Source organism: Ischnura elegans, chromosome 12, assembly GCF_921293095.1.
Source record: "Ischnura elegans chromosome 12, ioIscEleg1.1, whole genome shotgun sequence".
Classification (NCBI taxonomy): Eukaryota; Metazoa; Arthropoda; class Insecta; order Odonata; family Coenagrionidae; genus Ischnura; species Ischnura elegans.
Genome location: NC_060257.1, coordinates 32,219,651 through 32,355,765, shown reverse-complemented (window position 1 = coordinate 32,355,765; position 136,115 = coordinate 32,219,651). Strand labels below are relative to the sequence as shown.

The window sequence follows — 136,115 nt, the reverse complement described above, 5'->3', positions numbered from 1 at the left end:
AATAAAAAATAATCAAGTCACATGCAAAGTTTGATAAGGTTTAAATTAAAGTGATTACGTAAAAATACAAGACAATGCCATCTATTGATATATATAAGTTAAAATTGTGGTTCTGCAATGTTTGGCAATATGGGCAGTTCCACAAGGGGGGGGGGGGGGGTGTAACCCCCATCTGGTATCTGCCACTGTTACATCTACATACTACCCTGCAAGTCACCTCAATAGGCATGCAGTGGGGGGGTATTAGGAGACCAGCCGAAATAAAAAGAAAATGCTCTAATGCAACTACGACTAGACTTTATTGAAGTTCTTTTTCGTGCGGAGAGAAAACAAATTCTCAAGCCTATCAGTTCGGAAAAACATATTTCTCTCTTAAATAAGAGTTGTTGGACCTGAAAATGTAGTGGAGTTGTAATGTGATGTTCTCCGTGTCGCTCTTTAAGATATCTTTTCTCAATTGCTCAAGCACTCTAGACCCAGAGCACAGTCTCCAAGTCTCCAGCGGCTTCCAAACTAATTCGTTAAACATCTTCGTAACGCCTCAAGGGCGTACCCAGGATCCTAACTATGGCAAGGGTCTAGGGGGCAAGCCATGGTCTAGGAGGGGGGGAAGCCAAGTTGTGACATTTTAGCATGGAAAAGGTGAATGAAACCAACATTTTAAGAAAATCATAACAACGCTTTATTAGTTAATGAAAGTATTTTCTTGAAAAATAGTTTTATTTTAGTTACATATATTATATTAATACATATCATTTTTCGTGGCTTTAAAGAAAATTTGTAGAATACTTTCGTTTCAATCCAGTACTGATTTGGCTTAAAGAATTTTGCGATTTTTGCTTATTGAGGGGGCAGCTGCCTCCCCCCCTGCCCCTCGCCGGGTACACCCATGTAACGCCTTTTGTACGCCCGGAAAAATAGTGCAGTTAATGGGACTCGATCCAGGAACATAAGCATGGCAATCGAACATCATGACCACTACACCACAGCTGGCAGATTCGGGCTAACTACGTGCCGTATAGTGATGGAAAAATCGATTTCGATTAAAATCGAAAATTTAGTTTTACACGCCAAAGATCGAGGAAATTGAGACTTCTCTCTAATGCCGGTAATATTGGAAAGGCATCCTCTCGATTATCACAAGAAAGCAAATCAATCAGTTGATCTTTCTTAAAAATTTTAGGGAAGTCGAAGTTATCCCAAAACTTAAATGTTTGTTCATTTGTAAATTTTTCCTACTAATAATTCACGCATGTATTTTTCTACACTTTAAATGTGTATTTTGAGTGTTTTAGGAATGTATACTGTACATTTTTTAATAACAGTATTTTAAAGGACTGTCGATATTTTCGACTAATCGATCTTTCGGTTAAAATTTCGATTTTTGTTGAAAAGCCTAGGGTAGTGCTTTGTGTTAATGAGATGTGGGAAGCTGGTGCGTGCTCTCGTATGTAATTCCGCTGAGTTTTAGGGAAGCCGAATGGTTGCAAGCGGTCATCCCAAAACTAAAACTTGTAAATTTTTACTTCTAGTAATTCTATAGCATGTACCTAGCAGTTTCTACACCATAAATGCGTATTTTGAGTGTTTTTGGAATTTATAGTTAACTGTTTTTACTCACTGTTTTTTTAAAGGACCGTCGGCCTTTTCGTCTAATCGATATTTCGGTTAAATTTTATTTTTGTTGTATAGCTTTTCATTTCGATTAAAAATCGATTGCTCGAAAAAATCGATCTTTTGGTTCAAATTTTGTTTTTTCTTGATTCTAGACTAGTGCTTTGAGTTTGTTAGATGTTGATCTCATGCGCATAAGCTGATGCACGCTCTCGTACAGTGGCGCAGCGAGGGGGGGGGGTTTGGAGGATTAAACCCCCCCCCCCCCAGAGCTCAGAGAAATTTTAAGTTCAATCCATTTTACTTAATTGGATTAGTATCACTAATAGAATATTGTAAGGATTACTAAAATATCCCTCAGAAAGCCGTAAAACTAACCATTTTGAACCATTTATCTTAAAATTCCGCAATTTATTAATCTCGCACCTACCGCTTATCCTGGTGGGTATTCCATACCCCCACACACCGCGGTATTAGTCGCACCTAACCCCCCCCACCTTAATTCCTAGCTGCGCCCCTGCTCTTGAATATAATTCCTCTGAATGAGAGATTCAAGCAATATTTCCCGCCGGTGCCCGAGGATAATCTCTTTCTCGACTAGGCTACTCGGCGACTTGGGATTCGAGATGAAGGCGTGCCTCTTGTAACCAAGCGTCAACACGTCGCTCTCTCGAGGCAATATCTTTGTCGACGGACGCTCAATTGATGGCCTTGTTCTTGGGTGGGATCGAGGGGGAACGCCATTCGTTTGGAGATGAGAAATAACACTTATTCCCAGCAAAAGGTCCTGAAGATCCGCAAAAAATGTTTTCCATCTGCATAAACATTTTTTAGCCCTCAAATTCGTGGTGCCGGAGTTGTGTGCTGAGGATAATGTTTTTTCTCTCCTAATTTTGTACTTTTATGCTCATGATATATGAAAAATGATTTCCATATGATTGAACGTTTTTTTACGTTAGGAAAGTTGGATGTATGTGTTAGCGATGATGACGATTTTTCCTTTGCTAATTATCCTCTTCTATATTCATGTTCAGGAGGTCGTGGTTTAATGAATTTAGCTATTGTTTGTAGTCGAGAGAAGGTTTTTGGGTACATTCACCTTGGTAGCTCGTGTAGATGGCCACATCCGTATTCCGCACATTTTATGACCGTAAAAAAGGGCCGAAAAAGAACCACACCATTGCGTATGACTGTAGATATGTATTCCGCAAATGAGCAGTAGCAGATTGTTTCAAGCGGGTGCACATTGGTTCCAATTGCGAATCTAGCGGGACAAAATTATTCGCAATTCGCTATATTACCCGGGTGTGGGGGATTTACGTGGGATATTCCTGCTAGGTGCAGTGGATGCTAGGTATAGGACATTGTGCGAAGTTGTGATTTTATAGTATTGATGTTCTACTGATTAAAACTTCACTGAAAATTGAAAGTGAACTTTAATTTTGGTTTTATGTTTGGTCAGTTATGTCTGCCTCGTACAACTACAACTTTCTTCTCAACAAATCAGGGTGTTTTCTGCTTATATGTACCATAACCATTGGCATAGCCAGTTTTTTTGGGTTTTACAGGGTAATACGGGGCCCTTCCGGGATGCATGGATAACACCCCAAGGGCAAAGGGGGTCCGGGGATTTTTGAAGTCGCAAACGTGATTATTATGGGACTCAAAAACAGTAATTTTGTACGAGTATCCATTAAATTAAAGTATTTTTTTATTCGTTGAGGCCATCTTACTCGTTTTAGGTGGCTCTAATAAAGGCTTAAGGGGGGTTGTAAACCGGAACCTCCCTCCACCTCCTTTTTGAGATACGTGTTGTTAGAACAATGCCATCGATATGGAATTTCCATTTCGCACCCATTTCTTTCCACCAATGGGCTTATTTCAACCTGCATGAAAAATAAACTGATATATGGATCGAGTTATTGTAAGCTTCAAAAACATATTTGTGACAAATTGACTGCAATAAGCAACGTTGATTGTCTTCAAGAGTCTCATGAACTCAGAATGGTGAGATGTAGCTGTGTGGCTGCGATTGGCGTTAAAACAGAGCTGATGGGTGTGTGGCTCTTAAAAATTAATTCAATAAGTTCACTATTAATTTAAAAGTTTACGTGCGCGAGTTTATATTATAGTCTTTGAAAATAAAATCACTGTTTAAAGTGCAAAAATAAATGGAAACGAAATTTGATTAACTATATCGATACTTCAGTTCTTAATAACCTCTTTAAGGAACGGAGAAGTGTACCTTTGAGTTTTTGCGTGAAAATTCCAAACAGTCTCTAAATAAATAAGATAGTTTAGTGTACTTTGTCACGAGTGTATATGTGCAATTACGACAAAATATTAGTGTATTGGAATTTTGTAATTGATTAGGAACCTTCCACGTGACTGGCAGTTGAATTCACTACGAATTCAATGGAAAATATTAGCCTTATCCGGGATTTGAACCACGGACTGTTGGTCTCCTAAGTTTCGTTTCAAATACACACTCCCGATGTTGATGACCGCAAAAATTCATTTTCATAAATGAATAAAATGCTTGAAAACCTTTCAGTATTGTTCCATCATGACTTTTGGTTGATAGCTTTTTTGCCTATCAATTTTTTTGAAAAATGTGATGAAATATTACATAATAGTCACAATAAATAGATGAAAATTAAAAACATGCATGAATCAGGCCCGATTTGAAATCTCTTTTTATAACTGTGTCCGATATGAGCTTTGGAATTAACGATATATTGATCCACGTATAAACGTGAGAAATGAATGTGGAATACTTAAACAACGATCATTTGATACAGGGTAAATAATCATGTGAGTTCCTGTCATCGCAAGTTTAGTTACATATGAAATCCATCTCCTTCGCCCCATCTACTCTTGCTACACCCTATAACCCTGACATCATTCCCTGATCTTGATAATGTCTATTTTACTAAGCTCCATTCCACACCAAAGTCAAACACCGATACCTTATTTTAGATTTTGCTAAATATTTGGAATCTATTCGTCCTCGTTATTTTTGGTTCCTAGGAGAAGAGATTTAGAAAAACTGAAGTGGACTGAAGGAGCAGAACGTCAAAGCGAATACTAGTGGAGCGCATGGAAAACAGAGAAAAATAGGCTATGATATCCATTAATTTTTGATACTGGTGTCTGTTAATTGTACTATAATTAAGAGCGAAGCAGTAAATTTAATATCCGAGTGCCCCGAATGAGTTGCATAGGACAGGTTATTAAGGACGTGAAAGAGAAGAAATACGTCGATATGAAAAGGCTATCGGATAGGAGCATTGGCGCCGACTCCATGGGGCCTGAGGGGGCCCGAGCCCCCCCAAAAATTCGTTACAGGTGTGAGGAAAAAATGTGTCCGGCTTGTCTATTTTCCCCTGAGTGTCCAGATATTGAGATTCGGGTGATCAGGGTTCTAATGTTGATCATATGACTCTTCTAAAATGCTTAAAAAAACTTAAAGTTCACTGCTTATAAAATTTACCGGGGAAAGGTGCCCGGTTTGGGCCCCCCAATATTTTTTGTAAGTCGGCGCCCCTGGATAGGAGAGAGGAATGGAGAGCTGCGTCAAACCAATCTTAGGATTGTTGACTAACAATGATGACACCAAGGCCGTTGTGAGCGGGAATTCGAGGGGTTCAAATTCCCCCCAAAATTTTTGGCGGATAGTCAAAGGTGTCCCCCCAGAACCCACCCAAAATGCATTCTATCTTCGAGTAAACACCCCCCCCCAAATTTTTTCCTGGTTACGGCCTTGAAATATAATGATTTAAAAAATGAAAATTCCCAGAGAGATCAGTGTCGAATTACTGTTTAATTTATATAAATATGTTGTTGTTGGAAGACAATTGCGATTAGTTAGAATGCCTCAATGACACCATTGAGATAAGGCTGTGAAATAAGTCATTGCGATGCATATCAGTTTAGGGCGGAGAATATTGGGCCACTATCCAGTTGGAACACTTAACACCCTCCCCCCAATTTTTTTTTCTGGTTACGGCCTTGAAATATAATGATTTTTAATTTGAAAATTCCCAAAAAGATCAATGTCAAATTTCTATTTAATTTATATAAATATCCTATTGTTTGAAGACAGTTCATTGTTTGAGGACAGTTGCGATCAATTAGAATGCCACAATGGCACCATTGAGATAAGGCTGTAAAATAAGTCATTGCGATGTTTATCAGTTTAGGGCGAAGCAGGGGCGCAGCTAAGAATTAAGGCTAGGGGGGGTTTTAGGCGCAACTAATACTCACGGGTGTGGGGGTATTGCATACCCACCAGGGTAAGCAGGAGTTGCGGGGGCCCGCCCAGAAAAATGTTATGAATAATGGTTCAAAATGGCGAAATTTACGGCTTTCTGAGGGATATTTGATCAATCCTAACACTAATCTATAAGTAATACTGATCCAAATAAGTAAAATGGATTAAATTTTTAAAAATTCTGAGCTCTGGGGGGGTTTACCCCCCAAAACCCCCTCTCGCTGCGCCACTGGGGCGAAGAACATTGAGCTACTAACCGGTTGGATCAGGACTTGGATCTGAGCAAAATTACATTGTTTAAATAATTTTTTACATTATAAGTTTTTAAATATTTATTAATTAAACTTATTTTAACCCTTTATTACTTCCGCGATTTCATAATTTGTTGGGATTTCGGTAGGCAAAGGTGGTGCCTGGAAGGAAAGTAACCCTCCGAACTATAATTTAAGTCTTGAACATTTAAAGTTGAAAATTTGACGTAAATGACTCTTATTTCAACTTTTGGTGTGATAGCCCCTCATGCAAAACTTATTTGTCAATTTTATGCTCATTTTTCTGGAGCATATGCTAAATAATATAACAGAAAAATATTTTTGTTGCCCGCTCGATGTAAAATTTCATCCCAAATGTGACTAACATGAAGGATATTTTTTTAACTGGAGTGTTTCATGACTGCCATAATGTGAAAGTCTTTTGTGACACCGGATTTTATGGAAGAGTAAAGACTGCCGTATGCTTCCTCAAGCTGGTTTTACCATATGCGACCTCATCCTTCCTCTTGGTTGAGTTACGAATTCCCAAGATGTTTGGCGGCTGTGGTCGTGAGGGACGAAAATAACTCCTCCGGAAAGTTATGTAAACTGTAGCTCACAATGGGATCCCCCCTGTTGTGCGTCCACAGTAAAATAAGGTTCCCATCGCCACGGCTTGTGACAAGTTCCATCAGGTCACTATTTCACGCGGACATTTTGCGACGAAGTTAACCATATCTTACGAACACTAAAATACTACGGTAGATCAGATCATAAAAGTAAAATAAGGGGGATAGACTGTATAACAGATTCAGAATTTCGCTGTCTCCGGGATCGATAAGAGAGTACAACGGCAGCGTTATTACTTATAAGTAGAAGATGCGTGAAAATCGCAAATGCGATATAGATGCGATGTGCGCAAATAAATGCGGAATAGATGCGTTGACAGGGCTTTTATGATATTTTTACGCAAATTTGCCTTTTCGACGGCAAAATTCGTACATTTTGCGCCGAGCGCAGTTTAAATGCTCCGCCGACACTCAACGTTTGAAGCATGTGAGCGACTGGCCGGCTGCTAGTTGGCTGGGACTCAACGTGGCCGCGAACTACAAGTGGGCGCGGGCAAGCTACACCTCCGCCACTATATGTCTTATTCCTTATATTGTTATAGCTCTACAACATAATTATTTAAAATATTCTGCAATTTGCCGTATAACTGTGTATCACTACATTTTATCGTCATCTACCTCATTATGAAAATGAAAAATAGTCACTGCAAAATGCGATACAATAAAAATGAAAGTGCGATTTTCGGATCACTTCGTTACCTGTGACTGCTACTCATCAGTAACGGTGATTCTTAACTGTGATTGCGATCACCGAGGTGAATCGCTCTTTAAAGTCATCGGTGATTTGTGGCGCTGCTATTACTGCTACTTTGTCCAATTCCAAGGAATGAGCTCTCCTCAATAGGAACAAATAAACTTATAGAAAATTGTAAAATTAGGCAAAATATTTTTTTTGAGGGAATAGTTCTGATTCCGAGTTTATATTACAATAATTAAGTAAATTTGATGTGGTAAAAGAATTGATAAGGGAAAATCATTTTTTATACATATTTATAATCAAACCATCATAATTCAAAGCTTTAGCTGTATATTTCGCACAGAATGTCTTATTTATCATAAAAGATGACTAAGACATCCTTATTTTCCTGTTGGTAGCATCATGGTAGCTGCCGAAGCTAACTTCACCGTATTCACAGTCGCAGTGATTTCGAGCATTTGGTGATTTAGTCACCGGCAGTGATCGGCTACTTCTCTTCAATCACATGTGGCGATATATCGCATATCACTTGGTAGCAGCCAGAGCTAACTTCACCGAATCCAGTGATTGAATCACCGATCACAGTGATTTCGAATATTGAATCACCGACAGTGACTGCTACTTTTCAGTAACGGTGATTCAATCACAGTTAGCGATATATCGCTCATCACTAGCACACTGTGCGTTTGAGTCGTGAGCGGTGGAAGTCGGACTCCATGCGCACACGACTCTTTCCACGTACATTTTCACTCTGAGGCTCATCGCACATTAGGCGGGTCAAAGGGTACACACGGCACTTTTCGCGGGTAGCCCACTGCTCACCTTTTCACGTCGCTTGAAAGATTCTCCTGATTCATTTTCTAGGTATTACTCTAAGAAATTCACGTGACCCTTATCGTAATTATCTCTCCTGCATTTTCCATGTATCGTGAAAGAAAAAGGATTGAAGATGCTCGTGTGAAAGTTTTCGTCAACGGCAAATTTATGAGAATAATACGAGACAGAAATGAAAATTTGTTCTAACACAAACAACTGAGATTAATCGAGGAAATTAATAATGAATTGTTAACATGATCATGTTGTTTCGGAGAGAATATTTTTTCACAGCAGGTTTTTAAAAATCATCGTCATATCTAAGCATAGGAGACAGATTACATTTTTCGTCTTTCATGAAAGATAAAACGTATCGGCAGAAATGATTCCCAAGTCATATCACCTGATAAGCATTTTGACTATTCAATACGTGATTGATTTGAAATCAATTTTACAAATTATGATCTAGGAAATGTTGCATTTTAAAATTTCGTTCATAAATCCCCCCTCATCACCTTCCCCCCTTCCCCTTGCTTCCACTTCCCTCTTCCCCCCAACCCCTCAACCCAGAAACGCTTCGCTGAGTCGCACTGTGCGAGCGGCTCTAGAGTGTGCTGTGAGCGGTGAGGCAGCTCCACAGAAAGAGTCGTTTATGCCATCACTACAGCCTACAAGCTTATGTATTCCTTAATGCTTGCATTTCGGACAAAATGTTTTAGTTTCATAGGCAGATAACCTATGACTGAAAAAATGTATAAATTGAATGAGAAACACACAATTTTGATATATTTTGTACCTTAAAAGATGATGCAGTAACATCGAAACCTTGGTCGGTGGTAGTAGTTTATTCATCATTTTCATCTTGTGGGGTTCTGCCCGTCGGCAGGTCCCTTGCGCCAACGCAGTATCCATTCTTTCCTGTCTCCGGCCATTTCTTTGAAGTCTCTATATTTTCCTATTTTTACGTTGTCAATGAACTTCAGCCTTCTCCTTCCCCTTCTTCTGATCCCTTTCACCGTTCCACGTTCCATAGTTTACTATCGTGGAAAGTTGCAAGTGTTTTTTTCAATAAAGCCGGGTCAATACGTCAAAACAAGTTTGAAATACTCTCGGATTATTCGTCGATACAGTACAGCATCCCAACACAGGGGCGTAGCTAGGAATTAAGGCTGGGAGGGATATAAGCGCAACTAATAATGGGGTGTCTGGCGATATGGCACACCCGCCAGGGTAAGCAGGAGGTGCGGGGGCCCTCCCCACAAAAATTTTAGGATAAATAGTGAGTTTTACGGCTTTCTGAGGGATATTTATAAATCCTTACATTATTCTATAAGTAATATTTATGCAATTAAGTAAAATTTATGTATTTAACTTAAAAATTTCTCTGAGCTCTGGGGGGGGGGAGGGGGGTTTGACCCCCAAACCTCCCCCCTCGCTGCGCCACTGTCCCAACCAAGACTCCTCGTCTCCGCTCCCGGCCGCGCTTCCGTCCGTGGGCGCCCTGACGATCGCACCCAGGCACGTTCCTCCCCAACCCCTTACCTGATAAGCGGCCGAGAAACGTGAGAATCTGCATCAGCAGCACTCCGCGGGTGGTCAACCGAAATCGGTGAAAGGGTAGAGCGATGGAGGTGGGCTTTACCAGGGACGCAGCCAGGAATTAAGGCTGGGAGGGGGGAGTTTAGGTGCAACTAATACCGGTGTGTGTGGTGGTATGGAATACCCACCAGGATAAGCGGTAGGTGCGAGATTAATAAATTGCGGAATTTTAAAATAAACGGTTCAAAATTGTGAGTTTTACGGCTTTCCGAGGGATATTTTATCAATATTAATATTTACACTATTATATTAGTAATATCAATCCTATTAAGTAAAATGGATTAAATTTAAATATTTCTCTGAGCTCTGGGGGGGGGGGGGTTTAAACCCCCAAACACCCCCCCCCCTCGCTGCGCCACTAGGCCTTACTATATAAAGAATCCACCAATGAAACAGGATGATTAAATAAAGTAATTGGTTGTCGTAAAAAATTTTTCCTGGATTTCACACAATTACTTATACCCCTTCTTTTTTACAGAGCGCAACTTCCAGTATAACTTTACTTGAGTAGCCGTACTTGCTTCACGAACAAAATTCACTAACTCTGTAAAAAAGAAGTGGTATAAGTAATTGTGTGAAATCCAGGAAAACTTATTATGGAATGCCACAAAGTTGATCAAGAGTTAGCGAATTTTGTTGAAAAAATCTTTTTAAATATTTTATTACTAATGAAATGAATGTATAAATACAGCCATTTTGAATAAAACACGAGAAAATATATTCTCTGAACACAGTGTCCACTGAATATCCATCATCGCAGTTGAGGCATTTTTGCAGCCTGCCATTTGCATAAACTCTCGTAACACGTTGACAGGTTTTGCCACTATATCGTCTGCAAGGCTTTGTTTGAGGGCTTGGATGGTTATGGGTGGATCGGTTTGAAAAATCTTCAGAACAGTCCAATTGCGCAGAATGACGAAAAGCTCGTCGCGTTTGCGCTAAGCTATCTCCATTTTGATACAACAATTTGCTTGCGAAGCTAGGACGCTCTCCAGTCCAGCGATGCATGGCAACTGAAATGGCAGACTGTGCAATAGGGTGGTTTCCTATTTTTTTATTGCCTAAATCGAAAGATTATCACTCCTAGAGTACGCATTTCACGCATTTAGTTATTTTAATGACGATATCAATTATTCGCGATTAAATAAAAAGTGAAAATTTCTAATCGCGCGAAAACGAAACGGTTAAATATGAATGCTGGCTTTTTTTCTGCCGATAACATTCTAGGTAATGGGATTGATTTTTTTTTAACCCGATAGCAATGAAACCACTTGGACCTTGATTAAAATGATGGCCGAGGTGGGCAATATTAGGGCCTATTTTCGTTTATAACACTTTCCTTCAATTAATTTTTTCCGATGACATTCTAGGTATTAGGCTTGATTTTCTGTAGCCCAATATCAATTGAATCACTTGGTCTTCGATTGAAGTAATAGCTGCGTGGGCAATATTAGGACCTCTTTTCATCAATAACACTTCCCTAATCCATTCCTTTGATTTTCTCTCCTCGGAACCAACCGAAGCTTAAGAGTGGCTGCCCTGGTCGGAGGGAAGGACGCTTGCGAACGTTATCCAGACCCCAAAAAGGTATAAATCTCTGGCCGCGGTGGTTTATTTTTTTTGGCAAGGCATGATAGCCATTCTGCCACTCACTGAGCGTCTTAAGGCCATGTGGGATATGCCTCAGCGGAAGCGCTTTTTTTTAAAAATGCGATTCGCTTTCTCTTTTTTTACCGGAGCAGCCATGGTCGTGTTTACATACCAGTGTGGAAAAACAAAACATGAAGAAAAAAGAAACAAGATGAATCGAAATCCGTGGTGGTGTAGCTATGGGCAAGGCTGGGTAGTATTTTAAATGCAAGTATTTAAAAATACGTATTTGAAACATGGGCGTACCCAGCGAGGGGCAGGGGGGGCAGCTGCTCCCCCCTAGAAGTAAAAATCGCAAAAGTCTTTCAGCAAATCAGTACTGAATTGAAACGAAAGTATTCAACAAATATTCTTTAAACCCACGAAAAATTATATTTATTAGTATAAGATATGTAACTAAAATAAAACTATTTTTTCAAGGAAATAATCCTATAAATCCCATGGCTTGCCCCCCCCCCCCTAGCTATGATCCTGGGTACGCCCTTGATTTGAAATACATTTGTAATTTGTATTTGGCATTTCAAATACACGACCTGAATGTATCCTGCATTTTGTATTTCAAATAAAGATTTTTGGTATGCTTTCATTCTAAAATAAAATATACATTTGTAAAATACTTTTGAAGTAACCTTGATAGCACTTCTGTGACATTATGCTTCTGGCATTACTTCGTTTTCGTTAGAATCGTTTTCTCCATGTTTGCAACTATCCATAACGTGCCAAGGTAGATTAAATATTATTTAACACCTCTTAGTTTCCATAAAAATGTATTTTGTATTTTAAAAGATTTTTGAAATACTATTTGTTAGTTTGTTTTTTGAATACCCAGATCAAAGGTATTTTGAATTTTGCATTTCAAATATACTTGAAGCGGTATTTTGTATTTCAAATACTACTCAGCCTTTATTTTGCCCGGCCCTGCTTACCGGGGGGTTTGGTATGGAATAACCACCAATTAAACGCTATTTGGGCGCAGGGTCCCCCCTATAGCAACGTCGCCCCGGGCAGTAGCCCGGGCTGCCCAGCCCTTAAGCTGGCCCCCAATAATACCACAGCAACTCCGTTAATATTATGCTGAAATTCATAATCATAATTAGTTTTTTTTCCGAAACGGGCTGTGTTGCAGTGGTTTATTCTCCATGGTGCATAGTCAATATATTTCATCGATTGAAAATTAATTATATTTAAAAACTTTTGGGCTATGTCGCCGCGTCAATTCTTAGGGTGGCCCTAACGTTTCCCGACCGATGCTGGTCTCTTTTTCAAGGGATTATGAACAGATTAGAATTTAAAATATTTTATATAGGTATCTTGTCAGTTGGTGGGGGGAGGGGAGCGGGAGGTTGGACGAGTGGGTTGCTGCTTGTTTTTTCTCACTACGGGTTGCCAAGTACGGCTAATTTTAATGCCGGTATCCCTGTTAAAATTGTTATTTTCTTCTTTGGATATTTCAATAGCTTCTCGGACGAGTCTCTGTTTAAAACCTTTAACTTTTGCAAGGATTTTGGCTTCCTTGAGGTCTATTGTGTGGCCAAGCGCTGCGTGTTCGGCTACCGCGGACTTGGTTGATTGTCCCAGTCGAATCGCTCTTGCGTGCTCTTCAAGGCGTGTTTTGACTGACCTGCCTGTTTCGCCGATATGGTTCTTCCCGCAGGTCTGGCAAGGAATTTGGTAGACCCCTTCCACTATTAGTGGAGTTCTATCCTTGACGGTGTTTAGGAGATGTTTTATCTGTATGTGAGGCGAGAAGATTTTCCTTATCTGGAATTTTCGTAGGATATTTCCTATTACGTCAGTCGTTCCCTTAATGTATGACCGTAAGGCTTTCTTCTGGTCGCTGAGGTCATTTGTGGATGAATTCGCGGCTTCTGCGGTGTTGTTTTTGATTTCGTTCTTTTTGATGAATTTATTAAATGTGCGAGAAAAGTATGAACATTGGGGCATACAATGTATCGGAAACCAACAGCAACAAATCGGTACCTGCACGCTTTATCTCACCATCACCCAGCCCAAATAAATGGAGTGGTCAACACCTTGATTCACCGATCCTACACGATAAGTGACCAGAACAACTTTGCCGAAGAGAGACGGAAGCTAGAGGCCATTCTACGGGGAAATGGATTCGACGACAGAGTTATCTCTCGCACATTTAATAAATTCATCAAAAAGAACGAAATCAAAAACAGCACCGCAGAAGCCGCGAATTCATCCACAAATGACCTCAGCGACCAGAAGAAAGCCTTCCGGTCATACATTAAGGGAACGACTGACGTAATAGGAAATATTCTACGAAAATTCCAGATAAGGACAATCTTCTCGCCTCACATTCAGATAAAACATCTCCTAAACACCGTCAAGGATAGAACTCCACTACAAGTGGAAGGGGTCTACCAAATTCCTGGCCAGACCTGCGGGAAGAACTATATCGGCGAAACTGGCAGGTCAATCAAAACACGCCTTGAAGATCACGCAAGAGCGATTCGACTGGGACAATCAACCAAGTCCGCGGTAGCCGAACACGCAGCGCTTGGCCGCACAATAGACCTCAAGGAAGCCAAAATCCTTGCAAAAGTTAAAGGTTTTAAACAAAGACTCGTCCGAGAAGCTATTGAAATATCCGAAGAAGAAAAGAACAATTTTAACAGGGATACCGGCATTAAAATTAGCCGTACTTGGCAACCCGTAGTGAGAAAAAACAAGCAGCAACCCATTCCTCCAACCTCCCGCTCCCCTCCCCCCACCAACTGACAAGATACCTATATAAAAGATTTTAAATTCTCATCTCTTCATAATCCCTTGAAAAAGCGACCAGCATCGGTCGGGAAACGTTGGGGCCACCCAAAGAATTGACGCGGCGACATAGCCCAAAAGTTTTTAATCATAATGACGAGCACCCGCGAAAGTTTTAACGATGAAAATTAATTGTTAACTCCAATAGAAAACAGATATAACGGTTATATTTTTTTAAACCTCCTTTCTTCCATACAAATGTATTTTTATTTGAAATTGTGTTTGAAATACTATTTTTTAGCTTGTTTTTCGAATATCCAAGTCGAAGGTATTTTTTATTTTGCATTTCAATTACATTTGAAGCTGAATTTTGTATTTAAAATGCATTAGGAGCGGTATTTTGTATTTCAAGTACTCCTCAGCCTAAATTTTGCCCAGCCCTGGCCATTGGCAACCGTTAAACACATGCTGCAGCATCGCGTCTGTCATCCGAATTTCGTCGGTTTATCTTTCGCACCCCGCTTCGTAAACGACTCGAGGAGATTCTTGGAAGGGGCCGCTTTGGAAGCTTAGGGGCTCTTATCGTTCCGCTTGGGTCTTCCAACGCTAGTTGATGTGAAGAAGTGGTAGGGTGTGCGTCGATCTCAAGAAGATGGACTCCGCCTCGTCACTTCTTGGAAGAGTGGTCGAAAGGATTGACCCACTCAAGTAAGGAAAATTTTTCGCATTCTGCTTCTCTCGGTGAATTTTTCTCTTAGTTTTTTGTTCTTTTCCTGGAATTTCGTTATTATTGGAAACTAATGGGCCACCCGGTGTTTTTTTTGGGAAGGATAGTAGTAAGGGGAGTGGGAAACTTGGAATTCATGGTTGCATGGCAAAATTTTTAAGTAACGGAACAAAGCATGTATAATAATGGTATTCATATGTAACAGCAAAAAATCGAAAAAACGATTTCCGTATAGCGCGAACGGGATCAGCTTATACCCCACTCCATAGATACTGAGTGAGTACTCACTAAGTGAGAATTTTATCAATGTAGTCCCTAAAATTAATGCACGTATTTTTCATAGTTTTAATTAGAAATAAAAACTTATTTCTGTATCTGAAATGAATGAATAATTACATGGAAGTAATACTTGCACGAATAAATAAAGATGAAGGTCATCGTCATCTGAACCAAACGCATAGCTGTTTCCATCCGACCCAGTGTTCTCATCATTCAGAAGGAAATCCTAGCTTCTTTGGGTACTTTTAGATTTCTCTGTTTTGAATCGGTTGCAATGATATTATCCGAAAGATGAAAAATATCCTCGAACGACACCATTCTTGAAGATTTTCTGGATTGCTGCTCCCGGAACCTCTGAATATCCTTATGTCTCGATTCAAGGGTCTCCTACAATTTTCCAACAGGTAGAACTGCTCCTTTTTCAATAGACACATCATATATAAGAATCTTATCTGCATTTGGGGGCATAAAATACCATGAATAGTACTCCACTTAAAGGGCCGCAGCGGAAGAGCAATAATCGCGGAAACGCCTTACATCTATCAGAAGTCCACTAGATAAGGCTTTCAGAATGGTCGAAAACCTCTGAGACTGTAGCGATTCTCTCTTCCCCATTTCAACTTCATCTTTACTGCCATTACCTTTCTTAGCATAAGCATGAAAAACGATATTGTCGCATGATAAAGGTTTATGTTTTTTGCCACATAAATTTTTCGACCGAGATTCGTCGCCTTCATGAAGATTTTTTACCACTCCATGAAAAAACAGTCCAAAAGTGGTAAATTTTGAAATTTTAATTATCAAATGAAAAATGCATCATAAAAACCAATAAAATTTTCCGTATAATTCTTAGGTTATGATTTTTCTTTCAGAAAATATGCTTTGACATTTATGAAAAACCAGCTTAACGACAAACGAGCGGGAGTAAAAACATGATTTTTGCGAAAATTCCAATATGAAATTTTTAAATTATTTTTTCTCATTTTTAATGGCTTATGATGATTTAATGAACAAGCCAAATAAAAATTTAATATGTAGAGTTCCTAAAGCCAAAGACATTATATTATCAGATTGAATCATTTTTTCTTCCCAAAAAAATGGTGAAAATTTAGGGTCTTGCCAAGTTATTTTTTATTTCCGCCCACTGTGCTATGCTTTAAATAATAGGGGAAACGTGTTACTACTTTTCATCTCTACACGTTGTACATCCTCTACGTCACACCTGAATCATTTGAACTAGGGATGAGTCGATTCCACTTTTTTTCGATTCCGATTCCAATTTCGATTCCTTCAAATCGATTCCCGATTCTCGATTCTGATTCCATCGATTCTTACTCCTTATGGCAGGTGGGATTTTGATTTATCTGTAGCATCGCTGTCATTAAAATTTAAGAATTGAATGGAATAAAATAACTAGGGATGGACAGATCCAGGGTTTTTGGAGCCAGATCTTTCGAATCGGATATTTTCGATTCCAAATGCATTTTCGAATTCCTGCCATTAAACAAAGTCATTATTCAAGTTTATTGCGGGTACATACAATCAATGGAATGCTTTTTAGATTTTCATACACATTTTTATATTTTTATAAATTAAAAATTATTTTATGGGCTTTCAAGTTGATTTTTAAAAACATCTTTACATACTCAGGGTCTAAACTGTTACGCTTGGGTTTGGAAATGAAAATAGGAAAAATCTTAGGATGAACCACTGACCAGTAGCGTAGCGAGAGGACCCCCCAAAATATAAAAACACAATTACTTTCCTTCATAAAAGGAAACAAAATATTAAAAATCATGAATTTACAAAAATGAAAAAAAAAGAATCTCTGAAAAATGAACTTTTTTCTATTATGAAGGGCGTTAAAATTAGTTTGAAAACCTCTCCTTTGTACCCTGTTGTTTAAAAATTTTCCCCCCTGGTTTTGGACCCCCCCTTAACAAAATTCCTGGCTACCCCCCTGCTATCGACTGAATTCAAAGATACCAAAAAAGAATCATATTTATTGATAATAATATTTTTCTCCCTTGTCGAGAACAGTTTGATTCAACATGTGGAAGAGGGTGTGACAGAAGCGGACGACAACAAGCCAAAGCAAATCCAGCGATGCGACTTTGTGCTCACCTTCCCTCGGGATAATGAGGACCTGAAGAGGATAAAATTTGAGAGAGAACTTGAGAAGGAAGGTCTGGTGTTGCATCGACCAGAGTCTTCCAAGGAAGAGGGCTATCCCCGTTTTCTCCTCATACATATCCCGTTCGAAAAGATGGAAGAATATGCAGAGAAATTAGAGATATCTAAGCCCCTCAAAGGGAGTGCACTGGAAAATTGCACTGACCCGAAGAAACGCCAGGCCGCCAACCTCTCGCTGTCTCCGTACCATCGCCAGAGGTCGATGTTCTTCGACATCCTCCCCGCACCAAATAATGAAGATTTCTTCTCTTCATCGGAGCGGGCGCAAGCTATTTGGCACATCATGAGGAGGGCTTCATATGGTAGCAAGGAAGAAGAGGTAAGATCATAATAATGGTAATCCAGTGATATCTGTGTTAAGTGGTACCAAACTCCTGAAGGTGACCGCTAACTAGAGATAGATGTAAGGTTTTAAGGCATGTGGGATGATGAAATGAGCCATCAAGTAATTTACTGCCTAAAAATTTCATGTTTAACTGGTTAGGGATTTAAAATTATAATTTCAGGCAAAAATACCATTTATAGGGGTACAGTTGAAGCATTAACTCTTGTAATGCTCTTTAGTGATTGGACGTGTTCTACTTCCACACCTTTTTGCATTAACTCTTACCGAATACTGTGGTAGGTTTCCCAAAACCATGACACTGAGATAAATGATGATGCACACCGATTCTTGAACACTTCACTTCAATGAGTTATCCATTATTTCCATGATACATCCATTTCCTTGTTGGGGGTGCATTGGGATACATCCCCCTGGCTGGTGGACAATGCTGGGCATCAATTTATGCTCATCTTGTAGCCTCTCTGCCTCGGTCATGTACAAGTAGTGGTACCGACTTCATGGGGCCTGAGGGGCCCGAGCCCCCTCAAAAATTCGATATTCGATACGGGAATTCGCCCCGGCAGATATATATATGTAGTGTCTTACAATCGATGGTTTAACACTAAGTTTGATTATGATGACTTTTAAAGGATTTCCTCTACCCCTTGAATCAAGTAATTTGCATAAGGTAAATTGCATAGCAGAAAAAGAACTATGGCTGTGATGAGGTCAAGCCTTGGTGAGATGTCATTGGTGGATGAGGTGTAATAATTTTGTGCAAGTACATGCTATAAATTTACTGATGTTTTTTGGACAATATGTCATTTGGTATTATGTAACTATGGCCATTTTCTAGGACCGTAGCTGAACAACGACCTGTGTTTTAAAAACATGTTTGCCTTCAATTATCTACACAGGGGCGGATCCAGGATTTTTTTCTGGGAGGGGCACAAGCAAGGCCGTATCCAGGATTTTGTTCTGGGTGGGGCACAAGGATACCTCGTAATACAAAACGAACGCAATGATAATGGGACCGTATTAAAAATCATGCATATTTTTTAGGGTCTGGGGGGGGCACGTGCCCCCGTGCCCCCCCCCTGGATCCGCCTATGTATCTACATACGTACTTGCATCTTCCCAGATAATTAGTTAGATGCTGTGGATTATGTTGATGTATGCCTAGAGAGTTTCATCAAATGAATTATAATATTTTTGACCTGTGATGATAATGGCCAGGTCTAACGATCCTTTCAATTAATTTCAAGCTTTGCTCCGTAGATGCATATATGTAGTTCTTATTTAGATCTTAGCTTCCTTTATTTATTGACTTAATTTTCTTTTATATTCTCAGATAGGCATCAACAAACTTCTAGCTGAGGGAGCATACTCGGATGCATACCATCTTCATGACAATTTTTGCAAAAATGAAGGCGGTATTGAAGAAAAGTTTTCTAAAAATGAAGGCAAGGATGTAAGTATTCATGGCACAAATTTTCATGGACAAATTCCTCATATTCCTGAGTGTAAATTGTTGCACTGGGTACACTATTTAGTTGTACTTAGTGTACAACTTTTACACACTATGATAAGTCATGACTGTCTAGCAGTTTTCAAGAAGGTGGTACTTGGTTGCATACAAATGGACGCTTATCGAGATTTGACAATATTATAGTAAGGAAAAATCATGGCAACCATTATTCTGCAATTCTATTGTAGACATGAATGGTAATTTACTATCTGATGAATGACCATTGTAGCTTCTCACCATTACAATATTAATTTTATCGATCTACTTTGCAAGCATTATTTTAATGCAACCTGCAAATGTGAAAATTATTCTAATATGATGAAAGTTGATTTTTACAAAGTCAGATGATTTTGACTCGTTAATGATAATTTCCTACTGGTTCAGCATTGCACATTCCTGCATATGGCTGCTGTACTAGTTGTAGTATTTATGTGGGGGGAAGCAGATCTTGTTTCATTAGTGGTAACAGCTTTCGTACTCTTACAGAAAGAATCTGTATGGTTTTATCAGCTTTTAGTAAAGTACCTATTGCTCATGATGTTTTACAGAACTAGCAAATGTGTGCAATGACTTTTTTGTCTTTTAGTTGTTTGCAGTCCTGAGCTATGCCATTCATACTAACCTTTGTTTGAACTCATCAGGGGAAACCCAACTCATTGGGAGACTGGGCAAGGTTGAGAAATTTTCGTCATAATCAACCTCTTGATGAAATACGAGACTATTTTGGTGAGGAGGTTGCTCTTTACTTTGCCTGGCTGGGAACTTACACGGAATCACTTATGCTTCCGGCTTTGGTGGGGATATGCTGTTTTATTTATGGGCTTCTGCGAATGAATTCACCTGACAAAGTACCAATGTAAGTAAAAGCATAATTAATTTTTTGAACAAATTAGGGGTCACTTAGTCCAGGCACATAGCCAGATACATATGTATTTGTTGTGGAGGGTTTTTGGGTGATTTTTTGAAGTTTTGTATATTTTTTATGGAAATAATGGACTAAGTTATTATGGTGTGGCAAAGAGGTGTTTTTGTGCAGAAATCCACTTGATTTTATTATATAATATTCAACTTTAGGGCAGCAATTATCAATATATTTCTTCAAAGTGATTTAGCCCTATTGAAAATTTTCAATTGAAAATACAAATTTGTTCAATATGGTAAATTTATAAGGTAGGATATACATACATTCTAAATTTCTCGAATTCCGAATTTTAAATAAATAATTTATGTAAACAGAAAACTACACTAAAACACAGCAATCACATCAAGACTTTCACTGTATTCACTACAAATATCACTGAAGTCTGAGCACAAATGATGTAAATCAATGCTGCCTGGATTTAACACAGGTTAAATAATACTGATATTAATGAATATTTTCTCCACAAGCAAAAACTTTATCACAATTCAGTCAGCCACGTGCATGTAAACATGATTAACGAGATGACAGTACTGGCATTGTTGTCTTTAGCCATCTTCCCTAGCACAATTTGCCACAATTTTTTTAATAGGAGAAGTAAAAATTTAACGTACATTAAAGTTGTGATAGTAGTTTTATTTTGCGTGATCACTTCAGAAGCCATTCATCATTGGTGATTTTTGATAATCGTGATAGTGAATTCCAGCGGAGACCATGGGGGTGAATTCAATTGAATATTGAAAATTTCAACCGAATGTTTGGGAATTTAATTGAGTATTTAAAATTTAATTTAATATTTTCTTCAAATTCAATTGAATTTTTGGATATACAATTGGATATGAGGAAGTTCTATAGAATATTGAGAAATTTTATTGAATGCGATTGAATTGGATGAATTTTTTCAATACCCAGTGAGAAATGGGTGGTGGAATCCACGTGGAACCCACGTGGAGAATTAACGTGGATACCACGTGTTTTTGGTCGTGGAATCAACGTGGAACCCACGTGGAAATTTGGTGGAAAAATTAAAACAGCAGTTGGTGCTGTCCTAAAACCATTAAAACCTCAACCACTCTATATCTAAACCTATATATGTGTCTACGATTTTTCATGTGCTCTCATGGCTGCCTTTCCACGAATTATATAAAAATAGAATGTGCGATACATTTTCACATAACTAGCGTGGTTTCGGGATGATAAATGACGCAATGTCACACCAGAGAGTTAAGTTCCACAAATTAGAAATTCTGTTTACCGTTTTATGATAATCACCACAAATCCACTTGAAATCAACGTGGATTCCACGTGGGTCCAACCACTCAATATCCACCACCACCAAATATCCACCACTCAACGTGGATTCCACGTGGGTTCCACGTGGCTTCCACCACCCATTTCTCACTGGGTAGGGGGTGGCTGAGGTGATTCAAATTTACGGTATCAAAAGACTAAAAACTGTATCGAGTGTCAAAGTAGAGTTGCTCCGGGGCTAAGGGGCCTTCTTAGAAGATATAATGGAGGCAGCACTAAATTTTTTTTTGAGAGGTGGTGCAGGTAGGGATTGATGGTTGGAGCCCCTTAAGACTGGTCTACGTGCCTCACTTTGTAGACGTATCTGATACTCATAATGATAAGTAGAACTTTTCAACAAAATTTAAAGTGATCATAGCTTAGTTTTGCTGTATATCTGCATGCATAGGTAACTCTCCTGTCAATTTTAAGCAAGTCATTGTAGGTACATATTGAATTAAATGTTATACCTAAAGATGCCTGTGGTGGAGCTAGTTGCATGATCAATTTAAATTTTATGGAAAGTGACAATTTGCAATAATTTCATTCTTAGATGCATCTTTTTTCACTTTGAATTTGACTATGCAAAGTTAAAAACTTCAACTAGACAGAAAAACCCTTTTACTTAGAAGTCCTCATTTATAAGCTCTTTAAGCCAATTTACGTATTTATTTTGGAATTTTGATGAAAGTGTGATAGGTCTAAGCCAAAAACATCTCATCTTTAGGTTGACAAACAAAATTAAGGAAACAATGTTTGAATAAATCTATGCTCATATTTTTTGAATACATATGTATAGTTTTTTCAAGTTGTTAAATTGTATAGTTAATCTATATTTCTGTTGTTTTTCTGCTGGTTAATTTCATGTGTATTTTGTTTTGTTTTTTGTCTTATGCATGTGGCACACTCTGATATGTATTTGTGCGCACCAACTGTACTCTGTATGTCTTCCATGATGCGATGGTACAATTAAAGGCGAGTGTGCAAGTATCTGCAAATATCTCATTTCTACGATGATAACCTTGCCCGAAATATCCATATTCCAACACAAGTGCAATGAGTGGACTATGTCACCACTTTCAAGTACATAATTTAAGCGATTTGACTTAAATTTCTGCAGTCATTTACCAATTATTCAAAAACTATTGCCTTAATACACCTATGCTTTATGTACTATATCATGAGTACTATGGTTTGAGTCTAAAAGGGGTAAAGATGTAACATTACGTCCATACGTATTTTCACTAGGTACATACAATCGTAGGAGACGTAATATAACGTAGAATTGAAAATGCTACAAATACATATTTACCAATTGATCATGCTACTGTGTTGTGCAACTAGTTTGGAATAAATACCATATGATAATCAGAGTGGAATGCAAAGCTTTTACCCGTTTATAATTTCTTGAAAAAAAAACCTCATGTTTCTTTTTCAAATTTTTAAAGGGATGACGTATGCACTGGGGAAATTGGGAAGCAGATGATGTGTGCTCTTTGCCCTTCATGCTCTGAAGAGAAGCTCAATTCTTCATGTGGAGCGAGAATGCTACTCCTGCTATTTGACAACAATGCGACTGTGTTGATGGCCATTTTTACGTCTTTCTGGGGTGAGAAATATGTAATAGCAATTAAGTAAATAATTATTAACATAAACATTACATTATGGAAATACTTTCACTTGCAATTTCAAACCCATTGGAAGCAAGGAATCAAACTGGAACTGTGTCAGGAATAAAATAAAAGCCACAGCTGGGCTTTTTTGCCCCATCAGTACAACTTATGAACTGCCATGGTCATACTTTTGGGGAGGCCAGAGGGAGCCTGTTTGTTTTGATGCCTGCAGGCAGTTTGTTGCTTAATTAAATGCCCATTTTGACTACTTGCATGCCAATAAGTACACAAAATGGGCCACAAGAATATGCAATTTTTTGCAAATATGTCTGCAGGGATATCTGTTATCTTTATGAGCAATAATTCTCAGGACATATTTTTGTGTCTCGAATAATTCTGCAGAATGATGAGATGATCTAAAATTTATTATTAATGGGGACCTTGCTTGTATTTCAGCGGCTGGTTTTTTAATATATTGGCAACGAACCCAGACACGTCTCACTTTGAGGTGGGGAGGAGAGGCTATGCTGTCTGCTGGAGGAGGCGATCGGGACACATGGGAGAAGAGACCAGAGTACAAACCGCCAAAGAAAAAGAATTCAGACAATAAATCAGATGATTTTCCACTGTGGGAGAGGGTAATGAAGACGATGGCCTCATTGACAGTTGTGTTTTTTATGGTGAGACCATTCATATTTGGTTTCTTTTTAATGCAGTACATTGTTTAGGGATTTTTTTCTATATAATAATATAATAAAAATGTTTTAGTTATCCAGAGATCAAATCGTTACGTTGGTTATACTGATATAGGACACATCAGGTTAAAGAAACTGAAGGATCTCATTGGATACACGACACATGTCAAACATTGATAAAAAATTCATCAATGGAGTAAAACATAATACCTTAGTCCTAAATGCACAGCTACACTTTTTTGAGCCTTAGCTCAGCTGGCAGTTAATTGTAGAGTCGAAAGCCCATACAATTTGGACCAGTACTTGCATTTCGAGTGTGTACATATAAGATGTGTGGTTGATCAATCTGTCTAGTAGAGTAATGGTGAATATCACAGTTCTTAACATACTGAGAGAGATTTATTTTGTACTTACAAGTACATAAAAAATAGATGCACGCATGGCACGGGTAACATATCCATTGGGGATCGGGTTGGTGTGGTGGCTTCCCTCCGGGTGGGGTCGGGCTCAAATCCCAGTGGTGGCAGAGATTTTTCAGAGATTGCCCAATCCCTTCTTGTATGTTGTGTGGAGGACCTTTCAAGCTCAACACTTCGTCCATCGGATGGGACGTTAAGCCGTGGTCCCCTTGGCGCCTTTCGTTAAGAGCAGGCTAATGCCGACGCCGGGTTTCTTTCCACCCTTCCTTACCTACCCCTTCCCTCATGGCGTAAATGACCTCCGCTGACAGTCGCCTCCTCCAAATACCATACCATTATCATCATCATCATTAGTCAACAATCCTAAGATTGGTTTGACACTGGAGTAGCTGCGACTCCTCGGGATAATAATGTGGCGGTTTCCCCTTGCCTTCCACATCGCAGTACTACAGCCGTTAAAGTAAATGTTACCACGCCTGAAGTGTAATGAGTGTCGCTGTACTGACCATCGTGATCTCCACCTTCACTCATATGAAGAAGAGCTGCTGCCCTCTCCTCCGCGTGATGTGAGGCATAATTGTTGGCGGCCTCTCATAGCCAAGTCACGGTATCTTCACAGGTTTAGTGTATCATTTAGATGGCCTATCTGACCCAGGGATAGACCCATACCACCTCGGATTACCGCTGCTTTTTGTCCTCGACTGCTTATTCGACAAGTAAACTTGCTTATATCGCAGCTAACCTCTATATCTAGAGGTTGACCCACCATCCGCAACCCAGTGGACGCACTCGGTGGCTACCATACCAACATATCCATTTTTTTGAACAGGGCGTGGGGTGTCAAGGTTAGAAAAAGTTATGAGCCAATTGAAGGTAGTGTGCTAATAGGTACTTTCATTTGAAATTAAATTAACAAGGGCAACCACGGCCGCCCACAGACTTCTTGTGACCCCGAGTAGAGTTTGGGTGTGAGGACCCCCGAAGAGAAATAGCCACCTTAGCTTGTCGTTAGGTCAAGGGAAGTCGGCCCCTCCCCTCTGAGTAGCCCTGAGTACAACCAAGGTTTCCTCCCTTTTTTTTGGAAGTAAGGGCATTAGTAATGCAAAAGTATTACTTTAGTTTAGCAGTTATTTGGGGTTAAACTCATTTCAGACCTATTGTCCTTGAATTGAATTTGGATCAGTTCAAATAGGCAGAAAATAGGGTGAAACAGAGCATATATTCATACCTTGCATCTCTTTTAATATGCTGTTTAAATTACAAAAGTGTGGGAATTTAAAGAGAAACATTCACGTGATGTATTTACATAAAGAGTGTGGAGAAGGATGTTCATATTTTGAAACGAAGACAAGCATATCATGACATTTTCCCTCATATTCAAGGTCAATTGTAGAGGGATATGAATACTTTTAGTAAATGATTGGTACATCCCAATGAGTACAAATTATGTACCTAGAATGTGATGTGTATGCAAAAAAATTTTCCAAGAATTCCAAGAGGACTTATTTATTACACTTTATTTCTGAGCGTGTTGATTTTATTTTCAGGCAGCCGTGGTTGTATGTGCTCTTTTAGGAATCATAGTGTATTCAATATCACTGCGGTCATCTCTTTACTTTAGTGAAAATGAGTACATAAGAAATAATTCCAAAACTCTGACATCATTCATTACAGCTGTCATCAATTTGGTCATCATTATTGTTCTTGACTTGGTGAGTATATTCTGCATTACAAGCTGAATGAATTATTTCATGCCACAGTCTCATGTAGTTTATGCTCATGATATCGGCATGATGCATTATGAATATAATTGTGAAATGCATGTGAATTAATAAAATGTTTCTATATTTTATGTTTCAATGTGCTATTAACCTGAAACATATTCCAATATTTCATCCTTTATTTTCATGTAATGGAAATATTATCTTTTTTCGCACAGGTCTATTACCGTGTTGCTGATTGGCTGACTAACATGGAAAATCCCGTAACACAAGCTGATTATGACAGAAGCTATGTTTTGAAAGTATATGTATTTGAATTCTTCAATTGCTATTCATCACTGTTTTATATTGCATTTATGAAGGTAAGAGACAAATTAATTTAATTTGTGGAATTTTTTTTATAAATAATTTTTGGAACATATTTGAAAATTAATAAACTTCACCTAGTCTCACATTTTGATTAATATTAAAAATTTAAAGTTATTGGTGAACAAAAGAGGTAATTTTGTGTAACGTGAAAATATTTTTCCTCTTTAATTCAATAAATGAAATTTACCCTCCATCGTTGGTGTTAATGAACTCTACACACACATAACTAGTCATAATGGCATTGAGCAAGTTTTGTTTCAACAATAAATGATTGCCCTCGGAGCTAGCTTGGTGTCTTCTAATCCTTGCGCCATTTTCAAGTTGGCATACCTCATAAATTTGCATGGAAAGAAGACTCAAGGCTGCACGATTGGTTACCAGTCACCAACCAAAAAAATAAAACAACGATTTGGGATTTCATTATTTGAGATTTTGCATCAAAGGAATTGAAAGCAATGGAATGTATGTTGTATTGCATTTTATGTTGGGAGGGGGGGAGGCAGCAATCCTGCTGGAGTTTAGGGGCTATGGAATACCCCAAGTGAAACAGCCCTCCCCTGGAAAATTTGTTCAAATAAGCCACTGAAAACAGCATTTTAATTCTAAGACTAAAATTCATTTAACCCTTTTATGTTTTTGTTTTCATTGCACTTGAATCTGTTTTGCATTTGCATTTGAATTTCTTCATCTTGAATTTGTTTAGTAAAAATTATTATTTTAGTTGGGGGCCATACTCCCCCTAGATCCCGTGCCTGTGTTCTTACTCTGCCCATGTTTATATTGAGTACTAAAATTTGCTTCATCACGTGTTTGGGAAGGAGTTACACATAATTTTGATGGCAACAGTAAATTATGGTTGCGGTATGAATGTACAACATCATCATTCATGAGGTTGACCTCCTTTTCCTCCCACCCAGGCATATTGATATACATACATCTTTTATGTATCATTTATTTATAGGGTCACTTGTACACCTATCCAGGTGACTCAGCAATGCCACTTCTTGCTCAAGATACCTGTGATTCAGGTAGCTGTATGGCTGAACTCTTGATTCAACTGCTGGTTATTATGGGTGGTAAACAACTTTTGAACCTCTTTGAGGAAATCATTATCCCGTAAGTTTTAATTTGTCATAAGAAGATGCATTTAAAATTAAAGTTATTGTGTAGGCAACACACTTGTTATAACATATCATTAAGGTACAGAACAACCAAGGGATTGGGTTGGTATGATGGCTAGAGTGTTGGCTTCCCACCCCATGGGCTTGGGTTCAAATCCTGGTGGTGGCAGAGAATTTTCAGATATTGCTAGATCCCTGTTTGAATGTTGTTTGGCCTTTCTCTTACTGATTATATGACATGCACAACACTAAGTAGAAAATAGCATGAAAACAAGTTGTGGGTCAAATGACCCCCTGCAGTCTTTCTAGGTAAACCTGTCTTAAAAATTAAAAACAAAACATTTTAGTTAAATTAAGGTAATGCATCAATATTTTGACAAAAATGCAAAAAGTTTCAACATTTTAGAAAATATTTTAATGAGAGAAAAACTAATTTTAATTCTGAAAATGGGTCAAATGACCCCTGCCATCCGTCTACCCCTAAGTTCATATTTTCATCAGCATATTGCAAAATTGAACTTAATTAATGGAAAGAAGGGGCTAGAGATTAGAGAAGAGAAGACTTGGAATATTTGGGTTCTGATATTTCCATGAACTTGATGAAAGGATGGTCAAAAGAGCTATGGCTTGTATAGAGATATAGAGATGCAGTTGTGCTTTATAATGACGTAGAATAGGTACGTCAAACCAGCTGCCGAGCATTTAACCCTCGTGGAAAGAACAAAGTGCCTTTATTATTATATCTGTATCTTCCACATAGTGAATTCATATACTTTCAACTTCGTTGATGAAAAGATAACAGTAGTTTACTGTTTTTAAATGCTAAGTTCGGAGAAAATTCTTTATTGGCCAAGTCCAAGATAGAGCTTTCTATGAAAAAAATTCATCACAAATCAAGGGTAAATCTCAGGGATAACATTAATAATAACCTCACATGTACTTCTCGGTTAATTAATAGCCACGATAGTGACTACTTCCAGATGTAAAGTGAAACTTTTGAATATCTCGTTTCACACTGACTCTTATCTCTGTGAATTTCTCTACAGCCGTACGAAGAGATGGATCAAGAGCCATAAAATAGTTCTTGGTGGTGGTGGTGATACTACCCAAACAGTAAAAGTTAAGCAAAGATGGGAGAAGGATTTTCATCTATCACCAGAAAACCCTAAGATCTTCTGCAAAGAGATTCTGGAAATAGGTAACTATAAATTTGAGACGCATATTTGAAAGGTGCCATGTAAATGGTGATTAAATTCACATGAATTGCTGTACAAATTAAATTCCCTCAGATGGGGAAATGAAATGGCTTTCTGGGCCACTGAGCAGAGCTCTATGGCACCCAGGTTCCGTAATGCTTGGAGCGTGAATGCTTTCAAATGTTCACACATAATTTAATTACAACACACACTTGAAAATATAATCAAGGTACAATGAGAATATGTAGCATTTTATAAATTATATTATTTTAGGGTAAATAATATACTTTACATAGTTATTTCAGTGAATCCTTTATTCCGAATTATAGTGTGTTGTACTCTTGTTTCCCTTTGTTTTAAGAATAGAAAGAGCTGTCTACGATAAACATTATTATTAATCATATTTATGAATCATATTAATCATAGTTATTTGTTCAAACTATGATTCAGAAAAAGCATATTCAGCTAAATTACCTCTATGCCAGTGACGGATATATGGTGGGGACTTAGGGGGCTATAGCCTCCCTTTGGGTATCCAATTTACACTAGATAGAATGGTAATTTTTTTCCAACCTCCACTACTGCTGGAATTTTAAACCCCACTTAGCCCCCCCTAGTCCCTATCCTGAATCTGCCACTGCTCTATGCCAATATCTTTTATGAGTATTTTATAGCAAATTACAACATTTTGAGTGGGGTATATCAGACCTCATGTCATGGCATGAGTTAACTGCATTGCACGTCAAAAAAAAAAATTTGTCAGTAAGGTGTTCATTATGCTAAAGATTTCCAATGCAATATTATAATCTTGTAATTATTTGTTGCAGTTATCCAATATGGCTTTGTAACTATGTTTGTGGCTGCATTCCCATTGGCGCCTCTGTTTGCTGTCATTAATAACATTGCGGAAATTCGGGTGGATGCTGATAAATTACTAAGGCAATACAGACGGGCACTGCCTCGAAGAATAAAAAAATTAGCATCATGGGACAGTATTCAGCATGCAGTTACATACTTAGCTGTGGCTGTCAATGTAATTATATTCAAAATTTTTAATTTACTTGTCAATGGGTTCAGATCAGTGGCAAAACTAAGGGGGAGGATGAGGGGATAATTCCCCCCCCCCCCAAAGCCTCAGAGAAAAAAAAATTAAGACTATTGTCTAGTTTTGGCATATATTAACTGCATCTGCTTAAATTTTAAGAGCCAAAATGATGTAAAATGTACTTACTGGCATATCATTTTTCAAAAATTTTCCCAGACCCCCAGACATGGGGAGTGGGTCACCCTCCATCCCCCCAAAGCTTATTCCTAGTTACACCACTGGTTAAGATTGTTAATTATCGATCATGAAATAGATTAATGCTTTTCTGCCCAGTTCTAGAACGGGGATACAAGAAGTTCATGTTGCTCCATAAGGATCCCTTGAAGTATGAAACCAATAAGATCTTACATGAAAAATGCATTATTTCATGTAATTTTGATATTAATGAGATTTGCAGTAAATAATTTCTCATTTTGTTTTATAATTAACCATCTTAGTGCCACCCACTTAGAGTGTTACTGGCAAGAAATGCCAAAGATGGTTAAATAAAATTTGACAACTTCGAGAAAAAAAGTTATGCCATGTCATTTTTTTGGTTTATCAATCAACCTACTGCTTCTTAAAATTTTACTCCAATAATATTAATTTTTGACTGTACAACCAATGATGATTTTCTATTCAAGAATTTAGTGGCTGCGTTATTATTGATTTGAAAAATTAACTACCCCAAAGTCAAAATTTTGACTCGTGACACTTTTCACCTGAGAAACAAAGCCGCAGCACTAAGAGGGTTGAGGTAAAAAAAATCAGAAGATATAGGTAATTCATATCACTTTGATTTTGTTGAAGTTATAATATTAAAATCAAGTTGAATTCCCAAGTTTATAGTATGTTCCAGAGAAGGTGCTGCGACTCCACTTTTGTAGTTATGTATGAGTGACAACAAAAAAGAGAAAGCCTATAAAAAAGAAAAATACTAGCGTCTGCAGCTAAAAAGAGTTATCGTAATGTTTCTTAAATAAATTAATGTGTTCAAGAATATTAATTTCAAGAGATTTGAGAAGTGTGTGGAAAAGAGTTTAATTCATTTGAGAATTGTTTCCCTCCCTGTGGTTTGCACAGGTCTTCTAGAGTTACCAATCTGGATTTTTTCCTACAATACTTATGCTAACATCATATAAGTGAATCAAAACTACCTAAATAAATGGATTTAGGTACCCCCTTTTTGCATGTATATTTCGGGTAGCCTGCATACATTGGGTCTATGAATGAGTTTTTCCATTTGAACCCATCATTTACAATAAAATTTTTTTACTATGGTAGACCTACCCTAGACTTACTGCTTTAACTATTGACATTTGTCCATTTTTCAGGGATGCATTATTGCATTTACTTCAGAGTTCATTCCTCGCCTTATGTACATATCAACAATATCTGAAGACCATAGTCTAACTGGGTTTGTTAACTTCACACTTTCAGGTAGGTTTCCTATTATTATTTATTATACTTTACAACCATTTATTATAGAATATGTAATTTAGGCAAAGACTTTAGGCATCCATCCTAGGGTGGTCCTTATTTTTAATGTTTATGAATATATTTTGGTACGCCCCCACAGATTTATTCCATTTGGTTAGAAAATAAATAGCGAAAAATATTTTTGCAATCAGATACCAGGGAAACGTACCGCATTGCACTTAAATTTTTAAAATTTTGGTATTTTTTGGACATAACTGAAGATAAAATCACTCTCGGATTTTTCTCAATCACTTCCCCATTTTTTACCGCGACCTGTTCGACATTTTTCGTGCATCACTTTAAATAGTTTTCATTTCTGCCCTTTGGTTCCTGGGATATTGCACCAATTTAGCATGCGCCATCCCAGGTACGGCCTCTCACTCAAATTCTCGAGTGTATTAAGTTCATGCCGTGAGTCACGTTTTGTATAGCATTTCTTGAAAGGACAATGAAACCGATGTATTCTATTCTGCAAGTGAAAATCAATTGTTTTGCACAGTGGTCACTTAACTTCATTGTATAACTGATGAAGAAAAACTCTTCGGACGGACATTGGTTTATTTTTTTTGCCACAATTTTCATATTTGTAAAATTTCTGGGAGCGCGAGAGGCCGCACCTGGGATGGCACACGCTAAATTGGCGCGATATCCCAGGAACCAAAGAGCAGAAATGAAAAATATTTAAGGTGATGTAAATACAACAATGGACGTACAATATGTCAAACAAGAACCATGGGGTCTCATCTACCCACCGCATGCCCTTTCCCGGGTTAAGAGATTTTTTTAAATGTCATGACAGTTGATAATCAAATAAATTATGAATTATCCAATTGCCGTATTTCATTTACCTAATGATACTTAAAAGAGTGGTATTAAATTATATTGTGTTTCAAAAATTAAGATGGTATAATGCTGATTATTTTCACTATTCTTTTGACCATTATGGATTTTCTCTTTGGCAGGGCAGTAATTTTAATGTTGCGAGTCCACAAAATTCGTTAATGGGTAGGATGTGTTGGTGGAATTACTTATCTTTACTTTAGGACCAAGTACTACTTCTAATTTTTAGGGCTTTTCTTTTAATTTCAGAGTACCAAAAGCCTGGCATATCTGAATCAGAGGGAGATGGTTCTGGAATTTGCAGATACAGAGGATTTAGAGAGCCTCCCTGGAGTGAAAATCCATATTCATTTTCTCCTCATTACTGGCATATTCGAGCCATGCAGTTGCTATTTGTAATTGTCTTTGAGGTAAGTAAACTTTATTGTTCAGTTTATGAAAATCAGTGAAACGTAACTTTTTTCAGATTTGACCATTTAACCGCTATTAAATCTATTAGTTATTTGAAGGATGCCAATGGAAATTATGAATGCGAACTTAGGATTAATGTCATGTCTGATTTTATTTGGTATCACTGGAAGTACAGATATAATGAGATAACAGCACAAAATATGTTGGTGCCGCACACAAAAATATTGAACAACTGAATAACATCATGCGAGCATAATGTTACCAACATATGGATATAGGTAGGAGCCCAAGTATTACTAACAAACAAAATCAGGTCAACATCACCTAATGTGATCTCTGCATTTATCAATTTTGAATGTTACTGCTATTGTTAGAAATGCTGATTTACTCCTGTGATTATTACCATATTTCCTCTAATATATGCTGCAGCTTTTCTCCTCATTTTGGGGACTCAAAATCAAGGTTGGCTCATATTTGAGGTGCAGCTTAAATTCGAGAACATTCTACAAAATTCATGAAAATGATGATTTTGAATGGCCAGGCACCGTGGAAAAATATCTGATCAGTAGGCAAGGTGAATTCTGCATCAAATTTGGAGGGAGGGTCATGAACTGGGTTCGGGGAGTGTGGAATACCCCCCTGGGAGAGAGGGACGATCTCTCATGCATAATATTATGTAGGGAGAGCAATGCTTTATGATGAATGCATCTCAAACATTTTCTGAAACACATTTGGGACTTGAAGCCATGAATTTGCATATGCACTCCCTTTACCATACTTTCGTAAGGAATCAAAAACTATTTAACTAAAGACAATTAAAAATATTTATAAACGTATGTAGGAGGGGGGTCATGACACCTGTGACCAGCCCCCTGATACTATTAAATCCTCCCCTGATAATATTGTTAGTCATGTGAGTTAATCTGGAGATTATGGTTAATAGGCTTCATAAGGAGAGACTTCTCGCAAGACATTTATTCTTGGAATTTGGAGCATCATCGACCTGAGGTTTCACCGTACCATATTTTTGGTATGCAGAGGTTTTTTATTAGTGGCAATCAGAGGTTTTTTCTTTCCTTCTTTATTTCACATGATTCATGATATTTTTGATAGCAATAACATGGTTTTACTCGTATAATTAATGCTCCATGCAAGGCCTGGTTTCGAAAACCACACATCCGTGGCAGTGTGATCACGGATACAGAAAAGTGGTCTGCAGGAATGCTTCAAAACCACTGCTCAATGTTGGAAACTACACTGTCAGGCACCACGCCACTCAGTCATGTCTCGCACAAGTTCCCCGGGTTGCAACTGCTGTGGGACGTGTATCTGTGATCACGGAGCGAGGTCGCTCAGTGCGAAGCTTGGAAAACAGGAACACGGTGCTCCTTTCGATCGCTTCTGTTTTATGAAGGGGTAAGCCTAATGGAAATAATAAGCCTAGTGTATCCTAGCATTAAAATGCAGTAATTCTGGTGATTTTGCATCGGAGTTTATTTTTTAAAAATAAAGATAGCTGAAAAAATTGAGCGTGAGTGAAAATCATGCATGGATAATCCGAAACCTGGATAAACAGCAGCTGGATAATCAGGTGTCTGCTGTGAATAGTTTTGTACGAATTGGCAACCTTCAGAAATTTCAATTTTATCAAGTGTGTGGGGATGTGACCCGAAGACAGGGGAGAGGCTATAGCCCCCTTAACTACGGCAACAGATATCAGCCACTGCCCAAATAAGAAAACTACAGTGAAACCTCGATTTTACATTCCCCCATTTTACATTTTCCCTGATTTTGCACACTTTTTATTAGGTCCCAAACAATACCGTCTGTAAACAATGATACTCTATTTTACAATTTCCTCAATTTTGCACTTTTTGTAAGTGGTCCATTCAAAAGTGTAAAATAGAGGTTTCACTGTATACATTTTACTAATGCTGCTATGTATTTCATTAAAATTATATTATACTGAAAGTTAAATTCATTGTTGGTTATTGAGTATCTACCGATTCGATCGATGGATTTTTCTCATCTCATAGGAAAATCCACTAGGATTGGTAGCATATTAATTGCGTTTTGCTTGGTTTTGCTGTTAGTAGGGCCCGCCCGCCTTTGTGATGGTGCGGGATTCCTCGTCCCTTCCCTTCCTTCCCTATCCCCTCCCCGGAGGCGTCGTCGGGCTCTCATCGCGGCGGCGCCTCCTTCCTTGTTCCTTCCCCTTCTGGGTGCAGAGGAGAAAAGCTCGTGCTTACAGTCCCTGCCCCAGGAGTTTAACCTTGCGAACCCGCCCTAGGGTTTCGTTTCCATTGTTGGTTATTGAGTGGCCTTATGAAATCTATCTAAATTGAAAAACGGAGTGCTAGGGGATAGGTGCCCCTGGGCTAGTGGTCTCCTCAGTAAATGTTTTGCAAGTAGTCGCCACATAGGAAAAAGATTTTGGGCCTCCTCCTTGGCTATATGCCTGATAGGTAGGAAAGGGAGGGTTAGGAAATACATATATGAGGGGATAAGAAGTTAAACCCAATGAAAACCTAATCCACTGGTAGATATTGGAGGATTTATTTTATTGTAATATTGAAATAAACTATCTTTCTAATTTCAGCATGTGGTGCTGGGTTTGTCTAGCTTTATTGCGTACTTCATTCCGGAAGTGCCGAGGACTGTGCAAGAGAAGGCTCATGAGGAGCGTAAGATTGAAAAGGATCAATTGGCGGAAGTCATGAGTGAAGGAGTCACGTCTAAAGAAGTTGTGTGTGAAGAAGCACATGGAAGCCTTGAGACGGATAAAAAGGGAAATGGCCTAAAGATCAAAGGATTAGAAGTAAATTTAGGACCTGACGGTGTGACAGTAAGCTATAAAAAATCTAAATGAATTCCCTAGGAGTCTGCTAGTGGACTCACGACATCTCAAGTACACTAATACCTATTCTTGGGTTCTCACGCTGTTTGTGTGTCAATTTACTATCATGGACATGAGGTTTATTAACAGATATAGATGTTCATTAGTCTGACTCAAGGAGTTTTTTCATGTTTTTTCACCTTTTTTAAACCATAAATTTTCATTGTTTTGCTCCAAAAGTTACATTCTTCCTCTTAAGGTTTTACCTTATTGTCGATAAAGTTACTTTTACTGTTTATTTTTATTAAGAGAGCATTTCATTGATAAAGGAATCAATTTTTTGGTTTATGTCTCACAGAGTGTGAGCCATTTGTTTCACATAATAGATGTACGATTTTAGTGTTTAGGTCCAATGCGCCCCTGATTGGCCTCACATGGTATTTTTGGCATTTACTCACTTATGAGCTACTCTTTCCGTTAGTGAGTGGATCTCCTTGCAGTAGATATTTAATCAAAAAACTAATAATGTCAGTGGCGGTTTTAAGGGTGAAGTGGGAGGATCTAAATTTCTTTTTTATTACCATATTTCTCTGAATATAGTACCCCTCTACATATAGTCCCCTCTCATTTTGAGGCTTCAGTATCGGGAAAACATTAAAAAAATTCGTTTGAATATAGTCCCCCTTTTACTATTACGGTGGGAATTTTAGGAAAAAAGGGGGGAGTATATTCAGATAAATATAGTATACACTCATTGTTATTTTTTTTTTCTTTCTTTTATTATTTTTATAGTCCTTATAGTTATATGCTGATGTTCAATGCAATTGAGTGTATTTTCAATACTTTTTCAAAGTTGACAATTGGTCACATTCCCTAATCTGCTAAATATATAGTGAAAAATAAATGTATTATAAGGTGTTGAATTTGTTGTAAAATATATGGAGCACCAAAGTTATACACTTTTACGCAGAAATCATATTTTTATCATTTTATGAAAATTAACCCTACGTACAGAATGGTCAAGGAGTCTTCATTTCAGGTTAGAATACTGCTGCTTCATCAATTGGAGTTGGTTCCTGAAGAACAGGTTAATTTAATTGCAATGTTAGTAAATTGAATGGCTTCATTTACACTTCATTTTTCCGTGGCAATGTACAGTGGCGCCGACTCCATGGGGCCTGAGGGGGCCCGAGCCCCCTCAAAGATTCGTTTGGGGGGCGTAGCCCCCTCAATATTTCAAGAAAATAATTAAGTTACATTATGCTTTGTGAAATCACAAAAATATATTGGTAATTTTTATTTCCCATTTTTGACGATAGTTACCTTTTAAAATAAATTCAACAATGTGTTAAAACAAATTATTATAAGGTTAAGCAGGTTAACTAAATCAGGTGGTGTGAATCATGATAGTGTTTCGGCGCTGCAACACACTTTGAATTTAACCTCTTCCCGGGGCAAGACCTCGGATATGGGCCCCCTCAATATTTTTTATAAGTCGGCGCCCCTGGCAATGTACAAGTACTACAAGTCTGGTATGTGCGTTCTTAGAGAATTTTATTTTAGTACTTAAATCCAACAAAATTGTGCTTAAAAGGTTTGATTAACACAATTCACCCCATCAATAAAACCCATCATTTAAGTTTTTTGCAGTAACTGACTTAGCACGTTGCGTATGGATGGCGAGAATTTTCGTCATTTTCTCCCTGAACGTTCCGGACGGATGACGAAGATGCTCGTCATTTAGGCGCGTCAACCTAAACAATTTTAAAGCGTACAATACATATTTGTTAGTACGTTTTCAGTTGTTGTTCGTTACTCATAATGAATTGATGCGTCATAACGTTTGATTGGGTAAAGTTATATTCTAAACATTAGCTTTTTAACCATGTGCGTTAAGCCAAAGGCATTACGCCCTAATAGGCACATATTTCCAAATCGGCGTTCCTAGGAATTTAAATACCCTGGTGTGCAACGTGTTAAAATATTTTTATACAGTATGATAGTTAATTGAGACTTCTAAGTGTGAATCCACTTTCTCACTGAGGTCCAAACAGCTTGCTCATAAGAAGCAAATTTTGTAATTGCCTCCAAGATGTTTTGAATGTTACATTTTAAAACTATTGTTGCCACCAGCTCCACCAACAATGGAGGGGCTTGAGACGGACTCTACCAAATTGCTGATTGATTCAAATGAAGCTTTACTCTAACTGTGGAATTGGAAACTGAATTTCTGTAGTCAAGTTGACTTGTTCCCTCAGCTTAAATTCCTTTTGATTGAGTGTCAAGGTATGCATGCTTGAAGAAGCTTGGTACATATATATGTTGCTTCATAATTAGGGATATAACAGGGGATTTTGTACCCCCACATCTACCCTTTAGACATTTCTCGAAATATTTATGGAGGCATTGAATTTTTTCGTATGGTCTTTTACAGAATTGTGTCTGGCTTGTTGCCAGCATTTTTTCTGTGCTATAAGACAACACTTTTGTAAAAATAGCCAATTTAAGAAATTAAATTATTCATTCCAGGTTGATATAGTGGAAAAAAATGGAGAGCCATATTTTTTACCTATTTGTTGGTGATTGCTGTTTTTGATGGCAAATATGTTACTCAAGGTTGGAAAGTGCATTTCTATCAATATTTGTTTGAATTAGCTGTGAGGGACCCTTAGTTGAAGCATTAGTGATATTTTGGACCATCTCGTGGAATAATGGGACGCTGCATAATAATATCTGCAGTGAACCACGTTTGGTTCTTTCACCAACCCTGAAGCTTCATTGCCTTTGCCTTGAAGAGATAAAATGTGAGATTGGCTGCTTTTAAGAACCAGGAAATGAGTGTAGAAATGGAGATCCTTATTCTGTACGGATGCTTTCCTGTTATTCTCTTAAGGTAGGTGTAATTAATGAGATCCAAGTTTAATATGTTTTCATGTTACCAAATCTGCATATGTGATTTGCTTAGTGAGAAAATGATTATGAATGATACATATTTATGCTGAAATTATATGCCATTAACGTTGTGTCATAAGAAATGTCTTTACTTCTTTTTTCAAATTGTCAATTGAGATTGAATTTTAAACATGTTGGGACCAGTATTTTTCTGTTTTTAGATCTTTTACCTTCTTCTCAAGCTATTTGTCATGCAAAATCACTGACAGTAACACTTTACCGTATGAGTTGATGATATCACAAGCCAATTTTAAGCAGGTCACAGTTTATCAGATAGGTAGTCCTAGGCCTTGTCCTTTGCCCAGTAGTTAATTGTTGCTAGTACGTTTATGAGTGATTTGTTCCCTAAAATATAGGCAGCCAATTAATAAGTGAAACCAAGCATTAATGACATCACCGGCATGGGCGTACCCAGTGGGGGGCAGGGAGGGGGGCAGCTGCCCCCTCCTATAAGCAAAAATAAATTTAGTTCTAAACAAAAGTTTTGAACAAATTTTCTTTTGCAGAAGAATTATACTATTATCAGACATGGAATTAAAGTAAAAGTCATTATTTTTTCAAGCCAATAATTTTGTAAACTAATAAAGTGCTGTCAGAGTAATCTTAAAATTTAGGTTTCATTAGCCTTTTCCACGCTAAAATGTTACAACTTGAACGACGATGGCTTACCCACCCCTAGTTTTGATTCTAGGAATGCCTATAGTCACTGGCTCACAAAAAGTGGTCATTCCCTGAGGATGAAGAATAAGTCATTCATTGAGACATTGGTAGACATGCTGCTAATTACCTGCTGGAGAGCCTGAGAATCCTTTCTGCATCCGATACGCAGGGAAAATCTAATATCTTAAATCTTGTAATGAGTTCTGATTTGCAGGGGCGCTAGAAATTAAGGCTGGGGAGGGGTTAAAGTGCAACTAATACCGGGGTGTGTGGGGGTATGGAATACCCACCAGAATAAGCGGTATGTGCGAAATTAATAAATTGCGTAATTTTAAGATAAATGGTTCAAAATGATGAGTTTTACGGCTTTCTGTGGGATATTTTATTATTCCTCACTCTATTCTATTAGTAATATCAATCCAATTAAGTAAAATGGATTAAACTTAAAAATTCCTCTAGGCTCTAGGGGAGGGGGTTTATCCCCCAAAAAACCCCCCTCGCTGCGCCACTGGTGATTTGGATATGAGTCTACCACCCCATCATATTAAGTTATTATGCATCCTTTTCATCTCCATGGTCTTATAGGAGTGTAATCCAGAATCTGACTTAATTTAGTAAACCCAATGATAGTTTCTGTTTAAATACATACATACTTTACATACATAAAATCATTTTAGGCTATATTTGTTGGAAGTTCGATATATCCATGTTTGAAGAAGACAAATGGTGATTTCCACACTTTTTATTTCAAAAACTTAACAACCGACCCAGGTTTCAGCACATTGTGTCATTTCCAAGGTCCGAAAAGCTGTATCCTTTTAGAGCCTTGAACTGTTACAAAGGTGGTGTATTTTGTAAAGAGATACATACAACACTGACGAGCTCTCAAAGGAAGGAATGGTACTTTCTCGTATTTCATCTCAGTGGACTGATGATAGAAAAAGTTAAGCATTGCCTCAGTGAAGGGACTCGTAATGATTAATTACAATTTCAAACATATTCTTGTATGGAGTTTTATAGTTTTCAGTTAGAAATAACAATAAAAAATTAGAGCCACAGAAAAATATATAGTAAAGTATAGTGGTAATAAATTTTTATTACTGTTAATTATGAAATTTTCGTTATTTTTCAAGCATCCTTTTTCTCCCTTTACCCTCCTTTTTCACAGGGCGCTGTCCTCTGTTTCATCTCATAGCATCTGGTCACCCTACGTTTGTCTAATTTTATTAAGTGAACCTTACGAGGTAACTGTAATTGATCCCAGTTATTTTTTCTCAGTCCTTTTACCCAGGGGCGCAGTGAGGAATTAAGGCTAGCGGAGGGGGGGGGGGGGGACCGCACCGGTCTGCCCCCAGGCGCAACTAATACTGGAGATTGGGGGGGAGTGGTTTGGATTACCCACTTGGGAAAGCAGGAGGTGCGAGGGCCTTCTCCCAGAAAAATTTTAAGATGAATAGTTCGTAATGGTGAGTTGTACGGCTGCCTGAGGAATATTTTATTAATCCTTACACTCTTCTGTAAGCAATATTAATCCAATTACGTAAAATGGATTCAAGGTAAAAATTTCTCTGAGCTCTGGGGGAGGGGTTTAATCCTGCCGAAATTGAGCGAGAATGCCCCTATGCCTTTTGACAGTCGCGCCCACGGGAGCTAATCGCACCGGTCTGCCCCCAGGAGGTGGCTGCAGTGGCCTTCCGGAGGCCGGTCCTTCAACCCTGCCTTCCCCACCCCAGCCTCAACCGCATAGGCAGCCCCCACCTCCATCCCACCCCACCCCAACGCTCCTTTCTTTCCGCGAATATTACATTGGAGGATTCTCAAGTCCGCCGCTAGAATAGGGTAGTTCCCTTCATCAAAGAAAAGGAAAGGCATCGATTGCGATTCCTTACCCACCATTAGTGTATTCATAATACACAAATTATTTAGTTGTAGAAACCCCAATTTTGACGAATGTTAATGGTAAATTTTAACCTCATTTGAAAAAGACCACATTGGCGCCCATGCGATGCCACTCCACGTGACGTCACAGGGACCTAGTTTCTATACGAGTAGGTAGGAGTTTTACACCGTCTGAGATTACCAATGCATGCATGAGGCACAGAGCTCAGGGAAACATCTCTTAATAATCAGCTATTAAAACTGCCAATGGTCGGAAAGTTTCCTTCGTTTGATAAGTTATTAATAATCCTTATTTAAGCCAAGCGCTACCTGCTAGCAGGCTGCATCGTAGCGGCGCACATATCCTCGCCCCAAGGTCACCTCACACGGCGGCAGCGGGAACCAGAAAGACGTCACACGGACTTTTCCCAGCATTCATATTTAATGTTAGCCGTCGCGTTTTCGCGCGCTTGAAATTTTTCACTTTTCATTAAATCGCGAAAAATAGATATCGTCATTTAACAATCTAAAAGCGTGAAATGCGTACTTCAGGAGTAATAAAGTTTCGATTTAGTAAATAAAAAAGTAATAGGAAACCACACTATTGTGGTCGCTCCGCGCGCATTAAAATCAGCTTATTACAGACATCGATCAGATTTTCTACTTTAGAGCTGACATCATCATCATCATCACTGGTCAACAATCCTAGGATTGGTTTGACGCAGCTCTCCGGCTTGTGACAAGTTCCATCAGGTCACTATTTCACACGGACATTTTGCGACGAAGTTAACCATATCTTACGAACACTAAAATACTACGGTAGATCAGATCATAAAAGTAAAATAAGGGGGATAGACTGTATAACAGATTCAGAATTTCGCTGTCTCCGGGATCGATAAGAGAGTACAACGGCAGCGTTATTACTTATAAGTAGAAGATGCGTGAAAATCGCAAATGCGATATAGATGCGATGTGCGCAAACAAATGCGGCATAGATGCGATGACTTTACTTTTATGATATTTTTACGCAAATTTGCCTTTTCCACGGCAAAATTCGTACATTTTGTGCCGAGCGCAGTTTAAATGCTCCGCCGACACTCACCGCTTAAAGCATGTGAGCGACTGGCCAGCTGCTAGTTGGCTGGGACTCAACGTGGCCGCGAACTACGAGTGGGCGCGGGCAAGCTACACCTCCGCCACTATATGTCTTATTCCTTATATTATTATAGCTCTACAACATAATTATTTAAAATATTCTGTATTTTGCCATATAAACGTGTTTCACTACATTTTATCGTCATCTACCTCATTATGAAAATGAAAAATAGTCACTGCAAAATGCGATACAATAAAAATGAAAGTGCGATTTTCACGTATCTCTACTTATAAGTTTGTTGACTTGTAGTGCAGCCTAGTAGTGATGGGCACTGTGTGAGTGAGTCAGATCAAATGTGTGACTCAGCAGATTGAGCTGTGAGGCGAAAGAGTCTTATTTGGTGAGTCGCGACTCCCTCCGCACACGACTCGCTCCGCGCACACTTGTGCGCTGGAGTTGTGCGAGGCGAAGTCAGACTCCCGGCGCTCACGACTCCATCAGCGCACGCTAGAGGTGGGATTTTCGGTTCATTTCCGTGATTCGATTCATTCGGTTCTATTCATGTGAATGAACCGTTCTTTCATGTCGTTCATAAAGAATCACATGAACCAAATGAACACCGCGAATCAAATGAACGCTGAGAACCAAATGAACAACGTGAACTAAATGAAATCTGCGAACTAAATGAACAGTGTGAATCAAATGATTGCAATGAAGCGAAATAATCCAGAGTTCAGTGAAAACATTGAAAGCTGTACGCATGGACTTACATAATTATATATGTTATTATTAGAAAGCATATCTTCATATAATAAATTTAAGGTAATAATTAATAAATACGACTAAAATGTTTCCTTCCTTTTCGGTGATTCATTATTAAATTAGATTCTATAAATTAGCATTACACCCTAAAGGAACTTTCCCAAAAAACAGACAGATTTATCGGGAGCACAGTGGTCATGAAATTATTCCGGGTAACCTCTGACTCAGCGGTGTTAGCAATATAGGACCTTACATTAAATTTAATAGTACAGAATTCACTTACTGAGGTTAGGGACCTCCAAACAAGAGGGAAGAGTGTTGTTGAATATTTTAAAAGGAGCTCTTCAGCCAACATAAAATTTAAAAAAATACAGGGTCAAGGAAACTACCCAATACTGAAACAAGAAGTTCCTACGAGGTGGAATTCACCATTCCTCATGTTCCAGTCAGTAATAAAAAATAAAGAACCACTACTAGCAGCTCTTGCACTAACACACTGTAAAGTTACCCTTCACGCAATAGATTTTACAGTCATGGAGCAAATATGCAAATTACTTCTGCAATGCAATGCATTCTATGAGGTAACTAAGGAAATTAGCTCAGAGAAGCAAGTTGCGGCTTCAAAAATTAGACCTTTTAGTCTAGGTATCAGAAAATATTTTGAAGGTACGTTAACTGAGAAAGAGGGTCTCAATGATGAGGCTCAGCAGATATTAGGAAAAATTCAAAGCGAAATTGAAAAATGATTTTAAAAATTGAGGAAAATTCAATTATCGCAGAAGCAACTTTGCTGGACCCACGATTTAAGAAAGTCGGATTTGACGATGTTGTTGCTACAGAAAAAACGAAGAAAAATTTTATTGCAAAGGCAGCAGCTCACAACATGCAAGACCACAAAGACACTCAACATCAAGGGACACTATTCAGCGAGAGGAAGATTCCACTGAGTCACCTTCATCTGGCAGCGTTTGCATAGGCGGATCCAGGGGGGGGGGGCACGGGGGCACGTGCCCCCCCCCCAGACCCTTAAAAATATGCTAGATTTTTAATACGGTCCCATTATCTTTTCGTTCGGTTTGTATGACGAGGTATCCTTGTGCCCCCCCCTGACCAAAATCCTGGATACGGTCTTGCTTGTGCCCCTCCCAGAAAGAAATCCTGGATCCGCCCCTGAGCGTTTGGAAACATTTTGATTCAATGGTCAAAACCAGAATATGTGTCCCTTCTCCAACAGATGCAGCATTATTGAGATGGACAAGTTCTTAGCGGAACCATACCTGGAGAGGCATGGAGATCCTCTCAAGTGGTGGTGGAGGAATGGAGACATTTATCCTCGACTCTTTTCAGTGATGATGAAAAGATTGTGTCGTTGGCTCATTGGTGCCATGTGATAGGGTATTTTCTAAGGCAGGGGCAATTTTATCGGAGAGGAGACGGAGCCTTAAACCAAAGAGGTTGACAAAACTGGTTTTTTGAATTACAATCTTCACAGTTAATTTTTTATTTCTGCACTTCTTTGCATTAAAATTATTAATATTATCAGAACCCATGTACCCCTGTTCCCTAATATTTGCATTGTAGCTATTTTTGAATTATAAGAATGGTTGGTTAAACATTTACAAAAAGGTCATGCTGGTTTCTCGAAGGAGTATATCGGTACTCTGAATAGTATTAAACTTAAATGTTCTGGACAGGCAATTTTGCAATTACATTGTACAAGAAAATCAACTCATAAATGAGATTTGTAAATGTTATGTTTATCAAGTTCATCAGAAATTCTGTGTAATATTCAAGCTTAAACCTATATTAAAAATTTTTGTAAGACCATCTATATATATTTACATGTACCTAGATCATAATAAGGGTCCTATATACCCAGTGGATTCATTATCCAAATGGGGTCTCACTAATGAATAATACATAATGCCAAAATTTCAATTGACGTAGAATTTAATCAACTGATATACTGGATTGAACATACGGAACCTTAAGGTAATAATTATAAGTAAGATAAATGAAAATAACGAATTTGAAAAGTGTTTGGACAAATTATTAGCCATAGTTACACCATCTGTACTGAGGAAGGAAAACCACAAAACATTTAATAAGGAATATTAGAACTCTTTTCTCAAAGAATTTAAGTAATTCCTAAATGATTTCTTATTCATCAACTGTCGGAGGAAGAAGAACGCGAATATAATAAGCGAGAAATTCATGGAATATTCACTCTTAACCAGTGCAGGCGGATTCAAGATTGTGACAAGTAGTGGGCTATGTGGGGGGGATTGGGAGTAAACCTTCCCCGACAACTGAACAAAATTACCATTTTCTTTGATTCTAAATATAATGGTGTATTTAAAAAAAATCTAGATATAATGGTGATAAATGTAATAAGGTTATGAATAGAGGCTCTCTGGATCCGCCACTGTTCTTAATTGACTAGAAAACCTACTGTCATCCGCGGCCCGTGAAGTAATTCAAGACCTTACTTCTACTACTCCGACGATTGTTGAAATGATTCTTCGATTCTTACATGATTCTTCAATTCTTAAATGATTCTTCGGTTCTTAAATGATTCTTCGATTCTTAAACGAATCTGCGATTCTTAAATGATTCTTCGGTTCTAAATGATTCTTCGATTCTAAATGATTCCTCGATTCTAAATGATTATTCGATTCTAAATGATTCTTCGATTCTTCATGAACCACACGAACGGCATGAACCGCACGGATCGACTTGATTCTTAATGAACCGTTTGAACGAGGAGCGTATTTCGATTCATTCGGTTCATGCCAATGAACCGTTCAAAATGAACGATTCATTCATGAACGACACAGCTCTAGCGCACACTGTGCGTTTGAGTCGTGAGCGGTGGAAGTCGGACTCCATGCGCACACGACTCTTTCCACGTACATTTTCACTCTGAGGCTCATCGCACATTAGGCGGGTCAAAGGGTACACACGGCACTTTTCGCGGGTAGCCCACTGCCCACCTTTTCACGTCGCTTGAAAGATTCTCCTGATTCATTTTCTAGGTATTACTCTAAGAAATTCACGTGACCCTTATCGTAATTATCTCTCCTGCATTTTCCATGTATCGTGAAAGAAAAAGGATTGAAGATGCTCGTGTGAAAGTTTTCGTCAACGGCAAATTTATGAGAATAATACGAGACAGAAATGAAAATTTGTTCTAACACAAACAACTGAGATTAATCGAGGAAATTAATAATGAATTGTTAACATGATCATGTTGTTTCGGAGAGAATATTTTTTCACAGCAGGTTTTTAAAAATCATCGTCATATCTAAGCATAGGAGACAGATTACATTTTTCGTCTTTCATGAAAGATAAAACGTATCGGCAGAAATGATTCCCAAGTCATATCACCTGATAAGCATTTTGACTATTCAATACGTGATTGATTTGAAATCAATTTTACAAATTATGATCTAGGAAATGTTGCATTTTAAAATTTCGTTCATAAATCCCCCCTCATCACCTTCCCCCCTTCCCCTTGCTTCCACTTCCCTCTTCCCCCCAACCCCTCAACCCAGAAACGCTTCGCTGAGTCGCACTGTGCGAGCGGCTCTAGAGTGTGCTGTGAGCGGTGAGGCAGCTCCACAGAAAGAGTCGTTTATGCCATCACTACAGCCTACAAGCTTATGTATTCCTTAATGCTTGCATTTCGGACAAAATGTTTTAGTTTCATAGGCAGATAACCTATGACTGAAAAAATGTATAAATTGAATGAAAAACACACCATTTTGATATATTTTGTACCTTAAAAGATGATGCAGTAACATCGAAACCTTGGTCGGTGGTAGTAGTTTATTCATCATTTTCATCTTGTGGGGTTCTGCCCGTCGGCAGGTCCCTTGCGCCAACGCAGTATCCATTCTTTCCTGTCTCCGGCCATTTCTTTGAAGTCTCTATATTTTCCTATTTTTACGTTGTCAATAAACTTCAGCCTTCTCCTTCCCCTTCTTCTGATCCCTTTCACCGTTCCACGTTCCATAGTTTACTATCGTGGAAAATTGCATGTGTTTTTTCAATAAGGCCGGGTTAATACGCCAAAACAAGTTTGAAATACTCTCGGATTATTCGTCGATACAGTACAGCATCCCAACACAGGGGCGTAGCTAGGAATTAAGGCTGGGAGGGATATAAGCGCAACTAATAATGGGGTGTCTGGCGATATGGCACACCCGCCAGGGTAAGCAGGAGGTGCGGGGGCCCTCCCCACAAAAATTTTAGGATAAATAGTGAGTTTTACGGCTTTCTGAGGGATATTTATGAATCCTTACATTATTCTATAAGTAATATTTATGCAATTAAGTAAAATTTATGTATTTAACTTAAAAATTTCTCTGAGCTCTGGGGGGGGGGGAGGGGGGTTTGACCCCCAAACCTCCCCCCTCGCTGCGCCACTGTCCCAACCAGGACTCCTCGTCTCCGCTCCCGGCCGCGCTTCCGTCCGTGGGCGCCCTGATGATCGCACCCAGGCACGTTCCTCCCCAACCCCTTACCTGATAAGCGGCCGAGAAACGTGAGAATGTGCATCAGCAGCACTCCGCGGGTGGTCAACCGAAATTGGTGAAAGGGTAGAGCGATGGAGGTGGGCTTTACCAGGGACGCAGCCAGGAATTAAGGCTGGAAGGGGGGTTTAGCTGCAACTAATACCGGTGTGTGTGGTGGTATGGAATACCCACCAGGATAAGCGGTAGGTGCGAGATTAATAAATTGCGGAATTTTAAAATAAACGGTTCAAAATTGTGAGTTTTACGGCTTTCCGAGGGATATTTAATCAATATTAATATTTACACTATTATATTAGTAATATCAATCCTATTAAGTAAAATGGATTAAATTTAAATATTTCTCTGAGCTCTGGGAGGGGGGGTTGACCCCCAACCCCCCCCCTCGCTGCGCCACTGGGCCTTACTATATATAGGATCCACCAATGAAACAGGATGATTAAATAAAGTAATTGGTTGTGGTAAAAAAGTTATCCTGGTTTTCACACAATTACTTATACCCCTTCTTTTTTACAGAGAGCAGTTTCCAGTATAACTTTACTTGAGTAGCCGTACTTGCTTCACGAACAAAATTCACTAACTCTGTAAAAAAGAAGTGGTATAAGTAATTGTGTGAAATCCAGGAAAACTTATTATGGAATGCCACAAAGTTGATCAAGAGTTAGCGAATTTTGTTGAAAAAATCTTTTTAAATATTTTATTACTAATGAAATGAATGTATAAAGACAGCCATTTTGAATAAAACACGAGAAAATATATTCTCTGAACACAGTGTCCACTGAATATCCATCATCGCAGTTGAGGCATTTTTGCAGATGCCATTTGCATAACCTCTCGTAACACGTTGACAGGTTTTTGCCACTATATCGTCTGCAAGGCTTTGTTTGAGAGCTTCGATGGTTATGGGTGGATCGGTTTGAAATATCTTCAGAGCAGTCCAGTTGCGCAGAATGACGAAAAGCTCGTCGCGTTTGCACAAAGCTATCTCTATTTTGATACAACATTGCTTGCGAAGCTAGGACGCTCTCCAGTCCAGCGATGCATGGCAACTGAAATGGCAGACTGTGCAATAGGGTGGTTTCCTATTTTTTATTGCCTAAATCGAAAGATTATTACTCCTGGAGTACGTATTTCTCGCTTTGAGATATTTTACTGGCAATATCTATTATTCGCGATTAAATAAAAAGTGAAAATTTCCAAGCGCGCGAAAACGAAACGGTTAAATATGAATGCTGGCTTTTTTTCTGCCGATAACATTCTAGGTAATGGGTTTGATATTTTTTAACTCGATAGCAATGGAACCACTTGGACCTTGATTAAAATAATGGCCGAGGTGGGCAATATTAGGGCCTATTTTCGTTTATAACACTTTCCTTCAATTAATTTTTTCCGATGACATTCTAGGTGATAGGCTTGATTTTCTGTAGCCCAATATCAATTGAATCACTTGGTATTCGATTGAAGTAATAGCTGCGTGGGCAATATTAGGACCTCTTTTCATCAATAACACTTCCCTAATCCATTCCTTTGATTTTCTCTCCTCGAAACCAACCGAAGCTTAAGAGTGGCTGCCCTGGTCGGAGGGAAGGACGCTTGCGAACGTTATCCAGACCCCAAAAAGGTATAAATCTCCGGCCGCGGTGGTTTATTTTTTTTGGCAAGGCATGATAGCCATTCTGCCACTCACTGAGCGTCTTAAGGCCATGTGGGATATGCCTCAGCGGAAGCGCTTTTTTAAAATGCGATTCGCTTTCTCTTTTTTTACCGGAGCAGCCATGGTCGTGTTTACAAACCAGTGTGGAAAAACAAAACATGAAGAAAAAAGAAACAAGATGCATCGAAATCCGTGGTGGTATAGCTATGGGCAAGGCTGGGCAGTATTTCAAATGCACGTATTTTAAAATACCTATTTGAAACATGGGCGTACCCAGCGAGGGGCAGGGGGGCTGCTGGGGGGCAGAGGGGCTGCTCCCCCATAGAAGCAAAAATCGTAAAGTCTTTAAGCAAAATCAGCACTGAATTGAAACGAAAGTATTCAACAAATATTCTTTAAACCCACGAAAAATTATATTTATTAGTATAAGATATGTTACTAAAATAAAAATATTTTCCCAAGGAAATAAGCCTATAAATCCCTTGGCTTACCTCCCCCATGGACAATGGCTTGCCCCCCTCCTAGTTATGATCCTGGGTACGCCCTTGATTTGCAATTATTTTGTAATTTGTATTTGGCATTTCAAATACACGACCTGAATTTGTCTTGTATTTTGTATTTCAAATACAGATTTTTGGTATGTTCCATTCTAAAATAAAATATACATTTGTAAAATACTTTTGAAGTAACCTTGATAACACTTCTGTGACATTATGCTTCAGGCATTACTTCGTTTTCGTTAGAATCGTTTTCTCCATGCAAAGACAAATTTTCTTCGTTTTCGGCAAAGTTGTTCTGGTCACTTATCGTGTAGGAGCGGTGAATCAAGGTGTTGACCACTCCATTTATTTGGGCTGGGTGATGGTGAGATAAAGCGTGCAGGTACCGATTTGTTGCTGTTGGTTTTCGAAACACTGTATGCCCCAATGTTCATACTTGGCCGAAGAGAGACGGAAGCTAGAGGCCATTCTACGGGGTAATGGATTCGACGACAGAGTTATCTTTCGCACATTTAATAAATTCATCAAAAAGAACGAAATCAAAAACAACACCGCAGAAGCCGCGAATTCATCCACAAATGACCTCAGCGACCAGAAGAAAGCCTTCCTGTCATACATTAAGGGGACGACTGACGTAATAGGAAATATCCTACGAAAATACCAGATAAGGACAATCTTCTCGCCTCACATACAGATAAAACATCTCCTAAACACCATCAAGGATAGAACTCCACTAAAAAAGCGACCAGCATCGGTCGGGAAACGTTGGTGCCACCCAAAGAATTGACGCGGCGACATAGCCCAAAAGTTTTTAATCATAATGACGAGCACCCGCTAAAGTTTTAACGATGAATATTAATTGTTAACTCCAAAAGAAAACAGATATAACGGTTTTATTTTTTTTAAACCTCCTTGCTTCCATACAAATGTATTTTTATTTGAAATTGTGCTTGAAATACCTTTTTTTAGTTTGTTTTTCGAATATCCAAGTCAAAGGTATTTTTTTATTTTGCATTTCAAATACATTTGAAGCTGTATTTTGTATTTAAAATGCATTAGGAGCGGTATTTTGTATTTCAAATACTCCTCATCCTATATTTTTCCCAGCCCTGGCCATGGGCAACCGTTAAGCACATGCTGCAGCATCGCGTCTGTCATCCGAATTTCGTCGAATTATCTTTCGCACCCCGCTTCGTAAACGACTCGAGGAGATTCTTGGGAGGGGCCGCTTCGGAAGCTTAGGGGCTCTTATCGTTCCGCTTGGGTCTTCCAACGCTAGTTGATGTGAAGAAGTGGTAGGGTGTGCGTCGATCTTAAGAAGATGGACTCCTCCGCCTCGTCACTTCTTGGAAGAGTGGTCGAAAGGATTGACCCACTCAAGTAAGGAAAATTTTTCGCGTTCTGCTTCTCTCGGTGAATTTTTCTCTTAGTTTTTTTTCTTTTCCTGGAATTTCGTTATTATTGGAAACTTCTGGCCACCCGGCGTTTTTTTTTTGGGAAGTATACTAGTCAGGGAAGTGGGAATTTTGGAATTCATGGTTACATGGCAAAATCTTTAAGTAACGGAACAAAGCATGTATAATAATGGTATTCATATGTAACAGCAAAAAATCGAAAAAACGATTTCCTTATAGCGCGAATGGGATCAGCTTATACCCCGCTCCACAGATATCCCACTGAGTGAGAATTTTATCAATTTAGTCCCTAAAATTAATGCAAGTATTTTTCATAGTTTTCATTAGGAATAAAAACGTATTTCTGTATCTGAAATTAGTATTTCTGTATCTGAAATGAATGAATAATTACATGCAAAGCCGTAGCCAGAAAATATTTTCGGAGGAGTTCGGAGTTCATGGAATAGTAGACAAACATAAAATTATTTTATAAGATAAATAAAATTGCGTTTACGGTTAAACATACATATTTATTATAAAACCTTAAAGGAAAACATAAAAATATTGTTATAAAACTGAATTTAGCCTTCTAGCTTTCTTTGCAGCGAACAAATGAATTAACTCCTCGGTGTCGATGTCAATTCTGCGGTCCCTCAGGAGGCTCATAAGTCACTCACCTCTCTACTAATTCACAGCACTATTATTTCACACACTGCACTACAACTACACGCACTGCACCTACAAATTCGCTTAGATAATTATTGACTTAAGTCGCATTGGAATACTAGATGTCCCTGCGCCGCTATATAATATCGTCGTGTGAGCACCAAGCGAGCATTAAGTATCAATTTAATTTTTTTCATTTCGGGGGGGGATCAATCCCCCTTGAACCCCCCCTGGCTACGGCCTTGATTACATGGAAGTAATACATGCTTGAATAAATAAAGATGAAGGTCATCGTCATCTGAACCAAACGCATAGCTGTTTCCATTCGAGCCAGTGTTCTCATCATTCAGAAGGAAATCCTAGCTTCTTTGGGTACTTTTAGATTTCTCTGTTTTGAATCGGTGCGATGATATTATCCGAAATATCGAAAAATATCCTCGAACGACACCATTCTTGAAGATTTTCTGGATTGCTGCTCCCGGAACCTCTGAATATCCTTATGTCTCGATTCAAGGGTCTCCTACAATTTTCCAACAGGTAGAACTGCTCCTTTTCCAATAGACACATCATATATAAGACTCTTATCTGCATTTGGGGGCATAAAATACCATGAATCCACTTAAAGGGCCGCAGCGGAAGAGCAATAATCGCGGAAACGCCCTACATTAATCAGAAGTCCACTAGATAAGGCTTTCAGAATGGTCGAAAACCTCTGAGACTGTAGCGATTCTCTCTTCCCCATTTCAACTTCATCTTTACTGCCATAAACCTTTCTTAGCATAAGCATGAAAAACGATATTGTCGTATGATAAAGGTTTATGTTTTTTTGCCATATAAATTTTTCGATCGAGACACGTCGCCTTCATGAAGATTTTTTTTACCACTTCATGAAAAAACACTCCAAAAGTGGTAAAATTTTGAAATTTTAATTATCAAATGAAAAATGCATCATAAAAACCAATAAAATTTTCCGTATAATTCTTAGGTTATGATTTTTCTTTCAGAAAATATGCTTTGACATTTATGAAAAACCAGCTTAACGACAAACGAGCGAGAGTAAAAACATGATTTTTGCGAAAATTCCAATATGAAATTTTTAAATTATTTTTTCTCATTTTTAATGGCTTATGATGATTTAATGAACAAGCCAAATAAAAATTTAATATGTAGAGTTCCTAAATCCAAAGACATTATATTATCAGATTGAATCATTTTTTCTTCCCAAAAAAATGGTGAAAATTTAGGGTCTTGCCAAGTTATTTTTTATTTCCGCCCACTGTGCTATGCTTTAAATGATAGGGGAAACGTGTTACTACTTTTCATCTCTACACGTTGTACATCCTCTACGTCATACCTGAATCATTTGAACTTATATAAAATAGGATGTCTGTTTGTCTGTCCGCAATGCATTTTCATAAAGCATCACGGATTGCAACCAAAGGTAATACACAGGTGCATATCATGTTCCCGAACCCCGTAGTGCTACTTCCGGTTGCGTCCGACGCGTCCTTTGCGTCGTTTTCTCATCACCATTTGTTACGTCCCTACATACCATTACTGCGATTGGACATCCTGACGGATAAACACACCTCTTTAGCCGCTCAAAGGGGAAACATAACGTAAAAGGATACTGCACTCGACTATAGTCTTAATAATATAGGTAGCTATTTAATAGCTATTAATCTTTCTTGCGTAAACCTTTTCGCTGGGGTATGCGTTTACAAGACGTTGGCGGGATAGGCTATGGTTGCTATGCATTCGAGTTCTGACGAATACGTGCGAATGTGTCCGAACAAAAAAACGCCTGTTTTACAATGGGTGTTTACACTGGCAGCGGCTACCACGTCAGAACATGCGAGAGGTCGTCAGAACTAGTTGAGCGATCAAATAAATTTGATTTTTTTCGTGCGACTTTGAGTCTATTTTGGGCGTTTTCTTGGTGTTAATGTTTTATTGTTTTATTAGTGAGTTGATTTCGAGTGATCTGGTTAATTCACCATGGGTAAGGAAAAATTGATATAACATCTTGAAATAACATTCAGAACTCGCCTTTTTCATCTCTGCCATGAAATAACTGGTTGACATACTCTGTTTTACCGCCATTTAACAAGTATAATTTCATCAAAGGACTTTGAAGAAAATATAATTCATCAAATTCGTTCATCTTTGCAGTGCAACGGAAATGTTTTCTCTATCAGAATATCAGAAAACGCGCGCAGTGTAACCGCCTTGTTCTGACGAGAACTTTGGATCCACGAGCAGAATAGCGTACATTTTCGTCAGAACTCTCATGCATAGTAACCGTGGCCTAAGCTGATCCCTTGCGCGTTATAGGGAATTCGTTTTTTCGATTGTTTGCTGTTCTGCGAGCCTAAAAATCCTGCCATGTGACCATGAATTCCAAGTTCCAAGTTTACCACTTTTCTGGGTACTATCCTTCCCGAGCAACGCCGGGTAGACTGCTATATATAAAAAGAGGTGGTCTGCTTGTCTGTCCGCTATGCGTTCACAAAAAGCGGCACGGATTGCAACCAAAGGTAGCAACACTTTCATGTCAAAATAAAGAGAATATTTTCTAGTACAGTAATTGTTGTATTTTGCTTTTTAATCACAAATATGAGAAGACCTGTCAGACCCTTGTGCCCTCCAAGAAAAAAATCCTGGATCCACCCCTGTGTCTAGTCCCCACAAGGGTAAACATTTCATGCCTTTCAGTTTTAATCCTGCGTTTATTTTTTTAAGATGATAGAAACTTTTACAAGTGAGAGTGACCCCTATAACATGAAGGTCTCTAAATCGTGTATATATTCAATTTGCAGGCCACCCAGCGCATAGCATATATGCATCACATGCTTACAAACCTTTTAGTGCTACTTTCAGTTGCGTCCTCTTCGCCGTTTTTTCATTATTATTTTTTACCTCACGTCATACAACACCTGCGATTGGACATCCTGTTGGATAGGCACACCTCATCACATGCACAAAGGAGAAGCATAACTAAAAGGATACGACACACGCTAATTAATCGTTTTGTTCGAACCTTTTTGTTGGGGTACGCTTCCACAGGATATTTTTGGTCTACGCACACATAACAATCAATGTTGTGGGGCGGGTTATAAGCTGATCCTGTGCGTGGTATGTATATGGAAATCGTTTTACCATTGTTTATTGCTCAGCGTCTTCTGTTCACCATCTCACTTCCATTTTGAGTCAATCGTGATATGTTATAGTGGGGGGATTATCAATTTTTCTACTTCTCTGGGTTCTATCCTTCCCAAGCAGCGCCGGGTGGCCTGCAAGTTGAATATACACACGATTTAGTGACCTTCATTTTATAGGGGTCACTCTCACTTGTAGAAGTTTCTATCATCTTAAAAAGTTAAATGCAGTATTAAAACTGAAAGGCATGAAATGCTTACCCTTGTGGGGACTACCCAAAGGGTCGGATCCAGGATTTTTTTCTGGGAGGGCACAAGGGTCTGACAGGTCTTCTCATATTTGTGATTAAAAACAAAATACAACAATTACTGTTCTAGAAAATGTTCTATTTATTTTGATATGAAAGTTATTAATATTAATTTAATTGATTGAGGCTCCATAATGCACAAATAAAATGAACGTATTGATAACTGTATTTAAAATCTTGTCTATTTTTTAAGCACATGCCCCTGTGCCCGAAAATCCACCTGAGACAACCCACAATGTATTTGCAGAGGAGATCACAAGCCAAGGGGCCCTTTGACATTCATTTTTTTGATAAAGTCGTATATCCTAATTTCTTCCAACAAAAAACAATGAATTTGATTTTCAGCCAGCAGTCGCTCTAGTACGTGTAACATGGGTGGGACTGTGGTGGGTCAAATTATAAAATGGGTGGGCCTAACCTTGAGTTAACCTGGAAAAATACGTCATAAAAGTCACCTCAAGTGTATTTGTTTCATTTTACGGAGTTAATAAGGGACAAGACATAATTGTTCAGCAAATTAACTGAGAGGTTTTCCATATGCCTATAACTGTATACAATTAATTTTAACATTATAAAATAAAATTTAACTTTGGACTTCGATTCTAAAATTCCCTGGTTTTGTATGGGAGGTCCAGGGGTTGGGCCTGTGCCCATCCTGGCCCACCCCTGCTTTCAACATTAGTCAAAAGAAATACATATATGCCTCCGTTAATGAAATGTATGGTTTTCCAGTGCCTTTGAATTGACAACAACATGTCGGTAAAAGCAACCCACGCAGGCATTGGCAGATTTAGGGGGGGCACGTGCCCACCAATACACTTAAAAAATGGACAAGATTTATAATACAGGTATCATTTCGTCCATTTTATTTTGAGCATTACCGAGCCTCAATCATTTAATTTCATAGTAATAAATTTCATAATAAAATAAAGAGAATATTTTGTACAGTAATTGTTGCATGTTGTCTTTAATCTCAAATATTAGAAGACCTGTTGGACCCTCGTGCCCCCCCAGAAAAGAATCCAACCTTGCACACAGGATTTTAACTCCCACTAAAGTAAATTTTTAAGTATGTATCTGATTAGGGGTATGCTTCCTTTCTGTTTCATACATTCATGGTCGTGATCATATTTATTGATAATAATATTTTTCTCCCTTGTCGAGAACAGTTTGATTCAACATGTGGAAGAGGGTGTGACAGAAGCGGACGACAACAAGCCAAAGCAAATCCAGCGATGCGACTTTGTGCTCACCTTCCCTCGGGATAATGAAGACCTGAAGAGGATAAAATTTGAGAGAGAACTTGAGAAGGAAGGTCTGGTGTTGCATCGACCAGAGTCTTCCAACGAAGAGGGCTATCCCCGTTTTCTCCTCATACATATCCCGTTCGAAAAGATGGAAGAATATGCAGAGAAATTAGAGATATCTAAGCCCCTCAAAGGGAGTGCACCGGAAAATTGCACTGACCCGAAGAAACGCCAGGCCGCCAACCTCTCGCTGTCTCCGTACCATCGCCAGAGGTCGATGTTCTTCGACATCCTCCCTGCACCGAATAATGAAGATTTCTTCTCTTCATCGGAGCGGGCGCAAGCTATTTGGCACATCATGAGGAGGGCTTCATATGGTAGCAAGGAAGAAGAGGTAAGATCATAATAATGGTAATCCAGTGATATCTGTGTTAAGTGGTACCAAACTCCTGAAGGTGACCGCTAACTAGAGATAGATGTAAGGTTTTAAGGCATGTGGGATGATGAAATGAGCCATCAAGTAATTTACTGCCTAAAAATTTCATGTTTAACTGGTTAGGGATTTAAAATTATAATTTCAGGCAAAAATACCATTTATAGGGGTACAGTTGAAGCATTAACTCTTGTAATGCTCTTTAGTGATTGGACGTGTTCTACTTCCACACCTTTTTGCATTAACTCTTACCGAATACTGTGGTAGGTTTCCCAAAACCATGACACTGAGATAAATGATGATGTACACCGATTCTTGAACACTTCACTTCAATGAGTTATCCATTATTTCCATGATACATCCATTTCCTTGTTGGGGGTGCATTGGGATACATCCCCCTGGCTGGTGGACAATGCTGGGCATCAATTTATGCTCATCTTGTAGCCTCTCTGCCTCGGTCATGTACAAGTAGTGGTACCGACTTCATGGGGCCTGAGGGGCCCGAGCCCCCTCAAAAATTCGATATTCGATATGGGAATTCGCCCCAGCAGATATATATATGTAGTGTCTTACAATCGATGGTTTGACACTAAGTTTGATTATGATGACTTTTAAAGGATTTCCTCTACCCCTTGAATCAAGTAATTTGCATAAGGTAAATTGCATAGCAGAAAAAGAACTATGGCTGTGATGAGGTCAAGCCTTGGTGAGATGTCATTGGTGGATGAGGTGTAATAATTTTGTGCAAGTACATGCTATAAATTTACTGATGTTTTTTGGACAATATGTCATTTGGTATTATGTAACTATGGCCATTTTCTAGGACCGTAGCTGAAAAACGACCTGTGTTTTAAAAACATGTTTGCCTTTAATTATCTACATACGTACTTGCATCTTCCCAGATAATTAGTTAGATGCTGTGGATTATGTTGATTTATGCCTAGAGAGTTTCATCAAGTGAATTTTAATATTTTTGACCAGTGATGATAATGGCCAGGTCTAACGATCCTTTCAATTAATTTCAAGCTTTGCTCCGTAGATGCCTTATATAGTTCTTATTTAGATCTTAGCTTCCATTATTTATTGACTTCATTTTCTTTTATATTCTCAGATAGGCATCAACAAACTTCTGGCTGAGGGAGCATACTTGGACGCATACCATCTTCATGACAATTTTTGCAAAAATGAAGGCGGTATTGAAGAAAAGTTTTCTAAAAATGAAGGCAAGGATGTAAGTATTCATGACACAAATTTTCATGGACAAACTCCTCATATTCCTGAGTGTAAATTGTTGCACTGGGTACACTATTTAGTTGTACTTAGTGTACAACTTTTACACACTATGATAAGTCATGACTGTCTAGCAGTTTTCAAGAAGGTGGTACTTGGTTGCATACAAATGGACGCTTATCGAAATTTGACAATATTATAGTAAGGAAAAATCATGGCAACCATTATTCTGTAATTCTATTATAGAATTTAAGTATACCGGGACCAGCCACGGTGATAACTTTACGGGAGTCACCCGCAATGCACAAATTGTGCTAAAAATCCACAGAGAAAAAATCATTCGCCTTGACCGGGATTCGAACCCGGATCCCTCGATTTCCGGCCGAGTGCTTTAGCCAGTTAATTTCCACAGGGAAGAATGATGCCTCGGTAGCTTAACTGGCATTTCCCGGTAGCTTAATGAATCCCGGTCAAGGCGAATGATTTTTTTCTCTGTGGATTTTTTGCTCTATTATAGACATGAATAGTAATTTATTATCTGATGAATGACCATTGCTTGCAGAACAATTGTAGCTTCTCACCATCACAATATTACCTCATTCACTAATAATTTTATCAATCTACTTTGCAAGCATTAGTTTCCCAGATGGCACAGAATCCTCCGTATCTAATTCGTATGCAGATAGTATCCATTGACAAAAATAGACGGAGCGGTAGTCAATGGATACTATCTGCATACGAATTAGATACGGAGGATTCTGTGCCGTCTGGGTTAATGCAACCTGCAAAGGTGAAAATTATTCTAATATGATGAAAGTTGATTTTTACAAAGTCAGATGATTTTGACTCGTTAATGATAATTTCCTACTGGTTCAGCGTTACAAATTCGTGCATATGGCTGCTGTACTAGTTGTAGTATTTATGTGGGGGGAAGCAGCTCTTCTTTCATTAGTGGTAACAGCTTTCGTACTCTTACAGAAAGAATCTGTATGGTTTGATCAGCTTTTAGTAAAGTATTGCTCATGATGTTTTAAAAACTAGCAAATGTGTACAATGACTTTTAGTCTTTTAGTTGTTTACAGTCCAGAGCCATACCATTCATACTAACCTTTGTTTGAACTCATCAGGGAAAACCCAACTCATTGGGAGACTGGGCAAGGCTGAGAAATTTTCGTCATAATCAACCCCTTGATGAAATACGAGACTATTTTGGTGAGGAAGTTGCTCTTTACTTTGCCTGGCTGGGAACTTACACAGAATCACTTATGCTTCCGGCTTTGGTGGGGATATGCTGTTTTATTTATGGACTTCTGCGAATGAATTCACCTGACAAAGTGCCAATGTAAGTAAAAGTATAATTGATTTTTTGAACAAATTAGGGGTCACTTAATCCAGGCACATAGCCAGAAATTTTCTTTGGATGGTGTTTGGGTGATTCTTTAAAGTTTTTTATATAATTTTATGAAAATAATGGACTAAGTTATTATGGTGTAGCAAAGAGATGTTTTTGTGAAGAAATCCACTTGATTTTTATTAGGTGTATAATATTTAGCTTTAGAGCAGCAATTATCAATATATTTCTTAAAAGTGATTTAGCCCTATTGAAAATACAAATTTGTTCAATATGGTAAATTTATAAGGTAGGATATACTTAAAATCTAAATTTCTCAAATTCCGAATTCTAAATAAATAATTTATGTAAACAGAAACTACAGTTGAAATCTCTTTTTAAGCAGTGTCATAAAAACTTTAATTGTGCTTTTCCACATCTTCCATCAGTTCAAACAATCTTGAATAGTTATCGAAAAGCTATAATACAGATTTTCCATGATTATCAGAACAACAGCTATACCAGAGCCACATCTTTTATCAGTTCTAACAATCTTGAATAGTCATCTTAAAGCAAAATCTTTGCCATGATTATCAGAACCACAAGTTTCACCAGTTATAACAATGTTGAATAGTTATCAAAAAGCAAAAGTTCTGGCATGATTAAGGATAACTACTACCTACTCCAACAAATATTTCACATGTTTTTATCTGAGGAAGACTTCTTTAAATTACTAATGAATATAATCCTGGTTGTGCATTATGCCAACGTAATACGTGTGTTTCACGACAGTAATATGCCAATCATGTTTATACGAGAACACAGGGATTTCACTTCACACAAACACACCTGCAAGATACACATTACTCTGACAATACTTGTAGTTTCTTGTCACTGACGTTATGCATGTAGGTACGCGTAATTATGTTGAGTACAAATATTAGTAATCACTCAAAAACTGAAGACAAATGATAAATTATTAAATGAACACACTAAAACACAGCAATCACATCAAGGCTTTCACTGTATTCACTACATATATCACTGAAGTGTGAGCACGAATGATGTAACTCAACGCTGCCTGGATTTAACAAAGGTTAAATAATACTGATATAGGAGATAGAATAGTTAGAAATATAGGAGAAGTAAAGATTTAACGTACATTAAAGTCGTGATAGTGGTTTTATTTTGCGTGATCACTTCAGAAGCCATTCATCATTGGTGATTTGTGATAATCGTGATAATGAATTCCAGTGGAGACCATGGGGGTGAATTCAATTGAATATTGGAAATTTCAACCGAATATTTGGGAATTCAATTGAGTATTTGAAAATTTAATTTAATATTTTCTTCAAATTCAATTGAATTTTTGGATATTCAATTGGATATGAGGAAGTTCTATTGAATATTGAAAAATTTTATTGAATTCAATTGAATTGGATGAATTTTTTCAATAGGGGGTGGCTGAGGTGATTCAAATTTACGGTATCAAAATATGTACTAAAAACTGTATCGAGTGTCAAAGTAGAGTTGCTCTGGGGCTAAGGGGCCTTCTTAGAAGATGTAATGGAGGCAGTCGTCACAAGGCTACTAAATTTTTTTTTGAGAGGTGGTGCAGGTAGGGTTGAGGGTTGGAGCCCCTTAAGACTGGTCTTCGTGTCTCACTTTGTAGACGTATCTGATACTCATAATGATAAGTAGAACTTTTCAACAAAATTTAAAGTGATCATAGCTTAGTTTTGCTGTATATCTGCATGCATAGGTAACTCTCCTGTCAATTTTAAGCAAGTCATTGTAGGTACATATTGAATTAAATGTTATACCTAAAGATGCCTGTGGTGGAGCTAGTTGCATGATCAATTTAAATTTTATGGAAAGTGACAATTTGCAATAATTTCATTCTTAGATGTATCTTTTTTCACTTTGAATTTGACTATGCAAAGTTAAAAACTTCAACTAGACAGAAAAACCCTTTTACTTAGAAGTCCTCATTTACAAGGTCTTTAAGCCAATTTACGTATTTATTTTGGAATTTTGATGAAAGTGTGATAGGTCTAAGCCAAAAACATCTCATCTTAACTGTAAGGATCAACTCTTATCTATTTACATATCTTCGCAAACTGATTTTCCCTCCGCTCCTTATTCTTGCTGTTTCAGCCACATATTCTTATTATTCATGTCAGTAAAAAATATTATACCATCATAAACAACATCTATCTAGGTTGACAAACAAAATTAAGGAAACAATGTTTGAAAAAATCTATGCTCATATTTTTTTAATACATATGTATAGTTTTTTCAAGTTGTTAAATTGTATAGTTAATCTATATTTCCGTTGTTTTTCTGCTGGTTAATTTCATGTGTATTTTGTTTTGTTTTTTGTCTTATGCATGTGGCACACTCTGATATGTATTTGTGCGCACTAACTGTACTCTGTATATCTTCCATGATGTGATGGTACAATTAAAGGCGAGTGTGCAAGTATCTGCAAACATCTCATTTCTACGATGATAACCTTGCCCGAATTATCCATATTCCAACACAAGTGCAATGAGTGGACTATGTCACCACTTTCAAGTACATAATTTAAGCGATTTGACTTAAATTTCTGCAGTCATTTACCAATTATTCAAAAACTATTGCCTTAATACACCTATGCTTTATGTACTATATCATGAGTACTATGGTTTGAGTCTAAAAGGGGTAAAGATGTAACATTACGTCCATACGTATTTTCACTAGGTACATACAATCGTAGGAGACGTAATATTACGTAGAATTGAAAATGCTACAAATACATATTTACCAATTGATCATGCTACTGTGTTGTGCAACTAGTTTGGAATAAATACCATATGATAATCAGAGTGGAATGCAAAGCTTTTACCCATTTATAATTTCTTGAAAAAAAAAACCTCATGTTTCTTTTTCAAATTTTTAAAGGGATGACGTATGCACTGGGGAAATTGGGAAGCAGATGATGTGTGCTCTTTGCCCTTCATGCTCTGAAGAGAAGCTCAATTCTTCATGTGGAGCGAGAATGCTACTCCTGCTATTTGACAACAATGCAACTGTGTTGATGGCCATTTTTACGTCTTTCTGGGGTGAGAAATATGTAATAGCAATTAAGTAAATAATTATTAACATAAACATTACGTTATGGAAATACTTTCACTTGCAATTTCAAACCCATTGGAAGCAAGGAATCAAACTGGAACTGTGCCAGGAATAAAAAAAGCCATAGCTGGGCTTTTTTGCCCCATCAGTACAACTTGTGAACTGCCATGGTTATAGTTTTGGGGGGGCCAGAGGGAGCCTACATATTTGTTTTGATGCCTGCAGGCAGTTTATTGCTTAATTAAATGCCCATTTTGTCTACTTGCATGCCCATAAGTACACAAGATGGACCAGAAGAATATGCAATTTTTTGTAAATATGTCTGCAGGGATATCTGTTATCTTTATGAGCAATAATTCTCAGGACACATTTTTGTGTCTGGAATAATGCTTCTGCAGCATGATGAGATGATCTAAAATTTATTATTAATGAGGACCTTGTTTGTATTTCAGCGGCTGGTTTTTTAATATATTGGCAACGAACCCAGACACGTCTCACTTTGAGGTGGGGAGGAGAGGCTATGCTGTCTGCTGGAGGAGGCGATCGGGACACATGGGAGAAGAGACCAGAGTATAAACCTCCTAAGAAAAAGAATTCAGACAATAAATCAGATGATTTTCCACTGTGGGAGAGGGTAATGAAGACCATGGCCTCATTGACAGTTGTGTTTTTTATGGTGAGACCATTCATATTTGGTTTCTTTTTAATGCAGTACAATGTTTAGGGATTTTTTTCTATATAATAATATAATAAAAATGTTTTAGTTATCCAGAGATCAAATCGTTACGTTGGTTATACTGATATAGGACACATCAGGTTAAAGAAACTGAAGGATCTCATTGGATACACGACACATGTCAAACATTGATAAAAAATTCATCAATGGAGTAAAACATAATACCTTAGTCCTAAATGCACAGCTACACTTTTTTGAGCCTTAGCTCAGCTGGCAGTTAATTGTAGAGTTGAAAGCCCATACAATTTGGACCAGTACTTGCATTTCGAGTGTGTACATATAAGATGTGTGGTTGATCAATCTGTCTAGTAGAGTAATGGTGAATATCACAGTTCTTAACATACTGAGAGAGATTTATTTTGTACTTACAAGTACATAATAAATAGATGCACGCATGGCACCAGTAACATATCCATTGGGGATCGGGTTGGTGTGGTGGCTTCCCTCCGGGTGGGGTCGGGCTCAAATCCCAGTGGTGGCAGAGATTTTTCAGAGATTGCCCAATCCCTTCTTGTATGTTGTGTGGAGGACCTTTCAAGCTCAACACTTCGTCCATCGGATGGGACGTTAAGCCGTGGTCCCCTTGGTGCCTTTCGTTAAGAGCAGGCTAATGCTGACGCCGGGTTTCTCTCCACCCTTCCTCACCTTCCCCTTCCCTCATGGCGTAAATGACCTCAGCTGTCGGTCGCCTCCTCCAAATACCATACCATCATCATCATCATCATTAGTCAACAATCCTAAGATTGGTTTGACGCTGGAGTAGCTGCGACTCCGCGGGATAATAATGTGGTGGTTTCCCCTTGCCTTCCACATCGCAGTACTACAGCCGTTAAAGTAAATGTTACCACACCTGAAGTGTAATGAGTGTCGCTGTACTGACCATCGTAATCTCCACCTTCACTCATATGAAGGAGAGCTGCTGCCCTCGCCTCCGGGTGATGTGAGGCATAATTGTTGGCAGCCTCTTATCGCCAAGTCACGGTATCTTCACAGGTTTAGTGTATCATTTAGATGGCCTAACTGACCCAGGGATAGACCCAGAACACCTTGGATTACCGCCACTTTTTGTCCACGACTGCTTATTCGACAAGTAAACTTGCTTATATTGCAGCTAACCTCTATATCTAGAGGTTGACCCACCATCCTCAACCCGGTGGACGGACTCGGTGGCTACCATACCAACATATCCATTTTTTTGAACAGGGCGTGGGGTGTCAAGGTTAGAAAAAGTTATGAGCCGATTGGAGGTAGTGTGCTAACACTTTCATTTGAAATTAAATTAACAAGGGCAACCACGGCCGCCCACAGACTTCTTGTGACCCCAGGTAGAGTTTGGGTGTGAGGACCCCCAAAGAGAAATAGCCACCTTAGCTTGTGGTCAAGGGTAGTCGGCCCCTCCCCTCTGAGCAGCCCTGAGTACAACCAAGGTTTCCTCCCTTTTTTTTTGGAAGTAAGGGCATTAGTAATGCAAAAGTATTACTTTAGTTAGCAGCTATTTGAGGTTAAACTCATTTCAGGCCTATTATCCTTGAATTGAATTTGGATCAGTTCAAATAGGCAGAAAATGGGGTGAAACAGAAACAGAGCATATATTCATACCTTGCATCTCTTTTAATATGCTGTTTAAGTTACAAAAGTGTGGGAATTTAAAGAGAAACATTCATGTGATGTATTTATATTGTGACGGAGCATGAAACGCCACATATTTTATTGGGTGGGGAGGGCATCAATAATCCCGAGTACGGAATGATCGAACCGTTGTTGATTACTTTGAGACACGAAAAAAATATATTTTCCACTTGCATAACATACACACACATTTATCGAAATTAAATACCCTGATGAAGATGAGGTGAACGAAAAAAATGCACAATATGATATGATTCAATTGCCCCCCCTCCAAAAAACAAAAAGAACAATTCGTGATTTATAGAATATGTGGGCTGAGTTTACAATATGCCCAAATCAAGTCTTTAGGCTGCTTTCGTGATCACACTGAATCAGATTTCTGACAATGAGTCAACAGTTTGTTGATTAGATACGGCGCACCAGGATAGAGAGAGAGAACCAAATATTCTGGCTTCACAATTTGGGGAGTAATTCGGGTCTGGGCAAACAAGCACGAGGACGGGTCGCTAACTGCGACGTTCTTACGGTTTCGTCGGAGCCTGAGCAGTAGGAGTCGTCAATGATGCGACGCAATGTTGGACCCAAGTGTCCGCGGGATCGAGGGCTGTATTCCTCCCGACCTCTGGGCGTTGGTCCTGTCTGTTGCTCGTCTGCAATCTTGCTCCGCTTCTGGCTACCTCCGTAGAACAATCTCGTCCTGCAACAGCACTCTTTGGTCACCCCCAGAAATGACGACCATCAGGCACTTCACCACTCCCGTTCTCTCCCCGTCGACCAGGCTAGCATTTCTCACCCTTAGGCTCTCTCTCTCCGTGGATTTATACTCATGTGGAGGGGAATGATGCACAAGGGATGGGGTTTTTTGAGGCAAGAGGGGTTTCACTTGTGCCTCTCTGTCGAGTGGGGCAACCATCGATCCGTGCTGACCAACACAAAACACTCGTGAATCACATATACCTCATGCCCGGGGCATGATAATCTATCCACACACACACAGTCATAAGCACGCTCATCCACACATATGCGATCATCCCCTGCTCGGGTTATTACTCAGCGAAAGAAATACCGGACATATGGTCGGTATATCACAATATAAAGAGTGTGGAGAAGGATGTTCATATTTTGAAATGAAGACAAGCATATCGTGACATTTTCCCTCATATTCAAGGTCAATTTTAGAGGGATACGAATGCTTTTAGTAAATGATTGGTACATCCCAATGAGTACAAATTATGTGCCTAGAATGTGATGTGTATGCAAAAAAATTTTCCAAGAATTCCAAGGAGATTTATTTATTGCACCTTATTTCTGAGCGTGTTGATTTTATTTTCAGGCAGCCGTGGTTGTATGTGCTCTTTTAGGAATCATAGTGTACTCAATATCACTGCGGTCATCTCTTTACTTCAGTGAAAATGAGTACATAAGAAATAATTCCAAAACTCTGACATCATTCATTACAGCTGTCATCAATTTGGTCATCATTATTGTTCTTGACTTGGTGAGTATATTCTGCATTACAAGCTGAATAGATTATTTCATGCCACAGTCTCATGCAGTTTATGCTCATGATATCGGCATGATGCATTATGAATATAATTGAGAAATGCGTGTGAATTAATAAAATATTTCTATGTTTTATGTTTTAATGTGCTATTAACCTGAAACATGTTCCAATATTTCATCCTTTATTTTCATATAATGGAAATATTATCTTTTTTCGTACAGGTCTATTACCGTGTTGCTGATTGGCTGACTAATATGGAAAATCCCGTAACACAAGCTGATTATGACAGAAGCTATGTTTTGAAAGTATATGTATTTGAATTCTTCAATTGCTATTCATCACTGTTTTATATTGCATTTATGAAGGTAAGAGACAAAATAATTTAATTTGTGGAATTTTCATTATAAATAATTTTTGGAACATATTTGAAAATCAATAAACTTCACCTAGTCTCACATTTTGATTAATATTAAAAATTTAAACTTATTTGTGAACAAAAGAGTTAATTTTGTGTAACGTGAAAATATTTTTCCTCTTTAATTTAATAAATGAAATTTACCCTCCATCGTCGCTGTTATTAAACTCTACATACACATAACTATAAGTCTTAATGGCATTGAGCGAGTTTTGTTTCAACAATAAATGATTGCCCTCTGAGCAAGCTTGGTGTCTTCTATTGCTTGGGCCATTTTCAAGTTGGCATACCTCATAAATTTACATGGAAAGAAGATTCAAGGCTGCATGATTGGTTACCAGTCACCAACCAAAAAAAATTAAACAATGATTTGAGATTTCATTATTTAAGTTCTTGCATCAAAGGAATTGAAACCAATGGAATGTATGTTGTATTGCATTTTATGTCGGGAGGGGGGGAGGCATCAATCCTGCTGGAGTTTAGGGGCTATGGAATACCCCAAGGGAAACAGCCCTCCCCTGGAAAATTTGTTCAAATAAGCCACTGAAAACAGCATTTTAATTCTAAGACTAAAATTCATTTAACCCTTTTATGTTTTTGTTTTCATTGCACTTGAATCTGTTTTGCATTTGCATTTGAATTTCTTCATCTTGAATTTGTTTAGTAAAAATTATTATTTTAGTTGGGGGGCCACACTCCCCCTAGATCCCCTGCCTGTGTTTTTACTCTGCCCATGTTTATATTGAGTACATACTAAAATTTGCTTCATCACGTGTTTAGGAAGTAGATACACATAATTTTGATGGCAAGAGTAAATTATGGTAGCGGTATGAATGTTCAACATAATCTTTCATGAGGTTGACCCCCTTTTCCTCCCACCTGGGCGTATTGACATACATCTTTTTTGTATCACTTATTTATAGGGTCACTTGTACACCTATCCTGGTGACTCAGCAATGCCACTTCTTGCTCAAGATACCTGTGATTCAGGCAGCTGTATGGCTGAACTCTTGATTCAACTGCTGGTTATTATGGGTGGTAAACAACTTTTGAACCTCTTTGAGGAAATCATTATCCCGTAAGTTTTAATTTGTCATAAGAAGATGCATTTAAAATTCAAGTTATTGTGTAGGCAACACACTTGTTATAACATATCATTAAGGTACAGAACAACCAAGGGATTGGGTTGGTATGATGGCTAGAGTGTTGGCTTCCCACCCCATGGGCTTGGGTTCAAATCCTGGTGGTGGTAGAGAATTTTCAGATATTGCTAGATCCCTGTTTGAATGTTGTTTGGCCTTTCTCTTACTGATTATATGACATGCACAACACTAAGTAGAAAATAGCATGAAAACAAGTTGTGGGTCAAATGACCCCCTGCAGTCTTTCTAGGTAAACCTGTCTTAAAAATTAAAAACAAAACATTTTAGTTAAATTAAGGTAATGCATCAACATTTTGACAAAAATGCAAAAAGTTTCAACATTTTAGAAAATATTTTAATGAGAGAAAAACTAATTTTAATTCTGAAAATGGGTCAAATGACCCCTGCCATCCGTCTACCCCTAAGTTCATATTTTCATCAGCATATTGTAAAATTGAACTTAATTAATCGAAAGAAGGGGCTAGAGACTAGAGAAGAGAAGAATTGTAATATTTGGGTTCTGATATTTCCATGAACTTGATGAAAGGATGGTCAAAAGAGCTATGGCTTGTATAGAGATATAGAGATGCAGTTGTGCTTTATAATGACGTAGAATACGTCAAACCAGCTGCCGAGCATTTAACCCTCGTGGAAAGAACAAAGTGCCTTTATTATTATATCTGTATCTTCCACAAAGTGAATTCATATACTTTCAACTTCGTTGATGAAAAGATAACAGTAGTTTACTGTTTTTAAATGCTAAGTTCGGAGAAAATTCTTTATTGGCCAAGTCCAAGATAGAGCTTTCTATGAAAAAAATTCATCACAAATCAAGGGTAAATCTCAGGGATAACATTAATAATAACCTCACATGTACTTCTCGGTTAATTAATAGCCACGATAGTGACTACTTCCAGATGTAAAGTGAAACTTTTGAATATCTCGTTTCACACTGACTCTTATCTCTGTGAATTTCTCTACAGCCGTACGAAGAGATGGATCAAGAGCCATAAAATAGTTCTTGGTGGTGGTGGTGATACGACCCAAACAGTAAAAGTTAAGCAAAGATGGGAGAAGGATTTTCATCTATCACCAGAAAACCCTAAGATCTTCTGCAAAGAGATTCTGGAAATAGGTAACTATAAATTTGAGACGCATATTTGAAAGGTGCCATGTAAATGGTGATTAAATTCACATGAATTGCTGTACAAATTAAATTCCCTCAGATGGGGAAATGAAATGGCTTTCTGGGCCACTGAGCAGAGCTCTATGGCACCCAGGTTCCGTAATGCTTGGAGCGTGAATGCTTTCAAATGTTCATGCATAATTTAATTACAACACACACTTAAAAAAATAATCAGGGTACAATGAGAATATGTAGCATTTTATAAATTATATTATTTTAGGGTAAATAATATACTTTACATAGTTATTTCAGTGAATCCTTTATTCCGAATTATAGTGTGTTGTACTCTTGTTTCCCTTTGTTTTAAGAATAGAAAGAGCTGTCTACGATAAACATTATTATTAATCATATTTATGAATCATATTAATCATAGTTATTTGTTCAAACTATGATTCAGAAAAAGCATATTCAGCTAAATTACCTCTATGCCAGTGACGGATATATGGTGGGGACTTAGGGGGCTATAGCCTCCCTTTGGGTATCCAATTTACACTAGATAGAATGGTAATTTTTTTCCAACCTCCACTACTGCTGGAATTTTAAACCCCACTTAGCCCCCCCTAGTCCCTATCCTGAATCTGCCACTGCTCTATGCCAATATCTTTTATGAGTATTTTATAGCAAATTACAACATTTTGAGTGGGGTATATCAGACCTCATGTCATGGCATGAGTTAACTGCATTGCACGTCAAAAAAAAAAATTTGTCAGTAAGGTGTTCATTATGCTAAAGATTTCCAATGCAATATTATAATCTTGTAATTATTTGTTGCAGTTATCCAATATGGCTTTGTAACTATGTTTGTGGCTGCATTCCCATTGGCGCCTCTGTTTGCTGTCATTAATAACATTGCGGAAATTCGGGTGGATGCTGATAAATTACTAAGGCAATACAGACGGGCACTGCCTCGAAGAATAAAAAAATTAGCATCATGGGACAGTATTCAGCATGCAGTTACATACTTAGCTGTGGCTGTCAATGTAATTATATTAAACATTTTAATTTACTCGTCAATGGTTTCAGATCAGTGGCAAAACTATGGGGGAGGATGAGGGGATAAATCCCCCCCCCCCCCAAAGCCTCAGAGAAAAAAAATTAAGACTATTGTCTAGTTTTGGCATATATTAACCGCATCTGCTTAAATTTTAAGAGCCAAAATGATGTAAAATGTACTTACAGGCATATCATTTTTCAAAAATTTTCCCAGACCCCCAGACATGGGGAGTGGGTCACCCTCCATCCCCCCCAAAGCTTATTCCTAGTTACACCACTGGTTAAGATTGTTAATTATCGATCATGAAATAGATTAATGCTTTTCTGCCCAGTTCTAGAACGGGGATACAAGAAGTTCATGTCGCTTCATAAGGATCCCTTAAAGTATGAAACCAATAAGATCTTACATGAAAAATGCATTATTTCGTGTAATTTTGATATAAATGAGGTTTGCAGTAAAGAATTTCTCATTTTGTTTTATAATTAACCATCTTAGTGCCACCCACTTAGAGTGTTACTGGCAAGAAATGCCAAAGATGGTTAAATAAAATTTGACAACTTCGAGAAAAAAATTATGCCATGTCATTTTTTTGGTATATCAATCAACCTACTGCTTCTTAAAATTTTACTCTAATAATATTAATTTTTAACACTACAACCAATGATGATTTTCATTCAAGAGTTTAGTGGCTGCATTATTATTGATTTGAAAAATTAACTACCCCATGGTCAAAATTTTGACTTGTGACACTATTCACCTGAGAAACAAAGCCACAGCACTAAGAGGGTAGAGGTAAAAAAAATCAGTAGATATAGGTAATTCATATCACTTTGATTTTGTTGACGTTGTTGATGTTATAATGTTGAAATCAAGTTGAATTCCCCAGTTTATAGTATGTTCCAGGGAAGGCGCTGCGACTCCACTTTTGTAGTTATGTATGAGTGTCAACAAAAAGGAGAAAGCCTATATAAAAGAAAAATACTAGCATCTGCAGCTAAAAAGAGTTATCATAATGTTTCTTAAATAAAGTAATGTGTTCAAATATTAATTTTGATAGAATTACGAAGTGTGTGGAAAAGAGTTTAACTCATTCGAGAATTGTTTCCCCCCTGTGGTTTGCACAGGTCTTCTAGAGTTACCACTGGATTTTTTCCAACATCATATGCTAACATCGTATAAGTGAATCAAAACAACCTAAATGAATGGATTTAGGTACCCCCTTTTTGTATGCATATTTCGGCTAGCCTGTATGCATTGGGCCTATGAATGAGTTTCTCCATTTGAACCCATCATTTACAATAAAAATTTTTAACTTTGGTGGACCTACCCTAGACTTACTGCTTTAACTATTGACATTTGTCCATTTTTTCAGGGATGCATTATTGCGTTTACTTCAGAGTTCATTCCTCGCCTTATGTACACATCAACAATATCTGAAGACCATAGTCTAAGTGGGTTTGTTAACTTCACACTTTCAGGTAAGTTTCCTTTTATTATTTATTATACTTTATAACTATTTATTATATAATATGTAATTTAGCCCAAAGACTTTAGGCATCCATCCTAGGGTTGTCCTTATTTTTAATGTTTGTGAATCTATTTTGGTACGCTCCCACAGATTTATTCCATTTGGTTAGAAAATAAATAGCAAAAAATATTTTTGCAATCAGATACCGGGGAAACGTACTGCATCGCACTTAAATTTTTGAAATTTTGGCATTTTTTAGACAAAACTGAAGATAAAATCACTCTCGGATTTTTCTTTATCACTTCCCTATTTTTTACTGCGACCTGTTCCATATTTTTAATGCATCACCTTAAATATTTTTCATTTCTGTCCTTTGGTTCCTGGGATATCGCACCAATTTAGCGTGCACCATCCCAGGTATGGCCTCTTGCGCCAATTCTCGAATGTATGTATAACATTTCTTGAAAGGGCAATGAAACTGATGTATTCTATTCTGCAAGTGAAAATCAATTGTTTTGCACAGTGGTCACTTATCTTCATTGTATAACTGGTGAAGAAAAACTCTTCGGACGGACATTGGTTTATTTTTTTCCACAATTTTCATGTGTTGTAAAATTTCTGAGAGCGTGAGAGGCCGCACCTGGGATGGCACGCACTAACTTGGTGTGATATCCCAGGAACCAAAGGGCAGAAATGAAAAATATTTAAGGTGATGTAAATACAACAATGGACGTACAATATGTCAAACAAGAACCATGGGGTGTCATCTACACACTGCACGCCCTTTCCCGAGCTAAGAGATTATTTTAATCTCATGACAGCTGATAATCAAATAAATTATGAGTTATTTAATTGCCATATTTCATTCACCTGATAATGCTTAAAAGAGTGTTATTAAATTATATTGTGTTTCAAAAATTAAGATGGGTATGATGCTGATTATCTTCACTATTCTTTGGACCATTATGGATTTTCTCTTAGGCAGTGCAGTAATTTTAATGTTGCGAGTCCACAAAATTCATTAATGGGTAGGATATGTTGGTGGAATTACTTATCTTTAATTTAGGACCAAGTACTACTTCTAATCTTTAGGGCTTTTCTTTTAATTTCAGAGTACCAAAAGCCTGACATATCTGAATCAGAGGGAGATGGTTCTGGAATTTGCAGATACAGAGGATTTAGAGAGCCTCCCTGGAGTGAAAATCCGTATTCATTTTCTCCTCATTACTGGCATATTCGAGCCATGCAGTTGCTATTTGTAATTGTCTTTGAGGTAAGTGCACTTTATTGTTCAGTTTATGAAAATCAGTGAAACGTAACTTTTTTCAGATTTGACCGCTATACCATCTATTAGTTATTTGAAGGATGCCAATGGAAATTATGAATGCAAACTTAGGATTAATGTCATGTCTGATTTTATTTGGTATCACTGGAAGTACAGATATAATGAGATAATAGCACAAAATATATTGGTGCCGCACACAAAAATATTGAACAACTGAATAACATCTTGCAAACATAATGTTACCAACATATGGATATAGGTAGGAGTCCAAGTATTACTAACCAACAAAATCAGGTCAACATCACCTAATGTGATCTCTGCATTTATCAATTTTGAATATTATTGCTATTGTTTGAAATGCTGATTTACTCCTGTAGTTATTACCATATTTCTCCTAATATATGCTGCAGCTTTTCTCCTCATTTTGGGGACTCAAAATCAAGGTTTGCTCATATTTGAGGTGCAGCCTAAATTCAAGAACTTTCTACAAAAATCATGAAAATGATGGTTTTTAATGGCCAGCCACCGTGGAAAAATATCTGATCAGTAGGCAGGGTGAATTCTGCATCAAATTTGGGGGGGGGGGTCATGAACTGGGTTCGGGGAGTATCGAATACCACCCCGGCAGAGAGGAACGTTCTCTTATGTATAATATTTTTTAGGGAGAGCAATGCTTTATGATGAATACATTTCAAACATTTTCTGAAACAGGTTTGGGACTTGAAGCCATGAATTTGCATATGCACTCCCTTTACCCCCTCATAAGGAATCAAAAACTATTGAACTAATGAAAATTAAAAATATTTATAAACGTATGTAGGAGTCATGACACCTGTGACTAACCCCCTGATACTATTAGATGAATTAAATCCTCTCCTGATAACATTGTTAGTCATGTGAGTTAATCTGGAGATTATGGTTAATAGGCTTCATAAGGAGAGACTTCTTGCAAGACATTTTTTCTTGGAATTTGGAGCATCATCGACCTGAGGTTTCACCGTACCAAATTTTGGTGTGCAGTTATAGTGCCAATCAGAGGTTTTTTCTTTCCTTCTTTATTTCACATGATCCATGATATTTTTGATAGCGATAACATGGTTTTACTCGTATAATTAATGCTCCATGCAAGGCCTGGTTTCGAAAACCACGTATCCGTGGCAGTGTGATCACAGGTACAGAAAAGTGGTTTGCACGAATGCTTCAAAACCACTGCTCAATGTTGGAAACTACACTGTCAGGCACCACGCCACTCAGTCATGTCTTGCACAAGTTGCCCGGGTTGCAACTGCTGCGGGACGTGTATCTGTGATCACAGAGCGAGGTCGCTCAGTGCGAAGCTTGGAAAACAGGAACACGGTGCTCCTTTCAATCGCTTCTGTTTTATGAAGGGGTAAGCCTAATGGAAATAATAAGCCTAGTGTATCCTAGCATTAAAATGCAGTAATTCCGGTGATTTTGCATCCGAGTTTATTTTTTTTAAATAAAGATAGCGAAAAAAATTGAGCGTGAGTGAAAATCATCCACAGATAATCCACAACCTGGATAAACAGCGGCCGGATAATCAGGTGTCTGCTGTGAATAGTTTTGTACGAATTGGCAACCTTCAGAAATTTCAATTTTATCAAGTGTGTGGGGATGTGACCCGAAGACAGGGGAGAGGCTATAGCCCCCTTAACTACACCAACAGATATCAGCCACTGCCCAAATAAGAAAACTACAGTGAAACCTCGATTTTACATCCCCCCATTTTACATTTTCCCTGATTTTGCACATTTTTTATCAGGTCCCAAACAATACCGTCTGTAAACAATGATACTCTACTAATGCTGCTTTGTATTTCATTAAAATTATATTTTACTGAAAGTTAAATTCATTGTTGGTTATTGAGTATCTACCAATTCGATCGATGGATTTTTCTCATCTCATAGGAAAATCCACTAGGATTCGTAGCATATTAATTGCGTTTCGCTTGGTTTCGCTGTTAGTAGGGCCCGCCCGCCTTTGTGATGGTGCGGGATTCCTCGTCCCTTCCCTTCCTTCCCTATCCCCTCCCCGGAGGCGTCGTCGGGCTTCTATCGCGGCGGCGCCTCCTTCCTTTCTCCTTCGTGTCCTCCCCCCTTCTGGGTGCAGAGGAGAAAAGCTCGCGCTTACAGTCCCTGCCCCAGGAGTGTATCCCTGCAAACCTGCCCTAGGGTTTCGTTTCCATTGTTGGTTATTGAGTGGCCTTATGAAATCTATCTAAATTGAAAAACGGAGTGCTAGGGGATAGGTGCCCCTGGGCTAGTGGTCTCCTCAGTAAATGTTTTGCAAGTAGTCGCCACATAGGAAAAAGATTTTGGGCCTCCTCCTTGGCTATATGCCTGATAGGTAGGAAAGGGAGGGTTAGGAAATACATATATGAGGGGATAAGAAGTTAAACCCAATGAAAACCTAATCCACTGGTAGATATTGGAGGATTTATTTTATTGTAATATTGAAATAAACTATCTTTCTAATTTCAGCATGTGGTGCTGGGTTTGTCTAGCTTTATTGCGTACTTCATTCCGGAAGTGCCGAGGACTGTGCAAGAGAAAGCTCATGAGGAGCGTAAGATTGAAAAGGATCAATTGGCGGAAGTCATGAGTGAAGGAGTCACGTCTAAAGAAGTTGTGTGTGAAGAAGCACATGGAAGCCTTGAGACGGATAAAAAGGGAAATGGCCTAAAGATCAAAGGATTAGAAGTAAATTTAGGACCTGACGGTGTGACAGTGAGCTATAAAAAATCTAAATGAATTCCCTAGGAGTCTGCTAGTGGAGTCGCGACATCTCAAGTACACTAATATTCCTGTGTTCTCACGCTGTTTGTGTGTCAATTTACTATCATGGAAATGAGGATTATTTACAGATGGTCTTTCATTAGCCTGATTCAAGGAGTTTTTTCATGTTTTTTCACCTTTTTTAAACCATAAATTTTCATTATTATGCTCCAAAAGTTACATTCTTCCTCTTAAGGTTTTACCTTATTGTCGATAAAGTTACTTTTACTGTTTATTTTTATTAAGAGAGCATTTCATTGATAAAGGAATCAATTTTTTGGTTTATGTCTCACAGAGTGTGAGCCATTTGTTTCACATAGTAGATGTACGATTTTAGTGTTTAGGTCCAACCCCCATGGAGGCGCCCCTGATTGGCCTCACATGGTATTTTTGGCATTTACTCTCTTATGAGCTACTCTTTCCGTCAGTGAGTGGATCTCCTTGAAGGAGATATTTAATCAAAAAACTAATGATGTCAGTGGCGGTTTAAGGGTGAAGTGGGAGGATCTAAATTTCTTTTTTATTACCATATTTCTCTGAATATAGTACCCCTCTGGATATAGTCCCCTCTCATTTTGAGGCTTCAGTATCGGGAAAACATTTAAAAAATGCGTTTGAATATAGTCCCCCCTTTACTATTACCGTGGTAATTTGAGGAAAAAAGAGGGGAGTATATTCAGATAAATATAGTATATAGTCATTGTTATTTTTTTTCTTTCTTTTATTATTTTTATTGCCCTTATAGTTATATGCTGATGTTCAATGCAATTGAGTGTATTTTCAATACTTTTTCAAAGTTGACAATTGGTCACATTCCCTAATCTGCTAAATATATAGTGAAAAATAAATGTATTATAAGGTGTTGAATTTGTTGTAAAATATATGGAGCACCAAAGTTATACACTTTTACGCAGAAATCATATTTTTATCATTTTATGAAAATTAACCCTACGTACAGAGTGGTCAAGGATTCTTCATTTCAGGTTAGAATACTGCTGCTTCATCCATTGGAGTTGGTTCCTGAAGAACAGGTTAATTTAATTGCAATGTTAGTAAATTGAATGGCTTCATTTACTCTTCATTTCTCCATGGCAATGTACAAGTACTACAAGTCTGGTATGTGCGTTCTTAGAGAATTTTATTTTAGTACTTAAATCCAACAAAATTGTGCTTAAAAGGTTTGGTTAACACAATTCACCCCATCAATGAAACCCATCATTTAAGTTTTTTGCAGTAACCGACTTAACACGTTGCGTATGGATGGCGAGAATTTTTGTCATTTTTTCCCCGAACGTTCCTGACGGATGACGAAGATTCTCGTCATTTAGGCGCGTCAACCTAAACAATTTTAAAGCGTACAATGCGTATTCGTGAGTATGTTTTCCGTTGTTTTCTTTATTCATAATGAATTGATGCATCATAACGTTTAATTGGGTAAAGTAATATTCTAAACGTTAGCTTTTTAACCATGTTTAAACCAAAGGCATTACGCCCTAATAGGCACATATTTCCAAATCGGCGTTCCTAGGAATTTAAATACCCTGCTAAGCAGCGTGTTCAAATATCTTTATACAGTATGATAGTTAATTGAGACTTCAAATTGCGAATCCACTTCCTCACTGAGGTCCAAACGGCTTGCACATAAGAAGCAAATTTTGTAATTGCCTCCAAGATGTTTTTAATATTATATTTTAAAACTATTGTTGCCACCAGCTCCACCAACTATGGAGGGGCTTGAGACGGACTCTACCAAATTGCTGATTGATTCAAATGAAGCTTTACTCTAACTGTGGAATTGGAAACTGAATTTCTGTAGTCAACTTGACTTGTTCCCTCAGCTTAAATTCCTTTTGATTGAGTGTCAAGGTATGTATGCTTGAAGAAGCTTGGTACATATATATATTACTTCATAGTTAGGGATATAACAGGGAATTTTGTACCTCCACATCTACCCTTTAGACATTTCTCGAAATATTTATGGAGGCATTCAATTTTTATGTATGGTCTTTTACAGAATTGTGTCTGGCTTGTTGCCAGCATTTTTTCTGTACTATAAGACAACACTTTTGTAAAAATAGCCAGTTTAAGAAATTAAATTATTCATTCCAGGTCGATATAGTGGAAAAAAATGATGAGCCATATTTTTTACCTATTTGTTGGTGATTGCTGTCATTGATGGCAAATATGTTACTCAAGGTTGGAAAGTGTATTTCTATCAATATTTGTTTGAATTAGCTGTGAGGGACCCTTAGTTGAAGCATTGGTAATATTTTGGTCCATCTCGTGGAATTATGGGATGCTGCATAACAATATCTGCAGTGAAACACGTATTGGATTGGTTCTTTCGCCAACCCTGAAGCTTCATTGCCTTTGCCTTGAAGAGATAAAATGTGAGATTGGCTGCTTTTAAGAACCAGGAAATGAGTGTAGAAATGGAGATCCTTATTCTGTACGGATGCTTTCCTGTTATGCTCTTAAGGTAGGTGTAATTAATAAGATATAAGTTTAATATGTTTTCATGTCACCAAATCCGCATATGTGATTTGTTTTGTGAGAAAATGATTATGAATGATATATATTTATGCTGAAATTATATGCCATTAACGTTCTGTCTTCAGAAATGTCTTTACTTCTTTTTTCAAATTGTCAATTGAGATTGAATTTTAAACATATTGGGACCAGTACTTTTCTTTTTTTTTTGATCTTTTACCTTCCTCTCAAGCTATTTTTGATGCAAAATCACTGACAGTAACACTTTACCATATGTGTTGATAAACTTGATTGTTTCTGGCTTTACTTTGTGAAAATCCATACAAAATAACTGTTATTATAACGGATTCTGTAACTGATGATGTCGCCTCTGCGACGAAACCGGTCGTATTAATTAAATCGTGTGGAAAAGTACAATAACGTTTTATTATTAATATGTGTTGATGATGCCACAAGCCAATGTTAGGGAGGTCACCGTTTATCAGGTACTCCTAGGCCTTGTCCTTTGGCCAGTAGTTAATTTTTGCTTATAGGTTTATGAGTGATTTATTCCCTAAAATATAGGCAGCCAATTAATAAGTGAATAACTGAAACCAAGCATTCATGACATCACCGGCATGGGCGTGCCCAGTGGGGGCAGGGGAGGGGGGCAGCTGCCCCCTCCTATAAGTAAAAATAAATTTAGTTCTAAACAAAAGTTTTGAACAAATTTTCTTTTGCAGAAAAATTATATTATTATCAGACATGGAATTAAAGTAAAAGTCATTATTTTTTCAAGCCAATAATTTTGCAAACCAATAAAGTGCTGTCATAGTAATCTTAAAATTTAGGTTTCATTAGCCTTTTCCACGCTAAAATGTTACAACTTGAACAACCATGGCTTACCCACCCCTAGTTTTGATTCTAGGAACGCCTATAGTCACTGGCTCACAAAAAGTGGGCATTCTCTGAGGATGAAGAATAAGTCATTCATCGAAAGATTGGTAGATATGCTGCCAATTACCTGCTGGAGAGCCTGAGAATCCTTTCTGCATCCGATACGCAGGGAAAATCTAAGATCTTAAATCTTGTAATGAGTTCTGATTTGAAGGGGCGCTAGAAATTAAGGCTGGGGAGGGGTTAAGGTGCAACTAATACCGGGGTGTGGGGGTATGGAATACGCACCAGGATAAGCGGCAGGTACGAGATTAATAAATTGTGGAATTTTAAAGATAAATGGTTCAAAATGGTGAGTTTTACGGCTTTCTGAAGTATATTTCATTAATCCTTACACTATTCTATTAGTAATATCAATCCAATTAAGTAAAATGGATTAAACTTAAAAATTTCTCTAAGCTCTAGGGGAGGGGGTTTATCCCCCCAAAAAACCCCCCTTGCTGCGCCACTGGTGATTTGGACATGAGTCTACCACCCGTCCCATCATATTAAGTTATTATGCATCCTTTTCATCTCCATGGTCTCTTAGGACTGTAATCCAGAATCTGACTTAATTTAGTACACCCAATGATAGTTTCTGTTTAACTTTAAATGCATACATACTTTACATATAAAATCATTTTAGACTATATTTGGTGGAAGTTCGATATATCCATGTTTAAAGAAGACAAATGGTGATTTCCACACTTTTTATTTCAAAGACTTAACAACCGACCCAGGTTTCAATACATAGTGTCAATTTCAAAGTCCGAAAAACTTTATACTTTTAGAGCCTTGAGCTGTTACAAAGGTGTTGTATTTTGTAAAGAGATACATACAACACTGACGAGCTCTCAAAGGAAGAAATGGTACTTTCTCATATTTCATCTCTGTGGACTGATGAGAGAAAAAGTTAAACATTACGTCAGTGGAGGGACTCGTAATGATTAATTACAATTTCTTGTATGGAGTTTTATAGTTTTCAGTTAGAAATACGAATAAAAAATTAGAGCCACAGAAAAATATACATACATCAAAGCATAGTGTTAATGAATTTTTATTACATATTCTTAATTATGAAATTGTCATTATTTTTCAAGTGTCCTTTTTCTCCCTTCGCCCTCCTTTTTCACAGAGCACTATCCTCTTTTTCATCTTTTATCATCAGGTCACCCAGCAGGGGTTTTAGGCGCAATGAATATTGGGGATCTTGGGGGGGAAGGGTAATGGATTACCCACTAGGGAAAGCAGAAGATACGAGGGTCCTCCACCAGAAAAATTTTCAGATAAATGGTGAAAAATTGCGAGTTTAACGGCTGCCTGAGGAATATTTTATTAATCCTTACACTATTCTGTAAGTAATATTAATCCAATTACGTAAAATGGATTCGTGGTAAAAATTTCTCTGAGCTCTGGAGGGGGGTTTATCCCCCCAAACCCCCCCTCCCCTCATCTCTGAGCCACTGCTTTTACCAACACTGCCGAAATTGAGCGAGAATGCCCCTATGCCTTTTGACAGTCGCGCCCGCGGGAGCTAAACGCACCGGTCTGCCCCCAGGAGGTGGCTGCAGTGGCCTTCCGGAGGCCGGTCCTTCAACCCTGCCTCCCCCACCCCCAGCCTCAACCGCATAGGCAGCCCCCACCTCCATCCCACCCCACCCCAACGTTCCTCTCACTTTCAAGGAGTCGGCCTCGGTGGCGCCGGGGTAAAGTCCCCGAATGCTAAGCTAGAGGTCGCGGGTTCGAATCCCGCCTGGGTGGATTTACCACCATCCAGGGCATGGATGTTTGTGATTGTTAATCAAGTTTATTGTAACGGAGGACAATTCTGCCCTAAATTCGCTTGAAAAATAAAGACGAAATTATAAATTATAAAGGAGTCTCAAGTCCGCCGCTATAATTTTGGTCGCTCCGCGCACATTATAAATCAGCTTTTTACAGACATCGATCATATTTTCAACTTCAGAGCTAACGTTATCGAGTTATTGAGTTTTTTTCCGGTGTTGCACAAATAGTTTTCGGGTTTCCCACCGGTCATTGTTTTGGGTACGTAGTCCTAATATTTCAGCGGCTATGCCTGAAGACGATGGCACCCTTAACCGTTGAAACCTTGGGACCATCTATCCGAAACAAAACCCGCTGGGGAACCCGAGAACTACTCCTGGTATGGTTATGCTTCTTCAAAGTGTTATCAAGTCAGTCATTGATATCAACCATGTTCCGTAAAGGAGGGACCTTGGGGAGCCTTGATGTCAACTTTACACGAGGAAATACACGGTAATGATTCGTAAATGAGCTAATAAATCATATAAACCACACATGTAACGCATGCGAGACGAATTTCAGCTAAAAAAAGGATCACTTCCTCTACGGTTAATGGCGAAGTCACACTATAGTAGATACCGCTGCTAAGTGGCGCCGTCGAATAAAATACACGCGATAATATCCGTGGTTCCGAATAAAGTAATAACATCCGTTTAAATAACGCTTAACCGCCATGTTCTCAGGTCTCATTTAATGGAGTCCCCTCATCCTCATGTCTTTGCTTCACTTTGTCAGCACGCTCTAACTTGGGGATTTCAGTCCTCTAATCCCCGATATTTTTTTGTGGCCACTTGTGGCACCCGAGCCCTAAATTTTGAAAATTTTGTGATAATTCAGGCTGATTTTCGGTGACAAACGCCTTTGGAGAAATAATTACTGCTACTAAGCCCGTTGTGGAAGTAACTAATGATGATTATAATCAGTGCTGGTGAGTAATCGGATTACTTTTAACGATTAGTTTGGCCGAAATTTGAACTTGTAACGAGAACTTTTTGCGAGATGTAATTTTAAATTGTAATTTACTCCTTACGGAGAAAGAAGAATAGTTACTTTCGTTGTTAATCGTAACTTGCTCGTAATCGACGATTAATTTACTGATTTCACAGATTTACCTAGGCCCAGGGGCGCAGCTAGGAATTAAGGCTGGGGGGGTTTAGGTGCAACTAATACCTGGGTGTGTGGGGGTATGGAATACCCACCAGGATAAGTGGTAGGTGCGAGATTAATAAATTGCGGAATTTTAAGTGAGTTCTACGGCTTTCTGAGGGATATTTTATTAATCCTTACACTATTCTATTAGTAATATCAATCCAATTAAGTAAAATGGATTAAACTTAAAAATTTCTCTGAGCTCTGGGGGGGTTTATCCCCCAAACCCCCCCTCGCTGCGCCACTGCCTAGGCCTGCAGATGATTTGAGTCCCTGAGCTTGTTTTGGTTCAGCCACCCTTATGTGGTAGCCCTCTAATGATGGTACAAAATATGACACCACTTGTGTTGATACAGTTATTAATTGTATGTATCGCAAGTGAAAGTGCAACCTTTGCAATCTCTATGACTCCAATCATTCTACATTTTTCGGCAATATTCGACAGTTCGACAGGTGGTATCTGGAGTGAACAAACTTTAAACTTTCTAGAACTAATTGTAACTGTAATTTTAATGCTTTATGGCAATCAGTAATTTGTATTCGTAATTGATAAATTCTTTTACGAAGTAAAAATAATTTGCCCCAGTTACTTTCGCCAACCCTTATTATAACTCTAAGCATTATATTTACGGAGTTAAAAGTTTGTCAAAGGAATTCCATGGCTTTGCGGTGGTTTTGTGCATTGCACGCTACCTTCTTGCAGCCTCCAGTAGATATATTTCAAGCCTATTTAAATCGAAACTTGTAGCTTGTACGTGGTGGAAGGGCTCCATGTTATTAATAAAAGACAATATTACTTCCACCAGTGGCGCAGCGAGGGGGGGGGGGGTTTGGGGGATAAACTCCCCCTCCCCCAGAGCTCTGAGAAATTTTTAAGTTAAATCTATTTTACTTAATTGGATTAATATTGCTTATAGAATAGTATGAAGATTAACAAAATATCCCTCAGAAGGCCGTAAAACTCAACATTTTGAACCATTTATCTTAATTTTTTCTGGCGGAGGGCCTTCGCACCTACCGCTTACCCTGGAGGGTATGCCATACCTCCAGACCCCCCAGTATTAGTTGCGCCTGAAACCCCCCTAGCCTTAATTCCTAGCTACGCCCATGAATAACACAATACATTTTTTTTTAAACCGACCGGTTTCGACCGAAAATTTATATCTGTACTTGATAATGGTGAAACAGCCAAAACCAATCGGAATTTAAATAATATATATAGAACAGCAGTTCACCTTCGGAACCGAAGATAGCGGGTCAACCCGCTGAAACGTCTGCTAGTTTTTGTGAGTGTCCCTTTTTTATGTGTTTCTGTGTTTTTAAACTATCAATTTTTGTCCGTTCTCTTCGATCGGCCATATACATACATTATCGCTTACTGCGCTTTCGTCATGATTATATATATAATGGAAGTAACGAAGTGTCTTTTATTGATAATATTTCAAGCCTATTTGAGCTATCCCTTGTTCGCCTTTTGGTCTCACTTGAATTAGATCGCTGTGTGCATATCTATCATGCCTGGCCGGATGTGAGGCTCCATTAAAATTCCGCATCTCACCAGAGAGACCTTACACATACACCCCGCATAAGCACTCACTTGTCGGTTAAAATGCACAACTTCCTCATGGGTAAAAGCATTCCTTGTTGTAAAAGAACGATCGGACAAGCGCGAATGCTTTTATGAGTAACTACCCTTTTCCCCATGGCAACTGACAAAAGAGCGCTGCACTTGCAATAAATCAGCTTCCATTTTGCACGAAAGAGCGATCGCATTAGTTTGTGGCGCGTTTTGGAGTTAGTAAATCACTAAAAATATGGGAGCTATTGTAGCTCAATAAACTGCGGACCCCCCTAGGCAGGACAAACAGGTTATAAAGGATGAAAAAGAAAAGAAATCCGTCGCTTTGAAAATACTGGCAGATAGGAGATATGAATGGAGAGCTGCATCAAACCAATCGTGGCATTGTTGACTAATGATGACGATGATCTTAGAATAGAGAGCGTGGTGGACCAAGATTTTGACCAGGTTTTTGTCAGCTGATTGAAGGTGCAGGGTTCTCTACCCTGTCTAACATGGAAACCGTGCGCATGACTGCGTACAAAGTTACAAAGCACATTTTATGCAGTGATTTGATTCTCCTACGGTTTGAAGTCTATTCAGAATATGAATAGACTTCAAACTAGACCGAATTTCAGATTCGATTCTACTGATTTGTCCGGGGGTACGTTGCAGCCTAATTTCTGTAAAATAATTTTCAATTGCCGTTCTCATCGAACATCGGGAAAGAATAAAACTTTGCTCATTCCACAATTTTATTCACTTGCGACCAGCGCTTTGCTCAAAGTTTCTGTAGATGGTGCGTTTTTGACCTAAACATCATTAGTAATTTTGAAATTTTCCAACTGGCATCAGCTACCCGGGATTAAAATTTCGTGACACAATTTTTTTCCACCCTGTAGTTTGATCCCCTGTAGTTTCGATATAGTGTATGATTTCCTAAGACTAGCACTGTATACCGATACAGAGATATATATGCACTGATGTGGAGTATCATCTTATAACCAGGGATGGCACGTGAAACGAAACGAAAGTCGAAACCAGTAAAATTTCAATACTTACGTTCCACGGAGTGGAATGCAGAAACGAATCGGAATGGTTTTAAACCCGGGAAGCTAAACGTAGAGTCGATACGAAATCTGAGTCAAAACTACTTTGGGTTGAAACTAAACCAAAATTCTGGGACGAAACGAAACGAAGATAATGTTTCGCACCTGATTCACCTTCGAACAGTTTAGTTTCGACCCACTCACCAAGTATGAAGTATGGTTGAATGAAGTAGAGGTTCGGCCTATGGTCATGAGATGCATGGGGCATTCATATTTTTACTTATAACAGGAGAATGGTGTACGCAAATTGGCCATTCGATTTTTAAGCTCAATGTTTCAATTTCCTTACACGCATGTCAAACGTAATTTGTCGAAACTATTCCGCCTTATCCCCCTCCACTCAACTTCTGGGGTCGAAACTTTACTATGAGCTGCGGAGTTTCGATTAATTTAGTTTCGTTCCCGGGAGTAAAGATTCGTCCGGATCGAAACTAAACTCCTTGGCGATTTTAATTTCATCTGAGAACGAAACTAAACCCCAGCCTCGTATTTCCGTTTCCCACCGGCTCGAAACGAAACATTTTCGTTTCGTTTCATTTGCCATCACTGCATCGAAATCGGTTACGAGTGAATAAATAATCGAGGAAACAGCAAAGTTTTATTCTTTTCTGATAGTCATGAAGGAGTTCCATCAAGTAAGGCCTCAAACCATTGCATTTATTCTTTATATTTTACACAGCGTTCTTAAGAAGAGGAAAGGGGTAAGAACGAGGAAGCGATAGCTTAAATGGTATAAAGTGTCTCTAGACTTGAACTGGGGCCGGAAGGAGAGATTCTATCTATTGACCACCAGCTATGGGAGAGTTCAACAAGTTTACATTACGAGGTAGCATTCCTTCGCTCATCCACTATCTTCTCTCTCCAGCTCTGTACTTCCTGCTGCTCGTATGGATCTGTACAGAGGGTATTTCCTTTCACCATTATACGGAGAGATTTTCCTAAAAGATTATTCGGTCCGTACTCTATTACCTCCGTGTTTAGGTCGATAAGCGCATGACCTGGAAGGTTAAGAGAGGAGGGTGGTATTAACCGTTAAAGGACCAAGGGAGGACTAAAAATGTCCACCGCTTCTTTTCTCCATATTTTGAATGAAATCAATTGATTTTGGCGTGACTTAGTGGAACGATGAGATATTCATGGTGAAGCAAAAACCGCAGTACTGTTGCACAAACTTTTATTTGCTGCCGACTAGTTTCGAAGGCAAATAAAAGTTCGTGGAGCAATACTGTGTTTTTTGCTTTGCCATGAATATCCATATTTTGAGTACTTATTTAACTAAAACAGATTTTTCACTTTTTTTCTATTTTCAAATAAAGATTTTTATAGATAAATACATGTTGATACTTATTTTACGTATTTTACACATAGTTATGAGGACGTAAATATTTTGTATGATGTTAGGCACGATGTGGTGGAAGTTCGTAATATTGTTGAAATGACACATTGCAATATTTCCACTTTATAGATTTATTTTACACTACGCGTTTCGTTGAAAATTGAAAATGAAAATGTCGCTGTAACGACGAAACGCGTAGTGTAAAATAAATCTATGAAGTGGAAATATTGCAATGTGTCATTTCAACAACAGGACGTAAATAGGCGGTGGGCATAAAATAACCCTCTCTAGACCCAGCCTGTGACACATTTTTGGACCAAGTTGAATTATATGATTGGAAAAATAGCTTTGATACGCATTATAGTCTATAACTCATTCAATTTAAATTTTTATTAACTTTTATTTTCATTCAACAACAAATTCTTCGTTTCATTTCGGTATTGTTAATATGCAATGTAATTTCTTAGTTTGATTTTGGACACATTATTACGCTGCACATTTTAAATTATTATTGAATTTCTAGAGGCTACCTTGGTGCGAGCCTATGAGCGCTGCTGCGATGCGAGCTGCTAGCCGGTAGCAGAGTACCCTGCTAGCAGGTAGAGCTTGACTTAAATAAGGATTATTAATACCCTATCATACGAAGGAAACTTTCCGACCATAGGCAATTTTGGTAGGTGATTATTAAGATATGTTTCCCTGAGCTCTGTGCCGCATGCATGCATTGGTAATCAGACGATGTAAAACTCCTGACTGCTCGTATAGCATCTGGGTCCCTGTGACGTAAATTGAGTGGCATTGAATGGCCGCCAATATGGCCTTTTTCAAATGAGGTTAAAATTGACCATTAACATTAGTCTGAACTGGGATTTCTTAAACCAAATAATTTGTATATTATGAATACACTAATGGTGGGTAACGAATCGCAATCAATACATTTTGTTTTCTTTATTGAAGGTAATTACCCTATTATAATCGCATATTTTCGTCCAGCCTTAATTACTTAGTGTGCTTAAAAACCCATATTTTTTCCGTTGAGGATATTAATTAGGTTTATAGAGAGAAGTGACCAGCAACGGTCACGGAACGTCGGGCAACAAATCGAATAAGTACACCTGAAAAAAACATAACATCAAAAAATCAAACAGCGAACTCTTCTACGAATAAACAAGACATTTTACTATTTCACTCGTCATCAGTGATTTAGCTCCAAAGGTGCATTTACACTCTGTAACATGTTATATAAACATGTTATTTGTAGCAAGTTACTTGTTACATTTGTTTTATAACAAGAGTCCAGCCGAGCCAAAAATGCTCAAGTAACATGTTACAGATTCAGTCCTAGCCCACCCATCAACTGGCTATCCCCACCATACGACTCATCTCTTTTCTGTAACATGTTACACATTTTCCCTCTTCGTGCGGGAAACCAAAAACTTGTTATCTGACACGAATTTTTGTTTTGTAACAAAATATTACGTATAACTTGTTACACGGATTTGTAACTTTTTCGTAAAACATGTTATATGTAACTTGTTTATATAACATGTTACGCTGTGTAAACGCACCTGAAGGATGCTTTATAAATGAGAGTATAGAGCTCACCCTAAACTAAGCTTTGGGTGAGCAATTTTACTCCTTCAGGGTAATGGGACCAATTCTTATCCCTGCCCCTCCTCGCACTAAGAAAATGTTTGTTAAGAGGGTGTCTGAAGGCTCTAGTCCGTAATTTGAACTCTTCGATCCCGGGACCCTTGGATAAGCCGCCAAACGCTCTTCCCACAAGTCTGCCCCGCTCTCAAGAAGAGATATGGAGAATGCAAAAAAAACTCCATTTTTATGACGGTTCGCACTAAGGATTATTTCACTCTGGAAGATAGAAGCTCTTTCCCGATCCCTACTATGCAAAACACGCACGTAGTCTGGCTGACTCAAAGTCGTAAAAAAAGCAAGGTGCCTCACGTGCCAATTAGCGATTATCCTCAATCACTTCTCCCTCGGGCGCAAGAATCCCTCAATTCTACTCAGGAACCCCTTTAAGCCGCGGATAAAAGCGCCGCTTGTCGGCACGCACCTGCATGGTAAAAGAAAAATAAAAGAGCAACGAAAGCAATATTGCGCATCGGGAGTATAAAACGGCCAAGAGGATGAAGCATTTACAGCGGTCAGAGAAAGAGAGAGACGGCAAAGTAAGCGACCGTGAGTTGGAAATACTACCTTAAGAGGGTGTATGCCTTCTTTTTCAAGCATAACACGGCGTGCATAGATTTCACATGCGCTAGCCTTTCAATTACTTATTTTGTAAACCATGGTCCTTTTGTCTACATAAGTACCATGTGTACTACTTCATTCATTCACACGACGCCTTAAGCGCAAAAATACAAATAAACTTAGAGGTAAGGAAAGAAAGGGACAGGAACATATAATAGAAAAAGTTAGAGGACAACGGTGCTGTGGTAGATGGAAAAAGCCAGAAATCAGAGGGTAAAAATGCGGCCTTACTGGGACTGGCATTTTTCTCTGTAACCACGTACATACCAGTGTGACCAGTGGTTATACCCTGTCCTACTCATGTCCCCATAATTTGGACTGAAATACTACCATGTACACAAACAGTCCTGTATGGGAAAATAAAAAAAACTGTAGTGTCCGATAGAGACCTATATAACCGTTAACACTACAAAACCCACTTCCGACCACTGAAAGTCAGACTCACTCACTCATACAAATGTTTGAGGTGAACGAGACGAAATACGAGGAAAACTCGGAAATGGCCCCCGCTGAAATCGTCGACAGGAAAAAAATCAGAACACTTAATTTTATATGTTCTATCTAAGACAGTATTACCAACGACAACAACAATCTCAAGTACGACAATGTCTTTTAAAATTTGTATCAGATAAATCCATTGCTATTTCTTAATATTTATGGTCAAAATATGATATGGGGCCAATAAATAGTGATAATAATAGTGGCGCAACAACTTAATTAGATAGGTATATTCATAGAGAGAAAGTAATTATTTTCACGTAGTTTCTAGGGGATATATTGAATATATATGTTTCCAAGGATTTAATAGCGGAAAATCATGCCCCACCACAATGTTTGATCCCTTACACTCGGCCGGATGGACCGAAAACTAATCTGGCCATTAGTAACACCACCCCGACGTGGGCCAATGAAAATTCCTCGCCGGCGAATTCTCACGACAAGGAGAGCCGCCGGCCATCCCATTAATCACCAACAGCACAATCCCGAGCGGTGCGCGATCGAAGACGCGGGAAGAAACAAAGAGAGAGTTTAAAAGCGACTCACATGATCGATAACTTCCCGCTGAGGACGCGTTCGCGGATCCGAAAAATTCATCTCTCTTTGCCCAGCGCCGAGATCAACGGCCCTACGGTCTGCGGTGGAATAGGGCGGTCAAATGCACCGCTACCCTCTTGAGGGGCGTCCGCGATAGTCCGCTGTTTTAACGCCCTAATCGATGTTCCTGCATGCCTATAAATACTGCCAATTGGGCCATTAATCCAGTACCAATTCACAAGTGCTATACTATTATACATATGTTTGTATGTTTTTTCGTGAAATAAAGTAATGCGAGGCGCGTTTTTTTTTTTTAGGAAATACGGTTTTGAAATATAAAGAAAAACTAAAATTTTTGTAACAATTTTATTTTTATTAAATCCCACACTTTAAGCTACATCCTCACATAATTTTCGTGAATATTAGACAATTATCGCGTCGAAAAACAAGCTTTTGTGTACCCTCGTCATAGAAAATTGCCGCCTGAAAATTCCATGGTGGTTGAATTGCTCTACCAGCTCAAGTTTTTCCTCACCTACCAACCTTCAGTCACAAATTCCTAGAATGATTTTTCAAAGCCCTAAAACCTTGGTCTTCTTGTTATCACTCCTCATATCTTACTCCTCGCTTCGCTTGTCTAACGCATCCTCTAGAGCCTGCAGCCCCCTCGCTGACTGGCTAATCAACGCCTGATCACCCGCGAACCTCATTGAAATAGCTTAAATACTTTTATTTGTTGTATTTCAGAAGTTGTAGTTCCTGAAACAATATCAATAAACTTGCCATAAAATAACCAATAGCAGGAGAGAACTTGGACTGCCTAGAAACATCGAGTACCTAATTGAAAATGTTCCTTCCTATTTCCGAACGCGAAAACCAATCTGCTATGTAAGCGAGGTAATGAAACGAACTGAAATCATGGTCTTGAACCTAAGATGTTATACCAATTCTAATTAGTTCCAGCGCTTTTCATTGGCCTTTTGTCGATATCTATTTCTAAAAAAAAACTCCCGCGAAATTAGTTGTCCGCGGAGAACGCCAAAGCAAACAATTTTCGCCATCCATCTTTGATGCTTTCAGCGGTTGTGAATTCCTGGATACCTCAATCTTACATTTCTAAAACAATTTTTTTACCCAGCTGTATTACTAGAGACGTAAAAGAATGGGTCGAAAATTCCGCGGTGAGAGAAGCGAAATGTCTGTTTGGCGCGAGGCACTTCCTGATCCCATAACCCGCGTCGTCTCCCGAGTGCAGCGCCCGCTAGGCCATTCCGGCATGGGCGTCTGGGAAATATTTAGCTCCAGCGCGAACATCGACAGCGCAAGAGAGGGGGAGAACTTAGGAGCCAGCCAGGCAGCCTCCTGCAAAGTCGTTTCGCCGAGAGAGAGAGCAGAGAGAAAAGACCGTAAAAACACTTTTTTCCGTCCCTTAAGGCGAAAGTGGTAAAGTGAAGCAGAGAGGAGAAACAGAATGTTCGCGCTAATAAAGAGCTCTCCGGAGCTGACCTCTTTTTATTACCCTCAGGTCTTCTTGCATCGCTTCCTCTTCTCCTGTCCTTCACCTTGAAGATGATCCACTGAGAATGGAAATAATATCGTTCTTCCAAAATATATTGTTCTCATAGGGACGTACATAAGGAGGAACCTACTTCTGTACTAAGTTTTGGGCAGTGTTTTAAGACGTGGGACAACATCAAAAGGGCCTACATGATTACAGTCAATCTGATCTTATGCATCTTATCCATTCATCAAATACCGAATGCTTCCATCAATAGAAAATAATATAAAATTAAATTTATTATTCCGGAACAAGTGTGCCCCTTAGGAACAGTTTTATTATTATTAAAGTAGTCTACCGATTAAGCATTCTGGGAGTCTCCCCTTACTTCAAGCACTTCCCTCTTCAATTCACAGTAAGGTCTATTCCCTTTCATTCTGTCTAAAACTCCTTTTCCTTTCCTTCGTCTTCCTCGTTTACCTATAACATTCTATCCTCTAACACCGTTTTCAGAGTATCTTCCCCGCTAAGTACTCGCTCCATCCATACCTTCTTAAGACATGAACTTACTTATGGGATAGCCTTCACCAGTCTCACAGATTTAGATTAAACCGACAGTAAATTTTGTATAATTTTTAGGCAGGGATAAAATATTTGTTGACATATCTCTAAGGAAAGGTAACATGGAAATAAAGAAGCATTTCACTCGTGGACTGATTCAAGATTTAATTGAGCTTCAGAAATAGACAGTTGTGTTGGCATTTTTCTGCGTGACTAATATTTAAAACTGAAAAATAATGTTACAGACCTCACATCTTTTTATTGCAGTGAATGCTTTGACAAAACTCTGATTATTCATTGCAATAACAATTTTTTAGTAGGTAGTCGCAGGATGAAAATTTATCAAAGAAAGTAAACTTTCAAATTTTCGTTTGAAATCAGAACTAGCTTTGCTCATCAGATAATAATATCTTCATCGAGCGAAGACATTTCTGGACAGTTAAATATGAACTATTTGAAGGGCTGATTCCTGCTCTACCAGTAAGCTATACTCAAATGGACTTGGAAGATATGGCCTGATCTTAAAAAGTGGGTCTATGCAAAGAAAAATTCTGCCTCACTTATGGAGGTCATGTTAACCATTGGAATCGTTTATATTTTAGGCGACATAAAACGATATGTCCGTCATATCCACCGAAATAGGCGATGAAAATATTTGAAACGAAGGCCAGGCGTATAATTCACTCTGCTATCTATTCCCACCATGATTCGATCAGAGTTTTTTATAAGGACAAGTAATGGAAAATATATTTTTTCCTCTGCTGTGTTTTCAATAATATATTGTTTTGATTTGATGGCTAATTTGATTTTATTCCCAGATAAAACCGTCGCTATTTGTTAAAGAGGCAGTCGTAGCGAAGCGGTGATTCGTTGGGCCTTTGATCAGATGTTCCTTGTCGATACACCGCTTAAATTATGCAAATTGTTTCGAATTCGCATACGTGAGTTAATTTGCTCTCAAATTAAACAGTAAATTTATTGCAGAGATTGGAATCTATCCCGCATTTAGCCCGCAAGGCTACTGAGACGGACGGTCACATTACACTATGACGTTCATTTGGCGCCATCAATGAATCCCGGCTGTATATCGAAAATGATCGCGACTCGGTGAGCGGAAGTGAAACTGGTTTCCTCCTGGAGGTGGACGAGCTTAGGTTGGCCAAAAAGTCAGGTTTGCTTGCAATGGGAATAATGGTCTGCATAATGAGGCATAATACCCGGGTAGTGGGGAATCCCCAGGTATCTCAAATCAATTCATTGTAAATATTACTATGTCTTGTTTAACTAATAATTTTACCTTCGCCTGTTCCAAAACCATCCTTTGGGTCGAATAACCGGATTAGTGAATAACATATAGATCATCATTCTCATTACTTTAGAGTTAACTGAGAGTAATTTTTGAATCCTTTTTAGACAGGGAATAGACTGATTTTTTTAATGTCTCCCTAAGGGAAGAGAACATAGTAACAAAGTAGCATTTCACTCCCGGTCATATTCAAGATTGAATTGAAAGAATAATGGTCTGCATGATGATGCATAATACCAGGGTATTGGGGAATAACCAGGTATCAATCGCTTAAACGAAACTACAGCGCGTAAGGGATTGAACCCTAAGTGCGGTGTTAGCATCCGACGAACTGAGTGCTGTACTTGAAGTGCTCATCACAAGGCACTCAAGCAGAGATCGGGCACTCTGTGAAAAATCTCTGCTACCGCCGGTATTTGAACTCGGATCAACTGCTTGGGAAGCCAACACTGTAGCCACATTACCAACCTGATCCCCTTTAGCATTGAGAATGGTCCAAGTGACACTTAAAAGGGTTCGACATAAAATGTTATAAACTTATCGTTAAAAAGTATTGTTGATGTGGAGCATTTTCCATCATATGGGAAAGAATATTTAGGCATTAGGTTGTCACACTGAGGTCATACCAAAAAGTTAGTGTTCATTAAATGCAGTGAGTCATATTCCCATATATTGGAAAGAAAATTACATACTTATAGTTGAAAAACAGGTTTATTCTTGCGAATTTTTTGTTAAAAGTTTTGCGATTGATGTTCGCGTTCAGATTAAAGTTACTAATGAAATGGATGTGGATGTTTACACGATTTATATCAACTCCGAGCCAGCAATTCTATCTCGGAGAATCTGACTGTGTCCCACTCTTCTAGGACATTATTTATTTCAATACTCTATATAGGCCTCCGTCTCTACATGATTAATGCCAGAGATTCTCCTTATGATCTTCCTATCATATTTATTAAGAGTTGATTCGTCATGTTTTGAACTTCCGGATTTCGAGGGTAAGGCTTAAGCACATGGTATGTAGGAAACTTAAACATTGTTTCCTCAAAGGTCTACAAACAAGAAGGGACAAAGAGAAGAGGGAATAATGGCGGTGTTTATGAGTCAAAATATAAATTTTTATTGACATTTCAAGTACTTATATAACAAACAACATGGTAAAATTAGCCACCACTAACAAGAGACCGAGATAATTAAATTTAATTTCAAGTAAAATTGATGCAAATTGGGAAAATCATTAATAGGGTGGTTTCCTATTATTTTTTAATTGCCTAAATCGAAAGATTATTACTCCTGGAGCTCGTATTTCACGCTTTTAGATTTTTAAATGACGATATCTATTTTTCGCGATTAAATGAAAAGTGAAAAATTTCCAGCGCGCGAAAACGCGACGCGTAAGTATGAATGCCGGGAAATCTCTCCGTGTGACGTATTTCTGGTTCCCGCTGTCGCCTTGTGAGGTGACCTTGAGGCGAGTTGAGCGCTGATACGACGCAGGCTGCTAGCGGGTAGCTGAGTACCCTGCTGGCTGGTAGCGCTTGGCTTAAATAAGGATTATTAATACCTTATCAAATGAAGAAAACTTTCCGACCTTAGCCAGTTTTAATAAGTGATTATTAAGACATGTTTCCCTGAGCTCTGCGCCTCATGCATGCATTGGTAACCTCAGACGACGTATAACTCCTATCTTCTCGTATAGAAACTAGGTCCCTGTGACGTCACGTGGAGTGGCATCGCATGGGCGCCAATCTGGCCTTTTTCAAATGAGGATAAAAATGGACCATTGCCATTCTCTAAACCGGTATTTCTAAAACGAAATAATTTGTATATTATGAATACAGTAATGGTGGGTAACGAATCGCAATCAATGACTTTCGTTTTCTTTGATGAAGGAAACTACCCTATTTACAGAGCAAATAATAAAGTGCTTGAATGCAAAAGACAAATTCGTGCATAAACCAATTGAAGATCACCGTGTAAAATAGTTACTTGATCATGAACTATGCTTGGAAACAAATACCTTCAGTGATACAATAATTCAAGATACATATTATGACCACTTAATTAGAGAGAGACTGAAAAAATTTAATATTAGCTAACTATAAATATGCAAGGGCTTCTTCACTGAAGGAACAACATAGCAATGGCTAACTTGAAGAGGAAACACTGATTTCAAGATTGAACTGACGAAAAACATATTCATCTAGTTAAATTGAAGCGAAAGCTTCTCGATATGCTCACAATAAGGCGCAAGTAAGTTGGCTTCAACCTCAACCTAACTAGCTAGCCGTATCACTGAATCCGCTGCGTTAACGAGTTAACTTACTGAGAACATGGCTAAAATGCGCACCAGTGATTACACCTTAAAGCGCCCTCTGTCCTCTCTGTATATACTCTGTGGCTTAAGCTCCGCTACGTTGGGTCCCGAAACTAAAACTTCGCGTACCCGCGGCCGTCATAAAAGGAGGATAGCCGCGAAACGTATATTTTCGGCATTTCTTCGCCGGCGTAGGAAAATCTCCGAAGAAAATTTTCCCCTTTCGTCTCCTGGGTCAAGAAACGTCATGCCGAATACTTCCGTCGTTAGTAGGGAATGGGTAAATGTTAACATATCGTACCCAGAGGTATAACGAGGGAGGGGACCTGGGGGTTGGGATCTCCCCCTCCGAAATATAAAAACGCAAATACATTGCTTCATAAAAGAAAATAAAATATTGAAAAATCATGAATTTACAAAAGATTTATTTGAAAAATGTAGTTTTTTTCGATTACGAAAAGTGTTAAAATTAGTTTAAAACCATTCCCATAGAACCCTGTTTACCAAAATTTTTCCCTCCTGGTTTTGGACGCCCCCCCGAACCAAATTCCTGACTATCTCACTGCCTACATAAGTAGGTTACAACATAAAGAGTGGCTGAACCGAAACAAGCAAATTATAGTACTCAGGGACTCGAAGTTACCTGTGGGCCTAGTTAAATCAGTAAAATCAGTGAAATAGTCATTGATTACGAGCAAGTAATGATTAAAACGAAAGTAATGATTCCTATTTCACCGTAAGGTGTAAATTACGAGTAAAAATTTCGTTTTATCGATCGTATCCCGTGAAAATAATTGGCATGCGTGCAATAGACTCGTCTCCGTCCTCCTATAATGATTATGTTCTCGTGAAATTGGGCATCCGCTGTTGATTTCTATCACGTCGACCTAGGTGACGCCCAACGGTATGTGCCGACGACGGCAAGGAGTGCAGCTCTCGACCCCGTGACACAACTTCCGCTTCCGGTGCGGCGCGCGACTGCGATAGTCTTCCGAGGTCGACTCATGCCGGCATTTTTATGCTCGGTCGGCACACATAAACGCCTGTCGCCTCCCATTATTACATCAAAACGGGTATGCCCCACCGTGGCCCTTAGCAGTGAAAGGAACGGTCACGAGTGTGTGTCTCCACGGTGAAGCGATTGAGGAAGCGCATGGTCTCGTGGCAACACCCGTTACAGGAGCTACCATCGTGAGTGAAAAAAAGTAATAAATAATTGCCGGAATAGAAGGATGAAAAACTTTGCTATTTCCACGTAGTAATTTATTGACACCGATCATTGTTTCATTACAGAGTAACATTATGAAGGTGAAAAATGCAGGTAAATTGACAGTACATATAGAAAAAGTTTGGGTAGGGAAATGGTCTGCTATATATATTGTCAATTTACCTGCATTTTTCACCTTGGTAATGTAACTCTGTAACAAAACCATGGTCGGGGTCAATAAATTACAATGTGGAAATAGCAAAGTTGGATCCGTGAAATATCTAGGAGTTAGAATTAATAATGATCTATCGAGGAATAAACGTATTCGGGAAATAATAGGTCAAGCTAATCGTAAAATGGGTTTTGGTGAAAGAATATTAGGAGAGTGCGGCGACAAAGTGAGAGAAATTAGAATTTGAAAAAGCTACTTCTCCCTCGTTACATCCCATTTAGAATACGCTGCCAGTGTTTGGGACCCACATGGAAAAGGCTTACTAACAGTGTTGGAACGCGTGCAAAGAAGAGCTGCCAGGTACGTGAAAACTCGTTAAGATAGTCTTGTTAGTATAATTGACCTCTTACATAAACTCGGATGGGAATCTCTGTCAGACCGTAGATTGAAAAATAGACTAAACCTTTTAGATAAATTCAAGAGCAGTGTCTTTTCAAACGAAGTTAGCCATGTCTTATGACCGCCAACACACTATGGAAGATCAGATCATATAAATAAAATGAGATAGAAAGACTGTAGAACAGACAGATTCAGAATATCTTTTTTCCATGATCAATAAGAGATTATAACGGCAGCGTTAGAATTCACAAATAGATTAGATGACTTGTATAGTGTATCCTACTAACTTATGTATACTTAATGCATGTTTCTGAATTTTATTATTATTTTTAACAGCAGGTGGTAGTATATTTTGTTAGAATATGTGACGTTATTTGGGCCGTGTGGTGTGAATGTGAGAGTTTGCTGCGTGCTGGTGATTGATCACCCCCTGCCAAACACCCTAGAGGTGGCTAGGGTATTATGTAGATGTAGATGAACTGCAGACCCGAACCAAGGTTGGATGGGTAACCGTTGATATTTTAATCTCTTTTTTTAGAGTATCATTAAATCCGAACCCTACCATAAAAAAGACGTAAAAGCCAACAGCAATATGAACCAATCAGGGACCACTGAGGTGAATGAGGAGGTGTGTATTTATCCGATCACTACTGACATGAGCCTTATCAGCCCTGGAGATATTTGGCAAGTCTCCGATGGAGGAACGGATTTAAAAAAACTCTAAATCCTTGGTTGGTTGTATGTTGGTGATGGTTCATGCCCTGACAAGCACCTCTGAAGGTGGCTTGCGGGCAGTTGTGTCCATAGGCGCCGACTCCATGGGGCCTGAGGGGGCTCGAGCCCCCTAAAAAATTCGTTATGGGTGTGAGGAAAAAATGTGTCAAGCTTGTCGACTTTTCCCGGAGTGTTCAGATATCGAGATTCGACTTATCAGGGTTCTAATGTTGATCATATGACTCTTTTAAAATGCTTAAAAAACTTAAAACTCACTACTTATAAAATTTCCCAGGGTAAGATACCCGGTTAGGGCCCCCCCAATATTTTTTGTAAGTCGGCGCGCCTGGTTGTGTCATAGTGCCAGAACGCGCCGGAAGGCCGTTCCAGCACTGGTTAGCAAAAGACATAATAATCAAATAACAAGGTCATGGCCGGATTTACCATAAGGCAAAATAGGCACGTGCCTAGGGGCGTCGCAGTCCATTCAGGGCCTTCTAGGGCGGCAGTTCATTCAATGACAACAGTACGTAATGTTTTTATTTTTAACGTTACTCTTATTTTTTGTTGTATGAATTAAGGCTAGACATTATTTTTGGAAAGGGCATTCATAAAGTGTTTTAGTTGCATAAAAGTTAAACTGTTTCATGTCGTTTTACTCCAAGCTGTTTTTTATAATTGAATTGTATGTTTTCCCTGCGTAAAAATTCAAGCATAATCTTATGCTGTCAGCCATATATCTGTTAATTCCTTTTTTCCGAACCTTAGGTACCTCATGCGAGTGGCTATGCCTTATCATAAAAATTGGGGGGGGGGGCTCAAGTGAGGAGGAGCGCTCAATGTAGGGGTGCCTATAGCGTAACTTTAGGTAAATCCGGCCCTGGGTATGGTGTGGTATTTGGAGGAGGCGAGAGACAGCTGAGGTAATTTTCTCCATGATGTAATGGTAGATAAGGCTGGGTGGAGAGAAACCCGGCGTCGGCATTAACCTGCTCTTAATGAAAGGCGCCAAGGGGACCACGGCTTAACGTCCCATCCGACGGACGGAGTGTTGCGCTTGAAATGTCCTCCACACATCGTTCAAGCAGGGATCGGGCAATCTTCGAAAATTCTCTGCCACTGCCGGGATTTGAACCCGAGCCCAAGAGATGGGTAGCCAACACTATAGCCACCACACCAACCTGATCCCCGTCAAATAACATTTCTATCAATTTTGTTGCTTCAAAATTTCTCATGCATACATTCGAAACCAAAACAAAAAATGAAATAAAATGTAAATAATAACTTGTAATAAAAAAACACAGAGTAATATTTTACTTTCAAAAAAGTTATGGAAAGTGCGTTCCGACACTGTTAATTTTGCCATGACGTCACTGCTTGCGGGGTAATATGTTGATGTATTTTCCTTTTTTTCTGGTAAGTTATCGTATTACTTGTTTTACACTTACGAAATCATCTTGAGGTTTTTATCATGCATACACATCCTGCTTCGCAGTCAGGTCTAGCTCATTGGGCATAGCCAGTGTTGCAGGGCTACCACCAAACGGAATTGAAAACAGGTCTATACAGCAGAGCAGTGCCACCCATGTATTTGGAGTAGATATTTACAAAATGTTTCTGCAGCTAAATTGTGGCAATTTTACGTGTTAGAAAAAATGAGGTGAAATTATTTATTTCAAGATAGAGCCAAACGTTAAAAAGGGTCTACTCCATACGCCCAGAAAATTTTCATGTGGTAGAGAGGATATTAAAAAACGAGTGTTACGTCATGGAAAAATTCTCTGGAGCGGGAGAGCTCTAAGGAGACCATATCGACCGCTCCTAGCCGCAGCGTAGTATCCTAAAATATCATCCCATAGAGGCGTATCTTGAATTCTTAGTTCAAAAAATCGTACGTGCAAAATGTGTTGTGAGCCATATAATCATAATTTATGTCATATATCCAATATCCGTTTTGTGAACTCGATTTCATTAATTTTTTTATTATAAATATTTTATTAAATTATTTTCGTGTTTTACCTTTTAACAATTTATTGAGGATAAGTTTCGAAAATTACTAAAAACATAATGGCAATCGAGAACCCAAAACGAAAATTAAATAATTGGTCGAGGTCTGACTATGTGGACTGGTATTTTGACATATGATATCATGAATGAAATTGCAGATATGGCTCAAATTTTATACACACGGTTTTCTGGACAAGAAATTCAAGATGTGCCTGAATTTAATTCTTTTTGGTTTACTACTTCAGGTACAGCTAGGAGCGGTCTATAATCGAATCTGAAATTTCGTCTATAAAATTGTACGTCATAAAACGAGTCCAAAAAACTGTACATCGGCCAACAATCCAATTCCCGTTTTGTGAACTCAATTTTACTTAGTTTTTTCAATCATAAATATTTTACGAAAAACATTTTCGTGTGTCACCTCAAAATTTTAACAGTGTAGTGAGGATAAATTTCGCAAATGGAATTCGACTCTTTCTGTGAAAAGGCCCTAAAAATCTATATTTTTTATAGAGGAAATTTCAGATACGATTACGTGGCTCAACTTTTACAAATACAAGTTTCTGGGCTAGTATGTAAGATACTCCTGAACGGAATGATTTTTTTGAGATATTACTTTACGGCTAGGAGCTGCCGATTTGTTTTTTCTTCTCTTACGGATTTTCTTTTCGTCGCTAGTCTTGCCAGAAGATGGCGCGACCTTAATTGAAAATGAAAGTGCAATCCTTCATCGCAAAAATTACTTTCCCATGTGGCTTCACGGATTTAATATCGTAGTTCTTGAGTTCATGCGGTTTTTTATGTGCCATTTCGAAGTCCATTCAGTATTTTGTCCCTTTTTTTACCGCAGATGCTAGGAGCGGTCTCTCACAAAATAAAACACTCAGTTGTACTTGCATAGAATAGGCAAGGATAATGGTGTGGGGTAATAATTTTTTATGATCTTCTATTAACCCCCAGTGTAGTCTTGTTCAATTTGTCGGAGCCATGTCGACGTAATCGAGGAGTGAGAGAAAATCTACGCGGTCGGCGTCGACAAAAGACGACCTAGGTGCGCTGTTCGTTCTCCGCGCCAAATGGTTGCATGCTCCGGAGTAATATCATAAGTGACCGAGGGCAAAAAAAGATAATTCAAGGGAGATTTATGCACACTCGTAGTTAGGTGAGAAGACGCGGATTGAATTGAATTTTAACCAGATTGGATTTCCTCCCATGAATAGTTATGAGTTCGCATCCTGACTTGGAGCAATAAAATTTTAAGTCCTCCTTCAACATGCTGTTTCGTTTGCTCTCGTTGCAGTGTTATTTCCGGTGAAGCGCACACATCTGTTAATGATAAAAAAATATTCATGGTTCGCAAATAATCTGCAACAACCTGACGCAAATTACCATGTTCTCGTTAAAAGAATAATAATAACAGTAGTCATAAATTTATTGTCCAAGGGTAATATCCTTTGGAACAACACATTAAAGCAATTGGATGCCGTTATATGGCAATGTAGGGAAATTCAAATAATAATATGAAAAATGTCTTATTGAACAGTTTCAACAAAAAAAAAGAGTAAGTGAAATATAAAACAAAAGACATTAAAACGAAACAAAACTCAAAGAGTGGGTACTTAACAAAACTCGTCGATTCAGAATTATCTTAAGGATATGTCAAGTAGGTTTTCAGTCCAGCGCATACAACAATAATGCTGTTCAAGGGAAGATGTACATATCATAAACATCATCTAATGATATTTTCTGGTATATTTAAAGAAATAATACAGATAGCACACCGAATAAGAAGAAGCTCGTAATCATGCGAGAGAATAATTACGGAAAAGAAACAAGGGAAACTTTATTTACAAAAACGCAAAAGAATGGGTGGCTTAAGGCTGAATCTCAAAAGCTTGAAGAGGTGAAAGAGTTTTCTTACCTGGGAAGCTGAATTACCAACGATAGACGACGCAAGAAAGAAATAGTCAGTAGAATTGAGCAGGCGAAAAGGGCTCCTTACAAAAAGAAGAATCTTCTTATAGCTGAGAATACAAGCATAGAAGTAAGGAAAAAATGTGGTGAACGTTGCGAACCGTAGGTATTAAAGGGTGCCCAAGTCAGTTATGTAAAATGGAATAAAATCCCAAATAAGTGTTCTCAATTCTTTTAAATTTATAATCCGTGCCACATTTTTTTATGACGGTAAGTATCAATCACAGCAAAACATAATAATTCATTTAAAATATTGATATATATATATCACAGTAATGATGAATGTTATTAAATCTCGTATTATTTACAAACTTAAAAAAGGGTCTCATAAGTGTAATAACCAAGGATATATTTTCATCTAAATCCGGCCCTGCCAAAAGCGCTTAGTTTTGCAATAGTTTCTGTAACTACCGCTAAGTTTTTTCAACGTGTACGCGTCGCGTATGGTGAAGTGAGGAGGATAAGTGGGATTGAGGAAAAAGGAGTCGAGAACAAAATTTTTCTCCAGTAGCTAACGGAGTGGCAAGTTTTACTTCTTTTTGTCGGGATGGATGGATTGCGTGCACTTATCGTCCTGCAAGAAATTTTTGGTCCCCAATTCGATATACGTGGTGAAAAAGGGAGGAATGATTGCAGAATGTGGTCCAATATGAGAGGTAAAAACCGGATGCTACTGTCCATCGTGCGAGAAAAACGGCAAATTTGATGTTTGCTAACATTTTATATCTATATTATACCCTGCGAGCCGCCTCCAGGGTGTTTGGTAGGGTGGTGACCAATCACTAGCATGGAATAGGATACCTACATGCATTATAAAATCTTCTTTAAAAATACAATTGTAAAAATGATATGCACACAGCACGTGATGTGAGCTCTCACTGTTCATCGCTTCTTTAATCCTCGAGACTTTATGACTTTCACTATGGAAATTGGGGGTATGGTTAAAGTGTTAATCGCGAAGAAATGAATATCAAATAATACCGGGAACGAAGTACTTGATATTTTTCTTTTTCTACCATGTTTCGTCACGGATTCGATTTCAACTACCCTTCAATATGTGAAGGGGTAGAAATCAAAAACTACCCCCAAACTTTCCTGGCAATTTGACGACATCTTGGCTGAACTGTTTGGAGAGCATCCCCTTCTTCTCCAGCCTCTTGCCTTCGTCAGCCGCTTACCACTTCCATGTTCTCCCACCCCACCCGAACCCATGAGGCGATGGATGAGGAGGATGAGAAGTTAGCCCTCTCCTCCTTGTTCGGGCTCGTCCGAGCGTGAAACACTTCCGCGTGAGACAGTTTTTGCCGTAAGTCGTGCTGACTTCTTCCTCTCTCCTGCTCGACCTTGCATCTCCACACGGTTCCATCTCCTTCCACGCGCAACTATGACAACGCATCTCACTCTAGCCCTATTATCTTGCCTTCACCAACGAATATTGCAATTCTACGAGGATTCTCCCGGTGGTCACAGGATTAGTTGTCAGCCAAGGCGCATTTAAACGAATTTACCAAAGTCACCACAAACGAATCGTTGACAGCAGGATGATTTGAATTGCACATGGAATCAAGTTATAATTTGGGGTGTAAGCAGCACTTTTTATTTGAAATAATATCATCATCATTAGTCAACAATCATAAGAATTGTTTGACGCAGCTCTCTATTCCTCTCACATATCTACTTGCCTTTTCATAGCGACGCATTTCTTCTCTTTTAAATCCTGTATAACTTATCCTATGTAACTCATTCCGGACCGTCCCTTGCCCTTCTTCCCTTCCATATGTTATTCCACGATTGTTTTCATCAGGCCATCGTGCCTCATAATGTGGCTGGCTGAGTTATCCGTCTTCTCCATGGAGGTTTTAGAAGACATTTTCCACTACGCTCAGCTCTTCCTCATTACTTACTCGTTCGATCCATTTCACAGGGTAAGTAAAGAGGAAGTGCTAAGAAGAGTAGCAGAAAAGAGAATTCTTCTAAAAACCTTAATGAGAATATGGGACAAATTAGTTGGCCATATAATGAGAGATCATGGCCTATGAAAACAATTGTAGAAGAAAAAATCGAAGGGAAGAAGGGCAAGGGACGGCCCCAAATGAGTTACATAGGATAGGTTACAAAGGATGTAAATGATCGATCGAATACATATTTTTATATTCAATTTCAATGTTATTCCTTCTTCATAATCAGCAGCAGTAATCGATCCGAGGACGCAGCTCTTCGCTCGATTCTTTTTTCAGGTAGTCTTTAAATATCAGCAAAATTCTTCTACTTTACATCTTTGACCTGTTTTGTGTACCTTAATAGAGGCCCACATATACCGTTCTCACCTTCATCCTGTACTTCAACGATAATTTTGATTATAGAATCATGTCTCGTAATGTGGCCAATTAAATTGCTCCGTCGTCTTTCCTGTAGGTTTTTAGGAGACTTTTGTCCTACTCTTCTCATGGCCGTTTTACACGGGGCACGTAAGTACTTGCACAATCTGACGTGTGTACGACGGCGCAGTCAAAATGCATCGTGCAGAGCGGTGAATTGCTAGAGCACATGCGAGAATGCGTGGATGCGAGACGGCAAAATAGCCCCTGTTCTAATTTCGTCCATGCATTCGCGCAATTCCATGCCATTTTAGAAATTAATGCAGTTCTAACCTGCGCTATTCCGTGCCCCGTATAGAACGGCCTTTAGAACTTCCACATGTCATTTATGATTCACACGATCTGTATATTCGATTTTCATCATTCTTAAGTAACGCCTCATTTTCAAAGCTTCCAACGTGCTATTCCTAATGATTGCAAATATTCTGATGGAATTATTGAGAATAAATGGATCAGTACTGATTGCTATGCTTTGGACATTTTTGAAAAACCTAATGCAACGGGCCCAAAGTGACGATGCAAACACGGAATTAGGTCTCCTCTATGCAGTAGTACTCCCTTTGCCTAAAATTTTCTCGAAAGAGACGCATCATACCCTCTCAAATGGTCATATTTTGTCACGTGCTCTGTCGCTGGTTTGAAACTTGCGCTATCATCTTCGAATTTTCAGAGAATATAGGGTACTTCTTGTCCAAAACTTGACAGTATTACAACGTTAAACGTATAATCCCGTATATAAGAACTTTTTATTGCACAATCGTGGTATTACGCAGGGCGCAAGGCTTTGGTCAGTGCGCGTGCAATATTCACAGGATATGAATATAATTATCGCGTTAATGCCTTCTCTTGACCCAAAAATTTTGTAATCAGCATTTAACGAAAATTAACTATTACGTTTTACCTATTATTCCTATGTAAGATTAAGTTATTCTGTAATTTTGACATAAAAACATGTTGGATAGATCATATTCCTCGTAAAAAAACGTTCCAAGTGTAAACCGATAAACCATATTCTCATCTGAGATGGAATCCAATGATATGTTTAATTATTACTGAGGAACCGTATAAGGTATTCTGAAGGCATGGGGAGCTCTCATTTCGCTACATATCTTCAGAAAGATGTTTATCCAGTAACCGAGTTGCTTCAGGTTGCGGGAAAGGATATCACGGACCAAGCGATTGACGTTGTGGTTTCGAATTAAATGGAGATGGTGTGAGATGAAGTCACCAGTCGTTGCACCCGGAACCCAGCAAGAAACTAACGAACCTTCTTTCCTTTCCTCTCCCTTCATTTTTTTGCATCTCCTTTGTCCTTGCTCACTTTCATTCGTTATTCCTTGCTTTTTCATTACTTTGTAAACATAACTTTCACCATAAAACCTCCGTCTTTCCCCAGTGATTTTAGCTAGTTAAATTCCTAGTGAACGGTGTATTTATAAATGGGATGTGACCTATTATTATTCTATTTTTGATATTATGGGCTTTCGCATAAAGACGTTATCCTTAAGGTTTAAGCTAGTATGTCAACACTAAAGAAAAGAGTAGCACATACAATTGAGCAGGGGCGCAGCAAGGAATTACGGCTGGGGGGGGTTAGGCGCAACTAATACCGGGGTGTGTGGGGGTATGTATTACCCACCAGGATAAGTGGTAGGTGCGAGATTAATAACTTGCATAATTTTAAGATAAATGGTTCAAAATGGTGAGTTTTATGGCTTTCTGAGAGATATTTTATTAATCCTTACACTATTATATCAGTAGTATCAATCCAATTAAGTAAAATGGATTAAACTAAAAACTTTCTCTGAGCTTTGGGGGGGGGGGGGGGGCTATCCCCCAAACCCCCCCCCCTCGCTGCTCCATTGCAATTGAGAAGGTATTCTGTGGTCATAATGAGTTGCCACATGCTTGTTGCTATCAGAAAAACTAAGCTTCTAACCGGTAGGATACCTAATTATAATACCATCGCTTAGAGGAAACTAAAAAAATACACATATTCATAATGATAAATTCGTAAAATTGTCGGAGATTCCAACATCCGAGATCAGTGTGGGAATGTCTGGATGTTATTGCCGGGAAATGAAACGAAAACAGTCGGAGACTTTGTGCCCGCGGGCCAGTGGTTTGCTCAGAAGATGTATTGCGGGTAGTCGCCACAGGGGAAAACATTTCGCATTGGGAGAGGGTCCTCTAGGCATGTGATTGATAGACGAATTTTACTCGGGTAATTATAATTAACCGGTTTTAAGATAAACGCCTCTCGAAGTGGGTGTACCTTGTCCCATTCCCTTACCCCCAACAAAATTCCCTCGCTACGGCAATGGAGTTGGCACTGTCCAATGGGATCCAATGTGTATAAAAATTCCCATTAGATCTCCGATAGGATATAATCAAAGATGGCAAGTGAAACGAAACGAAAATGTTTCGTTTCGAACCGAAGGGAAACGAAAAAACGAGGCCTAGGTTTAGTTTCGTTCCCGCACGGAATTAAAATCACCAAGGAGTTTAATTTCGACTTGGAACGAAACTTTACTCCCGGGAAGGAAACTAAATTAATCGAAACTCTGCTGCTCACAGTTAAGTTTCGATCCCAAACGTTGAGAGGAGGATGAGAGAGAATAGTTTCGACCAATTACGTTTGACATACGTGTAGATAGGTTAAATCATTGAACTTAGCACGTTGCGTACTGGGGTATTTAAATTCCTAGTAACGCCGAGATTGGAAATATGTGCCTATTAGGGCGTAATGCCTTTGGTTTAAACACGGTGAAAAAGCTAATGTTTAGAATATAACTTTACCCAATCAAACGTTATGATGCATCAATTCATTATGAATAACGAACAACAACTGAAAACGTACTAACGAATACGTATTGTACGCTTTAAAATTGTTTAGGTTGACGCGCCTATATGACGAGAATCTTCGTCATCCGTTCAGAACGTTCGGGAAAAAAATGACGAGAATTCTCGCCATCCGTACGCGACGTGTTAAAAATCGAATGGTTAGTTTGCGTTCACCGTTCTCCTGTTAGTGGTAAAAATGCGAGTGTCCCATGCATCTAATGGCGGTAGGCCGGACCTCTACTTTGCTCAACCATACTTCGTACTCGGTGTGTGGGTCGAAACAAAACTTTCCGAAGGTGAACCACGTGATCCATGCGGTGCGAAAAATTATATGCGTTTTGTGTCGTCCCAGAGTGTTACTTCAGTTTTGACTCCGATTTCGTTTAGCTCCCTGGCTTTAAATTCGTTTCGTTTCTACATTTTGCTCCCGGGAACGAAACTATTGAAATTTTACTGGTTTTGACATTCGTTTAGTTTTTGTTGCCATCCCTGGATATAATATTTCCATAAGCGTTTCACAAAGGGCCATAAAAAAGACTAAAAGTCAGCAATGGAGTAATTGCGTGAGCGAGCTAATGCCATAAAATTTATGCAAGAGTTATGGAGATTATTTCATTTAAGTTATAATGTACGGATTCAAAAGGTCTCCCTGACAGTGTTGCGAGGGGGGGTTTTGGGGGTTAAAACCCCCCCAGAGCTCAGAGAAATTTTTAAGGTTAATCCATTTTACTTAATTGGATTGATATTACTAATAGAATAGTGTAAGGATTAATTAAATATTCCTCTGAAAGCCGTAAAACTCACCATTTTGAACCGTTTATCTTAAAATTCCGCAATTTATTAATCTCGCACCTACTGCTTATCCTAGTGGGTATTCCATACCCCCACTTACCCCGGTATTAGTTGCACCTAAACCCCCCCCCCCCCAGCCCTAATTTCTAGCTGCGCCCCTGCTCACTGAAAATATTCAGATCAATATGTTAGCTGTGACTCAAATATATTTCCGTATGTTCGAAATACACTCTCCATTTCTCCAGCATTTCTCTTTCTTCGGAATACATCCTCGTCTCTTTCCCTCTCGTTGCAATCTTTTACTCGCTCCCTTTCCCCTGTCCAACCCCATCCAAAACCCCAAGAGTGGTAGCAACGCCTTCGCCCGAGGTGCTTGACATTTCATTGCACTCGGAAATCTCAGTTATGGATGGATATGCGTTTTCAGTTTTTTATATGCTGCCGCCAGAGAGTCTCCGCAACATTTCCGATATTCCTTCACGCCTGACATGCTCTTTTCCGCTCTCGAATTAGATTGGTAAGAATATTTTATTCCGATGGACCGCTTTATACACGTCTTACTTTATTTTTTATTTTTATGTCTCGTCCTTCCTTGATTACTTCCACTCTGTAGATGGGTGTGGATGGTAATAATATTTTTTTTCCTCTGTTATTCGGGGTTTTCCTGTGATTTATTTTGCTTGAACTACATCTATAGGCCCCAATCGTTAGGCATTAGGGAGTATGGATTTGTAAAATTAAATTTTGGGTAGCCATTCGAAAAGGGAAAATTATTATTGGGCATTATGAAAAGTGGGCGGCAAATTTCACAGTTTTATTTTAGACTTGCAAAGCATTTCTGAATAAGAAAGATTGTTTTTTTTAATCGTTACTTCATCCCTTACACCCCTATTTCCATTCCCCTCGGTATAGAAAACTCATCCACTGAATTGCGATACCTGGTCTTAGCGAAAATCTAGTAACAACTTACGCTGGAAGGAGATAGGCGTTTATATCAGGATTTAGGGTCCCTCCAGTTTTTATTGAGTGATTAAATAGTGTTTTTAAGACACACTAACAGTAATTATATTCATAATTTTTAGTGCTTCGCGTAATGAGTAATAGAAATCAAGCTGATAGGAAGACCATATTTTCACGTCGTAAAATGTAATTGTGGAATTTTGAAAACTAAATTCTGAAAAAATACTAGTGCCACAAGCAATTTTGGTTCCTTGAAGAGATATTTGTAGTATTTTCTGAAAAATAATCGAATTTTCAAGCTAAGCACAGCCTTTGCAAAAATATAATCTCATCCAACGCACCACATTCAGTCCCAAAGTTGTACTTCATATTGGATGTATTGCGTTTATCTTAGTTATGGTTTCCCTTTATTACAAAAAATATTTCACAAATACAGCATATATACATTTTTTGCACAGCCACCTTACAGCGACGCGCGTGAACCAGGGTGTTCATTACTATTATTTTTCGCGGTAGGTAAATAAATCAGCATTTGCCGCTACAATTGCTATCCTATCTTCTTGGTGCTCCCTAATGTTAGCTGAAACTAAGGTTGTAACTAACCTTAACCGATGGAAGAACCGGATGGAAACCATCTCTATCGTTAACAAAAGTAACTTTGATTACATTGGTTAAGTCAAAGGTCTAAGGGCTTGTTTTGTTGCAGCTCATAGCACCTGCAACGTGCACACGTGCGTGCTTGTTATTATTTTTCTATTTTTCTCATATTTTACGCACAGGAGGTAAGAAGAAGAATATGCCAAGGAGGAGCAGAATTCGGAATAGTGCAAGGATTGCCGTTAGTTTCTAGAAGCGTACGATGGAAATAATTTTTCCCATATGCCATCAGACAACCGTAAGTGATCGATTCCGAGAAATGTGTGCGGTACACTTTTTCCCAGAATTTTAACGATTATAAACGAAAGTTTCCCTTTGGTTCTCCGTAAGACATACACCACCACTCTCTATGATAGCAAACTGCGTACGACTTCCGCACTCTTTGAAGGATATGTTCAATCCAGTCACCAGGTATATCCGTTTCGGCTCTGCTCGCCGAAGTCAGGGTGAGGAAAATGTCACATTACCGTTGTTTTTTTCTTCTTTTATTCCAGCTTAATCATTATATTTACGGGAACCGTCGCACGCTTCGCCTCGTGCTACTTCGTTCCTGTTCCTCCCTCGGAGGTTTTTAATTCGTGGACCGTAGCTTTTCAGCGGTTCGTTTTGTCGGGCTAGACGTACGGTTTGTCGCGAGTCGCATACTTCCAAGTCATAACAATGACGCGGAATAGCTCGGGAATATGGCCCGCATACTTCTTCCATGACGTATATATCTTGACTCACTTTCGCTTTTTGGGGGGGCTCTGCACCCCTCGAAATCCCGAAAGAGAGAATGTAGAACAGAGATATTCAGAACGTTTTCCGCGATCGGTAAGAGACTATTAAGGCAGCGTTAGGACTTACTAATAAGTTGACTTCTAGTGTAGTCAAGTAACTTATGTATTCATAAGTGCATGTTAATGAGTTTAGCTAGCATTTATAACGGCATGTTTTTGCATGTTCTGGCTCCATAGGTTCCTTAATGAGTAATTGGCAAGTTTTGCCTATGCATTGTGGAAGTGTAGTTTGTTAACATGCGTAGTATTTTTATGACCGTGCGGTGTGCATGTGAGAATCCTATAGAATGCTGGCGATTGATTACCCTCTGCCAAACACCCTAGAGTTGGCTCGCAGGGTATTGTGTGGATGTAGATATAGAAATCCCCCGGAGAAGGCCTACGGCGTTTTCTGGTTACTCTCTATGACACAACACCGTATATTCCTCCGTTGTTTATATAATAATTCGCGAAATTTTGAAATTGCGCGATTTGGTCGAAATTAAAAGTGATCTAAAGTGCCTAAAAATTGGATTCTTGACGCATCAATCGTGGTCTAGATCCTAAAAATCACATTTTTGAAAAATCGATTATTTTTACCCCCAATAGCTCCCAAAAAGTAAAGGCACAGATGCGGTTGACGTATCTTGTCTCGTTCACCTCATATACCGGTCTCGGTGGTCAATCCTCTGCCAATTCTCACCTGCCAATTCATAGGTCATGGGTTCGAATCCCGCCTGGGTAGGTTGTCCCTATCTAGGGAATGGATGCTTGTGTTGTGCTTTGTTAATCCTCTGTTGTAAAGACCTTTGTGCGCTGTTTACGGGTTAAAATTACGGGTTGTTAAAGTTGAAATAAATAAAATAAGAATAAAAAAAGCTCCCAAAAATTAGAAGCATAGAGGTAGTTTGCATAACTATGACAGATAGAAAATAAAAATTTTAGCGTTTTGAAATTTTTTCCCAGGATTTCAGACGATCTTAGAGGGGGTCGATTCTGTGACTTTTGATCGTATCTCGTCTCGTTCACCTCAAACACTTGCGTGAGTGAGTGAGTGGCCAGAAGTGGGTTTTTATAGTACGCATTTAGATATAGCACGATATATTATGAGTAAATACGAGTAAAAAAACAACTTTCGGATCTAAGATACATGAATCTAAGATTAAACTGTAAAAATCCAGGATCACGTGAGCCACCACTCCTCCCACCTTTCCCTGTAATGGGAAAATTGGTAGATTTCATCGATAGCGTGTGTTTTCATATTTTTCATTTCTAAAAACATTACTATCTTCAATTTTAACATTCATAAAGAGGAGAATGTATCAGTATTTTAATGGAACCTATTGAAAAGTGTTTAACTTCCTAATTTTTCCCATTTTCAAAAGAATATTGAATATAGGTTTTCCAATGTTATTCTCAACGAAAGGTTTCTTCGAAGCCACTGTGAGTTCCATTACGTATAAGAGAACGTATCTCGTATTTACTCTTACTTTGCTATTTTTCGACAGTGAGAGGCATATTCTTGAAGTTTCTTTATGAACACGTTCAATGCGTAAATGATAAGGGTAACGTCGTGGTTCCGTAAAAAAACAACCCAAAATTCCATGAAATATGTAATAATAGATTTGGTTCATTGTTTTGTGGTTTGATCCATCAATTACGGGCATTTGAGTTTGTCTGGCCGACGCTTCGAATTGAAATACATTTATGCTTCAGGAATTTCAATATTAAGACCCAAAAACGGCAGTCATTTGAACATTAACGTTACATATTCTTCCAGACAGGGTCGGTCTGGCCAGGTCGGCTGGTCGGCGATCGCCGAGGGCCCCGAGCTAATGGGACCCCTGCAACGCTCGCGGCTATCGTGAATCGTTTATGAAGGGTATAATTAATAAAGAAACATTACCTGAACCGAAATTTTTTTGCAATTATAAAATTATACTTTTTCATAGGTTGCTATATTTACAACATACTCGTTGTAAGAAGAACACAAAAAATTAAGGTCACAGAAGATATAAGAGAACCTATTGATTTTTTGAAAGGGTTATTCGAAAATGTTATTTAAGAGTTTTTTTTTTTAGATTTTAGCGCAGTTTCAAGGAACACATTCGCTAAATAGATAATAGGACCATAATACATGAATACATTTTATAAGCTGGGAAATTCTCACTTTTCATAGTAGTATTGTATCTATTTTGCTATTTTTTATCAACTTTTATCTCCTAAAAATGCTATTCAGGCGGGTGGTCTCCCGAATAGCCTTTTTTGAATATATTCGCCGGGAAAGCATCAGGTTTAACTTTTATCTCGTTTTTAAGAGCCAGAATAGCGTCAAAATCCATTTCTGGGCATGCAATTCCCTTAAAGTTTCCGGGGGAGGACCCCCAATCACTCCAAGCCGCCCATGCGCCCAAAATTCCTAATTTAACCTTTTGGCCCAGTTGGCGATGTGACTTCCTCGTATCGTCAACAAGGCAGAGTGAGGATAAGTCACCAAATCTGGATATCTGCGTGGGCCGGCCTTGGTAAATCCCACACTTCACCATTTCCTCGACTGAAAGGCCTTGCGAGACGTCTGTTGCGGTCACTGACGCCCAATTGACTCACGGCAGGTACCGTTCAGTATGGCTGGGTGAGGTCCTCGAGTATTTCGCAGTGTTTTATCGCCAAGGCGACGCGCGAATTGTCAAAATAAACACCCATATGCCATTTCCTTTAGGGTGGTGGTCAAAATTTTCCTTTACATGCACGGAAGGCAGCTTGTTTTCCCAAACCGCTATGTTCAAACAGAAGAACTGATGTTAAATCATCGGAATAACTTATGCCTGATCGTTCCAATCGTGCTTTTGCGCAGAATAATATCACTCGTTTCATTGTAAGAATACGTAAGCAATTTGCAACGGCATTGCTAATCATTTAACACAAATATGAACACTAAGATATTATTAAGGAGCAAAAGAGAGGAGGCTAGGACAAACATTAAGATAGGAAAATAAAAGCTTGAAGAAGTGAAAGAGTTTTCGTACTTAGGAAGCCAAATTACCGATGATGGACAGAGCAAGAAAGAAATACCTAGTCAATATAATGGCGCGGGCGTAGATACCTAGAAAAAAGAAGAATCTTCTAAAAGCAAGGAGTACAAGCAAAAAATTAAGAAAATCATTCATAATATTATACAAATGGAGCATATTTCTCAATGGAAGCAAGGCTTTGACGTTGGCAGCAGCTGAGAAGTCAAGAGTGGAAGCATTCGGAATGTGGTGCTACCGAAGAATGATGAAGATGAAATGGATTGACGTTTGTAAGGAATGAGGAAGTGCTAAGAAGAGTGGGAGGAAAAAAAGGAGCCTTCTAAAATCCTTCAAGAGAAGACGGGGCAACATAGTTGGTCGCATTATGGGGCATGATGGCCTGATTAAAGCAATTGTAAAAGGACAGGTGGAAGGGAAAAATGGGCAAAGGAAGACCCGGATGAGTAACATAGGACAGGATATAAAGACGTATAAGAGAAGAAATACGTCACTATGAAAAGGCTAGCGGTTAGGAGAGAGGAATGGAGAGCTGCGTCAAACCAATCTTAGGATTGTTGACTTATGATAACGATGATGAATAACTCCCCCATCAGATCTATAGTATCGTTGTGTCATCCGCAGAATTCTAAAACTATATGTAAGGTTCGTAGGTGAAGTTAGGGGTCTCTGGAGAGACCCTATCATTGCTTGGCCTTCCGCTGCCGGTGAAAAGTTTAATTTTTCACGACCAATTCATTCTTAACTCATTGTATCGTACCTTAGTGTAGGTAATTATTAATCATATATTTGGAAAAATGATTCCATAAAGAATGTTTTAAACTGAAACAAATTTTGTCATCCATCTCTCTTCCAATAAAATTGGTATTGGTTATTATTTTGTGGTTTGGTCCATCAGTCACAAATATTTGAGTTTTTCTGACCAACGCAACGTTTTGAACTTGTATTTATGCTTCAGGCATTAATACCACGGAAAGAAACATACATTTGAAAACATTAACGGAATCGCTATTTTTTTAGACTTTTCAGAATAATTTTCAATGATAAATGCTTGTTTAAAACTCCAATAGTGAGAATGTTTAAGGGAAGTGTCAGCATAAATTAGGTTTCAACTGAAATGTTTAGCAATAAGATCTGTTTATATTAATTTGTATAGTGCATTTGTGTTGTGGTAAATATGAAAGCGTGCGACTTAAGTTTGTTGAGTTGCCAATATTTTGTTTCGGAGTTATTTCGGGAATTGTAGCGAGAAATGGTGGTTACGTTAATAGCACGGATTCCATTATAAAAGGGAATAGTTAGTTGCTATTGGTGTTACACCACGGTGCCATATGGGCCCTTCTCTACGTAGTCCTCTTGCTCTTCTTCGTCAATACGTCTCGCAAGATTCGCACAACCTAAACGTGTGCGAGAACAATCGAATTCCATCATGGGCTGCGGTCCACCCATTCCTCCATAAGAATGGCTGCCACCCACCCACCCAACCCCGCTTCTATTATTTTTTACCGTTTTTCCGGAAAACTGCGAGTTCCCAGAGAGAGAGAGAAGCGAGAGATGAGAAAGGGATGAGCACCTTATAGTTCTTCTTCCATTTCCTTACTCCTCCGAACGACTTTTTCCTTCTTCTTTCCTCGTGAATTCCTTCCATTGGGTTCAGTCTCCTACCGCCGTATTTCCAAAGCGGTCACCTCCGCAGCCAATTCGTTTAACGGAATAAATAGCGATTTCACACCTCCCTCCTATTCTTTTTCTTTTTTTTTTCGGGGGAATATCCGACCGCGTCTTCTTTTCACCACAAAGTCCGCGGAAGCTCCATCGACGCATGCTCCATAGCGACGAAATGGATTTCGGTGGTAGGAGCGCCCATAAATTTCGTTCAGCGTGGCAGAAAAGTGGTAGTTTGCTTAACGGAATATTGATTTTTTTTCTCCGCGATAGCGTTTCATTTTTACGGAATTTTTCATTTTTTTTTAATTTCGAGGAAAGATCGCGTTTGAGTTTCTTTTTTGTTAGAAATGATTTTCAAGATCCGTGCTCGGCTTAGTTTCAATATTGTTTTAGAAAGGATTCATCTACGGCTACGTAATACCCCGCAAGCCGCCTAAAAGGCGTGTAGCAGGGGTGTTGGGACACCTTACATAAAAAGGAAGTGCTCTTAGGAAATTACGACCAGCATTTATTAAAGTCCTTTAAGATTCGGGGGAAAAACGAATTCCCATGTCTCTCCGTTCGGCAAAATATCTCTCTTAATTTATCGCTTCTGTCGTACCTGGAAATATAGTGCGGCTCTAATATTATGTTCTCCGTGCCGCTCTTAAAGATATCCATTCTCAAATGTTCAAGCAATCTAAGCCCAGCGCGCAGCCTCCGAGTCCCCATCGGCTCCCAGCCTAATTCGCTTAACATCTGGGTAACGCTATCTGTACGCCCGTAGCGGTTTTTGACGAACCGCGCAGCCTTCCTTTGTATTTTGTTCAGCTTACGGATTAAGTCTTTCTGCACTGGATCCCATTAGTTCGCTGCATATTCAAGGTGCGGTCGGACGAGTGTGAAAAACATCTTTCTTTTACTTCTTCATCCGAAAATATTCGCACAATACGCTTGACGAATCCTAATTTCTACTGGGCTATGCCTCAAATATTTCTTATATGTGTTCCCCACGGTAGGTGCGAGGATATCGGGTTTTCCACCGATTAATGGGCTCCACGTCTCCCGACGTTTCGAGGAATGGCTCGTTCTTCACACGTAGTGTATCTAAAGTCGCCCGGGCGCGAGGCCACAGTGAATGCCGTGTGTTTCATTGGAACTTCTTCAAAGCAACTATTTAGTTGTTTTGCGGAAGTTCCAATAAAACACACGGCATTGACTATGGCCTCGCGCACGGGCGACTTTTTAGTTGCCGCAGCTATACTCTGTTCATTTTATCCCTGCGGGTGAGCTTGTTGTGGCCAAAGCAAGTGGAGATGAGGGGAGGGAAAGTTTCTCGACATGTGACGTAGCCTTTGCCAATCAGCAAACAGTAGGCGGGGTTTCAGTGAGTTGCTCTCAGACCTCCGCCGAGTGAACATCTTGAATCTGCTCATGGAGCAGTGTTGCCAAACCTCACGCGTTCTCCTTGCATGCGACTAAGTATGGCTTCCACCAACGGTGCCTCATTTAGCGCGGTAGCTGACAATGTCATAGGCTTCTGTGAAAGGATTATCTCCGATGCCTTCCAAATGAGTAGGTATATTGTCTCGGCGCCGGGGCCAAAATACTTGTAGCCACGTATGACTCACACTTCTTCAGAGACAAAGTAGGGGGGCTATGCACATTTGGCAACGTTGTGTTCGCTCCTCCTCTCTCTCTCGGTACTACCCCTCCCCTATCAGCGAAGCTATCCGAGAGTGTCCGGGCTCTCACGAAAGCTCACCCGCAGACATAAAGTGAATAGACTATAAATAATTGCGTCCGGACCTATTCCCAGGGTGATTAAACTGTTGCCGGTAGAATAGACCACGTGGGTTTTTAGCAACGAAATAGTTGCTTTGAAAATATTGCCAGTGCGCGGGGGCCCTTATTCGATGCTAGCAGTGCCAACCCTGCCTATTCCACAGCCAGGTTGATGTATCCCCTTTTGTGGGAAGGCTGTGTTTTATCCGTTTTTGCACTTTTTTTGCCCGCAACTTTACGCAATGTCGAGCTACAGCGCTGGGACCAGGTTTAACACTTAAAGAGCCAAAGGGGTCATTTTGACCCTTTTTGAATTTAAATTAATCATTTCTTCTTTTACGATGATTAAAAATTGTTGATATTTCGTGAATTTTAATGAATTTTTATCCTCCAACCACACGCCAAAAATGTTTATAATCGACAGCATGAATAATGAAATATTTGCTCATATGCCTAAAAGCGCCAGAGTGGTCATTTTGACAGGTGTAATTAACGTTGCTTATTACTTGTGTCCTTTAAAATCGGATTTCTTCTAGCATTATGCGTAGCAATCGCGTTAACATATTGGACTCACGACTAATTGTCTGCATGTTTCTATACATTTATTATTTATGCTATGCAGTTTTATCTCAGAGTTATTGCAAAGACTACTTCGGAGCTTACCTTCCAAAGTTTGTATTCAAGTTGAAAATTTTTTTTTACTGTTCTTTATTGCTTGAAATTATTGTAAAATAGAGATTTGAAAAAATAATCGTACTTCAAAATATAATATGCGAAAGAAATTATTGACAGCTACACAGGGAGAGAAGCGCGTGCAAAGATTCTGCGTCGAACCCACCGAACCACATCCCTGTAGCACTTGGTACGACTGAGTTAGGCCCTAAAGTGTGACTGCATAAAATGCAGAAGGAATGACACGCTACAAACTTAATTTATATTGAAACCACTACTGGTGTTCGAGATTCGTAAAAAAATACTTCGCCAGTCATCGGCTTTGGAGGATAATATTGCATTTAGGTAAAGGACCTCTCTGATAAGAACTTCTTTAGACAGTGATACAGTTATTTTCAGTTTAATGGAAAAGCTATTGCATTAGAGAAGCACGTCTTTTTTTCATAAAAGACCATACTCTCTTACCTATATGTCACGCATTCTTTGGATCAACTGGCTCTTTGTTAGGGGAGACTTCATCTCGCAAGACTATTGAACACGAGGAGCATACCAAACCGGATCTGATGGCGTGCCGTCATAGTGATTAGGGTGTAAAATGGCTTAGGCTTTCAGCTAGGAAAAAAACTCATCTTCTATCACAACATCAAGCGTGGTAGGTAGGGTGGAGCTCATTGGCGCGTTAAATCGATTCGTCTATTGTTGAGGCCAGTTAATTTACCTGGCGCAACCTTTTCGTTTTCCTTTGGAGATATACTACTACGCAGAGGGTGTTTCAGGAGTTACTTGCAATACTTAAGGAGGTGGTAGAGGAGACGATATAAAGTATTTTTGTCAATTTTTTGTGCGTATTTCAGATGCATTGTGCTAATGGTGATGCAGAGTTAAGATGCATTGCATTCAGATGCATTAGATTCAGATGCATTCCGATGTACATATGATTTCAGTACCTCTCGTAGCAGTGAGCGCACTGTCCCTAAAACTTTCATTGTTTAAACATTCATAACCCCTTTAAAGTGCTGTGATGCGATTATTCCCTCGCGAAAATTGCCATTTAGCATCTAATTTGCGAGCTGCATGTAGAGTAGTAACAAAAATTCGAAGGATATATGCAGGGAGTTTTATAAGGAATCTGCAATAATTCAGTAGGTGGTAGGAGAGGCAATTTTAAGCATTTCTTTGCCCATAAACATGGGCTCACAACTTATTAGTTACCTGCTGAACTGTGGAAACGCAAACATTTTTTGAATGCACATTGCAGTATTTTAGTTATCAAGCCTTTTTGACATTTTATTTAATACTCTGGATTTTTACGAACATTAAGTAATTAAGGTTGGACGGAAATTTGCGATTGTAAGTGTCTGAAAGAATTAATTTCAAAATGGGCGAGATTACGCTATTGTGTTTTTGATACTCGCTCAAAGCCCTCGTTGAAATAAGCTCCAGGATTATTAAGAATATAGATAATTGGAGACTAAATAGAAAATAAACACCATAATATATTTAGCTACAATTTGTTTGCGCAACGTGTATCATTAACTTAACTATTTTTAAATGAATGCATAATGAGTCCTGCAGATATCAAATTGTGCAGTATTTTTGGGTGCATGGATTTATTTTGAAGACTACGGTTTCACTGTCGTAAAATTAACTAACAATAAGCTAAAAATCCATTATTAGTTAGAGAAATAACTTATGTATATTTTACTTCGTGGCGAAGCTTTCTATTATTTAATTTTATGCTTGTGTTAAATAATTGCTAAGATGCACATGCCGTTGATTTTAAGTGACAAGCAAATATTTTTTCTATCTCTTGCTATCAGATATTTTACATTTATCTATCTATTTATCCATTTATATACTTACCCCCAAGCCGGATCAATAGACGTGTGGCAAGGGGTGTTGGGACAACAACCGTTTATACATAACAAAATGCTGTAATGAAATTATACGTAACATTTAATAAATACTTTCACCGTGCGGGGAAAAAAATGATTCCCATACCTATCCGTTCGGCAAAATATCTCTCGCAATTTATCATTGTATACTCACATTTAATATCATTACATATTGCATTTTAATTTAAAACGACAAATATGTCCGATGTAGAGCGGATTTAAAAACACTTAATTTATTGTCAAGGCCTTTCACAACTAATAAAACGATGAAAAATTTAACAATTGCTCAAAGGTTACTTCAGATTTCCAATTATCGATTTTCTGTAAAATCGATAAATAAATTACTTCAGAACTCGCGGTCGTTAAGTGATACGTTCAGCTTTTTGTCTAGGGGAACTCAATGGTTTTCAAATGGCGCAGAGTTATTTGAAGTCATCACCATTGTTTCCGTGCCTTTGCTGTTGGAGGGAAAATTGTTTTAATATTGGCATTTTGAGAAATATTCTTCCGGACCAATTCTCCTCTAAGAGTTCAAACGTGGTTTCCCACACTTCGGTACTGCCTTTGAGGTGAAAATATAGAGAAAAACATTTATTCTGAGTGCAAAAAATATTCGATTTTTTGCAAAATTAGCAAGAATGGAAGTCTTTCCTACCTTTTCAGGGGATAATAACTAAAGGAATCCATTTTTGGCTATTATTTTGCAAGATTTTTTTCCGATGTTTTGCAATCATTTTCTAAGTTTTTAGCTCATAATTTGTGGCATTCCTATTTCAGTATAATTTCTCAAATGTCTATTTCTGATGCCTATCATTTCCTTAAGCTTCTTAGTTGATTGGGAGAATGTAATAATCACTAAGTACTTTCATAATTTCTCAAATGTCTATTTCTGATGCCTATCATTTCCTTAAGCTTCTTAGTTGATTGGGAGAATGTAATAATCACTACTTTCTTTTCACTTTCTACGGAAACAGTTCAGGGCCGAATCAAGGACTCGGAAATCTTTTAAAGATTATTTATTGCTCGTGTTAATCGAAGCTCTGGTAGCTTCTCTGCAAAATATCGTTTTTAAAGCCATTTTTATTGTGCTTTACATATGCCACTTATATTTTTGTTGACATGCCTATTCGACGGATGTGAAATTTTAAATTTTAGTTATCGAAATAATGGAAAAGCGTGATTCTTCGTTAAAACTTTCGCGGGTACTCGTAATGTTAAATAAAACTCGTTATGTTAAATAGAATATGTCTCCGCGTCAATTTTTGGTTGGCCCAAACGTTTCCCGACCGATGCTGGTCGCTTTCTCAAGGGATTCTGAACAGGGAATTTTGATAGGGGAATATGTGGTGAAAGAATTTCCTCTATCGTTAACGTTAAAGCTATCAAACAGCTGTGCACAAGGTAAATGGTACTTTAAAATTGGTATTAGGTTTTAAAACTTGAAGTTTGGCGTATCGAGCGAAATAATGTAAAAAATACCATTAAGAAATATTCCTATTGCTAATTGCTAAAAAAATGAGGCGTGCCACTTAAATTCCTAATCTGAGTTAGAAGATAGAAGACTGCTCATATTTCAAAACTATGGTGTAAATATAAGTAGTTCAGCGAACTGTTACATTAAACTTCCGAGGGTGATAGAATTGGAAATTTTTACGTTTGGAATACTCTCACACAACATCCCTTGAAATGATTTTCTGAGATGTGATTTGAAGTCCAATTTCCGATGTGTGTCATTACGTGAGTAATATGGGGGATTCCTATGATGGAGGAGGCTAGCGGTTTAGGCATGCGGAACGAAGGGAAGATATTCGCCGGAAAACCGGGAAGTTGACTAACGTAGTGAATGGAATTGTGGGAAAGGCCACTGCCTTTCTGCTACCCGGAAAAGATGGCAAGCAACCCCACGAATATTTACGCAATATCATCACCACTGGTCAAAAATCATTTTAAACGTTTGACGCTACCACGACTATTAGAACAGAGGATCCCCAAGTCGGCCTATGAGTGTGTTGCCACCAAGGAGGTTGTGAATATCTGGAGGCCCTGCTTTCGTGTTTTTAGCGTGGTTAAAGTTCCGCCATCTTGGTTTGACAATTTTTGGGCTTAGTGTCCGACTGATACTTTGAGGTGGCTGCGTTTTGTACTGAAAATGGATTAAATTAAGTGAAAAGTGCTACCACAATCGCCGACGGTTGTCATCGGCTTTTTCCCATCGTTCGCGAAACTTCCATGAATGTATAAACTGTGTCTGTTATCCGCTTTACTGGTGGGGACATATGTTTGAATATATACTTTTGTACTGTAATTTTTAGATTTCCGTTTGCTATGAAAAATTAAACACCAATATAAGTGCAGGTAAATGACTTTATTTTCAGCTGAGCTGGTTGTAGAACGTAACCGTGGTGATTGTTAATAATTTTTCCCCAGGAATAGATGTTGGAGTCATAATTACGCGAAGCCTGCCAATGAAGTAAGAAAGAAAAGTTTACAGTGTGAGTTCCATAGTTTATTTTAATGTATTAACGAGTTATGACCAAATATTTCACCAAATAGTAAGCATTGACCCTTGTGGGTTGGTCAATGTTTTGGTAAAAGTGGGCGTGGCTTGTCATACCCAAGCACCCCCATTCCGGTCAGACTTCGCTCCACGCTCGAAACCAGTGGTGCCCCCACCAGATATTTACACCCTCCTTGGTTGCCAAACACCGCGCATTTAAATGGGTTTTCAGAAGTCACCACTCGCATCGCTGACGGACAAAATGATCGAAAGAGTTTCACGAGAAAATAAGGTAGAATTAGTGGTTTTAGCCAAAATTTATGAGACGATGATATGATCTATCAAATTGAGATCAAGCAGATGAGATAATTTTGAAAATGAGATACTTTTCAATGCTATTCGTCGCAATTACAAACATTGCACTGCAAAATAATATAAAAAGTAAATAGCATTGCACTCATCACTGCGCCACGGGAATTGTTGAAAACCGATTAAAATGGTATCGAAGTTGTAACAGAAATCAGCATTGTGTGGGAAGGATTAGGGACTCCTCTATGCAGGATGCAACTCTCCATTCAATTATCCTATCAGCTTATATTTTCAAGTATTTCATGTCTTTCAGGCTTTTTCAGGAGGAATCTGCAATACTTCAGGAGTGGTAGGGGAGACAGTTTTAAGCATTTTTTGTTCACAAACATGGGTTCGCAACTCCTTCGCTACTGACAATGAGCTATGGCAACGCAAACTTTGTTTTGAGCTACCATGGCAACGGGTTTTCTTGGGTATCCAGCCTTTTCTAAATTTTATTTAATACAAATTATATTAAAGGGCATTAAATACTTAAAGTTGGACGAACACTTGCGATTATAGTTTTCTGAAGCAATTAATATTTGAGGTTAATTCAACGAGAGCTTGGGGCGAGTATCAACTATAAGAATGCGCAGTCTTACCAATATTGAGATTATTTCAGACAATTACAATCGCATATTTTCGTCCAACCTTAATTATTCAATTCAAATAATTATTCACCTAATAATAGTCTATCTACCGTATATTTATGATCTGATCTACCTTAGTTTGTTGGCGTTCGTAAGATATGGCTAACTTAGTGAAAAAATAAACTTTTCTAGAATAGGTTCAGTCTAGTTTTCTATCTACAATGTGACAGTGATTCCCATCCGAGTTGTCCAAGAGGTCAGTAACACAAATAAGACTATCGCTATGGTCTTAACATCCCCGTATGCTCTTCTCTGGGCACATTCTAATTATGTTATTAAGATTATTTCATGAGGATCCCAGACACTGCCAGCGTTGGGGGTGGGGGAGATGGGGGTATAACGATAGAACAATGTAGATGTAGATGTATATGTGAATTAGCCAACTTTGTTGGCAACAATGAAATGCTATTTACTTTTCAACAATTAATATTTATGATTGCTCTTATCGTGTTGCAGTATAGAGTTTGACTTCACCTGAAGCAGTCGGCAAATAAATTTTTCGCCAGTATTGAGATATTTAACTATTTATTGACATGTCATCATCATGAAGGGCGCTTATGTCCTGTCTTATTTTAATATTGTAATCGTGCGTGATGTTTTTATACCACTTTCTTTTTTCCTCTTTCATTTTGTTTTCTGCCTAATTTGTTGCTTACATGTTTGTTTACCTTGTTTAATGCAGAGCTGACTAATTTTGGCTACGGGAAAGACATACCGTGTTTAAAGGTGTTTACCTTCACCTGGGGGTTGGGAGCTCCATTGGTCTTCCTTCTCCCCATACTACGCCACTACAGCTGCCTGGAAGCCAAAAGAGTGCTCTCTAAGAGTAGCGCAACGCCCAGATCCGGTTCTTAACGCATGCACCTCATTATGGAATCATTTTATCCGTCGGTATAATTTTTACATGTCTTATCCCACTTTTTTCCCTCTGAGTCGATTTACTATTGGCTCTTATTCTGCGGCTCAAGAAAATGACTGAATCAAGCAGTTTTTTCCCTCCGAGAAATCATTTTTATATGACTTGCAGAAGTCGATGAAGTTTTCATAGCGTATGCCATTATTTCGATATCGGCTGGCCGTCTCACTGTAGGATATCACGATATTATGTTGTCATTCCTTGTCACTCATTCAATTTTTCTCTGACTGAGTCGATAGATTCTTGGCTACCTTTATGCGGCACGCGGAAAGGATCAAATGATAAAGGTTCTTTCCTTTCGGAAACTCTTTTTGACGTAGCTGACGGCTTTCCTGGAAAATACAAATGCGAGCAGTAAACATATCATTTCTTTGCTACCGGTTGGCAGGTACACAGTGAAGTATAGAGATATCGGCTCTGGTTTATCCCCAGATATTGTGAAGATGAACGAAAACTGCGGCGTCTTCGCTTTGATGAATGAATGGATTTGGTCATTCAAAGGACTGATACTGACACTGATGAATCGGATCTTTTCTGTTAAAAATATTACCCTTTAATTTGAACTTGATCCAATTTTTTTGTTGTAATATTATTCTCAAAGATAGATTTAAAAAATAATCTTTTTTATATTCCACACAATTCTCTATAACTAGTGTGTGTAGTATGACAAAGTTTCTTATTGAATTACACGAAGTGAACTCGCGACCCATTGACAGAATATTCTCAAAGGCTCCACAAGGCAAGGAATCGCCGAGAAAGACTTAATGTTTGACAGGGCAGATATCTATCGGCATCTTTGATTGATATTTTTTAGTAACAGAATAAATTTTAAAAAATACTGCTGAAATTTGTACAACATTCCCTGAAACCTTAATGTTTATCGTCCATCATACCTCCCATCTACTCATCACTGGCTGCTTCCCGCGATCGGCTCATCCGTATTGTGAAAATGTACATTCTTTTTCAAAAGTTTCAAAGTTTGTGGCGCCACTTCTGCTTTTCAAGACAATTTAGTTACCCTCACTACTTTAGCAGTCCCTGGTTACTCACCGCTAATATTTCGTTTAAGCGTGATATAATAGCTCAAAGGGAGAAGTTATTTAACTATTACAAATTTATCATTCTTTCTCAATTTCTGTTGTGCCTTTGTGTGTGCCGTTTCAACAATGTACTTGCCCCAGTTTTCGCTGTATGCTTTTGTTTTACGATTTGTAATACATCCGCTATAAAGAACAGCAATGGCCTAGTGCGCATCAAGGGTAGCTGGAAAGGTAATGTGAGAGATTTCGGGTTCCCGTCGTGGGATATTTAATCTAAATATATTTTTAAGCTCGCTATTCGTTTTCTATTTATTTATAGCTTCCTAAACGTCGCAAATTTGCTGAAATTGATTTATTTACTTTTTTAAAAATGCTAATGAGTCATATAAAAGCCAGGAATTTGGTAAGGGTTGACGTATCCTTTTTAAGAATGGCTACGTTTTAAAGGTTAGGAATTAGCAAAAGAGAGTGACTCGGCGGTAAATGATGGATGAAAATCCGGCGTTTGCGTTTACGTGCAGTTTAAAGACTGGCACAGGGAGCCACACATTAACTTTTATTATTTACTCATGAATTAATGCAAGTTGATAGCATGGTGTGTTCTGTATTGTTTTATTCTATTTATATAGGACGTAAAATTACTCCATGATAAAACCTACAGACGGTAATTTCCATGCCTTTGATACAAAACTCCACTAGCGACCATGTTTTCGAAATTCCATGCACTTTTCAGGGTGAAAAAATGACATAAAATGTCAAAAATGACATCTTGAAAGTGGCATTATACATTTAAACCATGGTCGGTAGTTGAGTTTTGCATTAAAGTACGGAAATAACCATTTGTAATTTTCATCATGGATATATCGAACTTCCACCAAGTCAAGCCTGAAACGATTTTATACGTAAAATTACTCTTTTGATCCTCGCTAAAATCATAATATGATATAATCTAAATTTATGGTTCTTTTATATTATTTCTCTTTTATTTGGTTGAAAATTATCAACCACATCAGGTTGTTATCTCTTTTTCATTTTGAAAATATTTCAACACTTTGAGAATGACGCTTTACATCTATCTGTAGCGTGTGCCAAAAATAAATTCATGTATCTTGGCTTCCTCTGGTTGAACGTAGTTTAAAAGCAAGTTCTTTGAAGAGGGCAAGGCTGACATCGTTGAAATCTATCTACTGTATATCGCAGGGGATTCTGTTTTTTACTAATGAATTTATGACCCTGTAGGGCTAATTAAATAACCAGTGCTTTGTATACGGATTCCTAGCGGTTCTCTTTACGAGGAGCACGTACCTTCCAATTTTAAATTGAGCGTAACGATCTTTTGTTAGGAGCTAGCCCTTGTGAATTGCTTCGCAGACAATATCTCCATGAAAATCAAATTTATTCAGCTCAAAGATTGTCTTATTAAATTCTCCTTCACCCTTTTGATCGCATCCCTTTTGTTTTCCTTTAAGACTCATTCTATAGGTTGACTATCTGCACAAGACTTTTAATGGACCAGGAGATAATTAAAAGGCCTTTGTGTAATAATAATATTAATTATTCCTTTTTAATCAACCGAATTTTGGAACATACAGTCCTTTCTCACATGTAGTTGATGGACATTCAATATATCCTCGACCCGAATGGGAGAAAATCCACCCAGGTGGGATTCAAACCCGTGACCCTGGATTAGCTGACGTGGACTTAATCCTGCCGTCAACGAGGCCGACAGGTTTTCTATGAGAGTCTGCGTGCCTGGTTTTGTCGTTCAACAAAGGACGAAGAAACTTTTGTGTCAATAGCAACGAATGGTAAAATGTGAGATAATTCCCCTGAGCGAATGTTCGTTTGCCATCTAGGGTTAAATACATGCAACCTCCGATTCAAGCATACGTACCATTGACCATATTGGCAGGGACGCAGCTAGGAATAAAGGCTAGGGGGTTACAGGCGCAATTAATTCTAGGGGGCTTGGGGTGTGGCATACCCGCCAGGGTAAGCGGGAGGTGCGAGGGCCCTCCGCCATAAAAAAAAAAAATAAATGGTTCAAAATGGTGAGTTTTACGGCTTTCTGAGGGATATTTCATTCATCCTTACCCTATTCTATTAGTAATATTAATCCAATTATGTAAAATAGATGAAACTTAAAAACATTTCTCTGAGTTCTGGAGGGGGGGTTATTCCCCAAAACCCCCCTCTCGCTGCGCCACTGCATAGCAGATATCGATATCAACACAGCCCGTGCATTTTACGTAGACTTTTGTAAATGTGATGTAATTTAAAAGTACATCATTGTTTACTTTTCTCTTGACTTTTCATTAGAGTATAAATTTGTATAATCAAAACTTTACAAAATTTGTTGAAATCCGATTAACTTGCACCATTATATTAGACCGAAGTCAGTTTCAGAAAATTATTTCCTCTTCAAAGGTATCGTTGTCTGTGTAATGATATAATGGTAATAATTTGTTCGACTTAGATCAGGCTAATGGAATTGTAGACATTTACCTACATAGTGTTTTATCGGGATGGTTTTGGATCATTGATATTATACTCTGTGTATGTAGGACCTAAATAATTAAGGTTGGACGAAAAAGTGCGATTATTATTACCTTAAACAATTAATCTCAAAATGGGTGAGATTGTGCAAGCTTGTTGCTGATAAGCGCTCGATGCTCCTGTTTAATTAAGCTCAAATATTAATTGTTACAGGCAATCGTAATCGCACAATTTATCATCATTTAATGCCCTTAAAATCTAGATTACATAAAAATGTCGAAACGGCTAGATATACTAGGAAAATCGTTTTCAAGGTGCATCCAAAAAATGTTTGCGTCGCCATGGCTCAGTTACTAAGAAGTATCGACCCATCTTTATGGGCAAAAAAATGCTTAAAATTGTCTCCCCTACCACCTCCTAAAGTATTTTAGATTCCCCATGAATCACGCTGTATAGAAAGTCACAAACTTGTTGTCACAAAAACAAACTGAGCTATTGAACCATAAAATGTTTGTGCTGCCATATCTCAGTAACTAAGGAGTTGTGGCCACATATTATTGGACAAAAATGCTCAAAATTGTCTCCCCTACCACTCCCTGAAGCATTGCAGATTTCCTCCTGAAATACCATGTGATTTCCTCCTGAAATACCATGTATATAGAGTTACAAACTTGTTGTCACAGAAACAAACTGAGCTATTGCAACATAAAATGTTTGCGTTACAATTTCTCAGAGAATAAGGAGTTGTGATCCCATATTTATGGACAAAAAATGCTTAAAACTGTCTGCCCTACCAACTCCGATTTGCAGATCCCTCCTGAAACACCCTACATGTATTTTTCTCACTCCCATGGAGAAATCCATAGTCGTTCGATGCTATTATTTTGTATATCGATGGCTAAGTTCTCAAAAATAGCAACTTTTCAGGTGAGCAAAAAAAACATTCATTTTTTTACTTGTGAACTGAAATTAAAAACCATAAGTTCATAAAACTGAAAAAAGCATTCATTTGCAAACAAATTGTTGTTTTTTGCTTGTATTTTATTTTTAAAAATGTTATTACACTTTCTTTAAGATACTTGTCTCAAACCGGCCGAATTTGAGATACGTGTTGTTAGAACTTAGCCATCGATATAGTAATCAACAATATAAGCAAAGCACTTTCACATTTTACTTTTGGCATTTGGGACCGTCTTGCAAACAAAGGTTGGGCGAGAGAAATACAGGCGCCATCGGTGGGTTAAGGTACGTAAACAAAGGACCCCGCGCGCCCCTCAAAGGTTAGCCCACCCGCTGGCAAGCCACAGAATAGGGCCCCTCGGGGTAATTAGCTTGACAATGAAACGGCAAGGGGAGATGCGATCACCGTGAAGCAGTTTCTATTCTTCCCACCGATCTGCTCAACCCTTTTCAGTTCCTTCCGTTTTCTCACGGGGGTTGGGGGAATAGGAAGGGGCCCTATGGTGGGAAAGGGGCCTGCCTCCTTGGCGGCCTGCGCCAACGATGCGGCGGGCGCTACAGCAGAGGGCGTTTTGGGCTTAAAGCACTCGACGGCTAAGTCATTTAAGGCATCGATAATGACCATTGAACTATGCCTTCCAAATTTTGAAAAAAAAACACTTGCAAGTTTCCGCGATTATAAAATTTATTCCGGCCTAAGTTTCGATATTAGTACATCGTCTTCAAGGTACAAATGGAGTATTGTGCAATGTGCATTCAATTTATACAATTTTTAACTGTAGTGGGGGTAATATAAGGGGAGAAAGGGGGTTTTGGGCTGAGTATTAAAATTCCACTTAGTATTACGAGTTTAGTGGATGAAAAGATTTCCTGACGTAATTTAATATTGTTTTCCATCCATTTTTTGGAAATCCAGGCATAGGAAAAATTCTAATGAGGGGCTGTAGTACGTTCAACTGGCAATTAGGGCACTACTAATATTTTCCTGGGTTTCTCCTAAAATCGTTGTTTAAAATGCTTTAAAATCGCTGCGTGGTCGTACAAAACAGATTCCATGCCAACTAGTGGTCACGTACGATAAATAATCCTCTAAATGATAAACATTTCCATGATGCATCTAGTTCGGGAGAGATGCATTCACTTCTGAGAAATTACTCGGCTTCTGAAGTATTTTCTCCTCTTTATTTATTATAAATGCTTGAAAATTAAGCATTTTCTTATACCCCTCAATTGAAGTGAGCTTATGCTCGTCACGCAGAGCTGTGAAAATACTTACGCTCCCGGTTTCCATGCTTACGAAATGAAGCATATGCTCCGAACTCTGTGTGAATAAGCATTTGCTTACTTTTATTAATCCGGGCCAATAGCTTACACTGATTTATAATGGTTTTACTAACGGCTATTCAGTCAGGTAATAGCTAATGTCTCGAGAGAATTACTTTCGGAAAAATTTCTGTGGTCGTTCTGGCAAGAAATTGCTGATTGCTGTATATGCATGCCTTCCTTTAGTCGGGTGCATTTACTGCACCTTAAAACCCTTATTTATGACATGGAAATTGGAATACAAAAATAGTCATTGTTTATGAGTGGGTAATAGCCGTCATAATTTTAGACCCTCTTCGTATCTCGGTGGATGCGTGCTCGCGTAACTTCACGGTTAATGTAACGCATAAATTTAATTACGGAGAAGTGGATAAATTGAGTCAGGACTCCATATGGGGGTCATAGATTACCTGTCCCATGTTTTTAAACTTGGTTTTAATAGTGTGGGGTAAGGTCGGCAAAACTCCTCTTGACGAGCCGTAACAATGGCTAGAGCCGCAAACCTCATTTAGGGGAACGCAAACAATATAACGCTGTTACGTAAGGGTAGCATGCTATCGTCTAATGATGGCTGGGGAATACCAAATGGGGCATGGGTAAAATAACAATTGAGAAAGTACCAATCAGGATACTAAAGGATATATAGTATAGTATTATACGAGTAGTATATTATAGTATAGGCTTGCTTCCCTTGAGACATCTTTTCATTTACAAGGTTTTACGTCGATTTTTCATGAGAAGTGGGAATACGGGGTTATTATTATACAACCATCCTTCCTTCACCCTACGAAGATCACGTACTACTTTACCTAGGACTAACCTTACGCTGTATAAACGTTGTTTCTTGTTTATAGGGCCAAAAGTGTACAACTCATTACCCGTATCATGTCTGAAAGTAAAAAATAATAACGTAATTATGAAAAATATTCAGTCTTGGCTGTTTAGAATGCAAAGTGTGGAGGATTTTTTCTATGATGTAATACCATGTAATATATGTACTTACTTGTTTCATTTCAAATGTTGTGCTTGCTTCAATTCAAATGTTTATACGTCAGCATGACCCTATGCAAATGATGGTAGCCAAAAAACAGGTTGTCCTTAATGGCTACCTAAAGTTACTCCGTTTTATGTAATTAATTCTATTCTGTATTTTATTTTTTTGGAGTAATGAACAATTATTATTATTATTATTATAAATAAATAAATAAAATAGTGACAAGAATTTGGCTCTACATTCTGCCCCTAAAGACAATGGCAGACTGAGCCTTGGAAGCGTTGGGATCAGTGACATAGACAGCAATTTCGTTCGTGGGGGGGGTGGGGGTTCAAAACCAGGGGTGAACATTTTTTAAAAACATGGTACTAAGTAGGGGGTTTTAAACTAATTTTAACCCTTTTCAAAATCGAAATAACTTAATTTGTTAAAGAAATATATTGTAAATTCATAATTTTTCAATATTTTGTTTTATTTTATGAAGGATAATTATGTTTATTGAATTGAATAATATTGAATAATGATTGTGTTTTTATATTTCGGGGGAGAGGGGGTCCGGACCCCAGGGAAACCCCCTTGGCTACGCCACTGGTAAGGTTAGCATGCTATCGTCTAATGATGTAGGCTGGGGAATACCAAATGGGGCATGGGTAAAATAACAATTGAAAAAGAACGAATCAGGACGCTCAAGGATATAAATAAATAAATGAAATAGTGAAAAGTATTTGGCTCCATATTCTACCCCTAAAAACTATAGCAGACTGAGACTTGAAAACATTGGGACCAAATACGTAAAACTACATCCGATGGGAAACCCGAGAACTATTCCTCCATGTGCCAATATATTTATTTTTCCTTCGAACCCGCCTCTATTGCTTCATAATATGTCACATTGGCGCAGTCTTCGGGTACTCATACTTTAAGGATGACTTTCCCTTGGATAGGATAGTAGGGTGACAGACTGAATCGAACTGTCATTTGTTTTTGGCGCCTCAACGCAGCGAGGTCTCAAAGTATTCTTCACCTGCCGTGAGAAAATCCATCCTAAATCACTATCCCACGCACCCAACGCATATCTCTTAGAAATTTATATTCCTCTCCCGTATGTTTCCAATGGTTGGACGCTTTCATCTAGTGGCCATTCTCCTTCCATCCTCAGTCCTATCTCTATGGGTGCATCCAGTCTTCGAGTCGCCTTCCTACGCGTTTCCTGGTTGATGCCCACTGCATAGTTACCACCCCCGCAGGTCTTCCATCCCCATCCAAGTCAAAGGAGGCGCTCAGACCAAACGGCGCGGTGCTATCTGACCAGTAGGAGGCCGCGAGACGCCAGCTAAAAGCTATGACCGAAAGGACCGTGGGAAATCCATGCGAGTGCATGTAAGTATTAGTAGACTTGAGTTTGTTTTGTTACCCTAAGGTCACTGTTATCTTTGAGGCCCTTCATGTGCCTTATGTAGTGCCAGCCCAGTGCAACTCCCTGATTGTCCTAACGATAGTTGGCCGAACTAGCAGTGTGAATGCATGTCCTGACAATAGTTCACGTAGTTCCGAACGTTGCCACTTTACGATGGTTAGGCGCTGGAAGACCGGAAGAGGAAGCGGCAAGAGAAAGACGAAAAGTTAGTAATGCCCCGTTTACACCACGATCGTCGCGACGTTGATCCGTACGATCGTAACCTCAAAACGTCGTGTAGACGCGCAGAGTTACCATCGTAGGCCTTAGTACCTAACACTGCCGAACTTACGATGGTTAGCGCTAGTGTGCCAAGAAAAAAAGAGATCGAAATGAAGATCGATGCATATACGATTCTTTCGCGCCGTTGCAATCTTGATACAGTAATTGATATTTCATAAATAACTCTAATATATCAAAGATATATGGCAACGAGTGAAGACATTATTCAGCAGGCAATGGAAGGACGTTAGGGGAAAGTTTTTTCTGATGTTCTATTTACCAAATGATATCGGATATTCTGTACTATACCAGTTTTATGACTTTCGTTATTTACAGGTTAACCCATAACCATGTATCCTTACATTATAATTCACAGATGATAGAAAATAACAAACATGCACAAAATGTTAACCAATTAAATCATTGTATACAGGATTTCACAATAAAATTCGCCAGAAATAACCATAACATTTAGATGAGGACATGGAGATATCAATACTTGTGCCGAATCAAGCCGAAATCTAAGCCTTTTCTAGTTAAATTATAACAGCAATATGTACTTTCTTTAATGCGTGAATATTCTTGAATGTTTTGACATATTCTCTCGAAGAATCTAGTTTCTTAAAGACTTCACGGACTGTTGTGACTAGTTTTAGTTTTATCTCATCATAGGTGGGAGTTGAAGACATAATTTGCTCTATGGTAATTAAAAACAAGCAGGTGAGGATTTATATAGCTATGACGGGATCCATTAAAAGTTACTAATAAAGGAGATTGGAACAATCTAAATATTAATTGATAATTTTGTAGAGGAATATGCCTTTGTTGGAGGATCCTTGGTCGTGCAAGAGTTTTCAAATTAACTAGGGAAAGAATATATGAAGTGATGTAATCAGACAAAGAGATTAATAAATCGCAATTATTTAATTTGAAAAATTTATTTTGGACACGTTCAATCCGGATGGAGTCGATATTATAATAAAGTGACCAGTTAGCAAAATATTCCAATTTGGAACGTAGCAAGGAGACATATCTACTGTCTTTACCGCACGAATATTGCTAAACTTTGGACAGATTCCCATAAAGAAACCTATATTCTTTAACGTTTTACCGACAGTTCGGTCTAGCTTCAGTTTTAGCACATGAAAACATTAATATTCTTTTGCTTCTTAATTTCCAGGATTTCAATTTTCTCACGCAGTGTCGTCGTCAGTTGTTGTCTGACACAGTTCCACAACGAGGGCAGCACTGAGTTACGATGGTAACTTTTAGACGTGTAGACGTGCAGTAGTCGCGATCAACGTCGCGACGATCGTGGTGTAAACGGGGCATAAAGCTCTCATCGATCTATTTTTTTATGGATTTGTCCAAGCAAAGAAGATTTTGGGGGGAAGAGAAATCATTCGTTAAATACACAATGAATACAGTAATATATTGGCCCTGCATATCTCAACAGCTTTGCTAACCGTCAGTTTCTCGTTCACTTTAGATGTCAGCACTAGAGGGCAGCACAGATTGTAACCATCGTTGTGTGAATGCACGATATTTCCAACGATTACTGGAAAAATCGTAATCTGAACGAGGCATAAGCGAAGTCGTCCTTATTTTCGACCAGCGATGGTTTTAAAAGCAAGTGGCAGTACTAAAGCTATCCCCAGTGTTTTCTAATAATGTACATGATTTGGATGTAAAGGAAAAGGTCTTCAATATGAAGTTATATCATTTAAATTCTGACTCAAGTAGTGAAAACCCCCAGCACCGGAACGGTGCATATGATAAGAGCTGCAACGACTTAAAGCCCGCAAGGGTGAAAAGCCGACAAAATGTCCAAAGAGGCATTTAAAACGCCACCCCATGTGTCTCAAGTAGTGAAATATATTGGCACAGTAAAAATCATTGATATGGAAACAACAATGCGAATGAAATAAATTTAAATTAACAATCACAGAAAATGGTTGGAATATTTTAATTAGTGTGTCTATGGTTAGTCTAAGTCCGTGATTAGGCCCTTGAGTGCAGAGAGAATTAGTCTGTGAAGTAAATAAAATACAAAGAAAAGCTGCGCGATTCGTCAAATACTGCTACGGCCGTTTCACAGATTTTGAACGAATTAGATTGGGAGCCGCTAGAGGCTCGGAAGTTAAGCACTGGGCTTAGATTGGCTGAACAATTGAGAATGGATATCTTTACCAGCGACTCGGAGATCATCAATTTAGAACCTCACTATATTTCCAGGTCTGACAGCAGCGATAAAGTTAGAGAGATATTTATCGAAAGGATAGATATGGGAATTCGTTTTTTCCCTCGAACCATTAAGGACTTCAATGAATGCTAACTAAGCGTTAACTAGAGGATTTATTTTTATGTGGAAACGGGTGAAGTCCTAACACCCCCACCGCAGGTCTATTGAGGCGGCTTGCGGGCTAGTGTTGATGTAGATGTATGTATAAAGACAGATGAAACTTAATTTGACGATTTTGGTGTGATGGATCTTATATACAACTATATGATTCTCAATGTTCCTCTTTTATAAAAGAATATAAATGTGAATAGCTTCTTTGCACTGTTTGGTGACGGAAAATACGATTTCTATATGAATAGAAAATCGACTTTTACCAGTTAAATATCTAAGTGATCGAGAGAAAGCCATGATCTACGATTTTAGACCCAAAATCGCTTTTTCAACTTCGATATTGACCGTTCCGTTTGATCTCAACGGCGTCACTACCAGCCTACGACAACATCATCCACTCTGTGTGAAAGACTTTTCTCTAAGGCCGGTAGAATTAGAAAGGCGCGCCCTCGTTCATCAAGAAAGCATCTCAATCAGTTGATCTTTCTTAAAAATTTAAGTGAAGCCGAATGTTTCCAAGATCCCAAAACTTTAATGTGCATGCATTTGTAAATTTTTACTACTAGTCATTCAAGCATATAAATATCCTTAGTAGATTTTTTCTACGATTAAAATATGCATTTTCAGTATTTTTGGATCGAATTATAAGCATATTTTTGTACAAACTGTTTTTAAAATGATCCGCCGATTTTTGATGACGACCTAATGAAGATAGTCGTCAAGGGACAAGCAGATGGCAAGAACAGAAAAGGAAAACCTCGGATAATATGTATGGAACAAGTAAAGATATTTTTCTAGATAAAAAGGCCGTGGTGTTTACCCCGAGTTATATGTAACTAAGCATATAAATATCGTAACTATGTATGCCGCAGTCCTACCATTAGCTATGGATATTCACGGTCGGTATAATGTCGATGGCATATAGGTTCTATTTTTACTCTCACGGTGACATCGCATTTCCCAATGCGCTGTTCATAAATTAGTCGAGTCCAATGAACGCATCCACGCTGCCAAGCCTCATATATCGTTTTACGCCATCCCATTAGGTGGAAGGCAATTAAAGATGGTTTGCTTTCGGCGTTAGCGAGCGCTGGAACAGGATTACTCATTGGAAGGCAGAATGAAACTCGACAGATGGCACCCAAACTCTGGGAGTTCTTGTCGAGTAAAAAATTAACCTTCTGCTACTAAAGAATATTTACTTAAAGATATCGACTTTCTCACCAGCTCTTTTCTATTCTGTTGTGCGTAGACACCTCGAAGCCGTTTGGATTAATTAACGACTGCATGCATTTCGTTCGATCAGAATTTTCAAGCTGAGTAACATCTAAGACAGCAATAATTCCGTTCGTTTGAATTGAACAGGGAATTTTTATAGATATGCTAATTGGATACTTTGTTCTGTAGCTGTTAATGTGAAAGTTTTATAGCTCCAAAGAATGGCCATATACGATTGGCTATGCACGCTGTTTACTCAATGTATTTCATTTAGCTTCGGAATAAATTAGTCACACCATAAATAAAAGAAAGGATGGATATTTATACGGAATAAAAAACTATTACTGAATAAAAGAACACCAATGCTGACAATTTGTATTTGATTACTAATCTATAGTCCTATAATTATTTGTGGATTGATGACTACTGTCAGTCCTGCACATGAGAAATCAATTTTTCTATAAAAAAATCAGTGACATTTGTTCAAACTAAAACTCTAACTAATAGGAAAATGTCGTCATAAATAGCATGTGATTCGCAAATAGCGTAGGCCGCAACTTGAGCCTATCACCAAAAAATTTGTGCCAGAACAGCATCCGGACTTCCATGATTATTCCCCAAGAAGATTATCCGAATGGGACAGCGAAGTTGAGGGGTCAGTGTAAGGAACGCAGCAGGTGTTAAATATCTTGTCTCCAAATTTTCATTCTTAGCTTCCGTGAAAATCTTTTTTTGATTGCAAAACTTGTTTCAATAAGATATTACGAAATGCATTTCGACCGCTCATAGCCACAAACTAGTATTCCAAAAAATCATTCCATTCTAGCCTATCTTTCATACAATATTCATAAAATTGTACGTTAGAATATCAGTCTTTAAAGCCGCATTTCTGCCAATTATTCAATTGTCGTTTTGCGAAATGGATTTTCGTTCTCTAATTATATATATTATATAGAAACAGTTTTGTGTTTTATCTGAACATTGTAATAGTTTACTGAAGATGAATTT

At 38.5% G+C, this 136,115-nt stretch overlaps 2 protein-coding genes across 2 annotated transcripts; both read left to right on the top strand.

The window, feature by feature from the left end:
* Positions 1-14,716: 14,716 nt before the first annotated feature.
* Positions 14,717-35,609, top strand: LOC124168845 (anoctamin-1-like). The gene is made up of 14 exons (XM_046547194.1): positions 14,717-14,964; positions 17,303-17,774; positions 19,132-19,251; positions 19,950-20,164; positions 22,966-23,126; positions 23,587-23,810; positions 25,792-25,956; positions 26,184-26,327; positions 27,296-27,450; positions 28,502-28,653; positions 29,479-29,684; positions 31,070-31,175; positions 32,304-32,464; positions 35,065-35,609. The coding sequence occupies exons 1-14, from the start codon at positions 14,909-14,911 to the stop codon at positions 35,332-35,334; spliced, it is 2,607 nt and encodes an 868-aa protein (XP_046403150.1). The 5' UTR covers positions 14,717-14,908; the 3' UTR covers positions 35,335-35,609.
* Positions 35,610-50,599: 14,990 nt separating this feature from the next.
* Positions 50,600-75,977, top strand: LOC124168844 (anoctamin-3-like). Its single transcript, XM_046547193.1, has 14 exons — positions 50,600-50,718; positions 56,034-56,505; positions 57,656-57,775; positions 58,902-59,116; positions 62,048-62,208; positions 62,674-62,897; positions 65,920-66,084; positions 66,312-66,455; positions 67,429-67,583; positions 68,631-68,782; positions 69,608-69,813; positions 71,200-71,305; positions 72,408-72,568; positions 75,082-75,977. Exons 1-14 carry the CDS (start codon positions 50,660-50,662, stop codon positions 75,349-75,351), a joined length of 2,610 nt encoding a protein of 869 aa, XP_046403149.1. The 5' UTR covers positions 50,600-50,659; the 3' UTR covers positions 75,352-75,977.
* Positions 75,978-136,115: the final 60,138 nt, after the last annotated feature.

Bases quoted from the DNA above. Each gene is read 5' to 3' on its own strand.
- LOC124168845 (XM_046547194.1), top strand. From the start codon at position 14,909: ATGGACTCCGCCTCGTCACTTCTTGGAAGAGTGGTCGAAAGGATTGAC. The intron at 26,328-27,295 runs GTAAGAGACAAA...ATTTATTTATAG, and splicing joins TTTATATTGCATTTATGAAG to GGTCACTTGTACACCTATCC. The intron at 31,176-32,303 runs GTAGGTTTCCTA...TTTTAATTTCAG, and splicing joins TGTTAACTTCACACTTTCAG to AGTACCAAAAGCCTGGCATA.
- LOC124168844 (XM_046547193.1), top strand. From the start codon at position 50,660: ATGGACTCCTCCGCCTCGTCACTTCTTGGAAGAGTGGTCGAAAGGATT. The intron at 59,117-62,047 runs GTAAGTAAAAGT...AAATTTTTAAAG, and splicing joins TCACCTGACAAAGTGCCAAT to GGATGACGTATGCACTGGGG. The intron at 69,814-71,199 runs GTAATTATATTA...CCATTTTTTCAG, and splicing joins ACTTAGCTGTGGCTGTCAAT to GGATGCATTATTGCGTTTAC.